A 118349-nucleotide genomic window follows, 5' to 3' on the forward strand; every position below is an offset into this window, starting at 1 on the left:
AACAAAAATGAAAGATTCAGTACCTCTCTCAGGGAATTCATTATGTGTCAGAAATTACAATGAAACATAAGCATATATGCATGCTGCATGTCCACAGGTTCTTCATCCCAACTAGCCTCCCAACAAGTGAAAAGGAATAACTTTCCAAAACACTGAGTATTAAGTCATTTCATTTACCATTTTTGATCTTACATTCAATTTTCAAATTTTATATTTTTTTCTTATTTATCAAACTACCACACAAACAAGCTACCCAAGAGTACAAACAAGGTGACACCGAGAAAGGCAATGGTCATACCCAGGTATCCCAAGAATGACTTAGTCTTCACCATGCTTGGCACTACATTCTGCAACAGATAAACTTCTACCGATTTACAAATTCTGTTTGCCTTATAAACCCAGCTGACCTCTTATATACTATACTCTTGCCACATAAATCTCTCTCATAGGGTCATAGTTCAGTATTAAAAATCTTTCACAGCCCCTTTAAAGAAGCCAGTATAGTCTCTTCTTAACACTTAAATTTTCTCTTTATATAAATATAAGCATTAATGAGAATTTACTATGAGTAAGTAGTTTCATAACATAGATATAATTGTGGCACTAACATTTTGATTAATTGTTTTACACTTCAGAATTAAGAACTCAATCAGAATTATACTACTAATCACAAGAGAAAGGGAAAGGGAAGAAAAATAAAGAATGTCTCTCATGCAAATATTTTTCAAAATATCAATTCTGAAATAAATTCCTATATGAGAAATCAACAATATTTCTCACCAATATCAAATGATTTAAATATTATCTACCTCACTCATGTTTTTAAACTGAATCAGATAAAAATTTTATACTCAAAATGGATTTTAACTCTCAATAAATCACATGATAGTATTTAAAATATTAGAAAATTAAAATAGTTTTCATAGGATTATTTTTTTGACACTTTAACCAAATATAGTCACATGCTACTTTAGGGTAAAGATAATCCAAATATTCTCCTCAAAGAGTAGGCTCTTAAATTATTCTTTTACCATATTGTTTAGAGGTAAAAACTTTCATTTTTAAAAGAAAATACTATTGCCTACAACTACAATTCATAAAGACAATTTAAGTCATCATGTTACATTCCAATGACAACATCCTTCAATCTCCTATACATGATTATACCTTGGAATAGAGGTATAACTTCTATCCAATATGTATTTTCAGGAAGACTTTTAGTACATGGGAAAACAGGTAAAGATGAAAGTTATTATAGAACAATTTAGTGACTGTCTGGTGGCAGACCCTAGGATAAAAAATATTTTTTCTTTAAAAAAGTTAAATTTATTGGTAATAAAAATACTTACTGTATATGACTAAGATCTTTTAAGTTACTAATAAAATCTATATTACAAAATCTATTAATTTTGAAATTCATTCCAGCTAAATAGAGGGTCTTGTCAATGTTCTAACTTGTATAACTCATCTATATGTGCCTCTATTTTATGACTACAGCCACTTGTGTAGGGAATTATAACAAAAGACATGGCAAGATAAATTTCAATTGTTTTTCAAACAGAAAAGTATTCAATTATTTAGAGGAAACATTTATCACTGCTTAATAAAAACAGCAGTTAAAAAGCTATCAAACCCTCAATTTCTAATGCATAGCATGATGTAATTGCACAAAAATAGTTATGTCATCCCCAGGCTTTGAGGAACTGTGAATAAATCACATATTCCTCTAGAAAATTTATCATCGTACCGACATATAAAACTATCTGCAGCTTTTACAAAAAAGTCTTAGAAAAGTTATTTACGGTAATAAACCTAAGAAAATTTTAAAATGTTTCCAGTAACTTGAATTACTTATAAAAGTACCTTTTAAAAGTTATTTTGAGAGCTGAGACTGGTTTTACACATTACACCCTGCTCAAAATGAGGTAATATCATGTAAGTAGCATCATGCTATTGCTAATGTAAGGATCTCAATTCCAAGCATTTCTCATGGGGTTGAGGGATTGGGTGCAGATTCCTGTAGGTTGTAAAGATTCCTCATTGATCTTGACCTGTTCTCAGTAACAGTTTTGGAAATACAAGAAAAAAATACATATATAGGAGGAAAATAAATTAATTCCAACTAAAAACTCTTGATCTAATCTAAAAACATACTATTAATAAGCAACTCTATCAAAGAACTACAAACATAGTTTTTTTAAATTAAACTGCGTATGTTTTTGTAAATGGCCAGACTAATATGATGGAATAAATGTACTTTGGAAATGATTTCCAACGCCATATGGCCTTAAGCATCATGATGTTTAGCTGAAATTAATCTATTATACAAAAGAGGCATTTTTTATTTAAGAACTAATTTTTAGTATAGGTTGACTTAAAAGATTTGAAATACAACTTAAATAATTAAAATGTAATACAATGGCCCTAGCCGGTCTGGCTCAGTGGTAAGAGCATTGGCCTGCAGACTGAAGGGTCCCAGGTTCGATTCCAGCCAAGGGTATATACCTGGGTTGCAGACTCGATCCCAGGCCCCAGTCGGGGCGTGTGTAAGGAGGCAACCAATCAATGTCTCTCTCTCATGTCGATGTATCTCTCTCTTTCTCTTTCCTTCTCCCTTCCACTCTCTCTGAAAAGCAATGGGAAAAATATCCTTGGGTGAAGATTAAAAAATAATAATAAAATGGGTTTTGGATTAAATATAAATAAAAATTTAATAGCATGTACCCAATTTCATATTAAAACAAAATAGTATACCTATCTATTACAGGAAAGAACTTTGATGGGGTCTTTTTTTAACTTTACCATGTAGGTAATATTAAAATCTAAGTTCATGGAGTTATAAAGTCTTTAGTAACTTGAAAACTCAACTGTAGTGTAATGTGTATTAACATTAAGTACCTGTACAAACGATGTGGATGCTAAGGTCCAGATATGAATTGCTTTAGAACAACAACAACAACAAACAACAAAATACAACATACAAACCAGAAACAGTCATTATAGAAGGTACTATTTTACATAAAGTGGTAACTCAGGCACCACCTGTCTTATGTACATTAAAGAACTATCACTTGAAATTTTATTATTTAAATACCTAAAAACACAAGTCAGTGGATTGTATTAAACGTATGTCTGAACTTTTTTATAACGAAAAGGTTGACAAGATATTGCTCTCATTCTGTGGTTAATACCAATGGGTCAGCAGGAAAGTCTTAGAATTTTAGTCCTCACGAAGGAAATTGCAATCTATAGTGACATTGGTAATTGTCATGGTCAGGATGTAGCATAACTTAAAAAAAATCACAGTTAAGTTTCCGAGTTTCCTTCACCATTTTCATGAGGTTGAAGCTGTTCCCTTTCTTGTTCCTCTTGAGGTGGCCGAACACGTTTAAAAAAGCCCATCTGTCAGTTGAAGAAAAACTAACATTACTGCAATATCAGTGAAGAATATTAAAAGTATTCTAGGTGACTGTATCATCACCAAGAACCTTTCTTCCTTCAAATAACATGCAATGCTCACCACGCAGCATCATCAAAGATCCCTTCCCCTCCCCTTCCTTCCCTTCCACCCTCCTCCTTCCTCTGCTCCCTTCCCCTTTTGTTCTGCTTCCCCTCCTTCCCCCCTCTTTTCTAAGTTCATTCCTTACCCTGTACATCACAAACACCAAAACAGCCAGTAACAACAGTCCTGCTAGAACTGCTAAAATGATCACCCACACAGGCACAGGCATGGGCGCTGGCTGAATGCCCCAGGTGACATTAGTGGTAACCTGTCAGGGGAAAAGAAGTTTTTGAGCCTTAAAAATAGTTCACTGACTTATTCGACAACTATCTGAATGCCTACTGTATTTTATTTTAATGGTATTCACATTCTTTTTCTTGTGTATGACAATTTATGATGATATATATGGTATCTACAGCAGACACATACACACATAAAACTCCCCCAAACAGGTGAACTTCTGGTCACCTCTGAAATGATTTTTAGATAATCCAATCCAGTTTATGTGTTGGTCCCATTTTTGACCCTCAAATTAAAGATCTTTATTAAAATGCCTTCACTTCTTACAGTTAATTTTCCAACTTTCTAACTTTATGGAGAAAAAGTGCCAAAATTTCGCCCATGAAATTCAGTCAATACTAAAAATCTCTTACACAGGACAAGATGCTAAAGTAAAAGGTCTACCTTTAATAATTCTGGGGTGAGAGAGTAAAATAATAATATTAAATTAACTTATAATCCTATTAAATAACTCTTACTTTAAATTATCAAGATAGTTAAACTGTCATTATTTAAAATAAATTAAAATTTTAATTTAGTCCATTCCCCCAAATCAATGACTTACTAATGTGGAGTTAGAGATATCCTCAATTGGAAGGTTCTTATAAGGAAACTCGATGACATTAAATGAAGCAGATGACTTCAGAGAGTATGAATGATTCTGGTTTTCCTTCTGTATGGAAGTAACAATGAAATGATTTCCTAGGTGTCAGATTTTTCTTATGTCTTTGAAAAAATGAGTAACTTTAAAAATGCTGCATCTGTGCACTTACATTCATAAAGGTCTCAGTCCACAGGAGAGACTTTACATACAGGATTGCGCTCTTTCCTCTGTCTAGTCGTCCAACCTGGCAGACGATCTTCAAGCACTCAGCAATTCCACAACCCTGCCAAAACAAGATATTTACTTACAAGAAAAGGTTATTCTGTCATCTCTTCAACTTTTGAAAACCAGACATTATATTCATTTCATGTGAAGGCCAAAGAGATGACGCATATTCTTTTGCCTTATAGGAATAATGTTAAAAATGAACAGGCTGATATTAGAGTCTATGAATGCTTTTTGTTCTAAAGGAGTAGGTTTTTATGTAATTTGTTATAGAAGGATAAGATCTATAAATTTAAGATATTTATTTTTATGTCTAGGTTCTCAACATTCTGAGCAAACCCAGAGCACGATGATTTTATAAGACATGAAAATCAGACCACAATATCCGTTTAAAAAAAAAAAAGAAACTGAATCTTTAACAGTTATTCAATGTAAGAATCAAGTGCCATGCTGGTAATCTTTGCTACATTCAGTGTTTTTATCAGTAACTTAAAGGCAGGCAGCCAAAGGTAACAAATATTCACGTCATCTATCTCTGTGCTGGCTAACCTGCACTAGACACATCACACGCACACTCCTCACAACAATGCCATCTAGTAAGTGGCACCTCCAGTTGATGAACCGGAGTAGAAGCAAGCTTTCTTGACCTGATACAGGGAATCTATGAAAAGTCTACAGCTAACATTATACTTAATGGTAAGAATGGATGTTTTTCCCCTAAGATCAGGAACAAGACAAAGGTGCCCACTCACAACATTTTTATTCAACATTGTTCAGAAGGTTCCAGCCAGTGCAATTAAGAAAAATTTTTTTAAAAAGTATCCAGATTGGAAAGGAAAATGTAAAGCTATCTCTATTCATAGGTGACAGGATCTTATACATACAAAACACTAAAGAATTCACAATAAAACTATGAGAGCTAATGAGCAAGTACAGAATATAAGATTAATATACAAATGAGTTGTATTTCTATAGCACTGAAAAATCTAAAAATTAAATAACTTAAAATTAAGACTTCTATTTAAAATAGCATTAAAATTAATAAAACATGTGGAAGTACTTTAACCAAGGAAGTACAAGACTTATACACTTAAAACGTAAAATGTTTTTGAAAGAAATTAAAGGAGACATAAACACAAAGATATCTCATGATCGAGATCTGAAAAACTTAAGATGGCAATACTCCCAAATTGATAGATCCAATAAATTCTCTACCAAAATTCTAACTACCTTTTTTTTGGTAAAAACTGACAAGGCGATTCAAAAATTCACATGGAATTTTATATGAATATAAATTTACAAGGGACTTCAAATAATCAAAGCAATCTTAAAAAAGAAAATGTTGGAGGACATACACTCCCCAATTTCAAAACCTGAGGCAAAGATACAATATTCAAACAATCTGGAACTGGCATAAGTATACATGTGTAGCTCAATGGAATAGAATTGGCAGGCCAGAAATAAACCCATACATTTATGGTCAATGCATTTTCAACAAGCTGCCAAGACCATTTAAGGGGGAGAGAGATGTAAATGTAAGAGCTAAAAGTATAAGACGTAGAAAACTTAGGTGTAAATCTTCAGAACCTTGAGTTAGACAATGGTTTCTTAAATATGACAGCAAAAGTACAAACAACAAGAGAAGAAAGAGACTTGAGAAAATAGAAATGGATACAAGCAGAAGAAAATTCCATTTATAAAGTACTGAAGGAACAGTACTGGATTTTGCTGAACGGGCCTATCCTCAAAAAAGCATTTACTGAGTTCATACACCTTCTTTCGTGTCTGGACAAATTAACAAGTACCATGAATTACCACTCACTGTTTCCATCAGAAATACAAGTAAGTCATTTTGGTGAGAGTTTAAAAAAAGAAAAGAGAAGAAATTTGGACTTCAAACTTTTAAAAAATTGCATCAAAGGATACAAAAAATTTGCATCAAGAAACTGAAAAGACAACTTACAGAATGAGAGAAAATATGTGCAATCATAGTTCTGATAAGGGTAGTATATAGAATATATAAAGAATTATGACTCTGTTATAAAGGCAAATGAAATTTAAAAATAAAAAAAGGATTTGACTAGAAATCTCTCAAAAGAAGACATACAGATGAAAAGATGCTCAGTATCATTAGTCATTAGGGAAATACAAATAAAACAAATGAGATACCACTTCACACTGACAAGGATGACGGTAAAAAAATATATATATGTTTTAAAGTCAATAGCAAGGGAAGGCAAGGATGAGGAGATGTTAGAACCCTCACACACTGCCAGTTGGGAATGTAAAATGATGCAACCACTTTGAAAACAGTTCAGCAATTCCTTAAAAGCTAAACAGAATCCCCATATGACCCAGCAACTGCACTCCTAGGTTTATCCCTAAGAGAAGTGAAAACATGTTCACACAAAGACTTATGCATGAATGTTCAAAACAGGCAAAAAATGGAAACAACTCAAATGTTCATCAACCGATGACTGGATAAACAAAATGTGACATATCCAAAGAATGGAATATTTAGTCATAAAAACAACACTGAAATACTAATACATGCTACAACATGGTGAGCCTTAAAAACATTATGCTAAATCAAAGAAGCCAAACACAAAAGACCACATGCTATTTGACTTTATTTATATGAAATGTCCAGAACAGACAAATTCTTAGACAGAAAGTAGACTAGTGGTTGCCAGGGCTGGTGGTAGGGGAAATGGGTAGCGACTGCCCAACAGGTACAGCGCTTCTTTTTGAAGTGATGAAATGTTCTGGAATGAGATAATGATGGTGGTTGCGCAATGTGAATACACTAAAAATCACTAAATCGTACACATTAAAATGGTTAAAATAGGGAATTTTATATTATGTAAGTTTTATCTCAATTTTTTTAAAGATGTAATTCAGTAGGAAGACAGACAGTATGGGGTCAAAGTGGGGCGGGTAGAGAGTAATTTCTATTCACATGCGGGGTCGGGAAGGTCCTGTGTAATCTGTCAGTTAGGACCAGAAGGAGACAGGGAAGTAAGCCGCAGGGATATCTGGACAAAGAGCACTGCAGGCAGACAGGAGAGCAAGTTTCAAATCCTGGAAACATGCCTGGGGCTGTCTGTCCAGTGAAAAGCAAGAGAGTCAAAAATGGGAGGAGCGGAGGAAGGAGAGGAAACACAGGCCCAAGGCCAAAGAGCCTTCATCACTTTGGACTTAAAGGCCTTTCAGGTTCTAGTTTTCTCTGAGTCAGATGGGAAGGCACTGGAGTGACCTAACACGACCTATGGCTTCTGCGGATCACTGTGGCTTCTGTGTGGCAAATAAACTGTCGTGGGGAAAAGGGCAGAAATATGGTCTCCAACTAGAGGCTTAGCAATAGTCCCAGTGAGAGAGGAAGGCGACCTGGGTTAGGTGTGGCAGTGGTAGAATAGGTGAAAAGGGCTAGATTCAGGTATTCTGAAAGTAGGTATTGATAGAATTTGCTGAAATACAGGATGTGAGGTTTAAAAAGAAGATAGGAGTCACGCATGATGTCCAGGTTTTGGACAGAGAATGGAATTAATATTACAAAACTGTGGAACACTATAGAAAGAGCAGAGTTGGGAGAACTCAAGGGTATGTTCTTAGAAATAAGTTTAAGACTCCTAGTAAATAAATATTAAGAGGAGTTCCAGTAGGAGGTTGGAAAATGGAGTGTGGAGTTTGATGCAGAGGATCAGGTTGGAAATGTAAACCAAAGTCATCCGCACAGAGGCGGTCTTTACAGCCACAGGAGTGAATGAGACCATCCAGTGCTGCGCTGCAAGGCAGAACCTTCTACAGTGATGAGACAATCAATATGGAGATATCCGTATTTGCCGAAGCAGTAGCCACTAGCCACATGTGGCTAGTGAACCCCTGAAATGTGGCTGGTGTCTATAATACTGAACAGCACAGAGCTAATGAATGAATGAATGGAGGTAGTGCAAACAAGAAACCTGGGCCCTAAGCCCTGGAACACTATCTTGTTTAAAAGCCTGGAAATGGAGATTAATAAGTAGCCAGTTGTGCTAGGTGGAGCTCCAGAAGAGCGCAGTGTCCTAGAAGTGAATGAGGAGTGATTCACAGCGGAGGAAGTGATTTATTGTGCAGAAAGTCACTGAGCAGTTGAATTGCAGAGAACTAAGAAGGACCATGGAATCTGATGATATGAAAATAACCGGTGATCGCTAATGAACATAAACACTATTCCAGATTCTCTGCTACTTGATGGTTTTCAGAACTGTTAAATTTCAAAAACTTAACCAGTAAGCATACTTTATAACTGTCATTATATAGGCTGACTCAACAAAAGTAAATCAAAATGCTAATTATTCTTGCAATATACTTTTGTTGAGGTCTCGCAGTATTTCACCAAAGCCTCAAAGATTAGGGTGAGACCAAGAAAGAGGTCAGTTAAAGGAGTACAGTCAGAACAAAAAAGTTAGAACAGAAAATATTTTTATTAGCAATCTACAGAAATAGATCGTTTAAAGAAAATCTGGCATTAATTTGACTAGGAACAAGAAAAGTAAGAGAACTGAATGGTATAAAAATATATGTAGTTCTTTCGAGCACAGCTGTTGTTATTTTTGAAAGTTCTCTGGCATCAGTTCCATAACCACACATTTTTAAATGTTTAACGTGCTTGTTGTCGAAATGGCACTTACCAAAGTGTGAACATCTCCTTCACTCTGGGTGAGGTCTCGCTTGGTGATGAGATGGTTCCGGTCACCTTGCCCAGCAACAGTGTCATTCCTCTCGGCTATTTGTGAATTTGAGACCTAGGATTACATTAATAAACTGAGGATAAATAATAATGGAAAACATTTTACATTGACATTTTCACATAAACTGTTATATGTAATTGAAACATAGTGACTGAAAAAGTTACCTATGCCTGGCCATGATTTTTCTCCCTTTGCATAGCCAATTGGGGAAACTGATAAAACACACTGAAAGAGCCTGAAATTTCACAGGGGGCCATAAACGTACTAGGATGGAGATGACTATATCCAAAAGTATACAGAATTCCATAAAATGGCATTTTTCTAGGTCACTAAGTCAAGAGAACCAGCAATAAAATGTATCTTATCCCCAAAGACAAAAATTTCAGCAACAAAGCACCCTTGGCACAATGTCACAACGTTATATGTGGACAAATCACAATGTGATGGAACCAAAGTCAAATTGGGTCACTGAAAAATATCTCCTGAGGCTCACTGAACACCACAGGGTGTCCATATGGTTCACTAGGACTTCATAGGATGAATCCTCACTCATTATATAAATAAACAATTTAATCCCAGTGTACCGTTTGTAAACTAAAATATTTTTGCAGAATGGGTTTATGGATTAAAATGGTTGTTTTATTTCATGCATTTCTTTTGTTGGTTTTTTCAAAAAGCAATAAAACAGCAATATGAAGAGCTGCCATGCAGCCGGTACCTTAATTCTCAAAGGGTTGATCTCCATATCTGAAGCGCAGTTCATGGGCCCATCAATGTCATATTGGAGGAGGTACAACAAGGTGTTGTTGTTATACTTGTAAGGCCACTGAAGGTTTAGCATTGCCTTGCTGAATGAACTGGGGCCGTTGTTTCTCAGCTAATGAGGAAGAGAAAATGTAAATGTTCTGGGCAAAAATCTATTCTAGAATTGTTTCCCTGCATCAACTTTAGGAATCACTAGCAACAAGATTTGAAACAGCAGGTTTTCCACAGTTACTCTAGTATTACAACATGACTATTATTATGCAAAAGAGATCAAACTCAGTATTTGCCTCAAGTGCAGGGCAGAATGTGTTAGGATAAAAATATAAACAGAAGAGGAAAATGTGAAAATGTTATTGATGAAAGATTGTATAGAAAGTTTTCTTCCTACAGAAATCAGATTTTGATGATCTGCTATAGGCATTTTAAATTTTAAGTCAGAACTGCAAAATGTCCATGTGAAAATACTCAAGGGCATACTGGTTTTATTCAAGTAGAACTAATTGGTTTTAAACAACAAACAATTTGTATAAACTGCTTTCTTTAACCACTTGAAGCTGCTTGTCTAATAAAAATGAACTTATGAATAATAGGGGAGAAAATTCAAAGAACTCTCTGGTGCATACTTAAACTACGCATAATTTACATAAAATTAAATAGGCTTGTCTTTTAAAAGTAGCCTATCTGTTCCTCTCTTTGTTGGCTGTCTACCGGCTATCAGTTAAATCCAACAACTGCAAACCTCATAGATGTGCTGAATAACTGGCCCAACGTCTTCTTCGGTCTCAGGGTTCTCCTTGTGCTCCCAATTTGGAATCGGAAGAAAGATATGATCAGGACTTGAGACTCTAAACAATGACCAAAGAAAACCTACCATGAATATCAAAATGATACAGTCAGTTCATTTTCTAGAGTACCCTGTATCCAAATGAATAAAAGCAGGATTTTTAAAAAGCACTACATATTTAAAAGAAAAAAACCTATACAGGTATACACATACACATGCGCGTAAACATACAAACTACCATTTATTGACTCTAACATAACAGGTGAATTGATGTCAATTTGCATAAAATAAAAGTTGAGTACACTTATTTTGTGCCTGCTGCTGCCAAGTCTGGTTTATTGCCAGATGGTAACCAAATAAATATTTGGAACACACACCTAGAACCTTCTCACTACAGAAGCTGTAGCATTGGTGCACCATCACCAAACATGAAGCGCCTACTACCCAAAAGTAGCTAGGGGGCCCTGGCGTTACTTTTAAAAAGTAACTACTTTTTTTCTTTTTTAATATATCTTTATTGATTTCAGAGAGAGGAAAGGAGAGGGAGAGAGAGAGATAGAAACACCAATGACTTGAGAGAGTCATTGATCAAGCCCACAACACGGGCATGTGCCCTGACCGGGAATCGAACCCTGATTGCCTGGATCCTAGGTCGGCGCTCAACCGCTGAGCCACGCCCAGCTGGGCAAAAGTAACTACTTTTTAAAGTAGTTTTAACCATGAGAATGAGATACTCAACTCAGTAATCATACTGACCCTCTTATCTCAACAGCAGCTAAAACAGCAAGGTCAACTCTGTAAGATACCACTGGGCTTACTCTGTCAAAAAGATTGGAGCTGAAAAAGAAAAGAATACACTTAGGACTGAATTGAACATAATCATCATCAAAATCATACAGAAGCAAAAGCAGTGACACTAAAAATGAACAAATTAAAAGCAACAAAGAAATTAAAAACATATAAATCAATTCTTTTCATTAGCATTTAATCCCAAAAGGATGGTCAAGTTTTACTTAACTTTAAGTTTTGTTTTATAAACTCAAAAACTGACAAACTTATTCTTACAATATAAACAATGATTTTTAAATGGTATAATCAAGGAACAAAATTTTAGTCTATTCTATTCCATATTAAATTATATTACACAGCATATTTATAACAAATATTCCTCAATAGTTATTATAAACTGAAAAAGCTGTTTTTATACCTTTGGATTTGTAAATCAAATTTCACAGAAGTATCCATCTCTGATTGCTGGTGCACACTAAAACGGAGACCAGCTAAGAGCTGAGGGAGGAAGAAAAGATGGTAACGTCAGTTAAAGCAATATCTAACTAGTAAAATGTCAGTGTCCAATAAAAAAGAATGTCCTACAATAGGGTTTTTCTAAACTTACAATAAACTGAAAGCATTGTAACAAAGATAATTAAATCTGATCTTTCTATCAAGTCTCTTTTAAGATACCTGGGCCAATATATAATGGACTCTATTTAACAACAGTTCTTAATTATAGGTATATCTCCTTATAATAATTATCTTTACCAAAAAATGCAAAAGTAAATGTTGAATCAATGAAAGTAAGTAATTATGCACAATGATTTGGTTACAGGAAGCTAGCAACTGAACCTGTGCTAATGGAGCAGGAAGGAGGAATGGATGATTTACAGGCGTGAGAGGACTTGACTAAAGAAGGCATAGGTAGGACCAGAACCAGGATTTCTCCTCACGGCTCACAACTCTATCAACACCAAGCATCCTAACTTCTGAGGGTGGAAAACTGTTATTTTAAAGAGAAAACTGAGTTACAAGATAAGAGAAAACAGGCTTTTGGAATCACATATATGACACATAAAAGGCATTTCGGGGGGGACTTCAAACTGCCTCCCACTTTACAAAGCCTGGAGTTGGCCATTTGAAATAACCTGGAATCGTCGATACTGAATAAGCTGTGAGTGGAAAAGCTAGAGAGAATGTGAATATGAAAAAATAAAAAGTAAGTTCAACTTGTTCATGAAACATTGTGCTAAATATATGAGAAAAAAATGCAACTCCAGGTACTCTGTTCAAGCCCTGTTACTTAAGACCTCACAGATCTATAAGTAAAGACTTTTAACGAAAACTGTGCTTAAAGAAATATGGAATATTTTTTTAAATATTTAAAATATATTTGATATATACGTTGTGTAAACTTAAAGTATAGAACATGATTTGATACATTTATGAACTGTAATAGGGTTGCTCTTACAGTGATAGTTAGCACCTCTATCATGTCACATAATTATCATTTTTTTGTGGTTGGAAAAAAGATCTAGTCTCTCAGCAAGTTTGATGATTATAATACAATATTATATCATCTACAGTATATTCTCAGTACTGTGCACTAGCTCTCCAGGAGCTAACAGTAAAAAAACTTGTGCCCTTTAACCACATCTACCAGGAGAGATGTTGTTTAAGGGAAAATATGGAATATTTACCCCCATATTATCACAGATTTTCACATTACCAATATCTCTATCTACTGTAAAAAGTAACACAAAATATACTGCCATTTTTCCTTGATATCAGGAATTCTACAAAGTATACAGGGTGGGGCAAAAGTAGGTTTACAGTTGTGACTATGTGAAACAGTTTACTCTTGTATTATTATTATTATGTTATTTCCCATACAAACAACTATAAACCTACCTTTGCCCCACCCTGTATTTTGCTTACTCCTTAGAGGATTTGGGAAGCAACCCACTGAGTGCATCTTCTCAAGCTCCTGCTCTGCCTCCTCCACTACCTGATGCAACCAAGGTGCTCCTTGATTCTGTCTGGGACAACCATATAGGTTTCAAGTTAATGAGAAAATCTCTCACCTAAGAATGACAGTCTTGTTATTTATTCGTCAGAGTAGCTTAGAGGATTCATTAAAGCATTACTTTAAAATATCAAAGTTACAATTTCAGTCCTTAAACCATGTTCTCACCCATGTACCAAACTGAAGGTAGTGTAAAGGCCAGTTTATTGAATACAGCCTAACAGCACAACCCATTATTTTATTTGTTTAGTCAAAACTAAACAAAACTCTGCTAATTACTGTGCTTTAAATCAAACCCGATTTAAAGACACCATTTTGAAGCGTTTATTTTAAAAAAATCACTATAGAACAAACCCACAGAAAAATAAGTGTGCTACTTTCTTTAGAAGATAATTCCATTCAATTAAAATGTCTTACTTGAGTTCCAGCCTTCATCGGGTTTCCGAGGTCACATACCACCTGGCGGGTTTGGTTTTCTGTCTTAAATGCACAGGAAAGTCTTGCTAAGGCCTTTGACCAAAAAAAAAAAAATTATAAGGAAAATAAATTAATAACCAAAATAAAAAAGCAGAAGTCATAAGACTAAAAAGTTCCTAGACAATATCATGCAGTTAGATATTTAAGTTTCTTCTTTACAAAGCAAATACACTTATTTGAGCAAATGGATAAGACAGAAACCATACTTGTATACAACTGCCACATATAAATGTAAAAATATTTCTAAAAGATCCCTTGAGGACTTAGATACATAACCACATTACCTCTGACAAATAATTTGATGGACAGGCTCAGATACTTTATCTACCTGACCTTGTTTCAGGCACTTAGTTAGCAATCTTAAAAATGTCATATCAATGCATTAGGCAAAGTATTAGGCTTGAAAGGAATTATGTAAGATAGGAACTCTACTGTCTAGCAATTTAGCCTTAAGTAGAATGGCTACACCAAATAGGGGAGTAGATCATTAATGTTAATGAGACCTATGAGTGCATATCGATCTATAAAGAGGCCGTTTGCTTACTTCACTATTGCGGACAACCCCGATGAAATCAGCCTGCGGTGGGATGGACACGATGAGTTCAGCTTCATAGGCACCTTCTCCTTGGTTCTGAGCCTTAACGATCAATGTCAGAGGGTTGTCATCTCCAATATAGATCTTCTTTTGATCTCTGCAAGTTAATACAAATCTAGACAATGAAAAAAGACTGCATGGGAATAGCATGACTGTTCAAAGAAACAAATGCACGGATAGCACTGACATGTTCAACAGCATCTCAAGATATTTTAAGACTACTACACAGCTCAATAGAAAACTGGAAATAGCACACTGGGTGCAAATCCAATGCTTTTCTAAGCAAAAAAAATGTTGATGCCACTAGTATATTACTCTCATTCGTATCTATTACTGAAGTAATTTTATATCTCTTTGTATGTACTTACTAATTCTCTGATTTTTCCCCCAAAAAACTGAATGAATCATTTGTCATGATTCTCACAAAATTCCTTATAATTTATATATTATATAATGGTAATCAGATTCCTTCAGTTAGGAGTATATCAATAACAAAATGTATCTTTAAGAAGATATGATGTTACTCTGGGACACTACTCAATGAAGAATGGGAATAGGTCTACATCAGCCTACACAACCAGTAAAAACACAGTGCGTATTTTTTTAAAGCTCAATATTGACAGTTTTACCATTACAAAAAATCACATATTATCCTCTAATATAACTGATTCTCATTCAAATATACTATTACTTTGAGTAGAAACATGGGCTCTTCTATTTAAAGTTCTTATTACACTGTTTATTATTTGGAGCAAACCTTACCTATCTACAGAAACTTCCAGTTTGGGTTTACAGACATTGTCTTCACCACAGTCGAGGAGAATATGAGCCTAGAAAAGAAAGGCAATTTATTTTTTCCACATGAAAAAGATAACAATACAGGTCACACATGCTGTGTAACAAAATATATGTGAAGAGCATGACTATACACATGCACACATGCATAGATTTAGATTTATCAGCTTATGTGCATACCTAAATGGAGAAGGAATCATTGCCACTTACTTTCAAATAGGTCAGTGAAGAGTCAAGGACAAGGAAGGGAAAGGTTCATAGGACATAATACAATTAGTCAAGCCTTTCGGCTCTATCTCAGATTAAGCTGCTACGATTCTGGAATGAAGTGTCAGGCAGGAGAAAGTAACGGTCAAGAAACGGGGGTTCAGCTGCTGCTGGCTACGCTACGTGCTCTTGGGCAAATAAACTCCCTTCTAGGGTTTCTCCTTACAGACCAGTCCTCTGGCAACACCATGGAAATAGAGCAGCAATTCAGATAAGCAAAGCAAAGGGGACAGGCACTGGGCAAGACGATGGGGGCACACGCATGGCCCCGGGGAAGGAGAGGGAGGCCAAGGTTCTGACACAGTGACGTTGGCCTCTCAGGGAGCGGGGGAGCCAGCGCCCGAACCCTCCTCTCAGTCTGGCCACGGATGTGCCTGCAGGAGCACGGAGAGCCTGAAAGAGAACCTGGGAAGGGGCCAAAGAGGCTCAGGAGGATTTGAAGGAAGGAAGAAAAAAGGAAAGAGAAAAGGAGGGCATTTTTGGTTGGTCTATTGTTAACATCCACAGGGCTTCAGTCCAAAGGCAGGCAGACAGAAAGAGAAAAAGATTTAGAGGGGAATAATAATGAAAGGCTTCCTTGGAAAAAAACTAAAAAGAGATGGCAGATTCCAAGTCATTATAGGGAATATGTAGCCACCCGGGATAAAACTATATGACAGACATCTTAACTATAAGATTAATTGGAGATGAGACCCAATGATACATGAAAATTAACTAAAAAACCTAAACATAAGCAGTTTCTGTTCACTTCGAAAAGGGGGGGGCAGGACCATTAGAAGAATTTTTTGGTGATTCCATAGATCATACCAAATACAATCACTGCTAAATTAGTTCAGGAATAAAGTGTGGAGTTTGCAGACAATAAATTAACTAGTGATATGGTGTGTATTAAGAACTTCAGGATGATGAGTATCTAAAGTTTAAAATGAGAAATATATATGAAATATTAACAAACAGTGGTACAGGGATATTTAGCTATCACTCTACATTGAAGAGAAAGGACTTAGCTGGCATTGGTGCAGCTAACGTATTAAAATATGCTATTAGGAAAGGTGGTTTCAGAAATGGAAAAGCAGAGAGCAATGCTCTCTACTTATAGGGAACCAATTGTCTACAGTTAAGTACTTAACATCTTGCACAAAGTAAGAACTTAATATCTATTTGAATAAATACATGATGGGCAGGAGAAAAAAGCTAATCTTACTGCAGAAAGCACTAAACTTCTAACTCCGAAAAATTAGGATGCAGAGAGGGAAACTCTAGGGCTACCCTGTCCAATACAGTAGCCACTAGTGAGCCACATGTGGCTTTTGAGCACTTGAAATGTGCCTAGTGTGACTAATAAATTTACTTATTTATTTATTTATTTATCTATCTATCCTCACCTGGGGCTGTTTTATTGATTTTAGAGAGAGAGGAAGAAAGACAGAGCAACAACGATGTGAGACAAACATCGACTGGTTGCCTCCCATATGCCCCCAGACCGGGAATGGAACCCACAACCTTCTGGTGTACAGACGATGCCCCAATCAACTGAGCCACCCTGCCAGAGCTTAAGAAATTTATTTTTAGATTGTATTTAATTTCAATAAATTCAAATTTAAATTTAAAAACTGATACTTAATTCTGTTAATAATAAACTCGTATGTTTAGATCAACTTAGGTATGTGCATCTACTTTTTCAACTGCAAATTATATGAATTCTAAATACAGAAAAAGTATTTGTGATGAAGCTTAAGCATTTGAATCGAGATGTGCTGTAAGTATGTAACACACTCTGGACTTAAATAATGTAAAGTATTTCACTGATAGTTTTTAAATTGATTACATATTCAAATAATAATTATTCTGGATATTTTCATGTGTTCACCCAAAATTCATATGTTTAAGTCCAGAATGTGACTTGTATTTGGAGATATGGTCTTTAAAGAGGTAATTAAGTTAAAATGACATCATTAGGGTGGGCCCTAACCCAGTATGACTGATGCTTTGTAAGGAGACTGGGACACAGACACACATAGGGGGAAGACTGTGTGAAGACACAGGGAGACAGAGAAGATGGCCATCCACAAGCCAGATAGAGAGGCATGGATGAAACCACCCCTGTCGACACTCTGATCTTATACTTTAAGCCTCCAGAACTGTGAGAAAATAAATTTCTATTGTTTAAGCCACCCAGTGTGTAGTACTTTGTTATGACAGTCCTAGCAAAGTAATACAAATATATTATTAAAATTAATTTTGCCTGAATTCATGGGTTTAACATAAAATTTTCTTAAAATATTATAATAGTCTTTATGAAATTTTATTGCTTTATTTGGTTTTACGTAAAGAATGTACTATATATGTATATATGTGTGTACTTTTTCCAGTTAAAATATAAATCAAAGATAAAACAAATATAAAACTTGTTTAGCAAAATACTAAAATACTATGTAAATAAATTGGTGTTTTGTTGTTTTCCTTGAATTATTTAACTGTTTTATGTGACCCCACCTTTCTCTCCGTATCACTAAGTTCTAAGTAGCTTTAAATATCTCTAACCTGAAAGTCCAGGTTCCTTCCCCTCTGGCTTCTCTGACTAAAATCCCAACATTACGAAAGCAATCCCTTGTGATATTTTAAAATATGAATTGCAAGACCATAAAAAAATTCAAGTATAAAGTTAATGATAAATTGAGAAAGTACAGTACCTGTCGACTGACGTTGGCAGGAGTGAACTGGTTAAGAATGGGTTGCAAGCCTGTTGCATCAGTAGCTGTTCTATAATCCAATCGATACTCCATAAAAACAGTAATTGGAGTGAGTTTGTCTCTAAATTCAGATTCATCCTAGAAATGGAAAAGCTTTGAATTAATGATGACATCAACCTATGACATCAAACTATCTGCAGAAATCCATAAGTGCAATATACAAAGCCTGCTGTATTATTTGTCTCTTGATCCAATTCTACCAAAACCCTCTGTAAAACTATACTTTAAAAAAAGAATAGAGTATCCAAAAAGATTATCATTATTCAATGAGAACACTTAATCAAGTTTTGTAATATTATGTAATATTGATTCACACAAAAATATATGAAGCATGTTAATAAAATGAGCACTCAAATGCACGCCCAATATTGTAACTGGAACATTACTGATACCGCTTAAGCTACCCATGGGCTCCTCTCGTTTTCATCCCTCTGCCTTCCTGCTCTGACGTAACCACTAACCTGAATTTTAAGTTCACCATTCCCTTGACTGCTTTCAGCAGTTTTAGCATAGTGTATATGTTTCTAAACAAAATGTGCTTGAGTTTGCCTTTCCTGTTTATTTAAAACTTAGGTCATATATATTCTTTTGTGATTTTACTTGGTTCTGTTCAATACTCTTGTTAAGATTCATCCATACTGTTGCGTGTAGCTAAGGTTAAGTTTTACATTGAGTAATATTTCATCATATAAGAAATCCAATGTTTATTTGTCCATTCTCCTATCAAAGGTTACTTGGATTTTTTTTAGTGCTTTTTGTTTTTGCTATTACAAAAATAATGTTGTAATGATTCTTCTACATAGTGAGAAGTAGTTTATCAGTTGTATAATACCGTATTATTTTCCAAAGTCTTCATAACAATTTACACTGCCATCAGTAACGTGTAAAAATTCTCATTAATTCACATCTTCACCAACTGACAGGTATTGGCAGGTTTTGTTTTACTGTAAGATGGTATTTCTTCATAATTATAACTGGAGGTATCTGTCCTGCTTAAATCACAAACAGTTATTAATTTAATCAAAAGCTTTTTCTACACTTAAGATGATCATGTTTTTTCTTCAGTTTACTCACATGTTAAGTTACACTTCTGTAGTTTTAATGTTAACCCACCCTAGGATAAACCCAAGTTGGTATATTTATTTTACCTTTTTAATAAACCCCTAGATTTTAATTAGCTCAGTAATTCTGCATCTATGTCTTTGTGTAAGACTGGCAGGAAATTTTGTTTCCTCTTTTATCTGTAGTTTTCAATGCCTAATTTTGTGGAGGATTTTCCCTTCCTTTTTTTAACCTTTAAGTTAAATGGCATTTAAGGTTGTGCATTTACCTTTATATTCTGCTAAACTGTGACATCCCATTTTTTTTTTTGTTTTTTTCAGTATTTTTTTAATTTACTGGGGTGACATTTAATAAAATTATATAGGTTTCAGGTGTACAATTTGGTAATACACCTGAATTCACCACCCCAAGTCAAGTCTCCATCCCATTTGTTTCCCCTTTACCTTCTTTACCTACTGCCACCGAACTTTCCCTCTGGTAATCACCATGCTGTTGTTGTCTGTGTCTATAAATTTGCTTGTTTTTTGTTTAATCCCTTCACCTTTTTACCCAGCCCCCGGCCCCCGACAGATGTCAGTCGGTTCTCTGTATCTATGAGTCTGTTTCTATTTTGTTTGTTTATTTTGTCCATTAGATTCCACATGTAAGTGAGGTCATATGGTCCTTGTCTTTCTCTGACTGGCTTATTTCACTTCGCATAATACTCTCCGGGTCCCTCCATGCTGTCGTAAAGGGTAAGATTTCCTTCTCTTTTATGGCTGAGTAGTAAGTATCCCATTGTGTAATGTCCCACAGCTTTTTATCCACTCATCTACCGATGGACACTTGAGCTGCTTCCAAATCTTGGCTCTATTGTAAATAACGCTGCAATGAACACAGAGGTGCATATGTTCTTTCAAATTAGTGTTTTAGTTTCTTCAGATATATTCCCAGAAGTGGAATCGCTGGGTCATAAGGCAGCTCCATGTTTAATTTTTTTTTTTTTTTTTAAATATATCTTTATTGATTTCAGAGAGAGGAAAGGAGAGGAAGAGAGAGAGACAGAAACATCAATGATGAGAGAGTCATTGATCAAGCCTGCAACCGGGCATGTGCCCTGACCGGGAATCGAACCCCGATCACCTGGATCCCAGGTTGACGCTCAACCGCTGAGCCACGCCCAGCCGGGCTCCATGTTTAATTTTTTGAGGTAACTCTGTACTGCTTTCCACAGTGGCTGCCCCAGTCTGCATCCCCACCAGCAGTGTACCAGGGCTCCCCTCTCTCCACACCCTCGCCAGCACTTGTCGTTTGTTGATCTGTTGATGGAGCCATTCTCACAGGTGTGAAGTGATACCTCATTGTGGTTTTAATTTGCATCGCTCTGAGGATTAGTGATGTCGAGCATCTTTTCATATGTCTATTGGCCATTTGTATGTCCTTTTTGGAGAAGTGTCTATTCAAGACATTTGCCATTATTTAATTGGGATTGTTTGTTTTTGTGTTGAGTTTCATAACTTCTTTATAAATTTTGGATATTACTCAGATAAATCATTGGCTAATATGTCCTCCCATTAAGTGGGTTGACTTTTCATTTTGTTGATGGTTTCCTTTGCTGAGCAAAAACTTTTTAGTTTGATGTAGTCCCATTTGTTTACTTTTTTGTCTGTTTTCCCTGCTTGAGGAGATATATGTTGCATGTGGTATAAGAAGGTGGGCCAGTTTCATTTTTTTTTTGCACATATCTGTGCCAAGTTTTATGTAGATCTGCTAAATCTTCTGAATCTTTACTAATGTTTTGGTCTTCTTTTTAAAACTTTCATCGTTCATTTTTTTTTAATATTTTACACAAATTTATATTCTGTAACATAATTCCAGTATCTCAAGCCTTTGAGGTCTAATATCTGTTTGTTGTTTTTTCCTAATAGCTTGTGTTTAGTGGAATTTTTAAAATAAATTTGTGGAAATCATGGGGCCCATGCTAGATCGTTACAGAGAGGCTCTGCACTTAATTTTGCTGGAGTCAGGGTGCACCTTTGTTCTGGAAACACTTTAGCCTCATGCAAGTGTCTAGACCTAAAGCAAGAGGCTCAGACCTCTGGCTTACAGAAGGCTCCAGGCAAGTCTAATCCCTGTGCTGGTGTCTGCAATTACTGCTCACCCTCTCCCCTGGCTCCATCCCACCCGTCACCCTGGATCACACATTTGCTTACAACTCACAAGTCACATTTAGCCAATGGCCTTTTTAAATTGATTGCTCATTTTCAGTGAACCCTGGAAACTGCTTGTGCTATCTTGAAGGTCCAGCACTTTTTAAGAAATACATTTGTCATAATTTATTCAGTAGCATTATCGTGGGAAGACCATTTGGAATATCCAGTCTACCAGGAGTAGAAGTCCATTACTTAGCTTTGACATTTTAAAAAGCCACACTTCCTCAAGTGAATTTTTCTGTGCTTTCCTATTTCTTTTTAATATATCTTTACAGATTTCAGAGAAAGGAAGGGAGAGGGAAAGAGAGATAGAAACATCAATGATGAGTCATTGATGGGCTGCCTCCTGCACGCCCCTACCAGGGATTGAGCCTACAACCCGGGCATGTGCCCTGCCCAGGAATCAAACCTCGACCTCCTGCTCAACCACTGAACCATGCCAGCCGGGCTGTGCTTTCCTATTGATTTAATATGTGAAAATGTATAGAGTGTGAAAATATTTGGATGAGAAAAAAAAACAATAAATAAAAAGAGAAGACAATGAGCAGAGAAATCTCTCTTACCCGTAGATATGCAATCAGCTCCTCACACTGCATCTGGCCCCCTCTTGAAATGGTCATGTTCTTGGAGTGACCCGGGGACCTGTTATGGAGAAATAGTGCTCGTCGAATTGCTCCTTTTTGCTTGAGTTTATCCAAAAGAAGCTCCACCTGGAAGTCTATACAAACCAAAGGATTTATAACCAACATAATCTTTATGGACACCTATCTGTCCTAGATATCACGAGTTTTCATGTAAACAGAGATTTTTATTCCTTTAACAAGTAATTTGCTCCTAATTCATTAAGGATGTCTATACATTTTAGTGAGACCACAACATATTAATTCTGAACCAATGTTTAATAATTAATTAAAAAATTAATCCAACTATCCTCAAAATAATGTCATATTAATTCAGACAACAGATAATGATGATAGTAAAACAACTATCAGATAGAGGAGAAAATTCTCTTCTATATTAAATTATTAAGCTAAGAGGAGGAAGTTCAGGGCATGAAATATATGTAAATTATATGTAAATTCACTTTCACCATTAATGCAAGTAGCAGGACTCTGGCTGATTGTGACTAAGAAATATTTACTAATATGCACCCATTCCACTATATTAAACACTACGATGAATGAACAGGTGGCATCACTCACCACTCCTACTTCCACTTAAGCTACCAGTATCAAATTGTCACATAAATATGTCCCTCACGAAACAAGTGACTCTATATAGTTATCTGGGTCAAGAATCACCTTAAAATGAACATGCAACCCAGCAGGTGTGGCTCAGCGGTTGAGCATCGACCTAGGATCCAGTAGATCAAGGTTCGATTCCCAGTCAGGGCACATGCCCGGGTTGTGCGCGCAATCCCCAGTAGGGGGCGTGCAGGAGGCAGCCCATCAATGATGTTTCATCACTGATGTTTCTCTCTCTCTCCCTCTCCCTTCCTTTCTCTGAAATCAATAAAGAAATATTAAAAAAAGAAAAAAAAGAGAATGTGCAGCTACTGGTCTGAAGCACAGTTGTTAGGATTACTGCTTGTAAGATTCAGGTCTTTTAAGGAGTTTCTTCAAAGCAGGGAAGAGTGCAGATCTTTAAAACTACAAATGTTTTTCCCAGTTCCTCTAAATGCTGAACTTCATGTCAAGTTTGGGTGAAAACCCAGGGTTATTTTGCTTCCACTTCTGTTCCGTCCACCCACAAACACACTAAGCATCCTCTTGCCTCCAGCTTCTTGAAATTTCCTCTGTGCAAAATACTCCTCTGGACATCCCCAAGCTCCTCCCTTTCCTTGCTACCCTATGTGAACTTTCATGCAGAAACCCATGCCCAACATATGCGGTCCTCTTCCCCTGCTTTATTATTACTCCCTAGCACTTGTTACTAACATACTGAGAGATCTTGGCCACAATTACTTAACTCTCCCACCTTGCTCTCAGGACCACATAAACCATCTTTTGGAAATAAAGAGTCAACTCTGAGCTTGCTGTGTGGATAAAATTTAGGGGCCAAAACTTTTTCTCCTTCTATTTCTAAAGCACCTCTACTCCAGAGATTGCTGGGGGATTCTCCAAGACATAAAACATAATGTTCTCAGTAGATCATCTACTTATAAACAATGAAACTCATTTCTCCTCAAGCTCATTTATCTCACATTGGTAACCGCTTAACTTTGTGAAAATCGTATTTACCAGTCAGTGGGTTATTTTGTTCACAATGTCAAGAAATAAATGTATTATTTCTGAAATGGGTTAAGAGTTTCCAAACAAAGTAATTATGGTGCAATGTTAAAGGACTTTAAACATTCACATAAAAAATAACAATAACTGTTTGAGTAACTATTCAAATATTCCAAAACATTTTCAAGTGCTGTGTATGCAGCATCATTAAAATAATATAACTTTTCTGCAGGACACTTACTAAGTTTCTTGGGAAGTGCTCCTTTGCCATCTGCCTTTAAGCAGAACCTGACGTTAAAACTGTAGGAAAATAAAAAATACACAAATCCTTTAATTCAGTTTAGAAATATTTTTTATCATCACTCAGATCTCACATTTCTCACATATAGTTTACACTGTGAAGCTTTATGTATTTCTCCATGTCTTAATATTATACTTAAAACATGAAACTCTAAAATAATCTAATTCATCCTTCAGTAATTTAATCACACTTCCTTTCATAGCACCTTGATGAGGAAAAAAAGAAAACAATTTCCTAACTTGCTCTCAAGTTTACAGACCCTGTTGATAAAGCTAAATGAGGGAGGTGACAGTCCAGACTTAAAATAGTGTGTCATTTAATAGAAAGCCCCACAAAAGCTTCCTTCAACTAGCAAACTCCCCTAAGATGGTGTTTTTCACAATTTATTAGCAAGTGCTGAAGTCAGTATAATGGGCTGTGTCCGGCATTATTAAAATAAATTAATTAAATAAATAAAATTGACTTGAATTACACATATGTGTTTACTGGATTATGATACAAAATACATTTTGTACTATGTGCCACAATAAAAAACATATGAAAGCTACTGCTTTAGTTATTCAAAGTCTTCAAATTATTAGCATAATTATAAGCATATTATTAGGACCTACCCAGAGACGTGCAACGTGAGTGAAGGGAAGAAAGGCAGTAAAACTTAGAGCCAAAAATCTTGAAAGCAACTTTACTACCAATCGATAAAAATGAAAACCAAACATTACATTACATTTTACTGCCATCAAATGAAATAAATTTTTGAAAAATTATTTTAATAATAATAATAATTCAAGAACAAAATCAAGAAAAATATTTTTCATTAGCTCTTTTGAAATAAAAACTTCCCAGCTTCCAATCATTCTACCCTTCATCTCTACGTTCTCTGATTTTTGTGTGCCAGGAACTTGAACAGTGTTTCCCAAAGTGGGGTACTCATAGTAATTTTAATAGCATATGGGTCAAGATATTTCATGATTAATGTTATATTTATTTTGACATGTACAAGAAAGATACTAGTTATTCCATTTTATTTTAAAATGTTTTAAAGCAAAGCATAAGTTAATTTAAGGAAAAAAAATCTTAAGAAAATTATAAATACAGGTAGAATGAAAATACAGCTAAATATGCAATATAGGAAAGAGTATCATAAAAATAATGGAGACTTGAGAAACACCGAGCGATAGAAGAATTCAGACATTAAATTTACAAAAAATAGCCCGGCCGGGCGTGGCTCAGCGGTTGAGCGTCGACCTGGGATCCAGGCGATCGGGGTTTGATTCCCGGTCAGGGCACATGCCCGGGTTGTGGGCTCAATCAATGACTCTCTCATCATTGATGTTTCTATCTCTCTCTCTCCTCCTCCTTTCCTCTCTCTGAAATCAATAAAAATATATTAAAAAAAAAAAATTTACAAAAAATATTTTTTCTTTAGAAACTAGTAAAGGAACAAGTAGAAGACTGGTATATTAGAACAAAATAATATTTTTTCATACAGCTACTCACAGATAGTAAATCTGGAAAAGATCGTATCTTTTAAAAATTATAATGTTCATGAGTCTTTTTTTAGAATTAAATATAAATGAATTCTGAGGTCTCCTTAGCTTTTCCTTCTTTTTCAATATTTTCATTCAGCATGCATCATTTTTAAAAACTTTACACTAGTTTTTAGCACACTTCTAAAGCTTTCTACAGATCTTCTTTAGAACAGTATTTCTATAACGCAATCTATGGCATGAAAACAAGAGGACACCCCTAGAAACTGCTTTAGCAATTCTTCACTCTCCACCTTCATTTTCAATTGTTTTTACAATAATTGAACCACTAATCACAGTAATATCTATCATTAAATTTATACTCTTACCAGGAAACTTTCAGATCTGTCCCAGGCAGTGGGCAGGTTTTATTGTCTTGATTTAAAATGCTAGGGTACACCTCAAGGCCAGCATTTACAGTGATAACCGGCCTGGCTCTAGGAGAAAGAGAGATATAGGAAATAAGAAAAAAATTTTAAAGTTGTTTAAAATGTTAGATTGATCTAAGCCTTACGGTTGACATCCACAGTGCAGTGTTTATTGAAGCATTGTTTACAATAGCAAAACACACGAAACAAAAACTCAGAATGACCAACTGTCCCAGTTTGCCCAGGACTGTCCTGATTTTAGCATGGAAAGTTCCATGACCTTGTAAATTCCTCAGTTCCAGGCAAAGTGGGACAACTAGCCAATCTGAACTGTCCATTAAAGTAGAATAGTCAAACAAGTCATGGGATAGGTACCTAATGCGATGCAATACAGTGGCGAAAATGATGCCATAAATCCATCTGTGCTGCTATGGATGATCTCTAAGATCTATGCGAGATACAATTTTAGTATGATGCGGAAAAATCCACAAGGTACAAAGGATACATACATACACACACACACACACACACACACACACAATTATTTTAATGTATAGTATATTTCTGTTAGGTTACAGTAATAAACTAGTAACTAGTGTGAGATTTTTTTATTGTGTGCTCTTTTTATATTATTTGAATATTTACCATATGCATGTATTACTTCATTAACAGCCATTTAAAAACTGAAACAATATATTAGTTTTCCAAAGTTCAGAAGCATAGACTTAAACTCTATACAAAAACACAGCAGGCTCAGGACAGTGTGCCTCTCAGTCACGATAAATCCTGGAATCTGTGTGAATACACACTGCCCGAAAACCCACAATCAAGTTGATCCATCACCAACTTGACTACACGGTTTCAATGTTAGTTTTCCTGCCATGTATAAACATGGCCCACAGAAGAGTAAACATCTTAACCCACCTGGGATGCCAGATGATAGCCTAAGGCAAGAGCAATTGATGAACTACAGAGAATAACAGCAAATATGCATAAAGCTGGGAAATACAGATATGTGGATGTACACATTGCTCTAAAAAGTAGCTATTTTGGAAGTCATTACATACTATTCGGCCTTTAGAGTCACAGAATGTTGTGGAACAAACACCAGGCTAATTCCTTGCGTCTCGGAGGAAAATAGAAACTCCTATAATTTTTGAAGAGAGATTTAAGATGTAGGAGAATATGTCTAGACACAATTTCAAGAACAAAGAGGGAAATTCTAATTGTTACTTTTTAATCCTCAGCCGAGGATATTTCTTCCATTGCTTTTCAGAGAGAGTGGAAGGGGGGGGAAGAGAGAGAGAAACATAGATGTGAGAGAGATGCATCGATCGGGTGCCTCCCACATGCACCCTGGACCTAGTATCGAGCCTGCAGCCGAGGTACGCGCCCCTGACTGGGACTGACCCGGAGGCCCTTCGGTCTGCGGGCCGACGCCCTAACCACCCAGCTAGGGCCAAAGGGGGAAATTCTAAATGCTTTTTGAAAGAAAAAAAAAATCTACAGCTTTCTCTACTTTGGTATCTCCTTGTATAAATACTGCCTGCCTGCAGAAAATCTTAAGTAGAAAGAACGAACAAATTTTACCGTTACTTCAAGAAAATTAAGCTGAAATTCAAACACTGGTACTAAACTATAAAATTTTCAATTAACTCAGAATAGTATAGGATATGGAAACGTGCTCACCTGTATAACACAGCTTTATCTACACCAAAAGCTCCTACAATTAAGTCTTAAAAGAGAGTAGAAAAAAATGTTAATAATAATCATTTTTTAAAATTCACATACCATTCTATAAAACTTTCAATACATACACTGAAGATTTAGACATACTCTCAAATCTATCTTCATTAGGTGGTTTAAGAAAATCTTAATTTAAAAGGCTAAAATATGAAAACTCGAATAAGCTATCATCAGTGACAAACACTCACCATAAAACTAGTCTTTCATTCAGGTAGACAAACCTTTTTCATGGATACTTAGTAAAAATTAACAACAATGGGGAAGGAAGTATAATCCCCAAACACACACACTGAAAAGGGAAAAGCTGTATAGATGCCTGTGGATTTCACAATTTCATTGTATATATTTTTTTCTTTATTTTACTTTAAGAAAAAAGCACATTACATCTATTTAGAATACTCAGAACTGATAGCAGATAGCACTCAAATCAACAAAAAAAAGAATTAGTTTTTATATGTAACAGGTAAAAATGATTAACAATTGGGAAAAAAAATGATACCAGAGCTCTACCTCACAATATAACCAAGCTAAATTTGAGGAAGCCCTGTCTAGGCAGAAAAGTACATGAAAAAACCATAAAGACAGGCAGATTGTATTACATAAACATTAAGAACTTCTGTATGCCCAAAAGAGCAAATGTGACAAAGAAACATACAGGGACAGGAAAAAGTAGGTTTGTAGTTATGAATGTACAAAGCACAGATTTTATTCGTGTACTATTATTTACTAATTATTATTATAATTTCCCATACAAACAACTATAAACCTACTTTGCCTCACGCTGTAAATCAGTTAATATCCTAAAATATGTTATTTTAAGGCACCTGCCACAGGTTAGAAAAAAAAATGAATTAATGAAAGATAAACATCCCAGTAGAAGCAGAGAAAAAAAGACGTAAAAAAGAAATTCACAGAAGTAAATAGATGCAATAAACAAAAATGCTTACCCTCACTAATAATCAAAAACTGGAAATTAAGACAAAATAACATTTTCCACCTGTCATATAGTTTAAAGTTACTTTAAAAGGAACAGAAGCTGATACCCAATATGGGCACATATGTGCGAAAATGACCACTCACTAGTGATAAGTGCTTTAAAAAGCTGCAAAAGCTTCTTTTAGAGGGAGTGGGATTGTAATTTGACAATGTGTATCATCAAACTTAAAAACAAAACAAAACAGTGCTTATTTTTGACACAGCAACTCTAAAACTTTGTCCTAAGGAAATAATCAAAAAATAAAAACTTAAAAAAATAAGATGTATGCACCAGAATTATATGGAAGAATATAAATGCCCCAAAATAAGGTTAAATAAGATATACAGCCATTTGATAAAATGAAAAATATAAAATTCATGTTTTTAAAGAATAATAACATTGGGAAACATTTCTGATACTTTAAGTGAATAAAATATGCTATTAATAGTGCACAAGACATAATTCTATTTTGTTAAAAAGTGTGTATGAATGTTAGAAAAAAGATTGCAAAATATGTTTTGCTGTATTTTCTAAAAGTTCTATAATTATATTGCATTTATAACAAAAAATATTCTTGAATTAACACTGATGTAGGTAAGAATCAACGTCATGTCCTATTTCTAAAAGGACTTCAACATACTTGCACATTGAGCTCATATTAACTGTTTCAACAACAATGGTAGTCTAAATTTTCTGCACTATATTTCACTTAAAGAATAGACCCATTATGATCTTAGGTCCATTATAATACTCCAAAGTATATACAAGCCAGAAAAAAAAAATCTCACTTTCTGTACTGGCTCAAACCATTGGGCAATGTTGGGTAAAATGCCTTTCTCAATTTCTTTTCTCATCCAGAAAATGGTATAGGAATGAGCTGAGCTAGCTTATATTCTTCACAAGCCTTAATGAGATAATCCAATGAAATAATATACTTTTTAAAAAATCACAATGATTAGTCAGGTCCACAAAAATGTTAGATCACTGAAAACCAAAAAAACATGGCTAACATTCAAAAACTTAAAACAAGCATTTAGCTTTTATAACTTCTGCAGCATTTTTTTTTACTTCATTACAGACTTCAAGATAATAAAAGAAACTCAAAGTATGTGTTTTTTATTGGAAACTCCCAGGAAATAGAGCTGTCTTTACTTCATATCCCTTTCAGTAATGAGAACACCTTAAACAACAGTAGCGGCTTAAACAGTACTTGAAATACTTAAATGAAATAATTTATAACATAAATCAAAAGCACAATTAACTATTTGCTCTTAGGACTGAAAAATCTATGAAGCTCTATGCACTTCTAGGACAGCACCTGGATATCCATTTTTGTCTATGTCTGTGGCTCCTTTCATTGAGTAGCCGAAGCTTGGTGGCATGCTCTGGGCAGCCCACTTCCCTTCCAGGATTTGAGATGGCAGCGTATTCAGGCCCGTTGATCTTCCATTGAAAATATAAACGATTCCTTTTTTATCTTCACCTCCATATGGAGCAGCAATTGCAATATCTGTGGGGGAAAAGGGAGAGGGGACGGGGGAGGAGATGGAGAGAAGAAAGGGAGAGAAGAAGGGGAAGGAGCAGAAAGGAAAGAGAGAGAGGAAGGATGGGGAGAGAAGGAAGTCTTAGTACTTTTTATCATTATTTATGTGGAGCTCTTAATATTCATAGGACCCATTTATCAAGATAAATATTGATTCAAAGTTCAGCAGTGTACTCTTTATTCAAAAGCAGCAAGCTAATTCAAAGAAATTCAAGCAGAACTGTATGGAAATGACATTAATTTGGAGCCAGATATTCTGGACCTGACCTTGGACAAGTCAGTTCATTTTTCTGGACTTCAATTACCTCTTCCTTTAATGGAGGAGAGGGTGACATGTCAAAACATTCCTCTAGCCCAGCCGGGCGTGGCTCAGCGGTTGAGCATGGACCTAGGATCCAGGAGGTCGAGGTTTGATTCCCCGTCAAGGAACAAGCCCAATTTCAGGCTCAATCCCCAGTCGGGGGCGTGCAGGAGGCGGCCGATCAATGATGACTCTCTCATCACTGATGTTTCTATCTCTCTCTCTCCCCCTCCCTTCCTCTCTCTGAAATCAATAAAGAGATATTTTTAAAAAAACAAAAATAACATTCCTCTAAGGTTCATTCTAGCTCTCAATATTCTAGCTAATTTAGTTGGGCATGGTTTGGGTTTGTTGTTGTTTTTTTAAGCAGAAGTCAATCTGGCTCAGAAACTTGAAAGTTAGGAATTCATCCCAATCTTGCTCAACTTATACTGAAATAACATAAACAAAAAGTCTGGAATTCTTTTAAAAAACAAACAAACAAAAAACAAATGGTCACTCTGACCTTTCCTAACAGTACAATATTTTACAAATATGTCCATTTCCCTCTATCCCTGCTGGTACCACCCTAGACAAACCATTCTCACCCTTTGTCTGGACCTCTAAAGCAGACTAAGTGGCCTCCTACTTCTATTCTTTCCCCTATAACCCATTCTCCTCAAACCAGTCAAATGTCAGTATCATGTCACCTTCCTTCTTTAAAAATTCTTCAACTATTTCCCAAAGCGTTCAATACTACCTGGCTTATCCAGTGATCCCTCCTCTCCCCACCCCCCACCCAATTCTAACCCTCACTCACACTTCCTACCAATCCTGGACTTTTTCTCTCTCTTAAACACACCAAGCTGGTACCCATCTCTGGGTTTATACTTGCTGTTCCTTTCTGCCTTAGCAGCTCTTGCTTGAGAGCTTTCCAAGCTTTGCTCCTTCTGTTTGTCCAAATCATAGACCAAATGCCATGTTGTCCGAGAGGTCCTTCCTGGCCACACTACGAAGCAATGCATTCTTGTCTCTCAACCCCACTTTCTATCTAGACACTATTATATTATCTTGTCCTTTTGTTGTTGTTTCAAACCCATAGCCTTATCACTATCCGAATTTCCCCACTATGTGTTTACTCTTTGGCTCTTCCACAAAACAAGCTTCATTAGAACAAAGAGGTGTGTGTGTCCCTCTTGTCTATGATGGACCAGCCCTTCCAAACTGTCTCAATTTACTTAATGTACCCAAACGTTTTCAGCCTCCTCAATGCAGCATCCCGCGACAACAAAGACAACCCGATTATTCACCTTTTATATAGAACAATCGTGCCCAGAAATACCCCAAACACTGTGGTGATTACATTCTAGTATTTACCTGTTTACATAAGTTACCCACACTGATGCTAAATTCTTTAAGGACATGGATGGGCTCTAACTTATCCTCTCATTTTTGGCACCTAGAACAGTTCTTGGCCTGTGATAAGCACCAACTAAGAATTTGTTATCCTTTTAAAAAGTAGTATTTGTTTAAATTATGTTAGTATTTAAGTTATTCTTGTTCAAGTTTCAAAAGATAAACATAACTTCCAAATTGACATAAGCATTAAGAAAATATTGATTAAAATATAATTTTCCAACAGAAGATGGCTGTATTTTTTTTTTAAATATATCTTTATTGATTTCAGAGAGAGGAAAGGAGAGGGAGAGAGAGAGAGAGAAACATCAATGATAAGAGAGTTATTGATCGAGCCTGCAACCCGGGCATGTGCTCTGACCGGGAATCGAACCCTGATCGCCTAGATCCTAGGTCGATGCTCAACCGCTGAGCCACGCCTGGCTGGGCGATGGCTGTAGTATTAAAAAACTATTATAATAAAAGTGATCTCTAACTTTTCTAAGACTCTCAATACTTAATACATTCTAATCACCTTCTCTCTTGCCTGGCATCTGTCTAATAAGGAGAGTCCTGCTTTTTCATGCAATCAATTGCTTCCTTTGATCCTTTTAGTTGCTCTTTTCTGTGCGTTTCTTTCCCCCTCTGCCTTTCTGGAGGGCTATTAAGAAAAACTGTACATAATTGTGGAACCTAACTTCCTTGTTTGGTTTTCAGTATCCCTCTTGATGATACCTGGGTTTTCCTGGTGGGTACAGGTAGAAAGAGAGGAATATAGGAGCGTAACAAAGGGCTAATGTCATCAGATTTGAACAAAGAAAAGTACTACTTGGGAGATACGTCATCCATATTTTTTAAGTTTTCTTAATTTATAACTTTCTTTAAATTTTAAGGGGCATATCCTTATTTATTGTTGATGATACAAACGAACAGTTCAACTCTCTATTCTGTGACTTTTAGAAAGGTTTTTAATAGTATTCTTTTTTAAAAAAAATCTTGGTAATGTGTAATCTATATTTCATTCTGTAATAAATGCCAATTTAGATTTTTAAAAATATCTACAGCTATTAATTATTAAATGGGACTATTATAAAACAATGAGCTTAGCTTATTCCTTTTACTTGCCCTCATGAAGAAAGATATAAGCCCCCACAGAATACTTTGGAGAGTCACAACAAAGTTACAGCTTTAAAAATATTTATGGCAAATCACAGCTCTGAAGTACATATTACAGTCAGCATTACCCTGACAATGTGCCTGGGAACATATTTTACACTTATACCCAAATGGACGGTAGAGGGCACTGTCGCCAAGCAGGAGACAAAATCACCAGCTCATGCCAAGCCAATGCAAGTCCCTTTCAGACATTAACTATTCCAACATTCAATTTTGGGCTGCATGAATAATAATTCATAAGAATCAATTTCTGAAATTTCTGCTCTGATTTTTAAGGAAAAAGAGCAACTTGATGTTCAACCTAGTGTTAGTTACTGTCACTCAAATTCTTTTCAGAAGGTTTGCTCGTGAGGGTTCAGAACTTTTCCAACTGGACACAGAAAATCAGGGACCCATACAGTTGCTGGACTTTGACCTTACCGTTGAAGCCATCCTGGTCCAGATCTCCCAAAGGTGCAATGGCACTGCCAAACCTCGCAAAGACCTCAAAGCCATTCAGCTTGGTCATCTGGAAGTCTCCTGAAGCTCTCTGCAGAGACACTGAGACCTGTCCCACCTCTTGGAGTTTGCCGTCAGAACCACGGTCCATGAACAAAGGTGCACCGATAAACACATCTGCATAACTAAAAGAACAGATTGTTTTTCATGAAAGCAAGATTAAATTCCACCTGACTATTAATAATCACTTCCTTATTAAAACTCCATTTCCTCTTTCCACATCTCTCATAGCCACACTGAAGCATAAAATGATCATTTCATATTTGAAAGTTCCTTCAACTCTTTTAAAACTGGGTAATTCATAAAATTACTTTATTCCTTCATATTATCAAAGCTATCGAAAGAAATTATGAAAAACATAGAGGTTTCTTAGCATCATGATAAGCTACTTCTTCTCTGGTTCCTTAAACAGAAAAATTAGCAGGAAAGGGAAAGAGGAACAGAAGAAATGTTTCATTTTAGTAAAGAGTTCATAAACATGAGAAGAAAACTGTTTCTGGAAACATTTTTTAAAACTTACTCATCCCCATTAATGTCAGTGGCAGCGACAGAAAATCCAAAATATGCAGCCATCTGGGTAACGAGAAGAAAATGAAATGTTTACATTCCATTCAACTAGTTTAACAACTGATATTTGTAGTATATTTATCAAACAGAAGGGGTTATTTTTTTTCCTCTGCATATAGTGCTTCCGTCTAAATTTCTTCTCTTTTGTTTATTCTACCAACACAATGACAATCAGGTAATGAGGCTTGTTTATTTTCCTAGATTTATAAGTAAAACATATCCCATGTATGTCACTTCATTGACTTCAACACATACCATTTAAGTCCAAGTACAATCAATGCTCCTTCCCAGGCCTAACCGACTATCTCCCTTCCTCTCCACTATCCGAAACACACCAGACAGATACACTACCAAAAAGACATTCAGTCACAGAAAGAGGTTTTACTTGAATCCAAGAAGTTATAAATGGATGTCTATGCAGTAAAGATAATAGATAATAATTATTAACGGGTCATAAATGTCTCTCTGTATGTGAAACTATTACAACTTTAAAGAAATTACTATTTGGAAAGATATAAAAGGTAGTTCATTTTTGTCTCACAGCTCAACTGGTTACATGCCGGCGGTTTTGCTTCTGATTAACACACAGCACAAATGGGTTTGGGTTTATCATGGGCCCTTTATACAGAAAGAGAAGGAATGTCCTCTCCCGGCCACAGGAGACCGCTGGTCATCACAGATAGAGCAGCCTGGCTAGAAGTCCATGTGAAAAAGGAAAGTTCTAAAGAGAAGCCAACATGCAAAGCAAGACTAGGAGAGATGACAAATTACAGATGAACTAAGGTGAACAATAAGCCAACAAACCAAACACAGGAAAGTTGGCAAAACTTCCAGAATTTGATTAGCAGAGGTACCAGGAGGAAACGATAAGGGAGATTCCTACACTACCTATTCCGGGTTGACACAGTGTCCACGAGGAAATGAAAGACACGCTCTGTATCCGATGACAAATCAGAGCGTGTGGAATAAAGTGTACTGTCCTTGGGGCACCACGCTGACCTGACGACTGGAATCTGACGGGATACTATGCTGGGGCCTTGTTCTCTCAGGGTGCTAGGCCTGAAAGTATAAGGAAAGGGCGGCACTTACTGAGACAAGTTTTGTCCTGGGCGCTAGGACTGAAATGTTTTCACATCTGGTTCTCACCACAACCCCACGAGGAAGTTGCCAGTGTCCCTACTTGTACGCCTGAGACATGGGCTTTACGGTGGTAAATCCCGGTCCAACGCAGTAATCCTGAGCTTGGGGAGCCAGCTCTGTCCTAACGGTCCCAGTGCAAAGCCCAGGTTTTCCCCACAAGAGAGCTGAGACTCGTAGACTATACACAGGAGAAGCTGCTTGAGGTGAAGAAGCCACCACAGCACAAATGGACAGCCACCCTGCAGCAACCCCAATGGCCGGTCGCTGCAGGCCAGTCCCCGCTGTGCAGCACCCTAAGGCTCGCACAAATGGGAAGAGGTTGTTGGGACCTTGGGTCTAGCTCCTCACACAAAGCCCAGCCATCTCAACTGAGCAAGAAGTGGGTACTAATTAACTTTTCCTTTACCATTACTAACTTACTTAATAAAACTGCATCTAGTAAAATGAAAAGGCACAGATCCTTCCTTAAAGGAGAAGCTAACGTCATCAGCAAAGAAAAAGTACGTTTTGGTTTTGTGTTTAAGCAATTTGATTTTGTATTTCCTTTATTTAAAAAAAAACTAGCTATAACATGCAATTACAAAAAGTATTTGCTTAAACAAATTACTTTGGTTAAAATAAATATGAAACACTTACAGCCTATTTTATATCTGTAATAGTTAATATTAAACCACTATTTATTATACATTGAATATTAAACTATTAGGCTATTGCCAAGAAAAAGTTTAAGACATTAGGAAATGCTGCTATTAAGATGTTGAGTAAAAAAAAAAAAAAAAAAAAAAATTAAAAGCATACCTGCTCACCAGTAAAATTGTATAAGGAGGACATGTTTTTCCCATCATAAATATAAACCTGTGCAGGAAAAACAAAAGTATATGAAATATAGGAAAATATAAGATAACCCACAGATTTTTTTTTTTTAAAACACCTTTTAATTTCCCTACCATTCCCAGAGTCCTCGCTGCTCTTGGAACTCCTGAAACAAAGTCTGAAAAGAAAAAACTTAATTACTCATTTTTAAGACCAATGGGAACGGAATATGTCAGAAAACTCTAAGTTTTGTTATTTCAGTAGATAAGAGATTTTTAAAAATTGGTACTCCATTATAAATGACCACAGTATACTTTTAACCACAAAATCAAATAGGTACAAAATATAGAAAGATTCATGAGGACCCTCAAGTAAATACATGTGTGTCCTCAAGTCATCGGTAATCCGGTTAAAAAAGGACAGGTAAGATAAAGTGACCTAAGAATGAAGAAAAGGTACATTTACAGTAATGAAAACCAACACAAAGCCAATGAAATAAGGTAAAGGTGGCAGTTACACTGAAATGTGAGCAAAGTCGGTTAAAGTCTATGATTTCCAGACTGAGTTCTGGAAGATGACCAGTGGACAGAAAGAGGAGAGAGTAACAACCTCACTGTCAGCCCAGAGAGGTTACAAATTATGCTTCCAGGAAAAAGCAACTAAGCCTCTCCCTGGGGACTGAATCTGCAGAAAGAAATAAGGAATACCTGCAAGTGCTGGGAAAGTGGCAGACAGGGAAGAGACTGGGGCCCCAGCACAGGCTCCATGTCAGGGGAAGAGACTGAGGTCCCCAGCACGGGCTCAATGTCAGGGGGAGACTGAGGTCCCCAGCACGGGCTCAATGTCAGGGGGAGACTGAGGTCCCCAGCACGGGCTCAATGTCAGGGGGAGACTGAGGTCCCCAGCACAAGCTCCATGTCAAGGGGAGACTGAGATCCCCAGACGAGCTCAATGTCAGGGGGAGACTGAGGTCCCCAGCACGAGATCCATGTCAGGGGGAGACTGAGGTCCCCAGCACGAGATCAATGTCAGGGGGAGACTGAGGTCCCCAGCACGAGATCAATGTCAGGGGGAGACTGAGGTCCCCAGCACGGGCTCAATGTCAGGGGGAGACTGAGGTCCCCAGCACGGGCTCCATGTCAGGGAGAGACTGAGGTCCCCAGCACGGGCTCAATGTCAGGGGAGACTGAGGTCCCCAGCACGGGCTCAATGTCAGGGGGAGACTGAGGTCCCCAGCACGGGCTCAATGTCAGCCGCTGCTCGCGGAAGCTTACCATAGACCCAGCTGATGTCAGCTTACTAAGGTCCCCTCATTCCTCCTGTTACATTCTACAATAATGGTTTCAAAACTCTTTAATTGCTGAAGTGTTTCAAAGCTACTGTTTCAAATGCTTAGCCCAAATTTTTTTAAAAAGTTCATACCGTCTATGCCATCACCATTGAAATCGCCAACAGCCACAGAGTAACCTAAGCAGAGAACCAAAAGGCAAAACACCATCAGGGCCAGTTATTTGCAGCATGCTCGCTGCCTCAGCTTTCTCTGACGCTATCTTCAAGGAATTCCTCTCCTTATGTAATAATTTGTCCTCTAGGGATAATATATTCATATGTGCACGATACATGTACCTTAAAGAAAATAACTGAGCTAAATGTTCCAAGAGTATAACTCTATTAGAAAAATAAAACTTTTATCAACTTTACAAAGGAGTTATTTAAAAACAGGGTAAATTTGCGATTCATCATAAAGTAGCAACAAATAACAGATTTTCTCAATCAGCAAAGTACTGTTTCTGTCATGTGTACTTGGTTCAATGAATAAGAGAAATGTAAAAGGAGAACACAAGTTGCACTAGTCGGTTTGGCTCAGTGGTTAGAGTGTCAGCCTGCAGACTGAAGGGTCCCGGGTTCGATTGCAGGCTCCAACCCCTGCGCATGCGGGAGGCAGCCAATCAATGTGTTTCTCTCACATCGATGCCCCCCATCCACTCTCTCTGAAAAAGCAATGGAAAAAATATCCTCAAGTGAGGAGTGAAAAAAAGACAGCGAGAGAGAGAATAAAAGTTAATAAATCCTTAAAACCAAAACTATAGTTTAATACAGTGAATAATAAAAGTTTGAGAGTCAGACCACCTGAGTTCAAATCTCAGAACATCAACTTATACATGCGTGACTACGGGCAAGTTATTTTGCCTCTCTGTGCTTAAGTTTCTTTATATAAATTGGGAACAAAAACAGCACACCTTCATAGAATTCTTCTGAGGATTAAATGAGTTAATACTGAAAAGCACTTAGTACACTACCCAGAATACAGTAAGCCTATCTTAAAGGTTATCGATTATTATCATGGTATAATCAATCATGCTCTTAAATTTCAGCTACTGAAATATAACACAACCCAAGTATTCAATAACATTTTGAAATTATATGTCCCATATACATATATATATATATATATATATACATATATATATATATTTTAAACCTTAATCTATTTCACATAAAAGATTTTCCTACTTAAAGCAGCATGTGAAAATACAGGACAAATCCACCCCAAGTACAGAAAATGAATCCATATTTTGGTTTCACCTACCCAAATAACTGTCATCAAAAACAGCTTGTGCAGTCCGAGTTGCTAACTGGTTATTATATTTGATGCTATAAACTTTGGGGTCATATTTAGATACAATTTCTGCCACTTGATCCGATATGAGCTGACCTGAAAAATATACATAGAAAAATAACTTTCTAATGGGAACTTTATGATGCAGATGATGGATGGCACCTCCATGAAAGAAAATAGTATTAGATATTAGTATTTCAAATTATTAGCCTTAAATAACTCTCCATAATATTAAATCTGAAATTTTATATTATTTTTAAGTCACAATTATTTCTTTTCAACCTAGTACTTAAAATTTGTCTCTGATAATAAAAATTTCTGAGTACAGAATTTGTCTTAATTCACTAAAAAAATCAATGTTAAACAAATGGAATAATAAAATCAAGGGCTGTTTCCCAACCAAATCCATAAGAACTTGAAAAATCAACTAAAATAATGAAACATTTTTACCTTTATAATAAGAATAATTGGTTCAACTGATTTCTTTAATGAATTATTTGGACACCTTTATGAAGCAGCTTGATGGGTGAGCACTTTTCTTCACAATCTCAAGTTACAAGGTAGACAAGAAATCTAGACAACTATACAAAAATCAGACTGAACCCTGCCCCAAGAAAGGTTCGCTGATATATCAAATGCCATCTCCATAACATGAGAAAAATAATCTCTTCATTTCTGCTGTTTTAGAAAGAAATTCATACTAGCTAAAGACTTCAGTCCTGTTCCAATTTGTCCAGTCGCGTAAGTTGCATTATAGGGCAGAAACACTTTGTCTAGGTTACTACTTTATACTGTGTCTAAACGGCACCTGACACATAGGAGGGAATTCAATAAATATTTCTTGAAGCAAAGAACACAGGAAAATTCATCACCTCTTTGGAATAAAACATCATCATTTTCTCTGTTCTTACAGAGACAATTGTGAGATCTATGGAAAAATTTACTCTAACATCTTTATTCAGTGAAACCTGCTGTTTTTAATCTTGTTAAAACAAAATATTCTCTGCCCAGTCACTGAGTCTTTTACATACCATTTATAATGAAACTCCAATGGACATAATATGAATAGTACCTATATATCTCCTAATTTATAATAAGAATGTGCAGACATTGTGCAATATTCAATGTATTAAAAGAACAAGTCACTTAAACATGTTCACAGCTGTGTCTCTTAAAAAGGCAGAGTTCACAAGCAGTCCTGACTGAGAATCACAAAATCTATCTTTGGTTCCCACACATGCTAATGAGACACTTCTCTTCCTTCCAATGAATGACATATCTGGCAGTAAAGAAAAGTAAATCTATTAACAGGATCAATAATATTTATTTTCTCATGTGCAATTAGAACTATTTTTGTTTTTACTGTAAAACTGTAAACTCAAGTACAATTTTTCTAAATCATTCCATTTTTCAATATATGTATAATTCACAGAAATTAAAAATTTGTAGTTTTAGTATGTCTGTCATACTGATCCCAGTCTTTGCCTGATTTTTCTTTAAAATAACCTGAAAAAATTTCATAGGCACCTGATAAGACAGATGAATCTTACTTAACACAGTCAATATTGGGTAATTTAAATAGTATTAACCTACCTTGCCAATAAAAGCTACCAGGACCACCAAGAAGTACTCTGTCAGCCTAGATTAAATCAAAAAACAAAAAGATATGTATATAAAAGCAGGTATTTTTAAAAATTGAAAGCAATCTAATAAACATAAAAGCTACATCTACGTATACATATGAATATAACATGTAATATATATTAAAGCAAACAAAATCATAAATCTCAACCTCATCTAACTCAGGTTGTTATTTTCATTGTATCTTTCCTAAAATATAATTTTAAAATGAAAAGTTACAATATATCCATTTAATATATAAAAATAAACATATACATTAGATTCTGTGGATCTTTGCTGCTTCACAAACTTGGTACGAATTACCTACTGCAAAGCATTACAGGGTTACAATAAGGAGAAAAGTCACTCCTTAAAACTGTGTATGACATTTGTGACCACACAGGCATTTAAATGTCCTTTCTAACAATCCTTAAAACATTTTTCAGCTAAAGGAAAATTTTTAGTGACCTGTGGATCTAAACAGGAGTGAAGTGTGAAGGTACATTTTTCAGGGTATATTATATATACAAGTTACACCTAACTAGCATTTCTTGTATCTCTAGTAAACTGTAAGTATCTAATTCAAAGTATTTAGTGTTTAAGCATAATATTTCAGAAATTTTTTGTTGGAGGTTAAAAAAATTATTTCCCCCTCCAAATGTTCATACAGCCCTCTCTAGCTTTCAACAATCTCCTGCTCTGGCTATGTAATAGATACTTCTAAGTTGTCTGCTTTAAAATGACCACTTTTTTTCAGAAATTAGTTGAAGAAGGTGAACAGGTAATTTAGCAATGATTATTCACCATATGAGAATATTTCTAGGGATAGAGTTGTACAGGCATAGGTACAGAAAACAAATCACTTTTTAAAAAATACAGTACCTATTAACATAGGTATTGTCCATATATATCATGCAAGTTTATACCTAATATTTATCTCTTTGTTTTGTTTCCTTGAATTTTGAAACTGAGTAAATTTTGAATTATGAATTTCAAATTGATTAAAGTGAAACCAACTGCTTAGTAAGGAGAGCTAACTATAATTATCAGTCCCCATCTAAAAATTTTTTTTAATAAAATATAATTTTAAAAAATGCTTTATTAGTTTTTCTGAATATGATTATAGTTGCTGTTAATAAGTTTAAGGCATTCTTTCTCGCATTTTCTAAGAAAGCCATATTAAGCTTTCCAAGGAAGCTCTGCTTTTAATCCATCAACATACTTTTGAGACTTCTCTAAGAAGTAATTAATATTCTCAATTTGATATTCAAAATGTTCACACATCCCACCAAAAAATAATCACACACAAAAAATTACAAAGGAAAGTACTCAAGAAAATTTTTCTTTGAAAATGTAAACGCAATTCATTTTAGAAAAACAGATAAAAGCTATCAATTATGGAAAGCATATTAGCTTAGTTAAAAATACACAGAATTCTGAATATATGACCTACTATTATATTAATTTGCTTCAGCTTTACTTGGTGCCTGTAGGCAACAGATGGCAAATACGCATGTTTCTCAGCTTTTATGTAAGTAAACTCTACTTTTGTAATAAAGCTCCCACTGATAACTTTGTAAAAAATCAACTTCAATCAACAACAGAAAACTTTAATATTCTAGAAATTTATCTAACTGGAAATTTTAATATTAAGTCATAATAGTTATCTATCATCTACTGAGGAAATTTTCTACTGTCCTCCATCCCATTTTGATGTCAATTTCAAATAAGCAACATCTAGGGAAAGAATGCAAAGAATATCAAAATACATGGGTCATTTTTATTAGCTGTTTTCATAAAGCAACTAACAGTTATAGAGAAGCTAAAGTACTGACCAATTAATTTTTAACTATGATTCAGATAAGAAGGTAGATTGGAATCTTGTTTAGTCTTAAATAAGAACTTACTTTAGTAAAATCAATGCTGAATCCTCCTTGACAAAATCCCTGTCCATCAGCATCAATACTTTCTAAAATAAAAAGATTGGAAATATACACAAACCCAAAAAACAAACAAACAACACAAAACAAGAGAAAAATCTGAAATCACTGTAATATAAGATAATGTACTAGTTTCTGAAAGTGTTCATTCACTCAGGCACTTACTGAGTTATCAAATTCTAAAAAAATAAGTATGCTTGTTTATCAGCACTGTTTTCTCAGATATGACAACAGAGAGACATTAAACCACCTGGACCAGTCATTTACCAGGGAACAGAAAGAAGGAAGGTGGTGAATTTAAAACTTCTTATTTTAAACCACAAACCACAGCAAGATTATATTTTATATCACAGCCCGAACAACCCAACATACACATATATAAATAAAATAATTTCACAAACAATATTAGTATTATTATGTATAACATAATCTAATGTTTTGTCTTTCATTATATTTCATTCCATTTTTTTAAAATGATTGGTTATGACCCACTATTTTGATTTCATAAAACAATGATGAGCTGTGATCTGTGAGTTAAAGACTCCAATTTGAAATTCCTGTTTCTTACTATTATTATCCTACAGTTAGTAGGCCTTTGCACCAGTAAAGAGGTACATACATTCCTAATTCATACATTTCCTGTGTACATTTTATAGCCAACAACAATAAAAAAATCTATATAAAAAAAAAAAGATGTAGTTCAGAATTTCAGGAGATAGCCAGAACCTAAATGAATGTTCTATGAAAAGCAAAATATAAACCGATCCTCACAACACATTTAGTACTGGTGTCTAATGAAAGTGAACATCTTTAAAAGTGACACTTTTAAGTTTTTCCAAATGATAATAGACTCAATCATTTTACTCTCTTTTTTTTGTAGTTCTCACAGAAAGGGATGATTTCTGGACAGCGGGTCAATTAATTGAAACTAAATTTAATCATGAGTAATATTGTATCTAGAATAGAGGTAAGAATGAACCTTAAGATTAGTCCTTATTTGGAAGATAACAAGAAACAATGAAAAAACATTATTTCTCAATTATCAAGGAATTTTCTTAAATTATTTTTCAATTACAGCTGACATACAATATTATATTAGTTTCAGGTATACAACACAGTGATTAGACATTTATATACCTTATGAAGTAATCATCCTGATAATATCAAGGAATTCTTGTAGACAGTGTTACAATATATAAATAATTACACTATAGTATTATTGTATTTGCCACCCAAATAGAGGAGCCAAAAAAATCTCCTTTAAGTCATTAGGACAACTTGCAAAAATTTCTATCAAATACTCCCATCAAAAATTGTGAACCCATTTTAAAAACTTGGGAACTACCCCAAGATTATACACTTAATATCTAAATTTAGAATTTTTTTTAGAAAATACCCTGAAGAGTATAATGCAACTCTAACGTAAAATTTTCTAACCAAGAGAGACTGGGAAATGTAAGGCTGGGTTTTCCAGTGTCTAATGAATTCATACTAAGGAATTCTGCTCTGACCTCAAGCCAGCCGTTTATTTCCTTTATTCAAGTTGCATCTGGGGAACTATTTCAGGCTATTTATAAGACTGTACAATTATATACTTTATATGGTTTTCCAGAACATCCGGCTAGAAAACATTACTGTCCTTTAAAATCTTTTAGCAGGTACACATTAAACTGAGTATTTATGCCAATGTTAAGAATTTTATGCTGACTATAACCTACTTCAGTGAAGGCTTTTGTTTTTATTACTATGGACAATATTTCTCCCACTTGCTAAGCCTGACAATATTAGCCATAATAATATTATTGATTATGATAGTAAGAGCAGCTAGTATTTATTAAGCCCTTACTGTGAGCCGGGTACTATTCTAAAGCATTTTCCTTGGCATTATCTTTTTAAATCTTTACAGCAATCCTATGAAAGATACCATTATTATTCATAATTTACAGATAAAGAAACTAAGGCTTAAGGAAGTTAAGCAACTCAACCATGGTCAAGTAGCTAGTAAATAAGAGAGAATGGATCTGAGCCCAACCCTGTCAACACCAGGAGGCTGCAACACTTCAAATCAATAAGGTACTTGTAATTCCCTGAGTAACAATCAAGGGGAAGGAAAAGCCAACCAGAAATTAAAACAAAGAAAAATCTATGTACATCATCATCATCAGAAAGTAGACAGAAGGAACAAAGGCTCAGTCTGAGCACTGAATTGAAAGAGTATTTGGGTCATGTGATTTGTGGCTCCGGCACTTTTGGAACAGAAAGACGTGTGGCCTGTTGTGTAATGCCCAGAATGGTCATAGATACAGTTATAAAAAGCCCAAAGCAAATGTGATTAGTAATAAGCTAAGTTTTTTACAGATAGCAAAGTTCCATGCCCAGGGTGTCCACATAGGTCATGTTAAAAACAAAAGCAAAAGCAAACAACAAGAATCCCCTCAAATTACCACCACCGAACAAGCAAAGTAACCAAGAAGTTGGCAATGTAGCCCTACAAAGCTGGCACCCCAGGTAAAAGCAATCACTGGGTTGCATAATTTATTGAAGTATGAAGAAGACACAAAATACTAAATTTGTACTTCTGAAGTCTTTTGTCCAACACAGTGTTTCACCAACAATGACACGGGCCCAGAGTGGTTAAGTGAATCACCCACAGCTACAGGCGGGTTGTCAGCAGAAGGAGAGGATATACCCAAGTTCTCAGACTCCTGCTTAGGAGCACTCTCATCGGGGCAGGTTGCCCCTTGTAACCGGGGCCTGTAGGTAGCTTAATATTTCAAAAGTTGAGCAGAAAAACATGTACAATGATCATGGGATACAGAAAACCAGATTTATTAAGAAGAAAGGTATTCACTTTGCTTTTTTGAGGTGGTTATTTGTACTTTTTCTAAGATTTGAGGTTTTATTATTTAGATGGGGGATTTTTTTTCTGTAAAGGGCCAGAGAGCAAATATTTTAGGCTTAGAGGCTATAGAGTCTCTGTGGCAACTACTCAGCTTCAGAGACAGCATGTAAACAAAGGGGTATGGCTGTGTCCCAATACAACTTGATTTTAAAAAAGAGGTGCACAAGCCATAGAGTTTGCTGACTTGATTTGGATGTTACATACGTTAGAAAATAAGGTTTAAAAAGATATTATAATTTTTGTGCCTAAATCCAATAAAAGTGAAAGATTTGTAACAGATGCATCATGCAAACATTGCCTTAATCCTTCAGATACATGTTGAGAGAACTATTTATTACTAGAGGGACAAAATGACAAAAACTACTGGCCTAACAGGGCAGTATATCCACAGGGATCATCATCAGGACGCTGTTTTCAGAAGCGCTCCCTGTACTCTCACACATCAGGAATTATCGAAACCTACGTGCTCGTGAAAGCAGGATGTATTGTTTGTAGAAAAACTGTGCTTAATACGGGAGTAACTGAAGTGAAAAACATTTTCTATTGTTAGTAATACAAGGGGAAAATTCCTTTGGACAGATCTGGTTTAAATCCCCATCAGACCATTTGATAATGTAAGATGTAGACAAAAATTACTTCAACTGTCTGGATCCCAGTTCCCACATCTAGCACAGGCGCATAAGGGTGACTGTGTGTGTGTGTGTCTGTTGTATAAATAAGTTACAAACCTGGCACACGAGAGTTAGCTCATTCTTCATAGCTATAAAATTATCTTCTCCCAACTGATCGATGTTTCTCTTTCTCTCTCTTTCTCTCTCTCTCCTTTCCCCTCTCTCTAAAAATCAATGATTAAAAAAAAATTTTTTTAAGTGCTCTAAGTATAAACACCATACTGCATTTCAATAAGCTTTTATTCTATATCTGGTTTAAAGGGGATCTGGAGCGATGGCCAATTTAACAAAGGTGGGAAGGTAAAAGGATCTGAATGCCCAAGGAAACAGGATGTACAGAGCTTGGGAAAGAACAGTCCAAATTATAAGTGCTCAAAAGCATCTTAAATCACAATATCAATTTCACTTGAAATTTCAAACAATACTAGAGAACAGTGTGAGATCTTCTGGATTATCAAAAGAGGAGTAAGCTTGATAACAGGTCGATAAAGAAACTCTGATAAAACCAAGGAAATGCAGACTCAGAGTCCTGAGCTCAACGTTTCACCTTCCTATATACATTCTGGCTCTTTAAGACAAAATTTTTTATTTTTAACATCATTATTAATATAAAACTATATTAGTATAAAGTTCTCAAACCGCAGAACCCATCAAAATCACCTTGTAGAATTTGTTTAAAATGCAGGCACCTGGGCCTGCTGAATCAGATCTCTGCCTTAGAAAAGCTCAATGGAGCATCTTTTGACTAAAGGTGACTGAAAATGTTTCTAAAATCACATATTAATTATTACTAACCAAAGAAGATGAAACTTCGTTCTTAGGGAGACAAGCCTGCTGACTCCACGTTTGGAATTACTTTACATTAACAGGATTTTCATGTTGCTGTCATCGAACATCGAAATAGGTCTGTAAGTTTGAATACCCCTGCCCCCCCCCCACTCACATTTTTAACCAGCCAGGCTTCCCAACCCCTCCTTAAAAGCTGGGACAGCTTCCTCTACATACTTGACCTGCATGGAGCGTACTCGACAGTCCTCGCTCCGTACTGAAGAAAGCACGTTCCCACGGGCTCCCTCTCCTGCTTCATTTCAGTCCTCCAGTGGTACAGAGGGGCACAGGCCTGCAAGCAAAGGGCGAGTCAAGGAACCCAAATGCCCTGAACGAAGTCAGTGCTGCGGACAGCCCAGACCACCTCAGAGAAACAATCCCCAGGCGAGACGGTCATGACACACAGATTGTGCGTATTTACAGCCCCGGATTCAGGATAGGAACGAGTGGGGAGAAGGTCTAGTTCGAGAATCTGGGGCCCAGAACAGAGCCCAGGGACACCCCACCTTTAGAAACTGAGCAGAAGAGGAGCCGTTAAAGGAGATCGCAAAGGAGGAAGCAGCAAGATGGGAGAAAGCCAGGAAAAGCGCGGTGTCCCAGGAGCCAAGGGAAGAAAACAATTTCACAAAAAGAGGGGGTCAGCTGACCTTGCTGAATGGTGCAGAGGGGCAGTAAATATAACTACCAGTGGCCTGGCCAGCGTGGCTCAGAGGTTGAGCGTCAACCTAGGATCCAGGAGATCGACGTTCGATTCCCGGTCAGGGCACAAGCCTGGGTTGTGGGCTCGATCCCCAGTCGGGGGAAGGCAGGAGGCAGCCGATCAATGACTCTCATCACTGATGTTTCTCTCTTTCTCCCTCTCCCTTCCTCTCTCTGAAATCAATAAAAACATATTTAAAAAAAAATACCAGTGGACTTCAGTGACCTGAAAGTGCAGGGTGACCTTGGCTGTGCCGACCTGAAAGCCTGGCTGGAGTGGCTGGGAAGAAAAAGGAAGTGAAGAGTGGAGGCGGTTACGGCAGAAAACACTTGCCAAAGTTTCTGAAGACGAGCCAGGGAAGGGGTCAGGGCACCGGCGGAGATGAGGCAAAGGGAAGAGCGTGCATTTGCAGAGAGAGGAGGTTCTGGGGGCTGATGAAACAAAGGCACACTATTCCTAAACCTGGCTGGATAGAAAGAGGCGATGGGAACTATCAAGCGCGGTGGGGGAAATGGAAAGGTGGGAATGAAGGTGGAAAGTGGCGGAACCAAGTCTGTGAAGAACAAAAGATGAGGTGGCGCTGGACCAGCTATCATCTCATTATGCCCTGTGCCCGGGAGTACGCTGAGTTTTACCATCAGCTTTTAAATCTAAAACTTCCTTTGTTTTCACATAAATTGACTAAACTGACCTATGAGTAAATATCCAAAAACTTACCAAAATTTTATCCTGCTTTGACCTCACAGATGCTCCAAACCACTGATGGGACTTAAATTCCAATGGATCATCCTTGGCAAAATCTCTATTGCCTAAAAAAAAACAACGAGGGATGAGAAAGAAAATATATATTCTTAGTATAACAGAGTTTATTTCAATCCAGCCAGGTTTAAGAATAGTGTGGCTTGATAAATCAAATACCACATTGCTTATTTATCTCATGTACTTTTCAACTAATCGCGAAAAGATGACTTAGAAATGTCTTAGGGTAGGAAAAAAATACAGAAACATAAAGTATTTTGGTAAAGAGAGACTAATTCTTTTTAAACTTTAGTTTGTTCCACTTAAAATCTCTTTAAAATAATCATTTTTTTATAAGTATATTGGACCAATACAGCAGACAAGTGTCAATTTCGAGAATGCAGGCCAATGTGTAAATACCACCAAAAGTTTCGGTTAAATCTGCTCCCTAAGTCTCGCCCATCTAAGCTAGTTATTCAATTCCATTTTGAGGACTTAACGAGGACTGAATAGATATAAATAATTATTGAGAATTTCAATAATGCCACTTGTCTTACAGGCAAAGTGAAGGGTGCAACCTTGTTCACCATAATATTCTTTTAAATTTTTCATTGTTTTGAAAAAACTGTTTAATGTGTCAGCCTCCAAAGTCCTCTATCTGTCCAAACACCACTGTTCTTTGTCAGTGGTCACAGAGGCAGCATGTTACAAACAGCGGGAAAGGAGAGGGGAAATGGGACTGGCTAATATCTGCCCTTCACCGTGAAAACCCAGGTTTCCCAACAATGGCTGGCTTGCCTCTGAAGCCTATGTTTGCCATGCTGTCCCCACGGGAAAAAATATACGTCAGTGACCTACAGACCACCAGACAGTGCACAGAATCCCTTACATTTCCCATCCTTCCGTACTTAGGTTAGAGCCACATAACTAGTTCTTGCCAATAAGCTAAGAGCAGAAAGAAGTAACAGCTCAAGGTCAAGTCCACTTCCAGTTCAAAACAGTTAAGAGTGGATATGAGTTAACTAATGATCATTAAAAAGAAAAGCAAAGCAAAACCACAATAAAATTATCATCTCACATCGGTTAGAATAGCTATTTAAAAAAAAAAAAAAAAAAAAGATAAATGTTTGGAAGGATGTGGAGAAAAGCGAAGCCTTGTACAGTTGGTGGAAATGTAACTGGTAGAGCCATTGTGAAAAATATACAGGTTACTTGAGAAATTAAACATAGAACTACCACACAATCCAGCAACCGCACTTCTGGACATATATAAAAAGGAAATAAAATCACTATCTCGAAGGGATAGCTGTGCTCCCATCATTCACAATGACCCAGACACGCAAGCAACCTCAATGTCTGCTGACGGTGAATAAACAAAGCGCGAGGATCCAAGGTGGCGGCAGAGGAGGTGGACCATACACGCCCTCCCCCCAGGACCAAACTGGAATTACAACTGAAATACAGAACCGTCAACCTGAATCACCAGCTGAACACCAAGGATTTACAGGAGAACCCACATTGAAACTCGCAGGAAGGGCAGAGAGGCAAAAAGGGCCGGCGGGAGGGATAGCTCGGCTGCAAAGGCTCCCCCTGAAGAGCGTGGGCTCCCGAGCCCGCACGCACCGGAGACCCAGAGCAGGGGGAGGCCCCCGGGACACCTGGCAGCGAAAATCCCCGGGACTGTCTGCCGGGGACTCAGGAGCCCTCCGACAGGGCCAACGCAGCCGCTCCCCGGCTCTGGGCGGGGAGGGCAGAGCGCATGGGAGTCCCCTAAGGAGAGACCGAGCTGTGTGGCTCCAGGCCTGTGGCTGAAAGAACAGACAAAACAGAAACAGACTCACAGAGACAGAGAACAGAGTGACAGCTGTCAGAAGGGAGGGGTGCTGGGGGCCGGGGGAAAGGTGAAGGGGTTAAGAAGAAGAAACCACTCAGACACAGACAAAGCATGGGGATTCCCAGAGGGAAAGGGGTGGGGGTGGAGGGAGGAAGAAAGGGTGAAAGGGGAATCCGTGGTGGCGGAAGGAGGCTTGACTTGGGGCGGTGAGCACACCATCCGTACAATATGCAGATGATGTGTTACAGAACTGTACTCCCGAAACCTATATAATTTTATTAACCAATGTCACTCTAATAAATTCAATAAAAAAATTTTTTTTGAAAGACTGCATGGTATTTACATACGCTGGAATACTATTCAGCCATAAAAAAGGGAATTCTGCCAGCTGAGACAACACGGCCAAACGGGAAGGAGGGAGGAGGCCAAGCGAAATAAGCCCGGTGCAGGACGCCGCTGTGCACTGCCAAGCAGGATATGTTTCTATCACTACCAAGTTCTACTTCCGTTTTTAAACAAGTACTGAAAACATCTCCTGCCATAATAACGATGGATGTCTTTGCAGACATCAAAGGTTTAACTTAAGCTAGAAAATGTGGTGAAAACGAAGTACAAATTTTACATATCTTTTTTGTTTTACACTTTCATCATCAGGTACTGTGGTGCACAAAAATCCATAGTCCTTTCCACATGGCAAGCCATTTACCAACAGTATTTAATGAAAATGAAAGAGCCCCAACCAAAGGTGGAAAAAAAAAAAAATCAGACAACATGGCTCTTTCTGATAAAAAAAAAAAAAGTACATTTGAAAAACCTAGAGCTTTACTAAAACTTAGATATGCTCCAAAACAACAGGCATGTACTAAAGCATCATGCGATTAAATGTGTTTTCAATTACATTACCAAACAAAGGAAGTCAAATATATTTGGATGTAATGTGTTGGCATACAGTGGAATCCAAAACAGTCTTCAAAAAATATGTTATCACCCATTGCTTTGAATGCCTCCAGCTTCAACAGGGTCATAACCGCAAATCACCATATTTTCAAGAAGTTTGCTCAATAGGAAGTTCTTTTCTTTACCACTCAGAATTTTATTCCCAGAGATGAAGTCTTAAAATACTTGTTTCAACATCAGGCAGAAGTTTTACTTAGAGGAAGTGTGAATAGAGGTGGGTGGGCGAAAAAGAAAAGGAAAGGCTGATCTCCACACAAACTGACAAGAAGCTCATTCATGATCTGGCTGAAACTGGCAGCTAATCAGGGACACATGAGTGAAGTAAATATTTTGAGTCACAGCCCTGAAGTCAGCATTCCGAGTGATGCCGGAACTCCACAGGCTGCTGGACCATGCCACCAAAACTCAAAAGGGAAATCAGATACAGACAACTGCAGGAATTCCAGGGCAGGAGGAAATGCTTCCTCAGACAACAGTCAAGAAAGAACAAAGATTTTTGTCCATAATTCTGTAAAACACCTTGGAATATTTGCTCTGATTTTCCAAATAAAGGGTATTTCATACAATGGTAAAAATGAGAAGAAATGTCCCATATTATATAAATGAACATAAGACTCTATACTATCACTTTCAAACATAGAGAATGTTGCTAGAGAAACTCGAAGCTAATTAGGAAGTTAAATCACTAGAGACTTGAAGATTTAATGTCTATTTTTGTTGGCTTTAATTTTGTCAATTGCACCCTATCAGACTCCCATGATTGAAGACTTCTGGTCAGAAGGCCACTGAGCAGAGCAAATTGTCATAGCTTTAGACTCTGCCCCCTGATCAGTAGCCAACTCTTCTCATTTCCTCAGAGTGTTTCAAAAGACAAGGTGGAACATGCAACTTGCTGGAGAATTATAGGAATGTTTCTTTTTAGACAAAGTTACTTTATCAACCTAAAGTTAAATTTTTTGTTTCATCCCCCCCCCATGCCTAAGGAATATCCTTCCGAGCAACAAGATTATGTCATCTTTTTTGAAAAGGCCATAGTCAAGATGAATGCCAAAGCATTTGAAAACATTTGGAAGTTACTTGTGTTTTTAGTCATTTGATTCCCATTTATTACGATATGACTCTATGAATAATGAAATAATTTAGGTCCTCTAGGAGTTTATTTATTGCCCCCAAAAGCAGCTATTAAAACAGTGTAACGTACAGCATGGTGACTATAGTTAACACTGTATAGCATATTTGAAAGTTGCTAAGAGAATAATCTTAAAATTTTATATCACAAGAAATAAACTGTCACTATGTATGGTGATGGATGTTAACCAGACATTACAGTGATCAGTTTGCAATATACACAAATATGAAATCATTGTGTTATACACCTGAAACTAATGCTATATGTCAATCATACCTCAGTAAAAACAAAACAATGTCACCCCACATTCATCCTTTCATAAAATAGACAACTTGCAGATTTCCTTAAGCAGCTTTTTTACTTCAAATATTACTTTTGCTCAGTCACACTTCCTATTCTTTGTCTAAAACAATAACCTCCTAATACTGCTTATTTATTTATGTGAAAATTAAAAGGTCAGAGGAGGAAATCTCTTTGATCATTCATTTAAATAAATAAATCATGGGTACCTCCTATGTCTAAATGCAAGGAATATAGCAGTAGGTAAGACAGATAAGGCCCCTGCTATCAAGGGAGAGAAATAATAAACAAAATTATGTAAGATATTTTCAGAGTCAAAAGTGCTATGAAGTAAACTGGAGAGAAAATGATGAACAGACAGCTGCTGGTATCATGTATTTATAACCTAATGATAATGATAATGTGAAATAATGTATTTCATTGATTCAAAGCTGTAAATATTCAGATATTAACATCTTTGAAATATGAATGTGGCCCGGCCGGGCGTGGCTCAGCGGTTGAGCATCGACCTAGGATCCAGGAGACTGTGGTTCGGTTCCCAGTCAGGGCACACGCCCGGGTTGCGGGCTCGATCCCCAGTCAGGGCGTGTGGGAGGCAGCCGATCAATGACTCTCTCATCATTGATGTTTCTCTCTCTCTCTCTCTCTCTCCCCCCCTTCCTCTCTCTGAAATCAATAAAGATATATTTAAAATAAATAAATAATAAAAGAAATACGAATGTATATTACAGTCAAGGGTGACTTATAATTCGCGCACTTTTAGTAGTTCATAAATAGTACATTTTAACATAAATGGCACTCTTACATTTACAGTTAACTGGTTTTTGACAAAGGTGCCAAGAAAATAGTTTTTCAACAAATAGTGCTGAGACAACTGGATATCAATATGCAAAAAGATTAATTTGGAACCCTATCACAAACTGTAATAAGGAAAAAAAACTCAGATCACAGACTTAAATGTAACAGCTGGACAACGATTTAGGAAGCCAAAAGTACAAGAGATGAAAGGTTGATGAATTGGACTCAACCAAAATTAAAAACTACTGTACTTCAAAAAAAACACCACAAAGAAAGTGAAAAAACAACCCCCGGAATGGAAAAAAGTATTTGCAAAGCATATATTCCATAGGAGACTTGTATCCAGGATGAATATGTATATATTCATCTCCCTTTTACAACTCAAGAATTTTTTAAAAAGAAAAAACAATTAAAAATAGGCAAAGAACTTGAACAGGTATTTCTCCAAAAGAGATACACAGATGCCTAATAAGAACATGATAAGACCCTCAACACATTAGCCATCAGGTAAATGTGAAACAAAAATACAATGAAATACTTCACAATCACTAGGATGACTATAATTTTTAAAAAGACAAAAAATAACAAGTGTTCATAAGGATGTAAAGAAACTGAAACCCTCATAAAATTGTGCAGCCACTTTTTAAAATAATTTGGCAGTTTCTTAAAGAGTTAAACAGAGCCCTGGCCAAGTAGCTCAGTTAGTTAAGAATGAATCCATTTGCAAGGCTGCAGACTCAATCTCTGGTCAGGGCACATACAAGAAGCAACCAATGAGTACATCAGTAAGTGGAGTAACAAATCAATGCCTGTCTGCCTGTCTCTCTCTCTCTTCCTCCTTTCCTTCTTCTCTCTAAAATCAAATTTTTAAAAAATTTAAAAGGAAGTTACACATTAAAAGAAAAAAAAAGTTATACAGTTAATACGTGACCCAGCAATTCCACTCTTGGCTATCTATCCAAGAGAAATGAAAACATGCATTCATACAAAGATTTGCACACGAATGTTCACAGCAGCATTATTCATAATAACCAAGAAGTGGAAACAACTCAAATGTGCACTTACTGGCACATGGATAAAAAAAGGCTCACGGAACATTACTGAGCAATAAAAAAGGAACAGAGCACCAATACTTGTGACAACATGAATGAACTGCCAGACACAAAAGACTGCATGTTGTGTTATTCTATTTACACGAATATCCAAAAAAGCGAACTGCAAAGACATGGGAAGATTTTTGATTGCTTAGGGTTCCGGATGCGAATGTGGAGTGGCTGACAGTGAACATGAGGCTTCTTTTCAGTGTATGGAAATAGACTTATGGTAGATTATATCTCAATAAAGCTTTAAAAAACAAAATAAATGACAAACCTGTCAGGTGGAAAGGTAGCTGCAACACTAAACAGAAATGTGTGTATGTAATAAAGACTTGTTCAAAATTAAAAGAAAATAAAAAATCAGTAGGGTAATAGACCAAGAATAAGAATAGATAATATAAAACAAAATAAACCAGAAAGAGCTAATGAGAAAACTTAACCTCACTAGAAATCAGAAATGCAAATTAAACAAGATGTTTCATACAGACTAAGAAGGATAATATCAAGTTTGATTTGGAAATACGTTGTATCATTTTCACATCCCTTTGACTTCTAAATTTCATTTTTAGAAATTGATTCTAAATAAGTAATTAAAATTCAAACAGAGACTGTTAAGTCGTTTTTTAAAAATATCCAACAGTAAGAGACAGACGGAGTAAACTATAATTTTATGTTATTTCTACACACACACAAACCCGTTACACATACAAAGATATCCCACAGCCACTAGTTTCCTGGGTGGCAGGATTGGGAGATTTTTAATTCCTTTTTGCCTCAGTGTTTTCTCATTTTTTCAATGAATGATTTTGCATTATTTGTATAATGTTTTAAAAGGTGGGGGGAGTAGTGTGGATACATATCCATTAATTTCCACATACAAATTAGTTAAAAACTTCCATATCCCCTCTTAATTAACTTTATGTTTGTATTTCATCTCCCACACATAAAGGAGTTTTAGTTCCTAAAATTCAAGAACATTAAAACTGAACAAGCTCCTCCTAGCAATTTTTATAAGCATTATCCTCCTGTTTCTCTAGTCCATGTCAGAGTCAAACTATTAGGGTAGTATATTGCAAAAAAACAATTCATTAAAAAAATCAAAATTCTAGATGTTACTGAAAAAATGGAGGCAAATAATTTCTTTGCTTTAATAAAAAAAAAGTTCCTTAATTAGGAAGCTTGGATAGTCAGTGCTTAGATATTTGTATTAATGAAAAGATAATTTGCGTTATAAACTTCAAAGCGTCTTTAAATGTCCCTAGAAACATAATTGTTGACTTAAAATGACAAGAGATAAAGGTCCCTAAATCTAAAGTGCTGGAAGTCACAGATTACTGAAAAACTAATCATTTGTGAATATAAAAATAGATTCTAAAACCATAATCTATGAACAGGAGAAAGTGTTACTAATTTACATAGAGCTGTCCAGAAACATCTTTTATATAAAATTAGATATCATTTTGTTCTAAAAGCAAATAGGAAGCGTCAGAAAAGTAAAGCCAGAAGAAAACATGATGCAGCTCACTTCACTGGGATCAGTATTTATTTATGTATTTATGGAGTTATCTCTACCACAGGGGACCAAGAATCAAAACCTTCCCCTTCCGTGAACAAGACTGATAGTTCGGCTGGAGCCAGCACAGAGAATACAGGCCCTTTGAAAACACCCACTGCCTTATCAATGCTGGTTTGTTTCCTCCTAGTGCTGGAAGGAAACGATCCGGAAAGCATCTAACATTTAAAAAAAACCCTCGAATCAGAGGGAAGGAGGGGGGTGGGAGAGTAACCAAAGAATTTATATGCTATATGCATAATCCAAGGACACAAACAATGGTGTGGTGAGGGGCTGGGGGGGGCAGGTGGAGGGGGTCAATGGGGAGAAAAAGAGACATCTGTAATATTTTGAATAAAAAAATAAAAAATAAAGTCAACAATAGAAAACAAAAAAAAACTCTGCTGAAGATTTTTTTTTTTTTTAAATATATCTTTATTGATTTCAGAAAGAGGAAAGGAGGGGGAGAGAGAGAGATAGAAACATCAATGATGAGAGAGTCATTGATCGGCTGCAGCCGCAACCAGGGCATGTGCCCTGACCAGGAATCGAACCTCGATCGCCTGGATCCTAGGTCGATGCTCAACCGCTGAGCCACGGCCGGGCCGGGTTCTGCTGAAGATTTTTTTAAAAAGCCAAGTCAATGTTAAGTCTTCAAAAAAATGGGTATGTGTCAGGTCAAAGCGACCAGGGAAGAGGCTGTAAAGGATCCTAAGATTCAGTTTTGGCAAAACATTTAAAGTGTTAAAATGCCAACTAACTGCAGGAGTATTAGTCACCTAGTAATAAAGGAATTTGATTAATTGATTTCTAGGTTGCCTACCAGCTCTCCAATTACCAGAGTATGACAGATTATATCTGGAGAAACAGTTTCATTAAAAAGAAGAACGGCCCACCCAGCCCATGGCTCAGCGGTTGAGCATCGACCTAGGATCCAGGAGATAGGGGTTCGATTCCCAGTCAGGGCACATGCCCTGGTTGTGGGCTTGGTCCCCAGTCAGGGGAGTGCAGGAGGCAGCCGATCATTGACTCTCTCATCACTGACGTTTCTCAGTCTCTCTCCCTCTCCCTTTCTCTCTCTGAAATCAATAAAGACTTTTTTTTTTAAAGAAGAAAAACAAAGCAAAACAAAGTAATTCCTTAGTTCAGTATGAACTTATTTTGTATTAACAAGGGAAAGAAGACTATTTTTCTGTGTTTTCAACCTTGTAATTTGCAGGTCTGTCGCAACTGTAGAGGTATCTAACACAACTCTGAAAGACACACAATTCACCAAGAGGACAAATTGCACCTGAGAGGCTGCATGATTATCTTAATTGCAATGAAAGTTGGAAATTAGATGGCACAGAGGCTAGAGAGCAGCTAAACATTTTCTATTTTCTATTAAATACAAAGTGTTGTAATATGCAGAAAATAGCACTTTTGTTGACCAGAGAGAGCTGGCCTGGCCAAGGTTTGCCCACAGCCTACAGCCAAGCCCTTCTGGGAACTAGGGGCGAAGTGTTCCAGCAAGCTGTTTGGGTAGGCAGGGAGTAATCTGACTTCTGACCTTCTCTAGGACAGGTATTATTGGTGAGAGGTGACATCCATTCACTGAATCTGGAATACAGAAGCTTCTCCCCTTCTTAAGGGACATATTAACAATCATATCGGCAAGCCCGTATTTCTAAACAAAGAGACTTTGCAGGACCAGGTGTTGCATGTTCTCCCCCCTCAGTGCAGATCATAAGTCTGTCTTTCTGCAAAGACTTAGTATTGAGAAAACTGGGCAATAATCAGTTTGTTAGTAACATTTGCTTCCAAGAAAAGGAAAGCACGTTGCAAGGACAGGATTTTCCCATATCTTCAGAGACATTATCTCATGCCACATGCTTATGTGACAAATGAGAAAAACCAAGGCTGGCAAACTTAAGTCACTTGCCCAAGGTCACATCTAGTGAGTCTCAGAGCCTGAATCTGAGCCTACATCTTCTAAGTCTAATTTGCATTCCTCATAATCACAGAGTCAAAGCAAAAAGAACAAGAGAGGGAACAAAGCCTGCTGACATAAGCACGGTTCTTTGCCTAAAGTAACTTGCAGTATAACCAACATCAAGCAAGAAAATATAGAAAAGGGAGGGTACTGCTGCCCAAAGATGTCCAAGTCCTAACCCCTAGAACCTACATGTGAATAGGTGACCTTACATGTGAATAGGTGACCTTAAATGGCAAAAGGAACTTTGCGGGTGTGATTAAATTAAGGACCTCAAAATAGGTTACTCTAGATTATCTCAGTTGGCTGAATGTAATCACAACCGGGAGGCACCACAAGCTAAGGAATGAGTGGCCTCTAGAAGCTGGAAAGGTATGAAAACAGATTCTTCCCCAGAAGGAATGCAGCACTGCAGACACCTTGATTTTAGCCCAGAGATCATTTTGGGCATTTGACCTCCAGTACTAAAGGTAATAAATGTGTGTTGTTTTTAAACCAAGTTTATAGTCACTTATTACAACAGCAGTAAGAAAATAATTCAGGCAGGAAGACAAAATTGAAATAACAAACAACCCCATGTCTATTACATGAATATTCTCAATAATATTTTGCATCCTGACATAATACAGTTTGGAATGTATTTACATCCTAATATACACAGATCATTAACCCTAAAACTAAATCATATGCTGATCTTTACTTAAGGTGTACTTTTCCACATCCGCATTCAAATAAACTGTGTATTCTACATATCAATCATCTTAGTGTAAAACAAACAAATCTTATCTCAAAATGACCCCTTCATTTTCACAAGTTCCATAATTCTTCAAAGGTCATATGATTCTGTCAATTCAGGAAAACATGGATTTTCAGCCATTATGCAGATCTTAGTTAAAACTACAAATTGGGTGTAGTTACTAGATGAAAGGGTTTAAAAATCCAAGAGAGCAACCACTATATTAATGCAAATTGTAACATTTCAATCACTATACAAAGATGTAAAGTAAGACAGTAAGCTTTCCTTTTTACATCTTTTGTTTATATATTATGCCAAGAAAATCAGCAGGGCCCTGGCCAGGTGGCTCTGTTGGTTGAAACATCTTCAGTACACTAAAAGTGTGTTCAGGTTCAATTCCCGGTCTGGGCACATACCTAGGCTGTGGGTTCAATCCTGGTCAGGGTGCACACGAGAGGCAGCCAATCAATGCTTCTCTTTCTCTCTCTCTACTCCCCTTCCTCTCTCTCTAAAACCAGTAAAACATATCTTTGGGTGAGGATTTTAAAAACAAAACAGAAAAAAACCTGTTTCCTCTACCTGGACCCATCTCTTCCACATCTAGTGAATTCCATCTCATTTTTCATTACCTCGCTCAAACGTCACCAACTGCTCTGGGAAGCTTTCCTCAAAGGCCCCAGACAGAGTCGGATACTCTCCGGTTATGCCTCCTTCACTCTGGTACAAATCTATTTGTCTCTACTGCTCAGAGTTAAAGTAAAATAAATGTAGACTGGTTTTCCAAACATATTTTTAAAACCTTCCCTTTTCCCCTACTACCCAAAATCATGCCCCGGGTAGAAAGAAAAGCACACTAAGAGTATTCACCTTTCTTTTTTAAGAGCTAAGAAACTAAGTGCTACACTACCTTAAAATAAAAATCCAGACTTTCTTTCTCAGCCCCTGCCACGTGTCTTAATGCATGTAACCGGCCTCAGTGAAAAGGCCTTCTAATAAAGTACACACTGTCTAACATCCAGGTACATCTTGGGCAAAGTAAAATTAGGCCATGAATTATTAATCAGTAATAGATACACATTGTACTGATAATGGATGCTTTCTATTACCTGGTTTTCCAATCAAAAAGATAAAAAGGCATCCTATGAGTCCCTTTTTTTTTCCCTTTTGAAGGACCCTAGGCTGTAATTCCCTATACAAGTTCATAATCCATCACTTCTTAGTTGTGAGATAAGAGGCCTGCCTTGATTTTCAAAGGCACATGACTTAGACCCAGCCAGTCAAATACTCCCATAAAAGCTTTGAGTCTCTAGCAAGTGATGCAGAGAGGGAGGGATGGGAATTATTCTCATGATGTTGACCCTCAGTTAGCAATACCAGTTCCAGCAGCAGTAAACCCAGCACTAATGGTTCCTCTCTCTGTTTGCTTCTCTTGGTTCCTGCCCATTTTTCAGAAAACTAGTGTTACCAATACACTTCCAGTAAATTCCTGTTTAGCAAAATTTAGCCGGGGTCTATTTTTATTGCTTTTCATAGAGAACCCAACACCTGTACAGAATAGACACATACGCAATCACTCATACGTCATACAATGGTGAGCAGAAATAAATTGTTCCCTGCTTTGAAGAGCTTACAATCTAGTCAGGAAAACAAACATATTATAAGATAAGCAGAAAAAAAAGAAAACCAACATAAACTGCAGCTTAATGAAGAAAAAGAGCTGTACTCAGTGCACTGAGACTGCCTGCAGAGCAGAAGCTGACTTAAAAGAGGAGGGGAATGGGAAAGGACTCTTCATAATATTTAACGAAAACTATTTAGAAGAACCTTACTATAAAAATTTTTATTGTGATTCTGGAGCTAGCTGAGGTTTGTTCTTTTTACAGGAAGGGATAGTCACTATTCTGTGTTTTTCTAAAGAGAAACAGCCCAAGAAACAAATGAGCCAAAAGTCTTTCACACAGTTACAAACTTCAAATGTTGGCCCAACAACCATCGGAGGGCTTCTCGTGGCTCAACTAAACTTTCAGACTCACAAACCTCCAAGGCCACCCGTGGCACCAGCCTATTTAAAGGATGTAGGACAGAACCAGACATACTCCCTTGATAAGAGTCCTTATGTGAACTTCCCCAAGCAGCAGGACACACAGCTGTCCAGAGCTCTTCTCTTTGCCTCCCCAGATGACAGCTCAGATATGAATAAACATGATCTGGTGGGTAGGGAAGCTACCCTAGTTCAAAGCCTCACTGCCCCACTGGGATGGCATCTCTTGCAGTGATTCTATAGCTATAGCCTTCAGGGCTCCTGCAAAGAACATGCCAGTGATAAGTCACTGTACTCGGGGAACCCCGAAGCTATAGCATCCTCATCAGGTACTTATCCTCTATTTACAGTTTCCCCCAATCTAAATGCAATTTACCAACCAAAAGCCACTTTGGGCATAAGCAATATTATCTAGTTGCTTAGCCACTCATGGCCCAGTAAAATAGAACAAGAAACTTAACGGAAGAACAAATTGGCATGTAGAATAGGAAAGGCTTTTAAGGCTTTTAATAACCATTTCCCAACAGCCAACTTGATAATATACAATTGTAATATCCACAGGGGTGCGCAAAAGTAGGTTAAGGCTGTAATACTAATAAGTAACACAATATTAATAAATAATAATACAAGAATAAACTCTGTTTCACATACTCACAACTGTAAACCTACTTTTGCCCAGCCCTGTATTAGGTAGGTTGCACTGTGCTGGAGTAACAAGCATCCCCAAAACCTATTAGTCAAAAATAACAAAAGATTATTTTGTACATATACATTGTGGGGATAAGAGTCTATGCTTCCTGTCTTCCGCTCTCTGCGACCTAGGCCAATAGAGGCTCTATCACTTAAACTATCACTATTCAGAATAATGACCCAACTATTAAACCCTTCTGTCCACAAACGACATCCTTCTGCTCAAGTTTTATTGGCTAGGAAAAGCCACATGGGCATACCTAAATTCAAGGGCTTTCCCAGAGGTTTTAGAAATATGATATGGATGAATAGCTGCAATATCTATTATATCATAAATCAGAGCTAATTTAAATAAAATAATTTTATAAATTTTACTTCCCAAATTAGAAGAATGGAAACATTTAAGTCTCTTCTGAACTCAGAAACACAACAAAGTAAAGTAGACAAACCAACTCATTTCAACTCTTCTTGATCACCCCAGGAATGTGGAAAGATAGGTAATTTTCCCAAAATAATACTGGAAAAATGACAGAGCCTACATTTGAACCCAAGTCTGTCTGGCTCCAAGGCCTATTTCCTTGTCATGGCATCACCATGTAGAGCAGACATGGAGCGAGGGAAGAAAGGAGAGGCCAAGGGCAAACTCCACGAGCATGAAGAAGGTGAGGCGGAATAGGGGGACAGGACAGCTCCCAAAGAGCGGCAGAGACTTCAAATAAGGAAGGAATGGTCAGTGGGGAGAGCTGGAAAGGGATTCAAGAGGGTGGGGGATAAGCAGCGTCCGCTGACCGAGTTCAACTGGCGCCTCCGCCGGGACGGGCGAGGCAGCTGCCAGACTGAAGCGGGTGAGCAGGGAAACGAAGGGAGGCACCACACTGAACATTCTGGACGTGAAGGGGGGAGAGAGGAAGATGACTAAGAGAACACGCATGTTCAAGGGAAAGCGGTTTTGATTAGTTTTTCAGGTAGGAAAAACTGAAGCACGTTTGAAAGTTTGTTTTCTTTTTAAAAAGGAAAAGGGCAAGACAAAGGCAGGGTCCGAGAAGGAAGGAAGTTATAATTGTATAAGACAGCTTATATTTACTGGGTGGAAGTCTTAACAATATAAAACAGCTTATATTTACCGATCCACTGCAAAAGGCCTGTCCCTGGACTAAGCAGGCGACATGTCTTAACGGATACATAAAGCCCCTCGTTCAGCCTAAGGCATGCCTCTGGAGCAGGTCTGCTGAGGACCACTGACTCGGAGATGGCAGCAACCTGGCAGCAGTAACCTGGGCAAGTAAACGGCAGGGCTGAGGTCTGAGCCCCAGGCAGTGGCCTCCAGAAACCACACTTATCCATCCACTCAGCTACCGTCAAGGCTGAGATAAGGGAAAGAACTAGAGGAAAGCCACTGTCTCTTGAGATAATCAAAAAGATAAAAGAGAGCGGAGCAGGGGAGATGTTTCTGTGTTTGGCCCAGGATGGGGTGATGGCTCCTAGGGGCAGAGGTGTGAAGGAAGTTCAGGAGGATGCTCTAAGTTTTAAGCATTTCTTCCATAAAGTCAGGACTCAGTCTGATGGTGCTGTTTCTAAATAGACATTTTCAAGACTAGATTACTGAAATCTATATTGTCCTCTGTTTTAAAATTCAGACACTATATGGATAAAAATCCTAATGTGAGAAAGTGAAGTCTTAATTTGTATATTCTTTTCATAAGAGAAGTCTCAGAAGTTATACAAAATAATAAAGGAACTATCATAAGCAAGGACCTAAGAGAACAAAACGAAAAATACATTATTGTACATGTATAACTAATGGACGTTAGTTATTTCTTCACTATAGGAAAAGCTTCTACGATTAATTAGTTTTTTCATTTATCCATTTATTGGGCACCAACTTGTACCAGGCACCGGACATCATTCTACGCTCAGAGGTTTCGACATTTAAAGTAATGAGAAGACGACATTTAAGTAATTCTCAAAGGTGCTGGTGGAGGGAACATACATTTGAGGAAACAATGGTCCAGGCAGAGGAAACCACCCAGGCAAAGGTGAGGTGGAAATGCGCCTACTGTTTACAAGCCACTGCAAAGAAACCGGGGGAATCTAGAAGAGAGTGAAGGAGGGGAGAACAGGAGGTGAAGGTAAAGGGAGAACGAGTGGACTGGGATGCTCGGAGTTCCCTCAGCGACTACGGACAGCAGGGAAGGTATGCGTAGGATCTGAGCTGAAGTGTCATGATCTGAGTATTTTGAAAGCCTCACTCCGGCTGCTGTAGGAACAGTCAGGGGGTATCCAGGGCGGAAATGGAAAGAACAGCGAGGGGTGTGGACTCGCCAGCTGCCCCTCGGGTCTCCTGTCTGCGGTTGTCCGGCCTGACCTTCGCCCAGGATGCTGACAGTATGTATGACCTCACGCACTGCCCTGCCCACGGGCTGCCGGCTGGACTCAGCCAGCGGGGAGCAGGTACAGAGGATGGAAAGGAGGAAGGAGTGAGGTCAGGGTTTTGTTTCCCGCGCTCCTCCCTTCCGGCCCCCTGGGCTGGCCACTGCTCTCCGATGGAAGCCACAGCCCCTGTCGCTCGGCTCTCTCCCCTTGCCCTCTGCCTGGCTGCTGGCAGCGGCTCCCTTCCGCGCAGGCACTACTGATCCGCGAGGCCCTGCACAATCCTTTGTGAATAGTCCTTTTACTAAAAAGCTCCTGAAACTACCCCAATTTAAGGGTGCCACCTCTTTCCTGGCAGCACGCTTACTAAGTCAGGAGGCTGGGGCAATAGTCCAGGTGAGGGAACAGGGAGGCTCAGACCAGGATGTTAGCAGCGGAACAGCGAGAAGCAGATTTTTAACTTGTTGACAAATCTAATGTCAAGCATGAGCCCAGATTTTGGCCTAAACCACCAAAAGGATGCAGTGTTGTCAACTGATTCATTTTTTTAAATTCACAAATCAATAAAAAGTATGTGCAAATATCAGGAAAAGAAGTAGTATGGCTTACAAATTCAAACTGCTTAGTCTTACAGTTAATTAAAGGAATGCAAATTAATGACAACATGAAACAGCATAATGTAACTTAATATATATTAGATACATATATAAGATACAATAATACTGTAACAATATAAAATTGACAAAGACTTAAAAATATGGTGATAATTGGTATTGGCATGGGCATCAGAAAACATAATTGGAAGGGTGTAAACCTTTGTGAAGAATAATTTGCAATCTATCAAAACTTTAATATACATATATTTTGATCTAAAATTCCCCTGCTAGATAGGGCTTTATCCTATACACATACTCACTCATATTCACACAAATACCAGTTATAAGATTTTAACTATAGCAGTGTTTATAGTAACAATAGACTGGGAACAACCTAAGTGTCCATCAATAAGAAATACACATGAAATAAACTGGGCTACACATACAATACTATCAGTCACTTACAATGAGGTTAATTAATAAATATCGGTATGGAAAGATACACAAGAGATTTATATTGTCAGGTATGGGGTAGGAGTCGGGGGAGTCAGAGGCCTAACAGTATATTTAGTATATTCCTATTTGTGAGTTGCCTTTTTTCATAGGAGTAAGAAAATTCTAGAAGGAACAAAAAAATTGTTTAAAGTGATCGCCTTTGAGCAGGCTGATGTAAGAAAGTTCTGTTTTTCATTGTATACACTTACGTACTGCTTGAAATTTTTTCTACCAAGTGCATTTTTTTCAATAAACAAAACACTATTTAAAGCCAAATTTCAAAAAAGACCAGTAATAAATTATCTTGCACTGCAAAAAAACCTATGGCGTTGAAATCAGAAACATAGTTCAAACTATCAAAACTGAACTACAGTTTCATCTTATTAGTCATCAATTTTTTTAGAAGATACAAATTCCCTGACGCATAATATTCTACATCACATGTCTTTCTCCATTTCAGGTAAACCTGAGCCTATTTACACACTCTTGGGGTTTTCCAAATGTTAACCATACATAGAAAAAACAGGGTTCAAATGGAAAAAAACAAACACGTGACCTGATTCCTATGAGTTGGTTTAATGACTGACACTCATTTTGGCACTGATCATGATCTCAAATGGAACAAACAGTCCACATCATTATTCCTGTTTCACTGACACTATAATTCCCAGAATGAATATATTTTAGAACTAGCAGGAAGTAACAATATGGAAAAAAAGCATTAATCTTCTTCAGGCTTATCTTAAAATATTCTATCAAAGCCAACAAACCAGAATCATAAAAAAACAAACAACAACTATAAAACTATTGCACCTAAAGAATGTCACTGTTTCTTTAAGTCTTCTTCTCTAAGCTTTCAAAAATATACCTAAATATACCAATACAAATGCATACAGGGTCATATATATATGTAAATATATATACACACACATATAATTTCACCAATACAAATGTAAAACTTAAGTTATTTCTCATTTTCCTTATGCTATTTTCCTCCTTACTATTACAACCCTGACACTAAAATTTGTCCCTGTAGATAAAATTCTAATGTTATCAGAACCATAACACATAATTTTCCCAATAAATTTTGGATAAGAATTTTTAAAAAGTCAACCACATCTACTGAAATGCAAATAATTCCTTAACTGGTTTTGGTAGCTCGACCCCAGGCTTAGATAGATGCATGATCAGAGAGTTGATTTTCTACAATTGTTAGTAAGTCGTGCTTCGATTCTGCCAATAGAGAAAGGACAGAAAACCTTGCTGTACCTATGAGTTCCCTCTTCTCAGAAGAGGTGCAAAAACATTGCAATAGATTTTCCCCAGATATCTGCAGACGGACATTATCAGTTTAAAGTCAAAGACATCCAAAGCAGTGGAAATGCAATGTATTTTTTAAATGCTTTTATATGCCACAAAATTGTAGGGGGGGAAAAATCATATGATAAATCATTTGTCTTTATATAATTTTCTGTGGAGATCTGAAGTGCTGACATTATTTTATTAAATTTTTACATTTAACTTAAAGCAAGTACTTTCAAAAATTAATACTTTAAGAAAATCAAATCACAAATTTGAAGAAGGGGCCACAGCATCAACATTTACCTGTTGCATCAAATTCAATTGGCTGGCATCTGCGGTGAGAAGACCAATCACACTTGAGGACTTGCCCTCCTTCTACAATCCCAGGCTGGGTAGTATTTGCTTTGGGTGCTCCCACCAGAAGAAACATCCTGCTAAAATAGAAAAGAGAAGATTTTAAAAATGGCTCAAAGCATAAACAATATCTTATGATTTAGGAACAGGAATCATTTTTTTTATATTATCCACAAATATATATATTTTTTAACTATTCACTGAGGTCATAACATTCTTTATTCATCTGGAGCTCTCTTACATACACACATTACTCAATACAGTTTATTCATCCTAAGAACATATTATAAGGCAACCACAGGATTACAGATCATTTAAAAATTTATGCTGGTCAAATTTAAATAAGTCGTTATTATATGTCAATTATATTTCATTACAGCTGTTAAAAATGTGCCCTGGCTAGAGTCATGGATTTGTTTTGATTTTTGGGGTGTGTGTGTATAGTCTGCTATACATTTTCTATATCCTGAATGAATTTTTTTTTTAATTATTCCAAATAAATAATTCTGAATTATGGTAGTTCTAAATATTATCATTTTTCCATTTGTAAAGCTTGCTTGTTTTATAACTACTGTACTTCAATTCTTTCAAAAAAATAGTGACTAACAAATTTCTTCTCACAAAATTAATCTGATCAATGCCTGGTCAAAGAACAGGATGACTATTCAATTTCTTAAAAATTCTCGGAAGTAATCAGGAGTCAAACTTTTAAGTAAAAGAGATCTTGTCTTTAGTTCTTTACTACTGTGGAGGAAAAAAGGGGCTTTACAATAATTTGACAAGTCCAGTGACCAAAGGCACAGTGCCTTCACAGGATGATCTATTCATAAATTCTCAACTGGGCAGGTGATGGTGACAGGCACGCCCCAGTCAGATAACTTCTTTAGTAAAAGGTTTATCTGTCCCTTAAGCAAGCCCTGTCCATTGCTTTTGGGCATCTAGGATAACACCCTTGAAATGTCCCCTTTCAGACACTTTGGAATGCAAACCACTCTCAAGAGAGCACATAATCTTTTTAACTACCTTGTAATCCAATCCCTGCCTTGCTTTCTCCCACCTACAAGTAATCTTCTTTATTTCCCTACTAATTTAAAATGCATAAAAAGAGCTGCAAACTGCCATTCTAGGAAGTATTTTACTCAGTCTGTTGAGATCTTGCTTCCAGGTATATGCTCTGTTTGGCTCAAGTAAATATTTATAAAAATTCTCTACAGGTTTGGATGTTCTTAGCTGGGCAATCTTAAACATGAAATGCATTCATTTTAACTTTTTTGTTGCTGCTACTGTTGTTTCATAAGTAAAAAAAGAGATAAAGAACCTCTATTTATATAAAATTTCACCCCTCCCATTCCACCCTCCTCAGCAAATGCACATTTTAACTTTTGCTTGTCAATGTCAATTTCTTTTCCTATGGGTGGTATCTGCCAGGTCATGTTTAGAGCGCTAAAGAGCTGGCTGCATGAACTGCGGCTGCATTATGAAAATCCTGCTCTCTGACATTCATCTGGAACTCCACACTCAAAATAGACAAAACTCCCAACTAAACCACACCCTGTTTAATAAAGCTTTATGCAGTCATATTTGGCCTTAGTAAAACACCAATGCTGGCACTCTCTCATCACAGACAAACGACTGGGTAAGAAATCAACTTAGTTTTCATTCAGAACCTTCCATTAAAAAAATCAGACTATGAATAGAGCCCTCACCCCTCCCTCCTGCTTTCCTACAGCATAGCTCGGTAAGAGCTTAATTTTGTATATTAGTAAGAAAAATTTTATTTCAACAGGGAAATAACGTACCACAAAACTTCCCCTCTTCATGTGAAGTGAGTTATTTTTGAGTGCATGATGGGGGAAAAGAACATTTTGGACAAGTGTAAAAAGGAGGGACATTCCTGCAATAGGCCTAATAAACGTGATACAAGCACAGGTATGCCTATGACTTCAGTGTTGTGGATAATGGCCACGTTCCCAGAGGTCAGGGCAGGAGAGACGGTTCTCAGAATATGCCTAAAAACCTACAGGCAAAATTCATTTCTGGACTGTCATCACATACCAGGTTACACAACCTTTTACAATTTTTTATCAAAGCTATTCTTCCCAGTTTACAATAAATTACTTCCTTGAATGAAGAGGACTCTAATTCATCTTTGTACCTGCCACATAATAAGCACTCTAGAAAAGTTTTTTAAACTGACAGCTGAGTAGCAAGTAAATTTGATAGCTATAGGTGTCAAACTTAAAATAGCCATATATAAATAAGCCATTTCCACCATCCCCAACACCTCCACAATATGAAGAAATGGTCTTCTAATAAACAATCAATTATTTAAGTTATTAGTGAAGTTTTTTATTTTGGGTTTCAGATACTTTCTTTACTTGGCACTGTAAGTCAGAGAGGGCTGGGAAGTTATTAGGGGACTGAGTTCTGAATGAAAATTGCAGCCTGAGTTCCTTGGATAAGACCAAGAACAAGGCTGCTTTTCATCAGACCATTTGCACATTATAGGCATGAAATGATGGTAATTAGATGTACTAATATGGGTGTTCATCAAGTTTCCTAAGCATACCTTCATGAGCAGTCTTGCACACTGGTGAAATACTACAGAAATGCTAGAATAACAGAAAAGGAATGTGTGAGCACTGTCAGCTCCTAAATGCTAGGTTAATGGGGCAAAAGAAGCTGAGGAATAAAGTTCTTTGTCTAAAATGTCAACATGTTATTTAAGTAACTTTTAAGAGTATTACAGAAAGTTTTTAAAAGAGAAAAATGGAGAGATGGAGAAAGTAAAATTACCTCAGACAAATGTTAAAGTCTTAAGAGGGAGCTGTGTAGAGAAAAATTAAATGTTTGTATAGAACAAAGGACATAGGATGGTAAAAGAAGCTGAGAAAATGAAGGACTATCAAAACAACGCAAATTACAGAGAACAAAAGCCCATTAATGTGTTGGGAGGGTGAATCTTATGTCATGTGTTTTTTGACACAGTAACAAAAAAAGCCTGTTAATGAAACACTTTATAGGAAATTAAATAATTGTCACTTGAAGTTCATCCAAGAATATCTAATGAGTGTCTACAACAGTTTAATTAGGGTAACAGAAGCGACAGACCAGAAAAAAATGTTTGCAATACAAGGAGCATTGTCTAAGGGACACAGTTTGGGACTAAAAGTTACAATCATGATATAAATCAATTGAGAAAGTCATTTTAAATCTCTGAGTCTCAGTTTCCTACAATGCCAGCTGTAATTAACTACAAAATAAATGTTCAGAATGTGGTTAGTAGCTAAAAGCACATTAGAATATCTGAAAGCATCATAAAAACACAAGATGATGGCATCAAAATTGAAGTAATGATTAATAAAATACTCCCTAATAAAATAGGAAATATAAAAGTTAAAATCTAGTTTTAAAAGGGCTTTACTTTCCTTGGTTTTCTAGAAGGGCCATTCATTAACTCAAGTGCAAAATCTCAAGGAGAAAAGAAGAAGAAGGGTAGGAAATAGCGGGCTTGCAACATTTCCTGACAATGGAGAGGGGAGAGATACACAGGGTTAATTGTGGCTGACAGAGATTTTACGGATTAGCAGTAAAATCTGGAGCTCAGCCATTTAGCCGGCAACTCTCTCCCCACAGACTCCATCCCCTCCAAAAAGTCTGCCCAAGAACATTATTAGGATCCCCATGCTCACCATTCTTTTTATTTTTTTTTATTTAAATATATCTTTATTGATCTCAGAGAGAGGAAAGGAGAGGGAGAGATAGAGGTAGAAACATCAATGATGAGAGAGTCATTGATCAGCTAGCCCGCAACCCGGGCACGTGCCCTGACCGGGAATCGAACCCCGATCGCCGGGAGGTCGAGGCTCAACCACTGAGCCACGTCCGGCCGGGCACCATTCTTTTTAAATGACTTGAGACATTTCCATTAAATGACTTCAGAACTAAGGTGTTCGCACAGGAGCAGGATGTTAATATCAGGCCCTGAAATTCTAAAAGATAAAGGGCAGAGTGTGTGCTTGGGGTTGGGGGCGGGTAGGAAGGGGGGAGGGAGGGAAGGAAGAAGGGAAAGAGGGAGGGGCAGAATGCTGGCGGGAAGAGAGGGAAGGACACACAGACAGGAGGATCGGAGACACCAACCAGGAGGATGCCCTTGGGTGCACTTCCTACTCAAAGTGTTACTTTAAGGGCAGCTGCTTCAGGGAATGTGACCTTGACTACCAGGGAGAGGCAACCAGCCAAACAATGACAAGTACATTTTTTAAACCCTCCAAATGAACTAAGTTATTTGGCTTTTTTCAGCACTGACTTCTCTCTCCAAGGTAAAGCATGTTTATTATATTTGGCTGACTCTGGGTTGACCAATGAGCTTTCACCAAAAGGAACTTCTGAAAAATTATCATATACTTTATAGACAGAAGTGTGTTTAAGATTTTATAACTGAATATTATTTCAGAGTTATTTGCTTTTCACTTAAAAAATGCTACAGAACCAACATGTTTATGATGTAAAAAAGATGCAGTAACTATAAATTCTATACATTTTCCCTTCTATTGTATAATGTCCCATAAACCTTGGGCGTTAATAAGGAGTAACCAACATAGGATTTAATTTCTAATAAGGCTATAGTATATGTATGTATACTGTTTATGGCAAGAAAGAAGAACCAATATAGCCAGAGCCACACTGAAGTTCATGAATATGAGCTGGCACCATTTTTTGAGTTGTGAAGGTGGTTACAACGATGAGGGGATGGGTTATGAACTTTTAAAAGTACATGCAGATTGGGGCAGACTGAAAGGGGCCTTCACCCAGATGAAGCAGTTTGGACTAACCCTCTGGCCCTGATAGCACTGTTGAGGAAATTTTAGCAGCCAAATACCAGGATCAGAAAGATGCTTCAGAAAGATGAAACTATGAGAAACATGTAAGGTGTTTTGCAGATTTCAGGGCCACATGGTGGGCAAAGAGATGAGGACCTGAGTGCCATGGACCACACTTCCAATGACTGGGCTGAAATAAGAAGGTGGAAGCAGAAGTGGAAAGCAAAGCTGGAAGCAAGAAGCATTAATAAGGAAGAATTTCTAGGACTTTCTGCCTAGTGACTAATCACTGACTAATATTAGGGGAGTGCAATTATAGAAACAAAGAAAAATAGAAAATGACAGGGAGGAATATAAAATTATTTCCCAGGCAACAGAGAAAATGATGGCATCATTAATAGAAACAAAGGGGTAACTGACATTTCTTGGTGAAAAAGGTTCATTTTTAGCCAGACTGAGGTAAGGCAGGTTAGTCAAGAAGGGATCCACAGGTTGTTGAAATACGAAGTCAGAGCTCTACTTTTGGATCTAAGATGCAGCCAGGGCAGCAGTTTTAATGTGAAAGTTCTCTAGGTGTTGCAAACAGGAAGTTAGGATTGAGAACTACTAAATATTCTGCAGGACCTTCTGTGATCAGGGCGAACGCACACACACTTTGCCTTTGGGATCACAGATACACGAAGTAACTGTAAATAAGGCTCCATTAGTGTTTAATAGGGAAAAAGACAAGAGTTCTAACCCAGTGTTCCTCATCACAGCATTATTCAAAAATAAATATATATATACTGAAAAATGTAATACAACATAGTTGAAGAAGAAATAAAAAAATTGTTCAATTATTTTCTTCTTAAAATTTTAAAATTTGAATATAAAAATTAAATGGAATTTGAATTCCATACCATGTCCTTTTAATCACACTTTGCCCCCTACCCCACGCACTAACCCATTCAAACAACTAAAGCCTGCAAGCTCTTCTGGCCTCAGTTTCCTCATCTGGAAGAATGAGTTTATCTGCTTCCCTACTTCCCCTGGTGGTTTGTGCCATCGAGTGAAATGAGATACCATGAGTAAAAATGCTTTGTAAATTACAAAATAGGTTAACCAATGTAAGATATAATTATTATAACTAAGCCTAGGATGCAATTTTTAATTTCTCCAATTATCCTCCACAAGAAAAGCATGACTTTACTTCTTGGCCTGTATATGATCTTTAAATTTTATGTAAGCCTGGCAATATGATCACCATAAATTAATGCATACAGAGAAAACATATGAAATGCTTCTTTTTTACTTTACATAATTTTTAAATCACTATTTTTGTGACTTTTCACTTCATACCTAAAACTCATTTCTGGAGGATTTTCTTAAGTCACCTTAACATTTTTGACGAGTGCTTTTTTCTTCCTTTTCTTTAATAATCATTGATTCATTAGTTTTCATAACAATATGGAAATAATTCAAAAACAATTTTCTAAGGCAAGAAAAATTAGATACAAAACAATTCTACAGCTTGCCAGAGGTACTTAGACACCTACAGAAACTGGAAGCATGTGGAGACTTTATTACTGTTGCTTCCTCATTAGTCCAGGTATTCTTCCTTCCGAAGAAAGGAATCTTAAACACTTATTTAATTATGTAGATTTTTTTTCCCTTTAGAAGTTTATGATCACGCCAAACAACTACAATGCAGCAGGTAGTATTATAAATGGCAGCCCCTCTACCTTGGACTCCAATGCTTGCTACATTTTAAAGTGTCTTTTTACAAAATTAAGCATAATTTTGCATTACTCTTCATTAAATCTGAAAAGCTCAGAAAGTAGAAACTCGTTTATATATACTTTGTTTAAAAAAAAAATCTCAAAGTTGATTTCTATTTTTTAAGTTAGGCTATACCTAGCGCTAACTAGCCTATCAGTAAACAAAGTCACTGATGACGATTTCAAAACATTATATGAAACCAAACCAACTTCAATTTTACCTTACCCTTGAAGGCCCACGTGGGAGGTCACATAAACCTGTGAGGTCATAGTATAGTCAGCAACCACAATGACTCATCAGAGATTAGTCATCCAGCCTCCCAACCAAAAACAGTAAATATCTCATGCCAATAGCTCAATATTACTGCGATTCCCAGGGTAAAAACCACTTAAAGTTTATCATCTTGTCAGTATCTTTACACTACTAAACTCAAAGGGTTGCCAGAGAATTATGAGCAACATTTGCAAAATACTCCATCAATTCTGAAGTATATAAGTGCTAACTCTTGCTAAGTACTAACTCTGGACAAAAGACAATATACTTTCAGAATTATTAGAATTTCTGTACAAATTAAATCTAAAAGAGCATCCTTGGGCACAACTAAAATCCTCTGTACCATAAAGACATATAATTAAAAACATCTGAAAACAAACAAAAATTTAAATGACAGAGAAATAAGGCTGACAAAATAATTAAATCAAAGAGAAGGTAGTAGTAAATGTTGCCTAAAGTTAATAATTACTTTGATAATTTTGGAAAATCTATGCTCATCTCATAGAAAGCACTGAAGCTGGAAACAACAAATGAAACCGAGTTCACTACATAAAACAATGTCTAGCTTCCACTAACTGCTTCCAACCTATTTACTGCTGCAATAGCTGCCACCAAAGTGAGTGACATTAAGCAACATCCAGAAAGACTATGAAAACAAACTCTGCTGAATGTCCTAACAGTCATGGAAAAATATTTAGATCATCTCCAAATTAGGCATGTATAAACTGCAAAAATGGTCCTATCTAAATACAGATGATCAAAATGATCATCCCTCTACCCCCAAAAACAGTACTTTAAAACGTTAAAAATAGAGAGAGAGAAATGAAAATATGTTACAATTTCTAAGAGCTTAGAAAGAACACTAAGGACAGGTCTCCCTCCTGAAAACAAGATTTAAACACCAAAACACATTCAGTGAACATTTATTAAATCACTATTTCTAATGCTAACACGGGGCTGGGGTGGTGAGAATGATGTCAGCGTTCAGCAAAGTCAAAGACAACTCTTAGTCCAATAATGCCAATAAGTTTGTTACAAATCCTGAGGGTCTTTGCACGCGAAACCTTGGCAATCTGAAAACATAACTGGTCTCTCCGGCGCTGCAGTATATTCAGATGACCCGTAGCGAGTGAGCAGCCAGCAGACACCCTTGTTCTTTCCGAACAATGACCTGAATAACGAATCACTATAAAAAGAACAGATGACACATTCAATTCATCTGTTCCCTCTCGAACATGCAAAGGTCTGACATGCCAGAGACGGGGCCGTGAGTTTACCGGGACAGTGTGGTCGCAGAGCCATCAGAATGTCTGGAAAGGAGTCACTGAGGAGAAAGGAGTCGGTCTGAGAGTCGGGTGGGGGAGGGCTTGTTCAGGGAGGACGCGGAGCACGGAGTGTGTCCCGGAGGCAGGGGCGGCCGGGAAGCGGCGCGGTCCCGGGGAGGAGGTTCGGGGATGAGCGGACCGCATCCCGGGGCTTTTGTGGACCCCCCCTCCCCGGCTTTAGGCGCACGTCCGCTTCAAAGATTCCTCCCTAGCGAGGAGCGGAGGGAACTGGACGGTGGGTGCCACGGCCGGTCGCTCCCCAAATGTTTCATCCACCCAGAACTTTAGGCAGCCCGAGGGGCGGAGGGCGGAGGGAGGGAGGACGGACAGACAGGCCGGCGGACTCCCGCCCGCCTCGCCAAGATCTCCCCCTCCGGGGAAGCGCAGGGTGGGCGCGCGGTGGGGGAGGGGGCCTCTCCCGTTCCAAGCGCGGACACTTACGAGGACGCGCTGGGCACGAAGAAATCCACAGCGAAGCCGAAGTAACTGCCCTCGGGGCCGGAGTACTCGGCGGGACTGTCCACGTCGAGGTTGAAGGCGCCGCAGAGGGGCAGCAGGACCAGGGGCAGGAAGAGCAGGAGGCGGCGGGGGCGCAGGCAGAGCCGCCGCCGCGGTGGAGAAGCCATCGCTGAAGCGCGCGCAGGGCACCGAGCCCGGAGCCGCCGCCACCCGCCCGGAGCGCACGGTGCCCGCGGCCCGCCGCCTGCGCGCGCGGAGACTCGCGGGCCTCTAGCCTCGCGGCGCGTCCCGGAGCGCGCGCGGGCCGCGGGAGGGCTGAGCGCCGGGGCAGCTGCGGGGAGAGCGGGCGCGGGGCCGGGGCGCAGCGCGGAGGCCCCTCACCTCGCTGCGGCCGGGGACTGCGGGGGTGAGCGCCGCACCCCCAGCCCGAGCGGAGCGGCGGGGGAGGAGGCAGAGGGGGTGGAGCCCGGCGGGAGGCCGAGCCGGGCGGGAGGAAGTGGAGGAGGAGAGTCGCGCTCCGGGGCGAGCCGACTGCACTTCCTTGAGCGCCGGCGCCTCCGGTCGGGCAGCGGGCGCCCCGCGCGGAGGCCCAGACCCTCCGAGTCCCCGCGGGCCGCCGCGCTCCGGGTGCCCAGGCCCGCCCGCGTCCCCCGGGGCGCCGGGGCCGCCCCTCGTCCCCGACGGCCGGGAACTCCGTGCGACTTTTATTTTAAAACGAGGAGAGCTCTGTCCGCTTCTCGTGTTCCTGCTACGTAAAGCCTAGCAGGCTCTCTCGAGTGAAACTCCATAATTAGTGGCCGTCTTCCTCCCCACTCAGCCCCACACACGAACACTGAGCGTAATGATAAACTTGCAGAACGCCAGCACAGCCTCCTTCGGGCGAGCTGGCGCAAGCCAGCTTCAGGGGTCCCCGAAAGGGCTGGCAAGGCAGCGCGGGGATCGTGTGAAATCACATCAGACCAGTCAGAACCTTGCTCCTAGTTCATTAGCTGAACTCGTATGGTTGGTTATGCTCGTTGATTTAGGGCATTTGGGTAGAAACATAATTTTAGAGTAAGGGAAACGATTATGCACCCCTTTCTTATTAAATAAGGCCCCCTGGGCTTGCTTGCTGATAGTGGGCACACCATGCCCAGGGACTGAGAGACTTCCTCCAGGTCAGGAACCTTGACCTTTTTCTTTTTTTTTATATTTTTTATTTATTTATATATTTACTTATTTATTTGCTTATTTATTTTTATTTTTGTTTAAAATATTACAGATGTCCCTTTTTCTCCCCAATGACCCGTTCCACCCCGTCCCACCCCTGCCCCAGTCCCTCTCCCCACCATTGTCTGTGTCCTTGGGTTGTGCATACCTGCCTATAAATTCCTTGGTTACTCTCTCCCCCTCCACCCATTCGCCTTCCTCCATCCCTCTGACATTCGTCAGTCTGATCCATGCTTCCATGTCATTGAATCTATTCTGTTCATCAGTTTATTAAGTTCTTTAGATTCCACATATAAGCGAGATCATGTGATGTTTGTCTTTCTCTCCCTGGCTTATTTCGCTTAGCATAATATTCTCCAGGTCCATCCATACTGTCCCAGAGGGTATGAGATCCTTCTTCCTTACAGCTGATAGTATTCCATGGTGTAAATATCCCACAGCTTTTTTATCCACTCATCTACTGATGGGCACTTGGGCTGTTTCCAGATCTTAGCTACTGTGAATTGAGCTGCTATGAACATAGGGGTGTATATATTCTTTCTGCTTGGTGCTTCAGGTTTCTTAGGATATATTCCTAGAAGTGGGATCACTGGGTCAAATGGCAGTTCCATATTTAACTTTTTGAGGAGTCTCCATACTGTTTTCCATAGTGTCTGCACCAGTCTGCATTCCCACCAGCAGTGCACCAGGGTTCCCCTTTCTCCACACCCTCGCCAGCACATGTTTGTTCATTTGTTGATGGAGCCCTTCTGACAGGTGTGAAGTGATACCTCATTGTGGTTTTAATTTGCATCTCTCTGATGATTAGCGACGTTGAGCATTTTCTCATATGTCTCTTGGCCATCCGTATGTCCTCTTTGGAGAAGTATCTATTCAGGTCCTTTGCCCATTTTTTAATTGAGTTATTTGTCTTCCTCTTGCTGAGACCTTTTTCTTTATAGTCCCAAATCCAATGAATGAACATGAAATGATGAGTAAAGTTGCCCAGAGAAGTGACTTTTCCATATCACTCACTAAATAATTTGGTGAACAAGAGGCTTCGGTCAGGATGGCAGAGCAGGTAAACGTGGTACTGGCATCATCCCACACCAATCAAAATTTCCAAGAAACTATAGAACCATCATTCAGAACACTTGAAACCTAGCTGAACAGAAGTCTTATAACTAATGTTATACAGAAGCCATGCAGAGTCTGGTAGGAGGGGGACAGAAGAGGAACCCAGCTGGTCCCATGCCCACCCGCGTGGCAGTTAAATATCGGGAGGAGCAAGGGACCTCAGAGCCAAGGTCTCAACCCCATGCTGGGCGCTCCAACCCAGGGTTCCAGTGCCAGGAAGGGAATTCCCCATAACTTCTGGTTGTGAAAACCAGCAAAGATTGTGGCTGAGTAAGACAGGGAGCTTCTGGAGTCCCAGGTCTTCCTCTTAAGGGCCTCTGCACAGACTTGCTTGGACTCGCTCACTCTGAGCTCAGAAGGTGCCAGGAACATATAGGGAAGAACTGAATTTTCTGGCAAGAGACTAGAGGGCAGCCTTCTCACAGACAAAAGTGCTGGCAGAAGCCACTGTTCCTTTGGTGAGCCCTCCTCTTCCAGGCACAGGCTGGCACCACATCTGAGTCTCCATCAACCTCACTAACACTATTCCCCCTGCCCTGATGATTCCCTGAGAACTGTCCCACCCAATATGAGGTCCCACCCAAGCTGCTTCTGGTAGCTTGTCCATACAAATGGTAGGTCTTGGCTCATGCCACTGACTTTCCTAAATTCTCTAAAAACTTCACAGACCCCAAACAAGCGACATCTGGCCTGAGTGTATACCTTTTGCTAAATGACCCCAGGCCCGGTACTAGATCTTTGTTTACACCTTGCCTTTCCTGGGCACCTCCAAGCACAGCACAAGTAGCAGTCATCTGCTGATCACCTTGCAGCTCTTGCTGGGTGGCCCTAGGCAGAGCGCAGGCAGCAGCTGACCTTGGCCTGTACCTCCCAGGAGGCCTCAGAGCCAGCACACCAGGTGGCCAGCTTCAGACTATGCCAGAGCATCACATTTCCATGAGCAACACACTCAAGTGGTGGACTCAACTTGTATCAGAGCCCCACTGAAACAAGTTCTGCTCCATGGGGTCAGTCTCTGAACAGCAGCTCCTTCACTGTAGTCGAGGCTTGTTCTAGTAGCTGATCGGCCTGTAGGTCAGTCCATCCCATTGATATGCAAATAGCAATCAAAACTCAGCTACAACAGGAGGGTACCCACAGCCTATATGGGGGAAGCACCTAAAGCACCTACTTAGGTTACTGGGGAGTCTGTGCCACTGGGCCCTACAGCACCCTTACTATATAAGATCACCCTAACAAGACTGGGAAACAGCAGATATCCCTATTACATAGTAATGCATACAGACAGGCAGCCAAAATGGGAAGATAAATAAACATGTCCCAAATGAAAAAACAGGAGAAATCTCCAGAAAAAGAACTACATGCAAGGGAGACAGGCAAACTACCTGATACAGAGTTTAAAACAATGGTTATAAGAATGCCTAAGAAACTAGTGACAACTTCAACAGCATAAAAAAAGGCATAGAAATAAAAAATGAACCAATCAGAAATGAACAACATATTACTGGGCTTCAAGAGCAAGTTAGATGAAGCACAGAGCCAAATCAGCAACTTGGAAGACAAGGTAGCAGAAAACACCCAATCAGAGCATCAAAAAGAAAAAAGAATTTTAAAAAATGAGGGTAGCATAAGGGATCTTGGGACAACATCAAGCATAACAACATCCACATCATAGGGGTAACACAAGAAGGTGAGAGAGAGAAAGGAATTGAGAACCTATTTTAAGAAATAAGGACTGAAAACTTCCCTAACCTGTTGTAGGAAATAGACATACAAGTCCAGGAAGCACAGAGAGTCCCAAAAAGGAGGAACCCAAAGATGCCCACACCAAGATACATCATAATTAAAATGCCAAAGGTTAAAGACAAATAGAGACTCTTAAAAGCAGCAAGAGAAAAGCAGTTATATACAAGGGAGCTACCATAAGATAATCAGCTGATTTCTCAACAGAAACTTTGCAGGCCAGAAGGGGTTGGCATGAAATATTCAAATTGATAAAAAGCAAGGACCACCTGTAACCAAGATTACTCTACCAGCAAAGCCATAATTTAAAATCGAAGAACAGATAAGAGCTTCTGAGACAAGAAAAAGCTAAAGAAGTTCACCACCACCAAACCAGTATTACAAACAATGTTAAAGGGTCTTCTTTAACAAGAAGAAGAAGAAAAAAAGATCATAAATATGAATAATAAAATTGTGATAAATACATATCTATCAACAATTAATTTAAGTGCTAATGGATTAAATATTTCAATGAAAAGACATAGGATGGCTCAATGGGTAAGAAAACAAAACTCTTACATATGCTGTCTACAAAAGACTCCTTTCAGATAGGACACACACACAATGAAAGTAAAGGAATATTAAAATATATTTTATGAAAATGGAGGGAAAAAAGCTGGGGTAGCAATACTTATACCAGACAAAACAGACTTTAAAACAAAGGCTATAACATGAGAGGAAGAAGGACCCAGCAATTGCATTTCTGGGTATTTATCCGAGGAAACCCAAAACAATAAATCAAAAAGACATATGCATCTATATGTTCACTGTGGCATTATTTACAATAGCCAAGACACGGAATCAACTTAAGTGTCCACCAATAGATGAATGGGTAAAGAAGAAGCGGTGCATAGATACAATGGAATATGAGTCAGCCATAAAAAAGAATGAAATCATGCCATCTGCAACGACACGGATGGACCTAGAGGGTATTGTGCTGCGTGAAATAAATCAGACAGAGAAAGGCAAGTGCTATATGATTTCACTTATATGTGGAATCTAAAAAACAAACAAGTAGAATAGAAATAGACTCATAGATACAGAATGAATGTCTGAATAAAAACATTTTATTTTTTATACCGGGCGTGACTCAGCGGTTGAGCATCGACCTAGGATCCAGGCAATTGGGGTTTGATTCCCAGTCAGGGCACATGCCAGGGCTGCGGGCTCAATCCCCAGTCGGGGGCGTGCAGGAGGCAGCCGATCAATGGCTCTCTCATCATTGATGTTTCCATCTCTCTCTCTCCCTTTCCTTTCCCCTCTCTGAAATCAATAAAGACATATTAAAAAAAAAAAGCAATTGTCAACCTAGCTGGTTTGGCTCAGTGCTTAGAGCGTAGCCCCACGGACCAAAGGGTCTCGGGTTCAATGCCCCGTCAAGGGCTCGTACCTTAGCTGCAGGTTCAATCCCTGCCCCTAATCGGAGCGAGTGCAGGGGACAACCAATCTATATGTCTCTCTCACAGTGATGTTTTCCTCCCTCTCTCTCTCCCCACAACTCCTTCCTCCCCTCCTCTCTCTCTAAAAAAATCAATGGAAGGAATAATAAATTGAACACATGAAGGTAATAATAACTATTCTTGTGCGAATGAATGACTGTACTCTTCAAGAAGTAGAAAAGCTCAGGAATATCTAGTAGATTCACTGCATAACTGGCAAAGAAGTAGGATTAAACTACTAGCTTCATCTAGAACAGTGTTTCGAAGATAGTGTAGCTGGTTTTCATTCCCTTTTGCAGTTGGGGAAGAGGGTTTGGGGTTTTTGAGGGAGATAAAAATTAATCACCAAAAGCAAGGAAGGTCCTATTCCCCCGGACTTCTCTGCATCTCATTGTGAAAAAGCACTGTGCTCTCAAGAAGGCTTTTTTTACTTCAGGGACATGCCTGGTGGCTTTCAGGAGTTTCCGTCAAGTGGATAACATGAGAATGTAAAAGGGAAATTATGTCTACTGTTCCGTTTAAGTTAACTAAAGATTATAGCATATTCTTACATTGTAACTACTAAAAGATTTCATTTGTTTTAAAAGCTTAAAGTGTTAATGTGTGCTCTGATGTGTGTTAAGAAATCAGATTTCCTTGCACAGAGCTTATGCCACAAGAAAAATCTATGCTTGGAAGAGGCTAAGGCCGTCTAAGTTATTATTCTATCACTGAAAAGTCAAATGAGAGGCTTAGATATAGAAAGCAAAAGATTTGTGGCATATTCAGAATTAGCAAACACATTTAAACATGTAATACATCAAGAAAAAGTAGAATTTTTAAAAAATCACTGTTTTATTTGTGTCATGAGTCATAAGACAAGTCATGTGGCATAATTTAAAATGTTTCTGGCACTTGATAGGTGATTGCTAATACTTTCCTCCTACTAATTACTGTGCATAAATGTAGCCTTGCTATAACTGGAGATTATAAACTAAACCTCCTAACTCTTTTTTTCTTCAGAATTATGATCAATGTAAACACTCATAACTGAAAGATCTTTAAAAACTATAGTCTACAAAGTTACATATATATTTATATTTTTCCTTGGGAAAATATGGCAAGAAAATGTGTCATTAATGACAAAACACACTATTAATATAATACATATGTGTGTGTATAGTTCCTGAAATTTTTTCCTTAGATACACACTTTAATCCTATGGCTTAGTAATATGTCGTTTAAATGATTATTGCAATATTTTCTTTAGTAATAAAAATAATCCCCATGCCTCAAAAAGACATAGTTTGACATATGTCTATAAAAAACAATTTTCAAGAGCAATTATAATATCAAAAACATAAGATGATCCTATAATATCATTATATATACTAGTGAATATTATTAGTTAAGTTACAAAACTTAGGACACATTATATTAGTATGCACTTTTTCATGCCCTATTGTATAAGGAGCTATGAAAATCTGATTTTTAACACAAATAAAACATGAATTTATTCAAATGCCTATTGCAGTATGTTTCCACTTACAGGAATACTCAACTGGTCTTATTAAAGAATATGTTAATCGTTCATTTATTTATCAAATATTTATTACATCCCCTCTACATGCTCAACACTAACTGGGGCTTGAATTACCAATAGAAATCAGACATGATCCCTGTCAAAAAACTAGTTTAATTAGACAAATAAATAAAATTGGCTAACATTTATTAAGGGACATATTTTACTATGTGCTAAGTACTCTATAAAAATGCTTCATAACAGTACAATTACTACTGCATGTGGGTCATTTTACCCATTTAAGTGTGGTGATGTTAAAATATGCTCCCTTCAAGAGGTGGTGCCTCATTCCCCACGCCTTGAGCATGAGCTGGATTTCCTGAATTGCTTTTAATGAATAGAAGAAAGAGAAAGTATCATACAACGTTGTTGATAGGTCATAAAAGGCATCATGGCCTCCTTTTGCTCTCTCTCCATGGGAAGCCATCTGCCGTGTGGTAAGATCATACAAGCTGCCCCATGGAGAGGCCAAGGTGAGGACCTGAGGCCTCCTTCCAACAGCATGTGAGTCAGCTTCAAAGTGAATCAATCCTTCGGCCCAGTCAGGTCTTCATCCAACCTCAGGGAGACCCTGAGCCAGAAATTACCCATCTCAGCTGCTCTTCAATTACTGACTCACAGAAACGATGAGATTATAACTTTGAGCCAATACATTTAGGGGATAATTTGTTATTTTGCAATAAATAATTAATACAGTAAGCTTAGAGAAGTTATGTAATTTGCCGAGGTCAGAGAGCTAGGAACTGTTAGAGATGTTCCAGCCAGTCTACTCTAGCTAGAGTGACCATACAATTTATTGTCCAACTGGGTCACTTTAAAAAGTAATAGGGATACTGACAATAATGATATTGGTACAACAAGCTATGCACTGGAATTTTCTAGGGCAAACAGACATAGGATCACTCTAATTACAGCCTATGCTCTTTGCTGCTACACAAGTCTGTTTCCTATGGAAATAAGTATATACAATGTGACCAGTTCAACAACGGAAGTACAGCACAGGCAAGGGATAAAAGTCTGGGTTTCTGATAACTATGGACCCATCATTCCTGTCGTGGACTATAAACTTGTAGACTATATTATCTGAGGGAAAAATATACCTTTATCTTTGTTTAAGCACATATTACTAAGGTTTTCAGTTATACCTTAACTCAACTAATTCTAATACATCCACCTTAATTCTTCAAACAATAGATTTAAATTTTGAGTACCAAACATGTGTATTTTTGCCCTATTCTGATAGAAATTGTTCTAGCTATATTGCCACTCTTCCTCCTTTCTTAAGTAGCTAAAACAGAAGCATTATCTGACAGAAGGTTATCATATATTTACTGAAAGCAGAGTCTGTTCACTTTTTAATACCTTACAGAGTTTTATATGTCCTAGAAAGCTCATTCAGTTGTTAGTATTGATAAAGGAAGTATGAATTTAGTTTTTGTCAGCAGTACTCTTTTAGATGGATTGGTGCCTTCACCAATTTTGTCCCTTTTAAATGATTCATTTAGGGGTTTTTCTAAACTCTCTAGTCTTACTTCCTCTAAAAACTTGGGAGACTAATTAAAGATTCCCACCTTTCAGTCATTATGGAGAAATGACAGGGAATTTTCATGAAATGTTAAATATCTGGATTTAATAGGAAATGATTACATTCACTAAGGGGTTAGAGACAGAGCTCTTAATCACATAATTGCATTAGGTTTAGCTCATAGAAACATAAAAGAATTAAATAAAAGGTTTGGTGCATATTCAGCATTTTTGTGAAGCATAAAGTTATTTCTACAGTTAGTTTTTTTTTCATTTGAGTTTTGAAAAAATTACTATTATGGAGATGGTTATATTAATTAATGCCCTTCTTTAGGCATATGTGAGATTCTTTAAGAAACTGAGTTAACTTTTTAATTCTATTTCAGGTTAGTTGTTCTACTTTAGTTTATAATATCTTTATCATTGTTAAACTGTTACTATAATAAAATGTTCCCTATAGAGAATAAATTTTTCCACATATCTAAACAACCTAGGATAAACATATGGAAGAAAACTTCAAGGATAGCCTAACAATTATGTCTGACCCAAAACCAATAGGCAATGACACTCCTTAAAAATAATTCAAGCCTGGTTGGCGTGGCTCAGCGGTTGAGCATTGACCTTTGATCCAGGAGATCCCGGTTCAGTTCCCGGTCAGCGCACATGCCTGGGCTGTGGGCTCCGTCCCCAGTAGAGGACATGCAGGAGGCAGCCCATCAATGACTCTCTCATCACTGATGTTTCTATCTTTCTCTCTCTCCCTCTCCCTTCCTCTCCTTGAAATCGATAAAGATATATTTAAAAAAATAATACTTCAAGCTAAGTTTGGGGTGCAATAGATTGGTGCTAACAGAACTTTGCACCATGGTGGAAATATTCTGTACCTGTACTGCCCCAAATACTTGCGTTGGACCCTTGTGATGGCTGAGCACTTGAAATTTGGCCAGTATGACTGAGAAATTACACTTTAAATTTTATTTAATTTTAATAGCCCCATGTGGCTAGTGCTTCCCAAATTGAACAATATAGTTATAAATGGTATTTACAAGCGAATGAATTGAAACCGATGGAGTCTCTAGTCTCTTCCAACTTTATATTGCCGTAGATGCAACACTGAGTGGTTCAACTTTATTTCTTCTCCATTTTGTGCTCTGTTGTGCACCAAATTTTCCTTGTTTCTTATTTCTGGAATTGATTCATTCATTGGTTTAGTCACCATGGAACTACTGTACCTAAATGCTGGGACTTCAGACTCACCGGAGATCTGTCTGCTCAGAAGAAACAAAGCCGGGGGCATTGGGGTCATTCAAGTTGATCTTAAATAATGTGATTTTAGTTGCAGACCTGGTGAGCTGTAAGTGACTCCCACTATCGCCGTCCTTCCCAGTGTCCCCCAGGATTCTCCACGGGCTGAGCTGGCAGGGGGTCTCCATCAGCTGCGCCTCGCAGCTGCCTCTGGCCTGCTCACAGCCCAGGCATGCCCCGTCTCAACCTAAACACGCGCAGGGGCTTTTGACATTGATTCCACAAAGCTACCTGAGAGCCAGGTAGGTGCATGAAGCAGAATTCTGCACAAAGGCGGGGGCTGGGCCACAGCGGAGGAGGAGACAGCCCTGCTCTTTAAAGCTCTCGGCGCTCCTGGGTCTCCTCGGATGCTCGCCCCCCACCTTGGTGTTTGCACCCGCCTCCCCAAGACCCTCTTTGGTTCTCTGCTCCTGTTACCAGGTCCCCATTTCTTCCCTCTGGGCAAAGGCGATGCCTACATTTCTCTCATATTTTTATTCTGAGCAATTCTCTTTCTTTTGCCCTGTTTTCTCAGACCATGTTTAGGGCTTATATTGCCAGGACCAAATTTTCATATAAAAATCTAAGTTAAAAAAAATATTTTTACCCTAAAAAGGATACTTGCATGATCTTTTTAAATATAATTTTCTCTTTTTCAGATAACTGTATAAGCCATATAATTATATATTACTATAAGGAAATGAGTTTCAGGAAAGATTTGGCAACGATCATAAAAATAATAAAAACTGTCATGGGGACTAGAAAGCCAGGCTCTTGGAAAGCATTTATCTTTCCATTATATTACAGCCATAAGGGTTAAATATGATTTTGTAAACATGTCTGAAAATCTGACAGCCACTTATAATATTGTCCCCAATGGGAAATATTTCATGAGCACTAGAAAAAAAATGTCATGACAAACATTTGGAAAAGAAATCATTTAAAAAAGAAAATTGTATGGATTTAAAAAGTGATTGAAAAAAAATATATACACACAATATATAATATATACATATAATATATGACCACTGTGGATTGATAAGTAACAAGCCTTGTCTTCAAGGAGTTTTTCCCATATAAATCTCAGTACCTATGTAAGGGGGAAAATATCCCCCACATGTGCCCCAAATTTTCAATTTCAGTGTTAATCAGTTATCTCTATTATGAAAAAATATTCCCTCATTGTTTCTTACTGTTATGTAAATCTGGTTTTGTTTGTTTTAAACTGTGAAAATTATTCAGTCATTGGCATAATCTTTTCGTGGTCAAAATGCAATGTTCGCTTAAAACTTTTTCTCTGTGCGATGTTATAAATTATCTTTAGGTATTGTGAAAACTGTTACTCTAACAAGTCATTTCCTCAGTTCACCCTAGTTTTGCGGCTGTAATGGTTTGAAAATTGTTTCTTGGCTTTACCACACTTTGGTTGCTACTATATTTAGGGACAATTTATTTTAGCTTTGACAGAAAAACTTATTATTTTTATAGGAGTTTTACTGTTTAGAAAGCATAATTCGTTGTTATGTTCTACACATGCTGTCTTGGTATATAGAAAGGAATTTTAAAACCTTATGTTGCATCACATTTTTATTAACTGTGTCTCACATGCAATAGAGTGAAATCCAAGCTTTTGTTGGGTTAGGCCACTGAGATTTGTGAGTTAGTTTGATAATGTAACATATCCTAGCCAATGCTAATGAATACAATATGTTAAACTGCATAATTTATAAACAAAAAGATTCTCACCATAATTATGCAAATATTATATATCTTCCCTATTACAGTATTTATAATTTATATTCTAGGCAAACACACACATATGTTTGTGTGATTACCCTGAGAGTGACAGTTTAATTCCACCTTTTTCCCAAGAGAAAGGGGGGGGTGGGAATCATAAGTTGGTGTCAGAAAGTCTTCAAACCCCTAAAAGCCAGGAAGGATCTTCTATGTTAACGATCTGTAGATATCTATGATTTTTTTTTTCTTACTCTTTATTTCAGCAACTAAAGTTTCACAAACAGCTTCTGAAAAGGGAGATTTCTGGGAATGTTATGTTACTATATCAGAAATTGGGGTTTTTACCGCAAGTGAGTTCACTTTCACTGTGGCAAAAAATAAAAAAGCAGATTGACCTCACCAAAGAGCCTGGGGAGGTGTCAGTTGTTGAGGGTTTTCTGGTTCTCACCACCTCCTGAGGGCAAAAGAGAACCAGAGAAGACCAAGCTTGACTCTCCATCTACCACTGAGAAGCAGCCATCTCTGAGACGAAAATAATACTTGTCTGATAATTAAGCTTTCTCTTCAATTAAATAACATTCCCTTCATGCTTTCACTCACTGGTTTTCAAATATTTCTTGGCAGTGGAACGCTCTCTTCTGACAACATGTTAGCAGATTCACACTTAAAAATAAGACTGATAAAGAAGCAGGACCCAGAAGTTCCATCTGGCACAGCGAAAGCCCAGGCTTTAAGCTCTTAGACCCGGCTTAACGTATGAGCACCTACCGCGGGGCCCTGCATGCGAGGAAAAGAGTGGTCGTTTCTCTCAAGCGGACCCGCCTTCACCTTTCTGCAGTGGTTTCAGAGCACTGGCCAGCCCTCAAACTCCCTGAGCATCTGTCTTCCCTGTTCTCCCGCCTCCTCCTTTCCCAAAGCTCAAAAAATCTCCACTCTTTTTGCACCTGCCCCATGTCTTTGTATGCAACCCCTTCCTTCAGGGCTTCAGCCCACACCCTGGCATGCAGCACCTCCCAACACATCTCGCTTCTCCAGGAGGCCTGGGCTGCTACCTACTGCTCACCGATTAGTCCGTGCTAGGCAAACGGAGTAAGATAAAAATACCTTTCCAGCTTCTATTTTATAAGTAAAAAAGAATAAAAATTATATATATTCTCTTGCTCTATCTTTTCACACAAACATTTTTATTTATTTTTATTTATTTATTTTAAATATATCTTTATTGATTTCAGAGAGAGGAAAGGAGAGGGAGAGAGAGAGAGATAGAAACATCAATGATGAGAGAGTCATTGATCAGGCCCACAAGCGGGCATGTGCCCTGACCGGGGGTCGAACCCCAATCACCCAGATCCCAGGTCGACGCTCAACCGCTGAGCCACGCGCGGCCGGGCACACACAAACATTTTTAAAAAGCTGCCGGTGGCACCTGGATGCAGCACATGGTTCCTGCACAACTCCGGGAACACCAGTGGGGGGGCGGGGGATGCACTGTTGGGTGGCCGCTTGCCTCAGGCCTGCTCAGTACTGGAGGAAATCGTGGCAGGATGTGTTTCTCAAAGGGCTGTCTGGGGACCACCTCCGTCGGGGTCCCTTTGGGAAACGTGTGATACCAGGATCCCAATCAGAGTCTCTGGGGTGGAGACCTGGCATCTGCTTTCTTAACCATTTCCTTTGGGGAGTTTTAGTTACTTGTTGCCACGTAAGAACCCTTTCCTTTCCTGGCACCCCAAACGTAATGGCTTAAAGCAATGGTCACCCAGTCCTCATGATTATTCCTCATGCTCCCACGAGGGCTGACCAGCAGTTTCTCCTGGCTCTCTCGGGCAGCATCGTTCTGGTGGACCCGGAGGTCCGAAAAGGCCCCGTTCCCACTGTGTGTCACCTCGCTGCCTGCCAGGGGAGTGCCTCGGTTCTCCTTGTCCTGGCTGCCCATCCTTGGCCCCTGGAACCAGGGGCGACTTCCTCACATGGCATCCTCAGGGCAGTGTCCCAAGAAAGCGAAGGTAGAAGCCTCGAGCTCTCCCGAGGCCTGGCTTTCTTAGTACATCATCATTTCTGTCCCATTCTACTGGTCACAGCAGGTTACAAGGTGGGACCAGGTCCCAAGCATGGGACAGATTCCGTTTCCTGACAGTCAGCTACAAAGCAGTTGTGGCTCTGTTTCCCCCACGCTTCAGTGCATTGCGAAGTATATATTGGGTACTTGTTACTTTTCCCCTTCATCATTGGGTCCACGGGGCTGAAGGGGTTAGAAAACTTCCAGAATATGGTATTTGGGGATTTTGTTTTTAAATGGAAGTTTCTTCCTATATTTGCTAGAAACAAGCGGTTTGCTTTCAGGTCCTGTAACCAGGATGGTCAATATCATGACTCGTTAAATATAAGGGTCCAACCTCAGCAGAAAAGATTCAGACACTCACAAAAAAGAGTGGGTATCTACATTTCCATTTCCAACCTGCTCAAAAGCAACTATGAAATTATATAAGAAAAATCACTGATATAATAGGATTGCAAAATTTTCACAACTACTTTGTCCAGATTTTTCTGATCAAACTTTTTCCAAATTAAAAAAAAAGTCAGAATTGCTGATATAAAATTAGCTGCTTCTTCTAACATAGCTGATCATTTAGCGCTTTGACAAGAGCAAGAGGTTCTTATTTTAAAATGGTAAAATGGTGGGACAGAGTAAAGAGGGGCTGCAGCCAATCTGAGGAGTTAGGGACAGATTATAAAATTAATCATTCTAGGAGGAAGGACTGAAAATATCAGATTTGCCTATAGATACAAAACCTGTTTGTCAGTGACAAATGGAAGTTGGCCATCCGACCCAGTCACATGTCTGCTTCAGGAATTTCCCACTTTATTTGCAAACAGCATACAATTTTTAGAAAACGGATCTAGAATGCATCCTTGGAAAGTGGTCTCTGAGGAGGCTTAAATAGCAGTAATTCTTAAGAAAAATACCAGCTTCTGAGTGCAATAGTGGAACAAAGCAGGAAAATGTCTTTTTAATCAACTAATCGCAAACATGTGAATACAAACCCCTGAATTTGCCTGTTGTCTCAAGTTACTGTTTTAAATATATTGTACTCTATTTAACATTTGCTTTGGATTTTTTTTTCTTTTGGTTTAGACTGAAGGAAAAGTTTGCCAAGGTTTATGTCTTCCTGAGTCAGCAAGTAAATTTCCCATTACTCTCTTGTCGGGTGAGTCACCAGCCCTGCTTAGGGGATCACAGAGTCCTGGCTGTCTGGGCAGGGTGAGAAACAACATTACAGTCAATCAGTCTAGACAGCTTAGGGGCAGCGACTTGGCCATATATGGTATCATTTCCCCCTTTTCTACTGGGAAAGCCTAGAGAGCAAAGAGACAATCTTGGGAATATATGCAAGGCTACCAGAATTAGCTAATAAAAACACTGGATGCCTGACTAAATTTGGATTTCAGATAAACAATTAATACTTTTTTTAGTATATGTATGTTTCGTGCAATATTTGTGACACAATTTTACTAACAAAATATCCTCACTTCCCTGAATTTTACCCTTAACTAGGCATCCTATATTATCTGACAACCCTACATGTATGGATCTCACTTCATATTGCCCACCTCTTATTACTCTGCAGAATGTCAGAGATGAAAGTCTGTTTTCCTACGTTTTAGAGAACAAAAGTTGAGCTAATTTCTTTCATCTTTTATTAATCATGTAGTTACTGTCAAACATCAGAGAAAGAAACAAATTATCAATGACAAGAATTCTTTAGAGCAGGGCTTCCCAGACTTTAAAGTGCATTTAAGCCACATGGGGATTTCTGGCAAAATTCAGATTCTAATTCAGCAATCTGGGGTGGGGCCTGACATTCTGCATTTCTAACAAGCTCCCAGGGGACCGTGATGCTCTGGTCCATGGACCACACTTTTCACTTACAAAGTTTTTGATGTTTCTCAAACTTAGTGAATTTTTTTCTTTTTTTATTCCCACCCAAGGATATTTTTTCCCATTGCTTTTCAGAGAGAGTGGAAGGGGGAGAGAGAGATCGAGAGAGAGAGAGAGAGAGAAACAGTGATGTGAGAGAGACACATCAATTGGTTGCCTCCCGCATGCACCCTGACTGGGGCCAGGGATTGAGCCTGAACTGAGGTACGTGCCCTTGGCTGGAATCAAACCTGGGACCCTCCATTCCACAGGCCAACACTCTAACCACTGAGCCAAACCAGCTAGGGCTGTATTTTTTTTAAAAGCTCCTCAGATTCTTTCAGCGTGCAGCAGACGTGAGAAGCGGTGCCTTTGATGAATCCCGTCTGGCACTGGTTGATGTTTATCATCACCTGGCTGGGAGGCAAAGCCTTAAGAAACAGAGCTGGCGTGGTGGTTATGACGCATGGGCTGTAATCTCGGGAGGCTGAGCCGTGCAGGACTGCCTGCCACCCCCGGCTTTTCAATGTGCTCGCTTTCAGTTATGCTTTCTAAGCAACTGAGAAAAGCAACAGATTTTATTATTTTAACTGTTAGATCACCAAATATTTTCCAAACTTGGAAATTTTATATCGGTAACACACATTTTTCCATGAGTCTAAAATAATTTATTTCTCTTAATGTTTCTAATGGAAACCAAACAGCCACCACCCCTGGCTTGGAAAAGACTGGAATTTATCGTCTGCCACTCTTTGTGAGGCTTGGCTAGAGTCAAGGAATGTAACTTAAGGAAGAAAATTAAATCTTTAAGTTCTTGTTTTTCACATGAAGACGTGTCAACGAAAATAGAAGTGTGCCTTCAGAGCTACTGGTAAGAATACAGCATGTATATAACACATATTTACACAGGACGAACAGACTGCAATGTAAAATCAGCTGTGGAAAACTTCTGCAGAAGCCTTATTTCTTCACCAAACACCTTCCTCTTTTCTATTCTAATTTTGTTTCTTTAGTGTCATCCACTTTTACATACTCTTCCTTAAATCACAGTCTCTTCTGCAGGATTGTTTAGCTTTTGGGGTTTCTTGTACTTTACAGTGGAGTGTTACCCCAGATAATTTTATTTTCATTTATCTTTTTTTGGGGGGGGCCCACTTCATTCATCATGCACTGTCTTGCCTCCTCTCATTCAGGCCCAGCCCGCACACGCCAGCATTTCTCCACTCAGTCCTCAACCTGTGCCCAGACATTCTAGAACCTGTGGCCGGACCTCTCACTTGACCCGCCTCCCTCACCAGCTCCAGCAGTAGCTGCCATGTCCTGGGAAACAACCTTAAGAAGCTCACACATGCCCCTGACCCTGGGTGGCCCCATCAGCAGGTTGAAAGGCTGCCAACAAGAAATGTTGGCTCAGAGGAGCTACAACAAGACCATTAGAGGGTGGGCGGCAAATGATTGTGCAAACATTGAGCTGCGGTTCTGAGTGTGCCCTGTCGGAGAACTTTTGCCTGGGGGAGGGCACAGTGGAAAGCGGCTCTCAGGCAACAGAAGCCTCCCATGATGCGGAGGAAGTTAAACGGATCTGTCCTGCATACAAAGTAGCCACCTAAAAATGTTCTAAATAATGGTAGTTTACTGCTCCTGCCATGAAAAGCTTATACACATTTTCTTAAAACTTAGCCCACAGTAGGACAGTGCAGTGTACAATAGGGTAACAAATCAGTAGCTAAGCTAATATATATTAAGCACTCACTAGGTGTTTTAATATGCATTAGAGCATTCAATCTTTGTAGTCACCCCAACAAGTACTACTGCTACTCACATTTTAAAAATGAAGAAACTGAAGCTTAGAGAAGAGTGACTTGCCCGTGGTCACACAGGTAAATGGGTGGAAAAGCAAAATCAAGGTAGAGGTGAAACCCTGAGGATAGCTTGGCGCCCAGGTGTTTGAATACACGCAGGGCCTCACGATGCTACACTACACTTACAGTTCTTGCAGGATCCTAGAGGACCTTAACTTTATGTATTAGTGATAATAAGTGAATTAAAGGGGGGTAGTTTCCTCCAAACCAAAGGAGTGGTTGAAGAGGTTATTTGAAGTGTTATATGAGTGAGTCACAGTAAGAATTTTATTTGTTTTCATTTTCTCTCAGTCTTCCTGATACAACAAAAGTCAGATTGGTATTAGATTGTGTTAACATCCCCGCTCACATTTGCGTATTTTCCTTTTACACAAAGAAGGACAGGCCTGGGACTGGGGATCTTTAGTAGACAACAGTATCTACTGAGAATTTAGTAACATTGTTTTGTATTCATTTCTAAGGTTACCTTCTACTTAGGGCAAATGATTGTTTTGTTTATGGCAGGAATATGTATCTTCTTAAAATAAAATACATTTTTAGACATACAGAGTAGAGTTGATATGAGATATGTCAAAAATCATTCAATTTAGAACTTTAATGGCAAAAGTCTAGAATACTTTAAACAAAGTAATATAACAGGGTGGGGGGGAAGGCTACAGTCTTATTTCCTCTGGCTACATGAAAATGTTTGAATTAAAGGAGAAATGAAAAGTCTAATTCTAAAGAAAACAATGCAAATTGCTTTTGAATTCCCCTGGGCCCTAGATTTGAGGGTTCCAGACTGTGGGAAAATTAATTATTCCTCCTTCCCTGCTATGAGGCTTTATTGCATCATGGAAAGAGATCTATGTATATATTTTAAATGTATAAACCCAAAGGCCGATTTATTTAATTTACAATGAGGTTTCCAACAGTTATAGGGGTTAGTGATTCATATCTGCTTGCCTTTGAATTCTCTCTTTATAGGCAGGTCTACAAGGAAAGTCAAACTATCATCACAAAGATCTAGGAGCAGAGGAGACTCCCAGGCCGGCAACAGGAAAGACTTCCGATCACAGGTGTTAGTCAGCCGCGGAAGCTGGCGTGGGTAGACAGAGGTCCCCACCTGTCCGGGCCCAGTCTCAGGCACATCTCATTTGTAAGCTGGAGGATTCCAGACATCTTATCCTGAGTCTATTAAACATTTGAATCACTTAGTTAATGTGCCTTGTTCTGATTCTGTAGAAAGAGCTCTTGACTCGCTCTCAGAGGCTACAGGTTGGATCCAAACTCTGCTACTAGTTAACCTTCCACAGGTCCTAATACCTCCCTTGAATTCAATTCTCCATCAAGAAATAAAGGATGAAATTAAATCGCTTCTTCTAGCCTTTTAGTCTGTGATTCTCCATTCACTGGTCTGCACATTGATTTGTCTTCCTCAAAGTGCGTTTGTAGGTGTAGCTCTGTGTAGGTCCGCACCGGTTAACTTAGCTTTTTTTCAGAGACTATGCAATGTTAATGCTTTATTTCGTAAAGCTTCTGCTTTTGTTATCAAAAGTTACCAAACTCAAAGGCTCATTGGGGGTGGCTTGCAGGTCATCTGCTTGTTACGAACTGATAGTGTTGTGGGAGAAAGTGAGGCTCTCACTTTCACACCATGCTCAGAAGTCAGCCTAAATTCCAAGAATGCCTGTGACATTTACCTGACACTGCGCTTTCCCATGTTTGTTTATTTTTACACTGGGTACAAAGTACAATTAATTACCACTGGTCACTGGAATAGAATGTAATTTCGTCCTCAAAGGATGACCACACTCCCTTCCCTTGTTGAATGACTGCAGAGGGACAATTTTCCAGAGCCGTCCATCTGCACGATTGGCTCAGCACTGTTGCTGAGCGTGTCCTGGAGTGAATAGATGGCCCAACTCCAGTTAGTGGCCTTAAGTGTTCCAGGTTCTGGTTGCCTGACAAAAACTAAAATCAAATTACACCGGAAAACACAAAATCAGGAAACACAAGCCCAGCCCTTGTTAGCCATATAAGATCATTTAAACTAACCCTACTTGTATGATTTAGATTTTAATTAACACCTTTTCAAAAGTTCTAGCATATTTGGAGGAGACACAAGGTCCCCTGTAATCAGGTATTAGTTAGAAAGAGGGATGTATATCATGTTCATTCATTACAATTTACCACCTGGCTTCAACCACATAATTCACAATTTTAGTAATATTTGCCAAGTGTGAAGAGTGGGGTTTTCCTTTGGAATGCATTAGCTTGATTCTAGTCTTCTTTGTGTTTGCTAACATTTTGAACACTTTATGCTTGAGGGAGCATGAAAAGTGTGGAAAAAACAGTAAGAGACTTGAACTGTACTGACATCCCAGGAGGAGATAAATAGCTACAAAGTAATGCCAACCCAGGAGAAGGGAAAAATGAGTTTTTCATTAGCAATAACCTTTATAGGTCCTTGCACTGGAGACTGTATTACTTCCCTTGTTGAATGACAGCAGAGACACTTTTCCAGAGCCGTCCATTAAAACAATGATGTGTTTGTTAAGTGTCCAATACAACAAACCTCAAAGGAAAAGTTAGATACAAAAAATCTAGCGCCATGGCCTGGATGTGGCGCAGAGTAACAGCGTTTCTGTGCTTTGGTTACTGCCAGTCCTCTAGAGCCCTAAACCTGAGCAAACTCTCCGAGGCCATCATTGTTCAGTTTGAAGTAACGATCTATAAACGGCCTGCTTGTCGGGATTGCTAGAATAATTAGAGCGGAGACCAGAGCTACCTGGAGAAGAATCTGAGTATTTCAAAACTGTAAATACCCTTCAACTCTCTTTTTAAGTATCACCTCTGTGGCTCAATGTCCTCCACCCAGTAACCTCACCCAGACCCCAACCCCACGCACCCAAATAACCACACACGACAAATGGCAAGCAGTTCAGACACTTACAGGAAAACAGACGAGTTGTGTCATCCGAGTTAAAGCTGCTAATGGATCTGTTAACCTGGTGCTTTATAAAAATCTTCCTTTCCTATTGCAAAAACCATGTGTTGTAACTTGTTAATTCTCTACAGAAAATCAAGGGTTTGCTTTGGTTTTAGCTCAGCTCCCTGCACGTGATTTTTAGTAATAGGCCCACTCCGAAGAGATTTTTGCCAGATCAAAAGGGTGAGGTTTTCCTGTGGAACCCATTGGCTTAGATTTTGATCTGTGGGGAGACGGGGTGGCTTCATGTTGAGAACATCATGTGGGACAGATAAAGCTGAGTTTTGAGCTCCGGCTCTGTCACATTTTCGCTGAGTGACCTCAAGCACGTTAACCTCTCAATGACTATATTTTTCTTTTCTAGTTTTTCTCTCTGGTCCTTTTTCACATCTATCTATTCTTTTATTTACTTATTTATTTTTATCATTTTTTCTTCTATGTTTCTCTTCCTTCTTTTATGGGTTTACTTATTTTCAAAATACTTATTTTGTAGCGTATTTCATGTTATTCTAGTTTCTCAAATTCACGGAGGCGCTAATCTCCCCAGTTACAGTATCTGCTGACTCTCGCTCATGAACAGTTGTTTTCTCACGTACCCTGGACTTCATCAGAGATCGCCTGCGCCGTGGAAACGTGCGGTGGCTTCATTCACGGACGTGCTTCTCGGAAAGCTCTTTCCTTTGATGCTACCAGGCGTCAGTGACCATCGCTGGTCCAGAGTCTAATCGCTGGCTCTTCTGGGGACTCAGGGGCAGACTTTTCCCAGTTCTCCTTTAACGGCACGTGGGGACCTTTGTGGGTCTGAGCTCACAGACAGGTCTCGGTTTCAAATCTGTTCCTCGTCTCTTGTTCCCATTGAACGTGAAGGTCCAGGTCTCTGGTCTTTAAGGCCTGTTTCTAACTCAGACCCCCGGGTGCAGACACAGCGCCTGCCCACTTGAGCGCCAGCTCTTAGTTCCCTCTCAGCCCCGGTGTTTCCCATTCTTTCTTGCAAGCTCACTAGGTATTTAAAGCAGAACATATTTTATTTGGCCTAACAGCTCTAAGTATTGGTAGGAAGGGCCTCTATTAGTTTAGGCCACCAGGCCACCCGAACCGTTTTCTTCCTTCTTGAAACTCGGGCATCTGCGTGGGTGAGATAGGGGTAACGATGGCACGCACCCCATATGGTTTGGGCAGGAATTAAGTAAGAGGAGGATTAAAGTGCTTAGGGATATGCCAGGTATAGGTGCTGCTCTAGCTCCAGGCACCGTGCGAGGTTGTGATTTATAATAAGAAATACATATCTGGTCTTCATCCTGGCTCCTGGCGCAGAGCTCCTGAAACCCTTGGAATTTCCTAAGTGATAGGATGATAGAGGTGTTTTTTGTTGTTCATAGAAACACCTTTTAGTCATGAGGAGCTTATGTTAATGAGGTAAGTTTTGGAAAGCCCCTAAAGATGAGGGCTGGTTGCCAGGAAGACCGACCACACTCAGGTGCCGGAGCCAGGCTCCCCTGGAGAGGCCCCCGCAGCTCCGAGGCCCCCCCACGCCGCGCCCTGGGTGCCTCTTCCAGCTGGCCGATCCTGAGCTATATCCTGTATGACAAACGGGTGATCTGGTAAGCGCACCGTTGCCCTGGGTTCTGTGAGCCACTCTAGCAAGTTAACTGAACCCGAGGAGGGGGCTGTGGGAGCCTCCGACTTAGAGTGACCGTCAGGAGCACGGGTGAAAACCTGGACTTGCTTAACGGGTGTCTGAGGTGGGTGGAGCGGCGGGCAGCCTGTGACCTGATGCTGGCTCCGGGAAGACGGCGTCAGGACCGAGTGACATTTTAGGCCCCCAGCTGGTGCTGCGGAGCGGCTTGGTATGTGGGAAACCCACGCACCTGAGGTCGGACGGCCGTCGCGGGCTCTGGGGGTAGGCAGAGTCCTGAGGGAGGCACAGGAGAGAGCGGTGGGAATGGGGGTTTCCCTTTCCCTGCCGTATCTACGGTCTAGGCGGCCGAGAAGAGAAAGCGATAGGGAAGAGAAGCGGCCAACTGCCCATACCAGTTGCCTTTGCACGAAGCTTTCTGGAAGCTTTCGCACAACGTTTATGTATATCATTTGCTAGAACTTAGTCATATGGCCACACCTGGCTTCCAGAGGGGCTGAAAAGTATAGTATTTTTAGCTGGGCACACGAATAAATCAAATCAAATAAAATCGAGATTCTAATATCAAGGAAGAAGGGACCGGTGGGTGCTGGCGAGGCAGCTGGCAGCCTTTGCCACCTCTATACAGCGTGGTCACAACTATGTAATTTTACAACAGAACAAGGCCTGGGGGATGAGACAGACACAAAGACATGTACATTTTGTTTTGTTTTTTTAAAACTCCTCACCCAAGGATATTTTTTCCATGGCTTTTCAGAGAGAGCTTGGATGGGAGAGAGAGAAACATCGACATGAGAGAGGCACACTGATTGGTTGCCTCCCACACGAGCCCGACAGGGCTGGGGACTGAGCCTGCGGCAGAGCTACCTGCCCTTGGCTGGAATCGAACCTGGGGCCCTTCAGTCCACCAGCCGACACTCCAACCACTGAGCCAAACCGGCCAGTGCAAGACATACGCATTTTGATTGGGAGCTAGGGGCTGGAAACGACTCAGGGCTTGGGAAAGGGTAAGGAGGGCTGGCTGAGGCAGTGTGGGCCGGGTGGTGGTAGAGGGTGGGCATTCGGACTCAAGAGTACCGAGAAGTTGAGAATAAGAAAATAATGAAGGGGCGTGTCTCAACTGAAACAAATGCGGGGACTGAGGGCCTGAACGAATGTTTTCCAGATATATACCTTTTCTGTTTCTCTCTCGTTCGCCTAGCCTCCCGCCCTGGGCCACCTCTCCCACTGTCAGCTCTCAAAGATGCGACCGCCTGCCTCTCTTTGGAGACCCCTCAACTGTAAGTTAACACTTACCTGTGTAATATATAGATGGGTAGTGTCAACTCCGTTAAGGAAGGCACACCGGCCCTTTCTGCAGGATTTACACGCCCGTGCCTGGCATAGGCCCTGATACGTAATACATAAGCAATACATATTTGCTTAGTTAATGAAATGAGTACGTAGAGGACATGCTGACGGGAAAAGAATGCTGATAGAGTACGTGACGAGATAAGGCGGCTGGAACGGGGCCTGTCCAAGACCAAAGAGACACGAATTTGTGAGGCATCACATCTTTCCAGCCTAGTGTTTGCTAAGAGCAATTGCAAACTGATAGACGTTAGTTCCCTTGCAATTATACACAGCATTCTGTGCTTTTCCACGCTAGAAAGATCTTACACATGTTCTGCTACTTCATCTCTACGTAACAAATCATCCGGTCTCTGCCGGGCCCTGGTCTCCTCTTCTGTTTCCTACCCAGCCCTGTAACATATATAAATTTTCAGTCCAAAAAATCATTGCCACGTTCACAGGAGAATGTAACATTCCTTCCCACCCTGTGACACGGCTACTTATTGGTTGTGTGACCTTGCTTCAACTCTCCTGTGCCTCAGTTTCCTGATCTGTGAAGTGGGAACAATAGTAAGCCCACAGGTCAGGGTTTTTGAAAGGCTATGTGAAGTAATCTACACAAAGCTCTTGGCAGTGACTGTCCCTTAATGTGCATTCGACATGTGTTAACAATTATTACTTGCCCACAGAACAGAAGCTAGGAGATGATGCCCACATTTTGCCTGGGTAGACAAGACCCTTCCTCAAGAATGGACACGAGAGCACTGCTGAGAGGAAGGACTGCACAGCCCTGGCGGTGGGAGAGGAGGAGAGGGTGGAGGCTGGGAGAGGGCCTTCCAAGGCCCCATAGCCAGTGAGCGGCAGGGCCACGAGGTGGTAGGGCGGGAGAGGTGAGAGTCCCACACACACTGGCTCTTCGGGTACTTCCAGGGTCCAGTGGGTGGCAGAGGAAATCTGCCTTGGGTGGGAGCAGCAAGCCTGGCTGCAGCCATATGAGTCATGGGTTCTGGAGAAAAGACAGCACTGACTCAATGGATCGGAGAGGAAGGGAATTTCCTTAAGGACTCACTCCCGAATTAGGCACTGTTTGTCTAAGATAAAATAAACCACACTTGCAAGTTGTGCTAGGCAAAAACAAAACACAAAAAAACCCTCAAACACAAACTAACGTAAGAGAGGAATTTACTGGCTCACATAACTGAAAAAGCCAGGGGCAGGGAGCTCTTGGCTTCTGTCATCTTTTGACTTAACTCTAATCTCCTCATGAGGATCCCTGCTCAGGCTTCGTTCTAAGACTCCTTGTGGTGACAAGAGAGCTGCAGCACCCCAGCCTCACGACCTTTCTGGTTAGAGTCCATCAGGAAGGAAGGAGTGTGCCACCTTGACAGCTCCAGCAAAAGTCTGAGAGCCTAGTTAGCATGACTGACTTGCTTGTGAATTAGTAACAGACATCACATAAAATGATGCCCTGGTCGGGACTGGGTCACACAATACCCTCCAGAGCTGAAAGTGAAACTAGCTGCATAGGAACTACATGTGCTGAGAGTGAGGAGGGGTCAATCCCCACACATAAACTGTGGGCTCGTACCAGAAGTAGGGTGTATAGATGTTGGGCAGCCAGAAAAAAATGTTTTCTGCATTTCACGTTAGCAATGTGTTGCAGGCACTGTTGAAATGCTACTATAGCATACACAGTAGCAATGCTGAGAAAACATACCCTTGCTTTAGCATTAGGCGTGAAGTTCCCTTAAGGATAAAACGTTAGAGCCCAGCCCGGAGTGGCTCAGTGGTTGAGCGTCGACCTAGGATCCAGGCGATCCGGGGTTCGATTCCCGGTCAGGGCACATGCCTGGGTTGCAGGCTGGATTCCCGGTCGGGGGCTTGCAGAAGGCAGCCAATCAATGACTGTCTGATCACTGATCTCTCTCTCTCTCTCTCCCTCTCCTTTCCTCTCCCTGAAATCAATAAAGATATATTAAAAAAAAAAAAAAGAATAAAACGTTAGAGGAAACAAGAAGGCTGCGTAGGTAACAGCTGCATCAAAATTACAACTAAAATACAGAACCACCATCACTCAGAGTCTCCTGAAATCTGGCTGAACAGAAGCCCTACAACCAGGGAGCTGAAGAAGCACCGAGACCGGGAGGCGGGGCGGAGACGCGGGCCGATCGGGGCTGAATCCCGGAGACGCAGCCTCGGGCCCAAACCCGGTGCCACGGGTTAAACCCGGGAGGGCATCTCGGCGGCGGTGGGGGTTTCCCGGAGGAGCGAGGGGTCCCAGCCCCACAGCAGGCCCCCAGCCCAGGGCTCCAGGGCCGGGAAGAGACGTCCCCACAACTCCGGGCTGTGAAACCAGCGGGGACTGTCGCTGAGGGTCGCGGAGGCTGCGGGAGCCCCAGCAGCTCCCCTAAAGGGCCCGGCACGGACTCACTTGGACGCTCCCTCTGAGCCCAGCGCCGGGCAGCAGCCTGAAGGGACCCGGGACACTCGGGGGGGAACTAACCTGCCTGAGATCCAGGCGAGGGCTGGAGGGGCAGCTTCCTCCCGGGCAGAAGGGCTGGGGGAGGCCATGGCTCCTGTGGCAAGTCCTCCCCGCACACAGCCGGCAGGCAGGCGCCATATTTGAATCACCAGCACCTGACTCCCACCCTTGGCCCCGCCCCGTGATTCCCGGAGGCCCCGCCCCTCCCCACCTGCAGGCTCATCCAGGCCATTTCCAGGGGCTTTTCTGTGCAAGTGGCCTCATGCTTAGGACTTTCCTAAAATCTCTCAAACAAGCAGCAGCGGGCCCCATACGGCTTGATAAGTGGCCCCAGGCCTGGCACTAGCGGCAGCTGCACTGGCTCATAGCTTGGCCTCTCCTGGGCACCTCCAAGCCCAGCACAAGTAGCAGCCAACTACGGTTTGCTATGTAGCTCATGCTGGGTGGCCCTGGGCAAGGCACAGGCAGAGGCTGACTTTGCACCTCCCGGGAGGCCCCAGAGACAGTGCACCTGGTGGTCAGACTCGACCACGCTGGATTACAACCCTACCACAGCCACGAGTGACACACTCAAGGGGCGCACTTGGTGAACACCAAAGCCCCACTGAAGTAAATCCTGCTCCATAGGGGTGTCTCCAGCACAGCAGCTCTCTGGCTGTAGTTGCAGCTGGTCCTCACAGCAGATTGGCCTGGGGGTCAGTTCCACCCAGTGACACCAACAGCAACCAAGGCTCAACTACAACAGGACAGTGCACACAGCCCACACAGGGGAGCACTTAGAAGGCCCAGCTCAGGTGACTGGGGAGGCTGAGCCACTGGACCCTACAGGACACCTACTCCACAAAGCCACTCTACCAATTCCAGGAGACATAGCAGCTCTACTAATACATAGAAACAAACACCTGGAAGCAGCCAAAATGTGGAGGCAAAGAAATATTTCACAAAGGAAAGAACAGAAGAAATCTCCAGAAGAGGAACTAAATTAAATAGAACCACGCAAGCTAACGGATACAGAGTTCAGAATTATGGTTATACGGATGCTCAAGGATATTAGTAAGACTATTAAGAAAACAAGTGAGACCATAGATGACCTAATAAAATACCTATCAGAAATGAAGGCTACATGAACTGAAATGAAGAATAATTTATAGGGAATAAACAGTACAGTAGAGGATGCTGAAAATCAAATCAGCAATTTGGAACATGAGGAAACAAAAAACACCCAACCAGAAGAGCAAAAAAGAAAAAAAATCCAGAAATATGAAAATAGTATAAGGAGACTCTGGGAAAATAGTATAAGGAGCCTTCAAGAGGCCCAACATTTGTATTATTGGGGTGCCAGAAGGGGAAGAAAGAGACCAAGAAATTGAAAACTTATTTGAAAAAATAATTACAGAAAACTTCCCCTACCTGGGAAAAGAAATAGACTTAGAAGTCCAGGAAGCACAGAGGGTCCCAAACAAGAGGAACCCAGAGAGACCCACAGCAACACACATCATAATTAAAATGCCAAAGGTTAAAGACAAAAAGAGAATCTTAAAAGCAGCAAGAGAAAAGCTGTTAATTACATACAAGGGAGCACCCATAGGACTGTCAGCTGATTTCTCAACAGAAACTTTGCAGGCCAGAAGGGAGTGGCAAGAAATATTCAAAGTGATAAAACACATGTAACTACAACCAAGACTGCTCTACCCAGCAAAGCTATTATTTAGCATTGAAGGTCAGATAAAGAGCTTCACAGATAAGAAAAAGCTAAAGGAGTTCATCACCACCCGGCCAGCACTACAGGAAATGTTGAAGGGTCTTCTTTAAGAAGAAGCTAATGAACAAAAGAATCTGATGAACTAAATAGATCCAGAGACTTTGAAGCATGCAACAGACGATCATATTTCAGAGGAAAGAGGGAAGGGGGGTGGAGGGTGGGAAGAGATTAACCAAAGAAATTATATGCATATATGCATAACCCATGGACACAGTTAATAATGGGGTGAAGGCCTGGTGAGGGGGTGGGAGCAAAGTGGAGGGGGTCAATTGGGGGGAAAAATGGGACACCTGTAATACTCTCAATGATAAAGATAAATTAAAAAAAAAAAAAAAGAATAAAACGTTATCAGTAATTGTTCTACACTCCCATTTAGTCTTAACAGTCCTGGGCTATCATACTCATTGGCATAGAATTCAGGGTATTTTTTAGTGTTCATCTTTATACATACATACATATAGACCTACATAAACACACATATGTGTACATCTGTCCTGTCTCCTTGTTATGCTGCAAGCTGCTAGAAGGCAGGGGTCTAGCTGGGTGCCCTACATAAAGTCAGAATTAATAAATAATTTTGTTTAATGATTCATTCACATAAGGGCTCTGTTTCCAGTCACATCTGACATAGTCAGAAGCATCTGAGCTTCTGTTGGCTTCAAAACAGGAATTATAATTCTTTTGGCAAGTATGAAATCATTCTAACTCATTATTTTTTAGAAACACATTTTGAACAATATCCTGCTGACTGGAAAGATACATACCATCCCTCAACAGAACAATTGCTCATTCAACACAATGTTTTAAATGGAAATAAAATTTCACGTAATTAATTTTGATCACTTACCAGTTTGTTTTAGTAGATAGGCCCACACTATTGTTCCTTTGAACATAGACATTTTTTCCCAGAGCAGAACAGTGAATTTCTTTCCCTTTCAATTGTAACTAAGGTGTAAATTCATCAATTTAAAGGCTGAGAAGTCTCCATTTAAATGGGAGGCTCTGAACCTGAGAACTGATCCTGGGAATGGGAGAGAGAAAGAGAGAGAGAGAGAGAGAGAGAGAGAGAGTGTTTGAGAGACAGAGACAGAGAGAGACACAGAATTATGGAAATTGGGCCAATTGTCGGGGGAACATGGAGTTTAGGGTGATACAAGAAGGTACCAAGAAGCAAAATCAAAGTCCAACCAAGACATGAATCTAAGAGGACTAAGCAGAGAGGCTGAATTCAGGGAAGAGGCAATAGGAAGTAATAATAGTAATAATAATAATATCTGTGTAGCATTTATACTGTGAGGTTAGGACCACCTGGGTACTTCACACAGGAACGTGTGTTCTCCTCTAGTCCAGCTACAGGTTCTATGAGGGTAGGGCCTATGTTTATTTTGGCAACCTGGGGCCTTTACTCAGTAAACATTGTTGAATACCAATGGCACCGGATTTGCCAAAACAAAGCGAGTGGGATAAGGCGTGGAGGCTCTCGGGCAGATATGGGGACGTTCCCTGAGCAGTTAAGTGAAAGTGCTGTCTTCCGACAGTGTGTCCAAGGCCCCGGTCGTGGCTGAGGAGGGGCTGCTCAAGTGTGTTAAGGCACATCAGACTCTACGCAGACTTTGTCCAAGTTCCAAAGATAATTTAAATCTTGCGTTTCACTGAAGCAGCCAACTACAGCTGAACGACTGTGACACCGTAAGAATCAGTCCCTGTGTCTTGCTCTCTTCACCGTGTCCTGCCTTCCCTTCCTACCCTACGCTACTCAAGCATCCCAGGATATCCTGCGACTTCTAGAGCGGATGCAGTCACACCTCTGCTTGCAGTAATGCTGCGCAGAGTTTGTTACCTGGTGTTAGCATGTGCGAAGGACCTTCCTGGGGTTTTGCAGCACAGGAGGAACCGTCCTCAGGAACTGAATGCTGTGCGTACCTACTGCTCTTCGTAACGCGTTGCTCTTGATTCGTGCTAACTCAGCAGGGCCCCACAGACAACCATTTTGGTCTGCCAGGCCTGCATTTAGTCGGCAAGGAATGTTTTCATTCCCGGGCTAATGCCTTCATGCTACACGGCCTCTGTTATGTTTTCTTGGTTAAGCTAACTGTCTAAGTAGCACACTGAAATTTTTAAAGGAGAAAACCAACACATTCATGGTTTGGGAAATGAGAGAGAGAAAGAGAGAGAAGGCATCTCTAGGCAAAAAACTTTGTCACTTAAATATACATTAAAAAAAATATGTCTTTGATTTTAGAGAGAGGAGAGGAGAGGAAGAGAGAGAGAGAAACATCAATGATGAGAGAGTCACTGATCAGCTGCCTCCTGCAGGTCCCCTGCTGGGAATTGAGCCCAGAACCTGGGCATGTGCCCTGATCGGGAATTAAACCTCCATCTCCTGGATCCTAGGTAGATGCTCAACTGCTAAGTGGTTAGAGCATTGGCCCACGGACTGAAGGGTCCCAGGTTCAGTTCTGGCCAAGGGCATGTACCTTGGTTGCAGGCTCGATGCCTGGCCCATGCGGGGGACAACCAATTGATGTGTCTCTCTCACATCGATGTCTTCCTCTCTCTCCTCCCCCTTCCACTCTCTCTGAAAAGCAATGGAAAAATATCCTTGAGTGAAGATTAAAAAAAAGTTTAAAAAATACATTTTTTAAAAAAAAATATCTTTATTGATTTCAGAGAGAGGAAAGGAGAGGGAAAGAGAGAGATAGAAACATCAATGACGACAGAGTCATTGATCGAGCCCACAACCTGGGCATGTGCCCTGACCGGGAATCGAACCCTGATCGCCTGGATCCTACGTCGACGCTCAACCACTGAGCCACACCCAGCCTGGCTAAAAATACATTTAACAATGGAAAAACAAGCCCATAAAAAACGGAACTACCAGCAGAACTGGTTGCTACTAGCAGAAGGCCACCTAGACTCTGGAAAGCAGTGTGGGGTTTCGTTAGTGATGCAGCCATGGACTGGTTTGATCACATAGTAACAGACTCTCTTTATCTGTAGACTACCAAGCCAAAACCTATTTGTGACAAGAGAAACTGAGTTATTAAGTTGCTGAGGCAGGGAAGCGGAGTGTGGCCTGGGGAGGTTTAGACAGCATAGCCCTACAAAAGGGGTCATCAATATTTTTCACCATATAAATGGTTGGATTCTAGAGGAAGACTGTTTCAATTCCAGCTCTGCCACCTACTGCTTGTGTGAACTTGGATGGATTTTTAAATCTGTCTGTATTTTTGTTTCTTTGACTATGGATGGAGATAATATTAGTACGTGCTTCATGGAGTTATTGAGATGATAACTAAGTTATATTCAACGAAAAAGCTTGGAACAATTTAGTATATATTGTCACCAGTGCTATCATTGTTATTACATTATGTACATCTCTAAATCCCTCTACCGTAAATCTCTTTTCTTCCCTTCCTTGTTCCATGAACCTGGGTAGGTGATACTTGAAGACAAAGTGTCCTTTTAGATTTTATCACCCTCACCGAGGCTAATCCTCATATTTCCATGTGAAGGGACTTCAGGTGAACTATGACCGCAGGTCTCTGCTCTGTCACTCACTACTCTCCCCGAAGGGTTTGAAGGAAGGACCTGGGCTTTGTGGTCAGTGGATCTGTCCTTGTGTCAACCGGGTACATTCTGGTCTGGCTTGTCACCAAGCAGTCAGGCTTGGCCTGAGGGGAAGATGTGAACTTGTCTAGTTCTTCCACGACAGGGTAGATGGTAGGCCTCCTATTTACCAGGTATAATATTAAGTCATTTGGATGTATTTTCCACCACAGAAATAAAGTAATATTTCTCCAACAATATGACTTTGATGTCTTTTTCTTAGTTGGGACAATAACTCAGAGGGACAATAATATTATTTATGGGGTCTCCAAATTCTCAACATTTTTATGTGTAAGGTGCTGGGGGTGAGGGTTACTGCAGGCACTACACTGATGACTAAGGTATCTTCTCCTGCTCAGGGAGCTTGAAATCTAGTAAAAGAAATGACAATTTTTCATAAATATAACACAAGGTAAACAATTAAAATAAGAAAAGCAAATTTTATGAGAAATTCAAAGGAAGGAGAAATCACTTCCACCTGGAGGCATCAAGAGAAAACTCATGGAAGAGAGTGTATTTAAGATGGTTATTACTCTGACAGGCTGAACTGCAGTGGGGAAAGCATTTTAGGCAACAGCAATGCCAAGAAGGCAGAAAAGGGTGAGTATATATGTCAGGAGAGGGCAGGCGGCAAGGCAACATCTGTGCAGAAACAAGTAATTTATTCTGGCTGAATTTAGTGTCAAGTGGGGGAAGATATGGATTGTTTGGGCCAGATAGTGGAAACTCATGAAAAGTTTTTGAACAGGGCACTGACTTTAGAGTTGAACTTAATGAAGATTAATCAAGCAAGGATACATATGGTAGATTCAGTCTAGAGGATGGGAAAGGGAGTAATTGGGGAAGACCTGAGATTCAGCTCCCTATTTATTTGATTCTAAGCCTCCATTGATCAGACTAAAACATACAACCCCACCCCCCACACAAAAAATGCAACACAATTTATTTTAGGGGGATAAGACAATGAGCTCAGACTTGGATACTGAGTTTGAGATGCCCCTGGGACATTTAAGTGAATAACTCTAGTCCCTTCTGGCTCCCTACCCTCCAGTTGGTAGGGAAATAGACTGCACCTTTTTATGGCAAGAACTGCAAAGAATTTGTTGCCACTTTTAATCTACTTCATAAATTCTGCAGTTTATTAGCTCCGTAACCTAGGGCTTTTTATTTAACCTTTCTCAGCCTCGGTTTTCTAATAGGTCAAAATAAAAACCTATGTCATCAACTTCTGAATATGGTCCAGTGGGCCAGAGTGGCCTGGCTCCAACCCCCAGCTCTATCTCCAATTAGGTGACCCCATGCAAGTTACAGAACCTTTCCACATGTCTTCTCATCTGTTAAACCGAGGCCATATTAGTTTCGAACTTTTAGAGTTGCTAAGAGGACTAAATGTGATAATCTATGTAAAATGTCTCACATTTGAGACCCCAAATTGGCTCAGAGTATAGTTTTTATTAATATTTAGTGTTAACTTTCAGTATTTTCATGAATCTTACCTGTTTAACCTTGGGAGGATGACAGGGCTTAAGGTGCAGAGGGAGACTTTGGATGGGAAGACCAAGGTCAATGAAGACGTTACGGGGTTTTGGAGGTGAGTGGATGATTGGGTAAGTACTGTTAGAAAGCCTAAATAAAATTCCCTTCAATAACAGACATTGACGACCTCAAAACAAGAAATCTCCAGGTAGAGCTTCCCAAAGTTTAGTAGAATTACCTTCATGATATCCAGAAAGACCCAGATTTGTTCTTTGCTCGTTGGCTTGTCCTCTTAGGCTATTCCCCATCATGGCCCAGATATTGTGGCTGCACTTCCAGGTATACTTAGGCACTGAGTTTGAGGGATCCTTAGTGAATCTCTCTAGAATGTGAGGGTGGCCAGCACTTATTGATATCAGTTGGGGAATAGAGAAATGCCGTTTCATATTTATTGCTGCACAAATGATATTGAAATGAGCACCCTTGTAGATGCCTCATGCATACGTGAAGTATTTTCTATGAACAGGGAGATACAGAGCTGCTTCCACAGAGGGCATGTGCTAAATGCTGTCACAAATGGCATTACCATTTTACACTCTCGTTAGCATTAGTAGTATATAAAAAAATTAAAGATTTCCCTACTTCCTATCCAAATTTTGATAAAATCAAACTTAAATTTATTTGCTAATCTGGAAGATGGAACTGTATCTCATTGCTCTTTCAATATGCACCTTCCTGGTTGTGAAAGAAATTGACCACATTTTCAAATGTTTGTAGATCATCTGCATTTAATTTTCTATGAATCTCCTATTTATAAATTTTGCTTGCTTTTCTATTGGATTGTTCATGTTTCCTTAATTTGTAGAAATTCTTCATGCAGTCTAGAAACTAATTCTTTTATTGCCATCTCTGTCTGTCCTTTGTCCTTTAGCACTGCTGGAGGTGCCCATTGAAGGAAACAGCTTTTCTTTTGCACAGAACTTTTTTCACTCTTTGGTTCTTAGGCTGTTTTACTGATAGCAACTATTTGTTTGATCTCCACGGGCAACCCTGCCCAAAGTCAACTACAGGAAGCCCTTTACACAGCTTCATAAAGGCCTAGGAGAGGAAGGCTCAGCTGCTCAAATGTATTTCAGCCTGTAAGTCAGATGCCATGACTGACATTTCCATGAGTCACTTCTAAGGGACTTTCTTTCTTTCTTTTTTTTAAAGTCTGTTTTGCTAGGTTCACATTTTCCTTTCTTTGAGTCTATTTATTTATTTGTTTTTAATATGTTTTTATTGATTTCAGAGAGGGAAAGAGAGAGAGATGGAAACATCAGTGATGAGAGAGAGTCATTGATCGGCTGCCTCCTGCACGTCCTGGGCTGGGGATCGAGCCCATAACCTGGGTATGTGTCCTGTCCGGGAATGGAACCATGACCTCCAGGTTCATAGGTTCACGCCCAGCCACTGCGCCACGCCAGGCTGGGCCTCAGGCACTCTCTGAGAATGAGTATTTAACTGGGTGAAGGATGACATTGTCTCGACGAGGGAGGATAATAGCTTATTTACACAGCAACAGTGATTGTGTTCTCTGACTGAGTTCATTTGGGGGGGGGGGGAACGAGATGTACCGGTAAAGTAGAGAATGTTTGAAACACAGCACGTGGCCGGGGTTCTTGAATTTTCCTGGAGGGCTTTGGTAGCAAGGAAGCAGCTTCGGGGCAAATTTTGTCGGGAAGGAAGAAAGGAGGAGACAAAAAGGGCATACTCTCAGAGCAAACTGGAGTTTTCTCCCCTTAGCCTAGAGTTCTTTCAATCCTCTCATATTTGGGCTACTTGCCAGGTCAATGTCAAAATGTGACATCTTTCCATTGAAATTAGACGCTGCTTTGATTACTCCCTTATTAAAGCAAACTTATATAAGCAGTTCTATAGCTCTGATTCAAAAGATCCTTTCAAACATTCCTCCCGAGAGTCCTGGGGTAGAGAAATCACTTGAGATTGAAAATGAGGAAATTCGAGAGCAAGTGGCATAAAAGCCTTGTCCTTTACCGTGTGTTCAGTTGTGAGAATTTCTTCTATCCCTGTAGGTGGTTTTGAGCCTCGGAGAGAAATATATTTAAAGGAAGCAGATGTTGATGGCTCACGGTTAAGATCTCAGAGTTTGAAACACATTATTTATTTGTATACAAAGCAATGTCTGCCAGGTGGGTTACTGAAGTTCTTAACGAAAACCCTAAATGGTGAATTTTCAGGTGCTGTCAATACCGGAAAAATTGGATGAGATTAATTTGTAAGAACACTGCCAACTCCTGAATTCTAACCTTTTTTTATGAGCTTTACGCCCTTTTTGCTTTTGCCCCAGTCATGCAGCCACTGGATGGTATAGGCCCAGCCCCTTCTCTCCTCTGGCCAATTCTGTAAGTCACTGTCCCACTATTAACAAACACCGAAAGCCTTGGGAAAAGGAGAACACTTTCAAAGTCGGAGAATGGGAGCAGCATTTACTTAGTGTTTAATAAATACTTACAGATTGCTTACCACGGGTGAGACTAACCACCGGCAGGCAGACTAACCACACCATCGTAAGCATGGTTACAGCGGACGGTAAGTGGTTCGAGGTGTCCCTGTAACAGAGGATGGGAGGCCTGAGCGGGGGCCACAGAAAGCTTCTCTCAGGAAGCCCCTCCCAGCCCCGGAGCTGAGACCTGGAGAGAGAGGGGCTGCAAAGTGAGGGTGGGCGGGTTGACCGTGGTAAGAGCATTTCGGGCAGAACCACCAGCACTCACAGAGGCCCTGCAGCAGCACAAGGGAGCACAGTGTGCTCAGGAAACCCGGGGGCAAGGGCAGGCGTCCCCATGGTAGGTGGGCGAAAACAGATGGGACTCGGTGACAATGCGGATAGCTGGAGATCTCCCACCGATTCCTTGCTACTCTCTTCCTCCCGCTTTCTCTTTCTCTCCTAGCAGGTAACAAACACTTCAGCGAGGCATTGTTTGAAGCACTTTAAACATACAAACTCAGCTCTAATTGAACAACAACTCAATGCATTTATAATAGAATATATGAACTCATGATCCTACCTGAAAATCAGCTTTGCCGTTTTCTGCCCCCCATATCCTGAGCTATCCTTAAGATAGCAGACAGTTTTTGTAGGGACGGTTTCAGGGTTACCTGAGAAAGGAAAGAAGAAAAAAAGGGTGGGGGTGTTCAGATGTGTTCTGGTCATGTGGAATCCAAGGCACGGGACTTGTGAAGAAAATGGCAATCCATTCGTGTATTATTTCCTGGATTGTGGCACGTAATATTTATTGAGTGCATATTGTGTCAAGAACTTTTCTGAACACTTTACATATTAGCCCGGTCGATCTTCATGCCTAACCCTTTATGATGCCCATTTTGCAAATGAGAAAAACCAAAAGAAATCCCCAACAATGTACAGCTGATAGTGAAGGGAAGTGGGAGCTGACCCCGGGCAGTCTGTCCTCAGAGGCCATACTTCTTTCTTCTTTTTAATCTTCACCCGAGGATATTTTTCCCATTGCTTTTCAGACAGAGTGGAAGGGGGAAAGAGAGAGGGAGGGAGAGGGGGAGGGAGGGAGAGAGAGAGAGAGAGAGAAATCGATGTGAGAGAGACACATTATTGGTTGCCTACCGCATGTGCCCCGACTGGGCCGGGGATCAAGCCAGAGGTATGTGCTCTGGGCCGGAATTGAACCCGGGACCCTTCAGTCTGTGGGCCAACGCTCTAACCACTGAACTAAATGGGCTAGGGCAAGGCCACACGCTTCAGCACTACTCATCGCGTGCTTATTTGTATGACTGCCAAATGCGTTGTTACCTCCTAAAACCATTCTCTCCTTCCTTCTCTAACGGACTCCTCATGATACATCAGGGAAGAAAGGCCCTCATGACAAACATGATACAGTCACTGAATGAACAGGAAAATACAGAAACTCTGGTGGAACTCTATAAGGACAACTCCTAAAACTGCCTTTTCTTCAACAAATAAGAATATGGAAGTAATTTTGTGGCCAATGAGCAGGGAATACTTAAGATTTAAGTAGCAAGCTGCCTGCCCTGTCACTCTAATTCCTGAAACTGGTCGTATGAAAACAGCTCCAGGGCTGCTTTTGAGCAGGGATTATCATCAATCCTACACCACTCAAATAATTACAGCGGAGGAAAAGAAAGACCATTTTCAACACAGATGCAGAATTTCTCTGATTTGCAGCAAGCACGGCACTTTCTTGGCATGTGTTTCCCTTCATCACTGAGCCGTCCGAGAGATCATGTGTTTCAAGTGTGCCTCCTCCTCATTTGCGTTCAAATCAAATTCCGGTGTTCTTTTGGATGAAGGGGTTTCCCTGAAGTTCAGTGGAGTTTCCTTCACTTTTTTGAGATCTAAAGCAGCAGGATTTCAGTTCCTCAGCGCCCGCTTTAGTCGCTCTGTTGTATGTTCCCTGTTTTCTTCCTCGGCCTTACGTGTCAGCCACTGCTCTAAGCGCTACGCGTTTATTCACCCAGCAACACGCTGTGAGCACCTGGGCGCGGACATGGGCCGACGCAGGTGGGCTGCGAGACAGCGTGGGGGGAGCGGGTAAAAGATCTCTCCGAAACGCTCCTAGTCTCTCTGTCATTGGGAAGCAGGCTGTACTCATTTTACAGATGAGGAACCCGGAGCGCAGCGAGGGGAAGCCGTTCGTTCAGGACCGCACAGCTGCCAAGTGGCAGAACCGCGACTTCAATCTGAGAAGTGTGGCTCCAGGATCTGCGCTCTCAGCAAAACTCCTCCCCGGTTATATTCAACTCTGTGCCCCCCCTGCTGAACATCGGGAAAGCTGAACATCGCCGAAGGGCAGCTATGCTGGCCGCTCTCCCTTCAGACCCGCGCCTCTGCACAGCCCTGGAAGCCTACTTCACTTTCCAAGTCGGCTCATTTGTTGATTAGTTAGCAACTTTTCTCTCTTCAAATCTGTTATGACTTTTCTCACCTTCACTCTGCAGATGACTTGCTTTTTATTTCATTGGGAAAATGGAAAAGAGAGAACATCCACCTGCTTCTGCCACCACATCTACTGGCCTGCTTGCGTCAGGCCCCAGGTGCTGGGTCCGACCTTTTCCCAGGCACCGATGTCTCTGCTCCTCTCTAGATTTAGCAGCTTCTTACTGGGCACTGGAGCCTGTACCCTCACCTCCTCCAGCATCTCTCTACTTGAAATTTATCCTGTCTCCTGTATCATCAATTTTCCTACCCCTATTAATCACTCCCATCAGTACTGTGATAGACTGCAATATCTCCTATCCTAAAAACAAAAACCGACTTCTGGTTTTTTGGTCTGGCATGTAAGGAGCAAGGCAGTTGTCATTCTGTCTTAACAAGTAAATAGCTAAAAAAAATTTTAAATCAACAACTTCTCTAGATCCCTTAGAGAAGTGAGGTCCCAGGCAAGCCACTTTCCCCCATATTGGAAAGACAGACAGGTGACTATAGAGAATCACACCTTACTGGAGCAGAAACCTGCATGAGAACAAGTGCCAGGCTAGGAAAACTTGAGCTATAATTGCCAAATTGCTGGAGGCTCTGTGTGGACAAGTCTGAGTGTTTAAAACTCCAGGGGGACCCAGTCACAGGGGAACCCCCACAATTTTGTGAGTTTTACCTCCTGGAGCCCTACCGGGTTATTACAGTGCATATCAGAGAAAAACCCACTTGTGCTTCCAGCAGGGGAAGGGGAAAGGGAACCATTTTGAAATATGCAGGAACACAGTCTCTTCTTCATAAGACCTGCCCATAAGAGAAACTGTTCTACCAGGGTCGAAACTACTGGGACTTTATCAGAACCTAACCAACCTGGGGGAAGGGAAATAACCAATTCCAGTCCCTCTAGCCTTCCACTGGGGAAAGGGAAATAGTCAACTCCACCCCCTCCAGCCATCCTGTCCCACCTGTGAGGGTGGGAGGCAAAAACTGAGAGGCACTGGGAAGTTCACAGGCCAGAAGCACAGGTTTTCTAAAAGACTGAGATCTAATCAGAGGACTGTAGAATGCTTTCCCTTCCTCCACGCCTCACCAACATTTTACTATTCCCAGCAGTTCCTTCTACCCTGTATATCATGTCTAGCTATCAACAAAGAATTTAAGCGCATACTAAAAGGCAAAAAAGAAAAAAGTTTAAAGAGATAGCAAGCATCAGAACTGGGCTCGGATATTGCAGGGATGTTGAAATTATCAGACTGGGAATTTAAAACCACTATGATTACTATGCAAAGAGATCTAATAAATAAAGTAGACAGCATGCAAGAATAGTTGGGCAATGTCGGCAGAGGAGGAAATTCTAAGAAAGAATAAAAAAGAAATACTGGAGTTCAAAAAACACTGTAATAGAAATGAAGAATGCTTTTGATGTGCTTATTGGTAGACGGGACACAGCTGAGAAAAGAATCTCTGAGCTTCAGGATAGCTCAATAGAAACCTCTAAAACTGAAAAGCAAACAAACAAACAAAAAAGACGGAACAAACAAACAAACCCACCCCAGAATAGAATATCCAAGAATTATGGGACAACTATAAAAGGTGTCTGTCACATACACATAAAAAGAATACCTGAAGGAAAGGAAAGAAAAATGAAAGGGGACATCACTACAGATCCCACGGACATTTAAAGTATAATGACACCCTTTACAAAAGTTAACTCAAAATGGATTACAGACCCAAATGCAAAATTAGAAAACTCTTAGAAGATAACATAGGACAAAACGTAGATGACCTTGAGTATGGTGATGACTTTTCAGATACAACACCAAAACCATGGAAGAAAGAATGAATAAGTTGGACTTCACTACAGTTAAGGACTTCTATTCTGCAAAATACAATGTCAAACGAATGAGAAGACAAGCTTCAGAGTGGGAGAAAATATTTGCAAAAGACGTGTCTGATGAAGAACTGTTACTCAAAATGTACAAAGAACTCTTACAACTCAACACAAGAAAACCGACAACTGCATTAAAAATGAGCCAAAGACCTGAACAGCGACCCTACAGAGAAAATATACAGAAGACAAATAAGCATATGAAAATATGTCATTAGGGAATTCAAATGAAAATAACAAGATATCACTACACACCTATTAGAACTGCAAGTTAAAATAATAAGATATCACTACACACTTATTGCAATGGCCAAAATCCAAAGTGCTAACAACACTAAATGCTGCTGAGTATAGAGCAAATGGAACCATCATTTCTGGTGAAAACACAAAATGGTACTGCCACTTTGGAAAACAGTTTAGCAATTTCTTACAAAACTAAACATTTCTTGGTATCAGATCCAGTAATTACACTCCTTGGTATTTACTCAAGTGAGCTGAAAAATTATGTCCACACAAAAACTTGCACATAAAGGTGTTTATAGCAGCTTTATTCATAATTGCCAAAACATGCAAGCAACCAAGATGTCCTTCAGTAGGTGAACGGAGAAATAAATTATGGTACATTCGGAAAATGGAACACCAATCAGTACCAAAGTGAAATGAGTTATCAAGCCATGAAAAGACAAGGAAGGAACGTACATGTACATTACTCAGTGAAAGAAGCCGGAAGAGGCTATACATTGTGTGTTTCCAACTATGTGACATTCTAGAAAAGGCAAAGCTAAGGAGACAAGAGAAAGATCAGTTGCTGTGGGGGTGAAGTGGGGGTGGGGATATGAACAGGCAGAGCACAGGACCCTTAGGGCAGTGAAACTACTCTGTGTGACACCATCATGGCAGATACATGTCATTCCTTATACATTTGTCAAAACCCATAGAATGTACACTACCAAGAGTCAGTCACAATATCAACCATGGACTTTGGGTCATAATGATGTATCAATGTAGTTTTATTGATTGTAACAACTGTACCACGCTGATGGGGATTTTGATAACGGGGAAGCTATATATGTGTGTGCGCAGGGGGGACATGGGAAATCTCTGTACCTTCTGTTTAATTTTGCTGTGAACTAAAACCACTCTAAAAAATAAAGTCAATTTGAAAAAAAAAACAAAAACCAAGCAAAGAACCTCCGTGGACCTCACATCCCCTTCTAGCCTCCATGTCATTTCGCTGCTCCCTTTTAGAGGCACTCCTCAAAAGAACTGCGTGTGCTCACTAGCTGTCTCTAGTTCCCCCCTTCCCATTTCTCGCAGATCCATTCCCACCAGGCCTCACTATTCCAACAAAATGTGGTCAATCCTCAGTCCTCATCTTACTTAAAACATGAGCAGCTTTTGATGCAGTGATCACTCCATCTTTCTCATACACTTGCTTCACCTGGTTCCGGGCCACCCATTTTTAATGCTCTTCCCTCCCCTAAGGGCCAATCTTTCTTGAGCTTCTCTGCTGGTTTCCCCTCCTGTTTCTAAATGCTAATCATGGGCCTGCACTGAGCTCAGTCTTTGGTCTTCTTTTCTGTAGCTACACTCACTTTCTTGGTAATCTCATCCAGACTCAAGGCTTTAACTACTATTGGTTACTGAGGATGCATCCCTTCAAAATACCGTTTGTGGAGTTCTGGTGAGTTAATATTAATAAGCCACTTAAAACTGTGTCCGGACCTGGCTAAGTAGCTCAGTTGGCTAGAGCGTCGTCCCGCTACGCCAACGTTGCATGTCCGATCCCCAGTCGGGGCACATACAGGAAACCACCAATGAATGCGTAAATAAGTGGGACAACAGATTGATGTTTCTCTCTCTCGGGAAAAAAATCAATTTAAAAAAACGCACCTGTGTCTGGAACAGAGCAAGTACTCTACAGTATCAGCTGTAAACTTGTTAGCGGTCTAACAAGGCCGCTAACAAACATCAAGGCATCACAAACATCCCACGTTCAAAACCAAATTTCTAACCTTTCTCCCTTAGGCTCCCCCTCTCGCGGCCTTTCCTAACATCCTTAACTCTGCTTCCTATCATATTCCCCACCTAGTCTCTAAGAAAACCCAGGTGATTCTACCTTCAAAATATGCTCGGAGCCCAAATCTTCCTGGTTATCTCCTCACTATATCCTTGCCCAAAGCACGATCGTTTCCCATGTGCCCTGTTGCAAATTTGCGGATCTGTTTCCCTGCTTTCCCTTATTTCCCCTTGGTCTAGTTCGACACAGCAACTAGAGTGATCCTCTTAAAATGTAAGTCAGATCAGGCCGCTCCTTTGTTCTGAATGCTCCAGTGGCTGTCCTCCTTAGTCAGGGCAAAAGCCTGCACCCCTGCAGTGGCCTGCAGGCCCTAGCTGAGTTGGCCTTCTGCTCCTCTGGTTCCACCTCTCCCCACTCTGTGGCACACCAGCCTCCTTGCTCTTTCTTGAACATTCCCAGTACACTCCTTTTGCATGTGATGTTGCCTGGAACGTCTTTCCTGCACATAATCTGCTCAGCCCCCTGCCTCCTTCAGTATCCCTCTCAAAGCATTTTCCTCTCTCCTGCATCATCAGGGCCACCTGGGGAGGACCTGGCCTGCCGACTGAGTCAAAACTTCAAAACAGGTTCTCGGTGACATCCTGTGAGCATCTAAACCAAGCCTTGCCCAGTGACAGCCCTGTCCTTGGACTGTTATATGAGGGAATCATGACCTTTAGAGTTTATTACAATATCTGGCAAACAACTTGGAAGGCATGAAAAATATGTCGTCGGTATATTTTAATCATAATTTATTATTGTTCATATTTTAACATGATAGAATTGTATAAAGATAGGTATCAGCAGAAAGAAAAATTGTAATTTGTGTGAATAAATTTGGGTTTTTCTTTTTTCTCCAGAGACATTACTATGTTGTACAACGTGAAAAGACAGAGAGGGGAAGGAGCCAAAGGGAAGGGGGCTGACAGTTATAAACTGTCTGGCTTTGTGCTAAGTGCTTCACATGCATTTTCGTCTTCAAAACTCAGCATCCCCAGGGTGAAGCCTTTTCTCCACATTTTACAGATGAAGAAGATCAGAGGGTCAAGGTCGTCTAGCTATTAAGAGCAATTGTCAGGATTTGTGACTAGGGCTGTGTTACTCCAAAACCTATCCTCTTGCCATTTTCACCATGCTGGGTTTGGTCTTTAAATCTTTTCGCAATAAATAAGTCGTTTATCGAGTCAGTGAGTGAAGCCAGAAACCCAGCAGAAAAAAAAGAATTCTTTTCAGTCTGCAAATGTCAAGGGTGATAATATGTGGCTGTGTCTTACCATGGAACTTAAAATCTTGCAAATCAGGCTTCTGTAGACATACGAGGAAGAAAAGCAAGTCTCCATCAGCACTTCTATCAAATTAAAGAATAAAATGTTACTGCACATAGAGACCATATTCCACCTATTTCCTGGAACCCAGAGGATATGAAGAAATGACAAATAGAACGTATTAGTTTACTCGCTCTTAC

At 39.6% G+C, this 118349-nt stretch overlaps 1 protein-coding gene across 2 annotated transcripts; it reads right to left on the reverse strand.

Annotated features, from left to right (window-relative positions):
- Positions 1 to 227: 227 nt before the first annotated feature.
- On the reverse strand, positions 228 to 75663 carry ITGAV (integrin subunit alpha V). 2 transcript variants are annotated; one of them, XM_081142670.1, is made up of 30 exons: positions 75253 to 75663; positions 66582 to 66712; positions 48389 to 48480; positions 47149 to 47263; positions 42538 to 42599; positions 40604 to 40649; positions 38981 to 39106; positions 37813 to 37857; positions 36525 to 36568; positions 36376 to 36432; positions 34391 to 34443; positions 33793 to 33995; positions 30297 to 30488; positions 27946 to 27991; positions 26218 to 26325; positions 24303 to 24361; positions 22397 to 22551; positions 18520 to 18657; positions 15527 to 15594; positions 14714 to 14861; positions 14110 to 14202; positions 12100 to 12179; positions 11649 to 11729; positions 10848 to 10953; positions 10062 to 10220; positions 9284 to 9397; positions 4555 to 4668; positions 4347 to 4454; positions 3648 to 3770; positions 228 to 3402 (listed from the first exon to the last, which is right to left on the reverse strand). In XM_081142670.1, exons 1-30 carry the CDS (start codon positions 75435 to 75437, stop codon positions 3307 to 3309), a joined length of 3147 nt encoding a protein of 1048 aa, XP_080998796.1. In that variant the 5' UTR covers positions 75438 to 75663; the 3' UTR covers positions 228 to 3306. The 2 variants fall into 2 exon arrangements, with proteins under 2 accessions (XP_080998796.1, XP_080998797.1); XM_081142671.1 differs by having other exon boundaries at positions 66582 to 66709; positions 75253 to 75506.
- Positions 75664 to 118349: the final 42686 nt, after the last annotated feature.

The sequence above is a fragment of the Miniopterus schreibersii genome (assembly GCF_964146895.1).
Source record: "Miniopterus schreibersii genome assembly, chromosome: 7".
Classification (NCBI taxonomy): Eukaryota; Metazoa; Chordata; class Mammalia; order Chiroptera; family Miniopteridae; genus Miniopterus; species Miniopterus schreibersii.

Bases quoted from the DNA above. Each gene is read 5' to 3' on its own strand.
- ITGAV (XM_081142670.1), bottom strand. From the start codon at position 75,437: ATGGCTTCTCCACCGCGGCGGCGGCTCTGCCTGCGCCCCCGCCGCCTC. The intron at 42,600-47,148 runs GTATGTAGAGGA...TTTTTATTTTAG, and splicing joins GTACGCTCCATGCAGGTCAA to AAAGTATTGATGCTGATGGA. The intron at 4,455-4,554 runs GTAAGTGCACAG...ACTTCCATACAG, and splicing joins GGACTGAGACCTTTATGAAT to AAGGAAAACCAGAATCATTC.